The sequence below is a fragment of the Trachemys scripta genome, chromosome 5, assembly GCF_013100865.1.
Source record: "Trachemys scripta elegans isolate TJP31775 chromosome 5, CAS_Tse_1.0, whole genome shotgun sequence".
Lineage (NCBI taxonomy): Eukaryota > Metazoa > Chordata > Testudines > Emydidae > Trachemys > Trachemys scripta.
Window position 1 is genome coordinate 13141354 of NC_048302.1, and position 101219 is coordinate 13242572.

At 46.0% G+C, this 101219-nt stretch overlaps 2 protein-coding genes across 6 annotated transcripts; one reads left to right on the forward strand and one right to left on the reverse strand.

Annotated features, from left to right (window-relative positions):
* Positions 1 to 2278: 2278 nt before the first annotated feature.
* SOWAHB (sosondowah ankyrin repeat domain family member B) lies at positions 2279 to 5396 on the reverse strand. Its single transcript, XM_034772755.1, has one exon. It carries the CDS (start codon positions 5211 to 5213, stop codon positions 3216 to 3218), a length of 1998 nt encoding a protein of 665 aa, XP_034628646.1. The 5' UTR covers positions 5214 to 5396; the 3' UTR covers positions 2279 to 3215.
* A 17223-nt stretch (positions 5397 to 22619) lies between these two features.
* On the forward strand, positions 22620 to 95363 carry SEPTIN11 (septin 11). 5 transcript variants are annotated; one of them, XR_004645989.1, is made up of 11 exons: positions 22620 to 22754; positions 61200 to 61314; positions 66144 to 66339; positions 70230 to 70416; positions 72527 to 72688; positions 75823 to 75919; positions 77432 to 77600; positions 81130 to 81262; positions 83166 to 83353; positions 88863 to 88977; positions 92113 to 93768. XR_004645989.1 is itself a non-coding variant. In XM_034772752.1 (10 exons), exons 1-10 carry the CDS (start codon positions 22728 to 22730, stop codon positions 95080 to 95082), a joined length of 1284 nt encoding a protein of 427 aa, XP_034628643.1. In that variant the 5' UTR covers positions 22620 to 22727; the 3' UTR covers positions 95083 to 95363. The 5 variants fall into 5 exon arrangements, 4 of the variants coding, with proteins under 4 accessions (XP_034628643.1, XP_034628642.1, XP_034628641.1 ...); XM_034772752.1 differs by lacking the exons at positions 88863 to 88977; positions 92113 to 93768 and adding an exon at positions 95073 to 95363; XM_034772751.1 differs by lacking the exon at positions 88863 to 88977.
* Positions 95364 to 101219: the final 5856 nt, after the last annotated feature.

Sequence of the window (101219 nt, forward strand, 5' to 3'; positions counted from 1 at the left end):
GTTATTTCCTCTGGGCCGCCATAGCTCCCCTCACCCCCCGCACCTCCTCCGAGTGCATCGCATCCCCACTCCTTTGCCTACCTCCCAGTGCTTCCCACCAAACAGCTGTTTGGTGGCACTTAGGACTTTCCAGGAGGGAGGGCGGGAGCGGGGAGCCACAAGCTCAGGGCAGGAGGCGGGGCCGGGGAGGGGATTTGGGGAAGGGGTTGGGACTTTGGGGAAAAGGGTTGGAATGGGGGCAGGGCCTCATGGAAGGGGTGGAATGGGGGTGGGGCTTTTGTATCTTTGTATGAAAAGGCATCAGCGATGCAGCCCTCAGGCCAATGTACTAGTCCTTGTGTGGCCCTCGTGGTGATTTGAGTTTGAGATGCCTGGGACAGTGCATAGGTTATGGGAAACGCTTGCTTTTACTACTCGGGTGGGATTAGTGATGGTAGTAAAGTTAAGCACGTGTTTGTAGGATCAGGGTCTGTGTGATATCACCCGCTGGTAGCTGGTATTCAGCCAGGAGAGAGATCCTTGCGCTTAGGTGATGGAAGCCTGTGGGTTTGGATATTTTTTGTAAGATGAAGGACAAGGTTTCTAGCCCTTCCTCGGCAGGTGATTGCCTGCCCCACATGAGCATGGTTCACCCACCAGCATGGGCGGGGAGCACACACCTCAATATGTACAAGTGTCCTGGCAGCCTCGGAACAACTGCCTAGAAGGGTCAGGGCTTCTAGGGAGAGCCAAGCCATCGCTATGGATGGCTGACTTCACTGGCGCCCTTATCGCCCCCATGGCCCTTATCCTCTGGGCTGTAGCTCTGCCCTGCTCATCTACCCCCAACAGGGACAGCCGGGATCAAGCAGGGCCCACGGGATTGAATGCTACAGGGACCCATTCTCCAGCTGCAGGAAGTGGGAGTCACTCATAGCGTGGGGGGAAAGGGAATCAGGCCCAGGCTCAGTATTGACTGCAGGGATATTTGTCGGGGAATAAGTGGGAAAGTGATCAAGGCTGCCTTGGCCCTACTAAACCTACATGATAGAAAAATCTGCATAAATGTCTGTCTCGGTCCATAGCCCAGCTGCGGCCGTGACCCTCATGGGCTGCTATTGTGGCCTTCCACCTACAATATGGGAGTGTCATCCCTGAAGTGAGCAGGGAGGTACAGCAGCAGACTGTTAGCACACCCCATGGTGCTGAAGTCTGTAAAGAAGGTGGGTGTGGAGTGGCTTGGAATGAACCAGCTCTGGAATGAATGTCACACCCTAGCGTGTCTGCTCTTACCTCCACCCCACCCAGAGACTTCACAGACCAAAGGCCCCTGGGAACTGCAAGGTGCTCTCCACCTGCTCTTTAAGGCTTTTAAAGTGAGTTAAGGCCTTGCTTGAAATATTAAAATCCATCAAGAGCCAATGTCTAAACTTGCCCCCCACTTTAGGTTTTGTAAAATATTATTCCAAATTTAGACTCATGAAATTTCTTTTAAACTGAAGAAAAACAAAAAACAAAAACCAGCCCATGTAAACAGCAACACCCCCCCCCCCCCCCCCGCCCCAGCACCGCCTGCAACCCAAGACTTTAGAGCATTGTGCCTGTCAGAGAAAACCTAGAACAGAAATGAGCTGGTCTCTTCATTATCCACCATGAAGGAAGTGCAACTGCTAAACACGTAGCAGCCATACAGTACCACAACTAGGATTAACTTTCTTTTTTCAGGTTTAACTATGGTACTGTACATGTTTTACACACTTCCTGTCAAAAACAAAACAAAAAACCCACAACTTGTTCCATAGAATATTCAAATGGAGAATGCCTCTAGTTTTCAAAACTATCAAAAACGAGCCAGCTGCATTTAGGAATAATTGCCTGTGCCAATATGAAAGACAGGCAGGTGGCATAAATGCAACAGCACTAACAAAGCTGGCATTGGACAAGTAGCCCAGCACCCAAGGAGCAGGATTGTTGCGTGCGTGTGTGTGTTGTGTCAGGAAGATGTGAAAGCCCTCAAAGATTCCTCAGCTATGGATGAAAAGAATAAGAACATCAGACACCCTGCTCTGTTGATCAAACATTTTCTGGAAAGAAAATTAAAACACTAACTGGCAGCATGATTAATGACTAATGAATCCACATTATTCAAAAAAAAAAAAAAAAAAAAAAAAAAAAAAAAAAAAAAAAATTTATTAGAAGATCACAAAAGGAAAAGACCAGGACAACCCCATATGAGGCGATTANAAAATTAAAAAAAAAAAAAAAAAAAAAAAAAAAAAAAAAAAAAAAAAAAGCTTTATGAACCTTGTTAATTTAAAAACATTGTTTTTTAACCAGATTAGCCATATGTCTCATCTTTGTGACAGTGCCTTTTTCAGTCACTCTTTTGATCCACACTGAAACAACAAATCTTGGATTTTCATCAAAGCAGCTTTAAAGGCTGGGTCTCTAGGTGCCAGGGATTCCTCATCTCTCATTAACATTCCCAAGGAAAGTGTCTCCAGTCTCTCCTCACACACCCGTCTATAGGCAAATAATTTATCTTGGCTGGCAACTTGCCTAGTGCATATGATGTTCCAATTTAACAGCATTATCATCCCCACCCCCACCCCACCCCCTGACACGTGAATGTTTCGGTTATTGTTTGGGTGATGATCTCCCTCCACAGCAGGAAGTACCTGAAGATGAGTTTTAGCTTACTCTCTGACCTGGCCTCCAGATTGAAACCAAGAGCAAATAGGGATGAGTTAGGGTTTCTCAGATCTTTTCTTCCTGTGATCACTACTTACTCCCTTGCAGATCTTTCACCACCCCACCTTACCAGCATCTAAAGACCTGCTTCTGAGACTAACTGCCAGAACTAGGGGCCATGGTGGGGGATAGAAGGGAGGGAAGTAGTCTGAGATCTCAAGTATCTCAGTTGCAGATCGTGGCTAAGCTTCAGGGAGCGAATGCCCCCAGCTGCCTCCCAGAGTTGGCTATCTTCTATGGCAGGGAGTTGTCACAGCATTAGCTGATTGGACAGAAGGTTTCTAGATGGATTGTCTATCAAAAATAGGCCAGAAAAGGATCCAGAAGTAATTAAAGTGTAAGAGTTAGTTAACCAGAAAGTGCCCCCTCTCCTCCACCTCTAGACTGACCCTGCACTGTGCAAACAACCTGCCTAGAAGGGCTCAGTAGCATATACACAAGTCTTGTACATGTGCTCCCCACTTTGGGCTGGCCCTGCTGCCTTGTCAGTCGCTATACTCCTCCCGCTCCCTCAGGGCGGGGTACTTGGTAGCCATTTTCCATTTCATGTGCTTTGGCTTCAGGCAGGCCACAAGGGAGGTTTTCCTGCTGATGCTCCTGGCCACCTCCTGGCTCTTGGCCTTTCTGGGGGGTGAGGAGGGTCTGACTAAGGGCTGGGTAGGGAAGATTGTCTTGCCCTTGGGAGCGCCCAGCAGCTGCCACATTTCTCCAGAGGTTGAGCTGCTCAGGTATTGCCAAGGCCTCTTTCCACTGCTGTCCCGCACATTGACCTTGGAGTTCAATTCCTGGACCAGCAGCTTCATGATCCTCTGGTGTCCATGGATGGCTGCAAGGTGCAATGGGGTGTAGCCACAGCTGGATTTCACATTCACATCCAGGGGGGTGCCCGCTTTCTTGGCCCCACTGACCAAGTCCTGGAGCACTTGGTTGGCTCCATGTTTGGCGATCCAGTGGAGCGCGGTGTAGCCGGAGATAAAGTCCCTCTGCAAAGCAAGCTGGGGCTCTTCCAGGAAGAGCGCCCGGACCTGCACCCAGGAGCCAGCAGCCACCGTGACAATCCAGTTGTGTTCCCTGGGGTGTAGCGGCACGGAGGAGGGCCTGGGGTCCAGAGGGCTGTGGGGGACTGGCAGCACCTCCTCTGTGGGCACACAAGTCTGTCTTTGCTCAGAGCCCAAATACTGGAAAGTGATGGGAGTGTCCACACCTGGGGAAGCCAATATTGCCCCCTTGGCCATCTTCCTGGACCTCCGGGGGCGCCGGCTTCTCCTGCCCTGGTCCTGGTCCCTCAGCTCATCCTCGGAGGAGGACACCCTGCTGCTCCCGTAGGTGCTCTTGCTCCGGAAGGAGCGGCGGGTGCAGGGCACAGTGCCATTCACCTCCACCACCTGCCTGTTGGCTGGGCGCTGGCTGCGGAGGTAGCGGTCGCTGGGTGCCCCATTGCTGAGCTGCTGGCAGCGGGAGTCTAGCGCCCCTGGGTCCCTGGGCCCTTCGCCTGCTCCCCCGGCGGGGCTGGCACCCGTGTCCCCTGCCTCCAGCGGAGAGTCACTCCCCTCGCTGCCGGTGCCACCCCCGCCGCCCTCTTCGCTCCCGGGGCTCGCCTGCTCCACGAAGTCCTCCAGGTCCTGCAGGGCCAGCTGGCACCGGATGCTCCGGAAGATGGGCGGGGGGCATCTCCAGCCAGCCTCGGGGGTCGGCGGGGCCGGGGCAGGGCAGGTGCCGCCGGGCGAGCGAGGAGCGGAGCAGCTGTCCGGGGCCACCTGCCCCGCACCCCGGCTCCTCTCCACCCACTCCTGGGTCCGCTGCTGCTGGAGCGCGGCGGGAGCGCAGGGGCCGTGAGCCCGGGGCGCCCCGGGGAGGGCGTGCGGGGCAGCCCGGCGGAGCTCGGGGCTCTGGGCGCAGCGCTCCGGGGGGTGCCCCTGGCCGCCGCCGGCCCAAGCCGCGGCAGGAGGCGGCTCCGCTCCCTGCCTCCCTGAGTCAGCCTGGGGGAGGCCGGGAGCCCCCCGGCCAGCCGCGCCCGGGCAGGAGCGGGGATGATCCCGGGGGAGGCGGCCAGGGGGTGCCGGGCGCGGCTGCTCCTGGAGCCCGCAGCGCGCCCCGCTCCCCGGGGAGCCCGCTCCGCTCCCTGGCTGGGCGGCTGGAGGAGCCGCCTCCTGCCCTGGGGACGCACCGGCGAGGCCCTGTCCCTGGCACCGCCCGGGCCCCGGGGGCGGCTCCGCGGCAGGTGGCCCCAGCTGCTCGCCCAGCAGGTCCCGGTACCTTTTCCTCAGCACCACGTACTTGGGGCCGCCGCCCGCCTCCTGCTTCACCGTGGCCACCGAGTTCACCAGGCTCTTGAACTCCTCCCGGCGCTGCTGCACCTGCCCGGCCGGCCCGGGGTCCCGCAGGAAGCGCTTGAAGTGCCCCAGCAAGGCGGCGTTGGTCACTCGCCCCCCAGCCTGGCAGAGGAAATCCAGCAGCTCCTCCTGGCTCAGCTCCCTGGCCATGGCTCGGCCCCCGGCTCTCGGTGCGTGTCAGGGCAGCAGTGGGGGACTGTCACCTGCCCAGCGAGCATAGCATGACCCCTTGCCTGCCTGCACCCCCTCTCCTGGGCAGGTGCCGGCACAGCAGGGCGACGCTCCCCGTCTCCTTGAGACCAGTCCCTGATAAAGTTCCTCCTGGAGTCAGTTTCACCTGCTCCCTCTGCTCCGCCCACCCAGCTCCTCCCCTCTCTCAGGCATGAGCACTCCCCTGCTTTCCCGGGCTGAGTCAGGCGGGGGTCATGCCGAGTGTGTGTAGAGGCGTGAGCCCAGCAAGGGAAAGAGGCAGAGAAACTCCGCTCTCACCTGTCGGCAAGTTGTTGGTTTTATTTTCACCTTACCTACTCCCTCCCGTTTCCTTTCATCACAGCCACCTTCCTGATGTCACCGAAAGAAGGTGGGGAGAAGGTTGTGGTTGAATTGGATTGCTTTGCCTGACGTTCAGTCAAAGTGGTGTCACAAGTAAGTTTCATATGGAGGAGGAGGTGGTGGGATAATATAAATCTGGGGGAAACAAATTTTGTGAAATGTTCTCCCCCCCATTTTCTGTGGCATTTCTGCAGGTTAAAGGGTTGCTGTCAATTCCATTTTGAAATATAATCTAGTTTCTTAAGGTAGTATGGCCTGAGTTTAAAACAAAACCCCAAACCACTTATTTTTAAAAAGGTGTGTGATTTGATGTGTAAACAGAAAACAACACAGTGTAAAATTATATGAACAACATGAAATTACATTTAAAATGTGCTCTGAGGGGTTTTGTGCTCCTCTGATGAAGTTCAAAGGCCTGAATTAGAGGTTTTTAAAGTCAAATGGGCTTCAGATCAAGCACTAGCTATGCATAAGGGTTTTTTCCGTGAGAAACTGATTAAGGCCCTCAGGAAAACATTTAGGTGTAACTTTGCACAGCTGAGTAGCTCATGAGTGACCCATTTCAGAGTGGTAGCTGTGTTAGTCTCTATCAGCAAAAACAACTAGGAGTCCTTGTGGCACCTTAGAGACTAACAAATGTATTTGGGCATAAGCTTTCGTGGGCTAGAACCCACTTCATCAGATGCATGGAGTGGAAAATACAGTAGGCAGGTATAAATACACAGCACATGAAAAGATGTGAGTTGCCTTACCAAGGGGGAGGGGGGGTCAGTGCTAATGAGGCCAATTCAATTAGGGTGGATGTGGCTCATTTCCAACAGTTGACAAGAAGGTGTGAGTATCACCCGAGGGAAAATTATTTTTTGTAGTGACCCAGCCACTCCCAGTCTTTATTCAGGCCTAATTTGATGGTGTCACATTTGCAAATTAATTCCAGTTCCACACTTTCTCACTGGAGTCTGTTTTCTAATTTTTTTGTTGTTGAAGAATTGCCATTTTTAGGTCTGTTATTGAGTGTCCAGGGAGATAGAAGTGTTGTCCTACTGGTTTTTGAATGTTACAATTCTTGATGTCTGATTTGTGTCCATGGGCCACATCCAGCCTAATTGGATTGGCCTAATTAGCACCGACCCCCCCCCCCCACTTGGTAAGGTAACTCCCATCTTTTCATGTGCTGTGTATTTATACCTGCCTATGGTATTTTCCACTTCATACATCTGATGAAGTGGTTTCTAGCCCATGGAAGCTTATGTCCAAATAAATGTGTTAGTCTCTAAGGTGCTACAAGGACTCCTCATTGTTTTTTCATGAGTGACAGTTACTTGGGTGGCTAGGTATTTGCAGAATCAGGGCTGAAAACCTTGTTCCTATAATGGGCACTACTAGCATGTTTTCCCAGAACCCAGGCCGAGTCCCATGCATCCTTATTGCATCCCATTGATATCAGAGGGTGAAGTATGGGCCCATACTAGCAGACCCTGTTCCAGGATTAGAATGTAACTGATCGGCAACACAGGGAAAACAGAGCAAACTAAAATAAAGTTTAAAAACTTGAAACATCAGAGTAAAATACATTTATTTCTGTAACTATAACTGTCAGGAGTTATCTTAAGTGTTACTTATAGGTATGCAATTTTCAGACAGGAACGTGATTTGCAACTAGATGGATTTAATCTGAAAAACGTATGTGTTTGAGATGGAAGGATTGACTGAGGGGAGAACTGGATTTCTATTATCCTTGACTCCGCTCTTATATTTTAGTGCCAGATTTCATTGTAAGACACTAGGAGAGAGAGACTCTCATTCATAAGTATTTATTATTAAATTCCTTCCTATTGCGTAAGACACTAGGTATGTGAGGCACAATGTCTAATGTGTAGGATACCGGCATTCAAGAGAGTATTTCAAGGAAGGCTGACAAATATTATTATTCTGCAATTGACAGCGTATAGGCAGATTGCTGTGAGCCTCAGAAAGTTAATGGGGCCCGGCATGCACTTAGCACTTGAGTTGCATGCTATCAGTTACAAGATTGCAGCCTAGGAGTGCGGTTGGCAGGAAAGGGTTTAAAGTGAACTCCCAGTGCTGCTGGACTAGTTTGATAGAAAACCTACAAAATTCCCCTTTGACCACTACATACAACTCCAAATATGCTGAACAGCTCTGCAGACAGACTTCAGGAAAACTGAGGAACCACATACTGCTCCTCGCATACTCCAGAAGGGACTGCCTCAGACAAGAAATCATCACTTTCTCCCACACACTGGAAGAAAAAAAATCAGGAAACTTGCCTGGAAATCATACAAGAAACCCAAAACAATTAGGAAAAAAATTACTCATGACAGCCATCCAACCACTAAAACAAAAAGTGGAGCCAACTACAACTCCACAGCCCATAGAACAGCATCTCCATCAGAAAACATGGCACCAGGACTCACCACATACACACTACACAACACCCCGACGTCAGCAGTTTACCAAAACTACCCCTAAGTGATGCTGAATTATCTGTACTGTGCAAGAGACTGAATTTCTGCCCCACCACAGAACCTGATACGTACTAATATGTGGAGAACTAGAAGACTTCTTCCACTGACTCTGCCTCAAAGAATTCTTTCACAACAATGATAATACCACCCACAATTGCTACATTCCCATTGACTGTCATAAGGAAAATCATCTTCTGACTGGACATCCCACAACAGATGAAACCACACTCTTGGTCATTACACTGATTGGTTCAGAAAAAAAATTGACTGTGAAATCCTTAACAAACATCACATCCATCACAATCGCCACGGCCAAGAGGACAGCGCTACAGCCCCTGAAATTCAGCCACCAAATAGTGATCAAACCAGCAGGGGGAGACATCATAGTCCTCAGCCATGATGACTCTATTAATGAGGCCAATCAACAACTCTGACACCACCTACTATAAAGAACGCAAAGAACCCACACCACAATTTCCCCAGGAATTAAAGGATATCATCAAATCCTTCTCCAAACAGGTCCTTGAGAAACTCTACAATGTCATCTCCCATGAACCTACCCCATCTTCTACATACTTTCCAAAATATACAAACAAGGGAACCCAGGCAGACCCATCTGGCCACAGCACTCTTATTGAAAGAAGAACGGGACTCATAGAAACCATCCTCAAACCACTCACCACACAAAGGTTCAACTTCCTCCAGAAACTCTGCAACATTAACATCCTCCCTCAGAACACCATCCTTGCCACCATGTATGTCACCTCCTTATACACCAATATCCCTCACAAAGACAGCATCGCTGCTTGACTCAAATATCCATAGGATAATAGACCACTCTCAGGTATCCACCCCAAACACATCACCAAAGTCATCCATTTCATCCTCCCCCATAACAATTTTACATACAACAACGCTTTATCCAATCCATGGGAACAGACATGGTTCTAGGATGCCCCCCCCCCAATATGCCAACCTCTTCATGGGCCTTGAGAGAAGAATTTCTGGACAAATACACCACAAAACCAATTATATACCTGAGCTACCTCAAAAATATTTTCATCCTCTGGACAGACAACCTAAACTTCCTCATAAATTTCCACCACAACTTCAACAGCCATCACCCTTCCAAACGCTTTCGGGAACACTCCCACAGTAGCATCAACTTCCTCAGCACCATGATCAGCATCAACAATGGACTCACACAGACAACTACACACAAGAAACCCACGGATCACCACAGCTACCTTCACTAACCACCCCAGACACACCAAGAAATCTGTTATCTACATCCAGGCACTCCAGATACCACACAATGTGCTCCAAGGCAAAAGTCTGGGATACACACCTTAACACACTTAAAGCTGTCTTCACCAAACAAGGGCACTCCACCGGAGAAGTAGATCACATCATGGAATGGGCCACCCAAAAATCCTGAGAGAACCTGCTTCCATACAGTAATAATCTCCTCCCCACCCAGCCCGACTGCACACCTCTAGTTGTCACCTACCACCCCACACCGGAATCCATACAGGGTATCCCCAAACAATCACAACACATAGTTGATGGGGATCACATCCTGAAAGAAATCTTTATCTCAACCCCCCAATCCCCTCCAAAAAAACCCCAATCACTCCAAGCTCATTATCAGAAGCAAGCTCTCCACTGGCCAGGACATACCAACTCAAAGTAGCACCAGACCCTGCCAGAATGAAAGATGCAAAACCTGCAGACACATAGGCGCCGAGTTTCTAATCTGGCTCTGCCCAGGCCCTGCCCCCTCTCCACCACAAGACCCCACCCCCGCCCTGCTTCTTCCCACCCCAGCTTCGCCCCCGCCCCACCTCTTCCCACCCCTTCGCCAACCAGTTCCGCCCATCCCCTGAGCCCTCTGTGTCCTTGCTCCTCCCCCCAGTGCCTCCTGACACCGCGAAACAGCTGATCCGTGGTAGGCACTGGGAGGGAGGGGAGGTGCTGATCTGTGGGGCCGGCGGGCAGGAGGTGCTGGGGGAAGGGAGAGGTTCTGGTAGTGAGGCTGCCAGCCACCATTTTTTTCCTGTGGGTGCTCCAGCCCTGGAACACCCATGGAGTCGGCACCTATGTGCAGACATATCTCCATTGCAACAATAATCAACACCCCCACAGCACACCTTTCAAGATCCACAGGTGCTATACATGCCTATCATGTGGTGTACTTCAGCCAGTGCACTAAATGCCCCAATAACAACTATGGGGGTGAAACTACGCAATCCCTACACCTTCAACTGAATTCACACAGGAAAATGATGCAAGACAAAAACATCCTATCACCTGCGGGTGAACACTTTTCATGAAGCGATCACTCTATATCTGACCTCTCAGTCCTCAGCCTCAAAGGAAACCTGCACAACACCTTCGAAAGAGGAGCCTGGGAGCTTTTTTGCTGTAGGATGGCTACCTTAAAATCTGCTATTGTGTGGCCAGGAAGGTTGAAGTGTTCTCCTAATATACAAAAACCTGTAGGAGAACACTTCAACCTTTCTGGCCACACAATAGCAGATTCTAAGGTAGTCATCCTACAGCAAAAGAAACTTCAGGACCAGACTTCAAAGAGAAACTGCTGAGCTTCAGTTCATTTGCAAATTTGACACCATCAGCTCAGGATTAAACAAAGACTGTGAATGTCTAGCAAACTACAAAAGCAGTTTCTCCTCCCTTGGTCTTCACACCTCAACTGCTAGCAGAGGGCCTCACCCTCCCTGATTGAACTAACCTCGTTATCTCCAGACTGATTCTCGCCTGCATATTTATACCTGCCTCTGGAAATTTCCATTACATGAGTCTGACGAAGTGGGTATTCACCCACGAAAGCTTATGCTCCAATACATCTGTTGCTTTTCACAGATCCATTGTTATCACAGTGATATTCACAATGTGAGTTAGGGCTGTATCAGAATGTACATTTTAAGCTCCAATTTTGACATTTTCCTCCCCCAAATCCATATAAGCCATATGTCTTGTAGCTTAGTTAACCTCTAGTCTCAGACAAAATAGAAGTTGCTCATTTTAGCCCTGATCCTGCAAGCTGCCCACTTGGAGAGATCCTTTCATGTATGCGCCCATGAGCCCTATTGACTTCCATGGGGGTAGAGGGTGGGCAGGGGTCTGCAACTTGCAGGATAGGAGCCTTAGCCTATCTGTAATACAGCATAACATCCAACAGGGTGAAGAGAGAAGAAACAGAGCAATGGGACGACAAAGGTCTTTTTCTTGCTTTCAATAATATTTAAAAGCACAGAGACCGAGTCTTTCTCTGTTTGGAAAGCACTTTGAACAAAGTAGGTGATACAACCATCGATTATATTGCAGTATTTAAAAACCACCTGTTTGATAAGGTTTCCAGGAATGGGTGAGGGTGTGGGGCTTTGGAGTGGAATGAAGTTTGCTGCTGTGTTTATTGGCTGGCTGTGATGTTCCCCTGGTGTTATCTGGACTGGTGATCTGCCAGGTCACTCCAATCCCCGACTCTGTGAGCCAGCCTTCCCCTGCTCTCCTGTGAGAACTCCCACTCCTGGGCTGTTCACGCACAGCCTCTGGTATGTAAACTGCTCCTTTGATTGTGTATGAATGACACTAGCCAATATCTCCGGTCCTAGGAACAACAGCGAGGAGTCCTTGTGGCACCTTAGAGACTAACACATTTATTTGGGCATAAGCTTTCATGGGCTACAGCCACTTCATCAGATGCATGGAATGAAAAATACTGTAGCAGGGATAAATATACAGCACATGAAAAGATGGGAGTTGCCTTACCAAGTCGGGGGTCAGTGCTAACGAGGCCAATTCAATCAGGGTGAATGTGGCCCATTCCCAACAGTTGACAAGAAGGTCTGAGTAGAGTATCAACAGAGGGAAAATTACTTTTTGTAGTGACCCAGTCATTGCCAGTCTTTATTCAGGCCTAATTTGATGGTGTCCAATTTGCAAATTAATTCCAGCTCAGCAGTTTCTCATTGAAGTCTGTCTTTGAAGTTTCTTTTGTTGAAGAATGGCCACTTTTAAGTCTGTTATTGAGTGTCCAGGGAGATTGAAGTGCTCTCCTACTGGTTTTTGAATGTTACAATTCTTGATGTCTGATTTGTGTCCATTTATTCTTTTGCGTAGAGACTGTCCGGTTTGACCAATGTACATAGCAAAGGGGCATTGCTGGCACATGATGGCATTTATCACATTGGTAGATGTGCAGGTGAACAAGCCCCTGATGATGTGGCTGATGAGGTTAGGTCCTATGATAGTGTCTCTTGAATAGATATGCGGACAGAGCTGGCAACAGGGTTTGTTGCAGGGATATGTTCCTGGGTTAGTGTTTCTGTTGTGTGGTGTGTAGTTGCTGGTGAGTATTTGCTTCAGGTTGGGGGGCCCGACCAGGGGTATTCTATCTCCTACCCAAGATCCATAAACCTCTCTCCCTTTTATCATGTTCTTTCTTCCCTCTTGACTTTGCCCCCTTTTCAGGGTCAGGTGAGCATTACCTCATCGCAGTCCCACACTGACCAAGGGGGCTGACTAACTCGAGAGTCCAACAGATCCTTTGTTGCTGCCTAGGCCAGTGTTGTTTGTTCCTGTGAGTCTGGGCTGGGTTTGTCCCCTACCTGCCCTGATGAGGTGTGAACTGCCTCTCTGCGCCTGGACAGTTTTGCCTGGGCTTGTTTTAAGCCACGAGGACACATTTTCAGCCTCATAACTATATACATGAAATTACAACCTATAACATCACTATACAATGCTCAGTGCAGCATGAGCCTTCCGAAGACACCCGTCATAACAAACTTCGCATTGGATACCACACAATCATTTTATAAAGATGAACATGGGGGTGCAGGGTGTTCCCCTGAGGTACAGAGTGTCACACTGGCATCTTAATTTTTCTGTTGTGCTAGGTGCTAGGTGATATTTTGTTTGTAAATGCAATTGGTAGCGTGCCCAGAGCTTATATGTAAACATTCTTTAAACTTGTGTTAATTAATGGATAATAACACAGTAAATATTAAGTGTTTTAGAATATATAATTTAAAAGTCTCATAGAAGTTTCAAATATTATTTTTCATTGCTGACTTTTTCCCTTCATTATGCACAAAGTTAAAATATATTGCTGTTTTTCAAAAGGGAATAAAAAGAACATGGAAATATTTGCTTTCAGGGGAAAAAAACAGAGAATTATATGGCCTCTTTGCAAAGTGATAATAGGAAACAAACAGGCAAAATTTTAGGCCTACCCAGTCTTGCCAGTGCCCTAGTGAGGCATGATAACACAAGGGAGTGGGTTGCTATTGTCCATTACAAAACATACAGCATAAAAAAGGATGGATGGAATTCTTGCTTGCAAGGCTATCTGGTGTTACAGATGCAGGGACTGGTATGTATCTGGTATTATAAATGTGTTCATGGGTGGCAAGTTTTATGGGCCCAGGCACCACGGCCTGGCTCCAGCACTGTATGAAGCCGGGTCTCACCCTCAGCCCCGCCTTCCACCTCCAGGCCATTTAAAACAGCCTGCCCTACCCCCCACCCCCACGACCGGCAGTGCAGCGCAGCTGAGCGGCTTCCTGGCTACTTGCGCCATGTGGCTGCCAGCCCCACCCTGCAGCCCCTGGGCAGGGAGGGTCTGTGTCCTGCCCCACACACCCCTGCAGCCAATGGGAAGCTGCGGGGGCAGTGCCTGTGGGTAGCAGCACATGGAGACTCCTGGCCTGCCCTGCCTAGGAGCTCCAGGTAACCGCCGCATCCCCCCACCTCCTCCCAGAGCTGGCATCCCCCACCCCTTTCCCACACACCCCCCCCTGGCCTCCAAACTCCTTCCTAGAGCCTGCACCCCTCACCCCCTCCTGCACACCCATCCCCTGCCCTAGCCCGGAGCCTACACCCAGCACCCAAACTCCATCCCAGAGCCTGCACCCCCACCCTCTTCCCATACACCCTATCCTGCCCCCAAACTCCCTCCCAGAGCCTGCACTCCAGACTCCCTCCCAGAGCCCAACCTCTCACCCGTCCTGCACCCCAATCCCCTGCCCCAGCCCAGGGCCTGCACCCCAGACCTCCTCCCCCCACCCAAACTCCCTCACAGAGCCTTAGGCAGGTGGGGGGCAGAATTGGGGGGGCGGGTTCTGGGCACCACCAAAAGTTTTACAAACCTGCCACCCCTGAATGTGCTGCATTGAAACAAAAATATCAAAAACACTTAAAGTGAAATTATACTAGATACCTGCATTTATCGTGTGGCTGAAGGTCGCTGGAGCACATCTCCCAGTAAAGAATGGGGTCCTTAATCTTTATTATTATTGATATGTATTACAGTAGCATCTAGAAGCTCAGATGAGATTGGGGCCCCACTTTGCTAGGTGTTTTATTTATATATATATATATATATATATATATATGGGTCTCTGTCCCCAAAACTTTACAATCGGGGGGCTGGTCTACACTGGGGGGGAGTCGATCTAAGATACGCAACTTCAGCTACGAGATAACGTAGCTGAAGTCGACATATCTTAGATCGATTTACCTCCCGTCCTCACGGCACGGGATCGACAGCCGCAGCTCCCCCGTCGACTTCGCTTCCGCCTCTCGCCCTGGTGGAGTTCCGGAGTCGACGGGGAGCACATTCGGGGATCGAGTGTCGCGTCTAGACGAGACGCGATAAATCGATCCCCGATAGATCGATTACTACCCGCCAATCCGGCGGGTAGTGAAGACATACCCTAAGTAGACAAAGGGTGGGACGGTAACTGAAATAGGGAATTTAGACACAGGGGGATTGAGGCCCTGATCTAAGGCTCATTGAAGTCAGTAGAAAGTCATTGATTTCAGTGGGCTTTGGATCAGACCCTAGCTTATATGACCTAGATCACACAAGAAGTCCATGACAGAACCAGGAATGGAACCAAGCCTTAACCGCAAGACAGGCCTGTCATGTCTCACGTTGCGTCAGTGGCATGCTGGTATCCCATATAACTGTAGATCTTTTAGGTGTTTGGATTTATAACCACATATCCACAAACATCATGAAACATGCAGTCTTTGCAAACACCATACATATATCATGATGATGATAAATCACAATCACACACACGCAGTTTTTATTTTTGGTTGTTTTAACTATGGCTTTAGCAATTAAGGGTCAGACCCTGCAAAAATTTATCAGCATCAGACAGGCATAAGTGTTTGCAGGCCCGGGTCTCAAGGAGGTAAACTATGTACTTGTATTCATTCAGGGGACTGATTCTATACAGCACTGTATTATTGCCTAGGCCGACAAGGCCTAGGCCTAGGGCAGGAAATTTGCAGGGGCGGAAGCTCCTCTCCGCTCCCCGCCCCCTGCTCCAGCTCATCTCCACCTCCTCTGCAAGCGTGCCGCCGCATCCTGTTTCTCTCCTCTCCCAGCGCTTGCGCCGCGAAACAGCTGTTTTGCGGGGCGGGGAGGAAGGGGAATGCCGCGCGCTGGGGGAAGAGGCGGGGCTGGGGGTGGGGATTTGGGGAAGGGATCCAATAGGGGAAGGGAGGATGCGGAGTTGGGGTGGGGATTTTGGGGAGGGGGTTGGAATGGGGGTGGGGAAAAGGGCGGAGTCAGGGCGGGGGCAGGGCAGCAATTATTTCCCGGCCTAGGGGCGGCAAAATTATTAATCCGCCACTGATTCTATATCATTAGGTATCAGTTGCAGTAGTCTATCATACTGGCTGATGTAACACGTACTACACAGAAACAGTAACCATAATTGTTGCATTTGTGGAAGTATCTCTCTAAGCATAACACTGTCACTATAAAGAAGCCTGAAGTTGCTACAGTAAACGTTACAGTTCAGCAACAAATAGCAGAACTGTTCAAGAATCTGTCAGCACTTTTCATGAGGTTCTGCTGCATAGATAGCAATGTGTGATACTATCTGTCTGTACCATATATTCTTTCGTTCTTGCCCAGGGTATATATTATGCACATACATTTACATCCTACCAACATTCATCTGTATGGAGAGTATGCACTGTTACAAAGGGATTGCTCCCTGAGACTACTGTGAAAAGTTAATATTTTTATCAAAATCCATTAATTTGGATGCAACTTTTCTGCATTCCCTTGTTCACAATTCAAAACAAAAATAGCTCCAATAATCACACTCTCCCTCCTCAACCAGCTTTTCCTTCTGATGAGTCCTGCACTGAAGTCATAATCCTGTGTTTATGACATCAGTGCATTGCTGAGGAAATGACTGAGATGCAACTAATGCTGCCTAATCTCATAACTACAGGATCAAATAGGAGAGAATGATAGGTTACTAGGGTAAAAAAAATCAAAAGACCTATTTTTGATTATGAAGGCAGGGTGACAGTTTTAATAGTTATGTGTAAGCAGGATATATTTTTAAAGCCCCCCCCCCCATGCGGTAGTTCCCCTTAATAATTTCTGGCTGCATTTTCCTGCTTGATATATAGTCTATTACAGTGCTCAAACATCCTGTTCATTCTCAGCTTGGATCATTCCCAACCAGGCTTGTTCCTAGCTTAGAATTGATCAAAACCAGCAAAGAACATTGCCATCAGTAATACAGCCAAGCATAAACATGGGTAAGTGGAGTTTACCCACTTCTCATTTGGTGACTGTGGAGTTTAGTTCAGGAATTTACCCACTTCTTCTTTTTATACCAGTGCATCATTTCCCTCTCTCCTCTTACACAGATAGTCCTTGATCTTGCAAACACTTAGGCCTGTTCTTGAAGTCAATGGAACTACTCCTACAAGTAAAGAAGCTGCATAAGTGTTTTCAGGATGGAGGTCATACTCAAATTTGCATCATGAAGCCACGTATATGTATAACTTTGCACTGCTTTAGATTAAACTGGTGCAAACCCCTGCACGGACACACTTCTAATTTGGTTTCAAAGTAACTAAATTCAGGTTAGCTTAAAATGATTCACGCTGATTCAAAATAAGCCTGGTTTAAACCAAACTATGAGGGTCCCTGCGGCCTTTTGCACTGGTTTACTGAATCCGTTTAAAATCACACCCCAAGACTAACCGGGTGCAATGCTGCAGGCAGGCAAAGATAATGGCTTGTGTACAGTTATTGTCCAGCAAACCAGGTGTGAATCTACAGCTCTGTGGCTTGCCGTGCACTAAATTGCTGTGTGGACCCTGCTACAGTCCACTAAAAGGTCTGTAGTGCGCTTTGACATACTGCTGTTTGAAATGGGAGTACATGCAGCTAGTGCGCTGTAGAGTCCCACCCTAGCTTGCCATGCACTAAGGCCTGAGCTACACTAAAAAGTTAGGTTGACCCAGATATGTCACACCCCTGAGAGGTGTAGTTAAGCCAACCTAACCCCGGTGTAGACAGTGCTAGGTCAGCAGAAGAATTCTTCCATTTGACCTAGCTGCCAACTTTCGGGGAGGGGAGATTACTAACACCGATGGGAGATTCCCTCCTATCTTTGTAGGTATTGAAGTTTTACAGTAGTGACCATGCCAATGATGCATATTGAATGTAGACAAGTGGCTATGTCGCCATGTAGACAAACACTTAGTACAGTCCTGTCACCTATAATCTCTTCCTTTGTCTATTCCAAGCTAAGTGGTTTAAAGAGATACTATTGTCTGTCCTTGGCAGTTTGTAATTGTTTGCTCTCTCTCTTGTTGGTCATACCCTTCTAGATTCTTGAAGTTAATAAAGTTTAGCTCTTCACAGTTGCTGGGCAACTCTACGGCTCCAAAGGTAATTTCTGACTGTTCTGGAGAAATTTGAAAAAAGGCCCTAGTAGAGCTGGTCAAAAATGATGGAAAAAGAGACGAATCAGTATTTCAAAAATAAATTGACCTTTTTTTAAAAAAACAGCTCTAGCCCTTGACAGGTTTCTAGCCACTCCCCTTTTAATGATACAAACTCCTCCACATGTACTATACAAACAGGGCTGTCTTTAGGGACCCATATTCCTGGATTTTAAAGCACTGAGATTAAACAAATAATCTTTCAATTTATCTTAATGTATATTAATATACATAGCAAATAATATTTCAACTTATCTTAAATGTATATTTTTCTCATTCAGTTTCATCTGACAAATAGAATAGTCCCATAGTTACAATGAAACACTATTAAAGGAATAGGCCAGGGCACCCCTTATCTGCAAAATCATAGAACGAGGGAAGTTCTGTTAGAGCCGTGATCTGCTCACCCCTGTGTGCTTTAGGAGAATAACTTGCAGTTCTCTTTGCACCAATGTAATTTTAGATTTGATGAAACGAAGGTGTGAAATCTTTAAAAATGTGTCAAGTATCAGAGGGGTAGCCATGTTAGTCAGGATCTGTAAAAAGCAACAGAGTCCTGTGGCACCTTTAAGACTAACAGATGTATTGGAGCATAAGCTTTCGGGGGTGAATGCCCACTTCCTTGGATGTGGTTCCCCCTTTCCAACTGAACATCAGAGACACCATGCACTGCACTATAATAACCCAAATCACAAACGGACTCTAGAAAATCTTTTTTATTGTTGGTTTATTTATTTGTTAACACTTTCTGCACTAAACAACTGTGTCCAGGAAGTCATCTAGGTGATACTATAAGAGAGAAACCGGATTCACGGCTCTCGTAGCTGAGGAAGAAGGGGATGAGTCATCCTAGGGCTTGTCTACGTGAAGGACTTGTGCACTGGTAGCTACACTGTAGCAGCACAGTGGAAGCTCCTACTTCAGAGAGGTGTTAAAACAAGACTTCCGCTGGTGTAGCTGACCCAGGTAAGTGGCACAGAAGCAAGTCACTTTTTAGACCACAGCAACATATCTGCACTAGGGGGTTGTGCTGGTCCAGCTACATTCCCCAGTATGGGCAAGACCTGAGAATCGACATCCATTGATCTGAAACTCACAATACTTTTTCCTCTGGGAGAGCAGCAGCCTAGGTTTCAGCTTCCTCTCATGTCAGGTTCCCAGGCCCTTAAAGTGGGATGAAAATCTTTGAGGAAATAAAGCAGCCAGACCCAGATATTCCTTTAAAAACAATGAATTAATAATTATTAATTAACAAAAGGCAGACCCCCTCCCAAAATGGAGAAATGTTTTTGCAAGAACCTTGAGGCCATCATTACACATCCTGACTATAAATGGAAAATACCGTGATAAATAGCATTGTATTCACACTTCATGGGACTCTCTTAGGACTGTAATGTTGCTGCACCCCTCCAGGGAGCATCCTATCTCAGGGAGCTGCGATTCTTTCCTTGCTCCCCTCTTGGTCTAGCAGGATAGTCCAGCAGCCAACCACTGCCCTTTCCTTCCCAACGCCTGCTACTCCTGGCGCAGCTTTGCTGGCCAGAGCATTGGGGGGCAGAAAACTCTGCCCATATCCCTCCTTTCCCCATGTGCTCCAGGTGCAGAGTAAGAGAGTGTACTGTGTCAGTGTACAGAACCACTTGGACCTGAGTGACCTGTACAGGGAAAGCAAGATGTGAGCTCACGCCCCCCGCTGCCCTTGGAGCGTGCAGTCTGGGCTATTATCTAGCCTTTTGTAAGAGATTGTGTGTGCATTGCAATGTGTGGCGTGCTTCTTCTTGCACAGTAGTATGTAGATAACTTTCTGGATAAAGAGATAAAATATTCAGTTAAAGGCGTATGCATACGTACAGATATACACACACCATTGTGTTAAGCATTATGTTACCAAGACATGGTTAATCACCACCCTGACCAAGTGGCTTATTGGTCGTGCCCTTTTCCCCTATCCTTTGTTGGTGTGTGATTTTTGGCCTTGATCCTGGAAACACAAAAATGTATAACTTTATGCATTGCTGTAGTGCCATCGATTTCGGTGTGACTACTTGCATGTGTAATGGGAATGTGTTCAGGATCTGGCCCTTACACTGTAAGCTCTTTAAGGGCTCAATTTTGCAAAATGCTGCATACTTTGGTCCTGGTCCAGCAAACTTTAAGAATCTGGGTAGGACCACTGAAGTCTGGAATACTGTGTCCAGTTTTGGGCCCCACACTCCAATTTTTCCACATCCTTCTTGTAAAGAGTCCAGCGGAGGGCAACAAAAATGATTAGGGGTCTGGAGCACATGACTTATGAGGAGAGGCTGAGGGAACTGGGATTGTTTAGTCTGCAGAAGAGAAGAATGAGGGGGGATTTGATAGCAGCCTTCAACTACCTGAAGGGGGGTTCCAAAGAGGATGGAGCTCGGCTGTTCTCAGTGGTGGCAGATGACGGAACAAGGAGCAATGGTCTCAAGTTGCAGTGGGGGAGGTCCAGGTTGGATATCAGGAAAAACTATTTCACTAGGAGGGTGGTGAAGCACTGGAATGCGTTACCTAGGGAGGTGGTGGAGTCTCCTTCCTTGGAGGTTTTTAAGGCCCGGCTTGACAAAGCCCTGGCTGGGATGATTTAGCTGGGAATTGGTCCTGCTTTGAGCAGGGGGTTGGACTAGATGACCTCTTGTGGTCCCTTCCAACTCTGATATTCTATGATTCTACTGCTCATGTGCTTAAACTGGTGCTTAAGTGCTTCGCTTGATTGGGGGCAGACGGTCCAGCACTTTGTAGGAGTGAGCCTAGGGTAATGAGTTTGGAAATCTCAGGCACGAGCAACCAGCCACAAATGCAGTGTTATTATTTAGTAAGATTGTTTAAAAACAGAATAAAATCTGGATGAGGCCATCTTTACACATCATAAAGGAACAGCAACTGGCACAATTTTTCCTTGTTGTACAGGTCACCTTTGAGACTGCAAAGATGTCATTAGCTGCCATTCACAAGCAGCTCCAGCTGTGATGTGCTTTCTAATATTTTATGAAATCAGAGTCCCCCTCATTATCGAATTCCCCTGCTCTAGTGTGATCAATACCTTCTATTAAACAGCAGCAGCACCAGGATCCAGCCAGGCGCTGACGCTGACCTCACTGTGCAAAGGCTCTGCAGTGATATGTCCATCGACTTTCAAATCCTTTCCTCATCTCCACGTTTGTGATCTTAAAAAAATGAGTGAGACTGTGAATGTGAATGTCCCAGCTGAAGCAAGACAAATTTAGACTTGAAATAAGGTGTAAATTTTTAACAAGGAGGGTAATTAACCATTGGAACAATATACCCAAGGTCATGGTGGATTCTCCATCACTGACAAATTTGAAATCACGATTGGATGTTTATCTAAAAGATCTGCTCTAGGAATTATGGCGGGGCAGTTCTATGGTCTGGGTTATACAAGAGGTCAGACTAGATGATCACAATGGTCCCTGCTGGCCAGGGACTCTATGAACACTGCAAAGCCATTCACCATACAAAAGGGAGTGCCCTATTAAAGAGGATTTCTTCTCCAACTGAGAGTAATGACAGTTCTCTTTCACATCTCCACCCCTTTCCTTACGCACTTTAATTATAGGGAAACCTGTACAAGAGATTGTTCCCTATTAGGTAATAATCTGTTTTAAGAGACTGTGCCACAGTGCATCCCATGTAATGAGTGATTCTATTCCACCTGTAGGAAAGGGCCACTTCCACATAAATGTTACTTACAGCTCTTAGGGTCAGGAATGATCTGTGTTTGCGTAGCAGAGGCCTGGTCCAAGACTGGGATTCCTAGGTACTACTGCCAAATAAATAAGTGGGGTGGGACCCTTGGGTGGTGATTTAAGCTGGGATTCACTGTATTCACTATCAGAGGGGTAGCCGTGTTAGTCTGGATCTGTAAAAAGCAACAAAGAGTCCTGGGGCACCTGAGTGCCCCAGGACTCTTTGTCGCTGTATTCACTAGGATTATGAAGGATTGTTTATAAAGCACAGTATGAGTGCTGGGTCTGTTCGTACCCACAGAGAGACATGGTCCCTGCCCCAAGGATCTTACAGGGTCAATTAGTGTAGCACGGGACGAACAGGTCCCTTCCCAGGCATGGGTTTGTCTGGCCCCAGGCGGGAGGGAGGGACACAGATGCCAGGTGCAGAAGACATGACAGTCCGGTAATCCCTTCCAGGCCTGGGGAACGCTGTGTGACGGTGTGAACCAGAACCAGAGCCCGCTGCAGCCACGCATCTGCCCAAGACGGGGCTGTGCAGCCTTGCTGGGGTGTAATCCCCCCGGTCCCAGCGAGCTCTGCCAGCGGGGGTTGTGTGCAGCCATTCCCCAGGCACCAGCTCTCCAGCGTGGGGCACGGGTCGCTGTGACCCTAGTCACCAAGGCACCCCCCAGCGCTGGCAGCGGTTCCCAGGCAGCCCAGCCAGGCTCACAGCTGGGTCCCCCCTGCACGCAGGGTTCCTGCGCCTCGCTGCTGGGCCGGGCGGACTCGGCCACTTGCCGGCGCGCAGGGGAGGGCGCGTCCCGCCCCGCCACTACCCGGGGCTCGCTCTGCCCCCGGCGGGGCCGCGGGAGGGGCCCGGGGGCTGCGCCGGATCCCGGGCTCGCGGCCTGCGCGGGGAGTGGCGGGGGGAGGCTCCCCCCGGCGTGGCCAGGCCTCCCGCCCCTCCCTCGGCCCCCCTCCGCCGCGCATGGGCCCGCCCAGCCGGGTGGCCATGTTGCGGCTCCGGCGCACGGGGCGCAGAGCGCGAGCGGGACCCGCAGCAGCCGGAGCTGGAGCCGGAGCTGGAGCCGGGCGGGCAGGGGCGGCGCAGCGCGGGGATGGCCGTGGCGGTGGAGAGACCCGCGGTGAGTGCGGGGGCCGGGCGGTGGGGAGACCCGCCGGGCGGCAGCAGCTCTCCCCGGGAAGGGAACCAGGCGCCCGGCTCCGAGCAGCCGCTGCGCGCCCGTCCGCGGGAGGAGCTGCGGGGCCGGGGCGGCTGGAGCGGGGCTGGCCGGTGAAAGTTTGGGCTCGGTGGTGACCAGGTGTCCATCGGCGGGGCGTGCAGCCCTCTGCAAACCCGGGGCGCGGTCCGAATCCGGCCTGGAGCCCTCCTTGCCTGCGACTGGTCTGTGTTTGTACAGCCCCGAGCACCGCGGGGGCCTGATCTCTACCGAAGGCTCCCAGCCCTAGGAGAATATGAAGCCTAACAGGGAAATAGTTGTATAGATGATGCTTTCCCAGCCCAGGACACAGACTTAGCTCCTGCGTTGGGCTTCCAGCAGAGGCGGCGACTCCTTGACATATTTGGGGAGGTTTTCAAACATCCTCTGTCCTAGCAGCAGTGTCGGTAACTTGAGCATCGAGCGGAGACGCCTTAGTCTTCCTCCTGCTTCATACAACAGTTGGGCAAATAGTTTATTCTCTGGATAAAGCGTTTGGTGTTGTGTGACCCGAGAAAGGGGAGAGTTGTACTGGAAAACAGAGGTGTTGTGAGAGAGAAGTGTAATGAAGCTGAAATCTGGGTTAACACGGCATGAAATGCCCTCTTTGCTTCCTCCCCAGCTATTCCCTAAAGAATAAATGGTAATGGTGACTCAGTGTGGTCATTTGGCAGCTATAGCTTCTCCCAAGAAAATTTCCCACAGTCAGAAAACGTACAGCTGATGGATTTAAGTGCAACTGTAGATTGTGTCTAGGATTAATTAGGGAGGGGCAAACGCCCGGGATTTCAGATTTTCTTTTAGGGTTTTTTGTTTGTTTCGACACTTTGCTGTTGGATAATCACTGAGTTTAGATATGCATCCGAAGAAGTGGGTTGTAGCCCACGAAAGCTTATGCTCTAATAAATTTGTTAGTCTCTAAGGTGCCACAAGTACTCCTGTTCTATTTGAGGATACAGACTAACACGGCTGCTACCCTGAAACCTGAGTTTAGATACCATACATTAAAATTATTTCTTAGGACAAGTTGGTAGCTTTTGCGAGTTTTGATGTATACCCATTTGTTTTGATCTCTGGTTCCCACAAAGTTTTTCATACGTATTGGGAAGTACAAAAGCATTAGAAGTGATCTTACAAAAATGCTTTTATTATGTCTAACTCACAGAAATGTGGGAGAAATGAAATGGTGACCAGATGAATGCGCTTTCATACATTGTCAAGAGGGGGAAGGGAAAGAAACTTGATTGACTTTTTCCTGTGCTGTACCAGTAAAACAGATGTTGCACATGGAGCTGAAGATTTTAAATGTGGCTACTTTCATAATGTGAAAATGGTGTCTGTGTTCAAGATGTGACCTGGATCACACAGTTTCTGTTAGCATTTATTACTTTACTATGGATCTAACCGGATAATAAACTGTATATTCCATGCAGCGGAGTAAATGTATACGGTTCCTTAGCAGTGTTGCTGTAGAAGGGGAAGTTACACTGCTAAAGAAAACAAAACAAGAGTTGAAGTTTAATAACAGAACAACTATAATTTATACTAGCTACTGGAGCGCCAGATCTGGCTGTGAAATGCCTCTCTAAGATCCCAGTTCAGCAAGGTTTTAAGCAGGTACTTAAATTTAAGATTGTACTTCAGCACAGGCTTAAATCTCATTGAAATCAGTAAAACAACAAGGAGTCTGATGGCACCTTAAAGACTAACAGATTTATTTGGGCATAAGCTTTCGTGGGTAAAAACCTCACTTCTTGTGCATCTGAAGAAGTGAGGTTTTTACCCACAAAAGCTTATGCACAAATAAATCTGTTAGTCTTTAAGGTGCCACCAGACTCCTTGTTGTTTTTGTAGATACAGACTAACACGGCTACCCCCTGATAATTGAAATCAGTGGGACCTAAGCATGGGCCGAAGTGTGTTGCTGAGAGGGGGCTTAAGGATCAGATTCTAACAGGGCCATCTCAGTAAGTAGGCTCAGAGCTCTTCTGCATACAGACTTGCACCAGTTCAATGTAAGGTGATCTATAGAACTGATGTAGTTAAACTGATGCAAAAAGTTGTGGACCATTGGGTATGTGCAACCCCTGTTAGCTAATCCTCTCTCCCATACCTTTACACGTGTTTGGGTATTGGGTTGGTGGGAGGGAAAGCTGGAGAAATGGTTAATTGTTAACACATTATACATGAGGGGCGTGTGAAGTTCCCCTTGTTAAATGTTTGCCTTTCAAGCTCTGAATTTGGCTAATTTGTGTTTTTTGGGGGGTTTTTTAAAGGATTTTTTTGGGGGGGAAATGAAAGCTGAAGGAATGAAATTAAGAACAACTTAATCTGATTTAATGAGCCAAGATAACATTCTTGAGTCATAACATTTACGGCTGAGATGGCCCATGCAGGATGTGACCGTTGTTAATTTTAAAACATGCATAAAAAAATAACTAGAACAAAGAGTATCTAACCAACCACTCCAAAGAAACTATATTTAATTATAGTCTAGTAGGCTGGCCACAAGTTCTGAAAAGATGAAAGATTTTAAGGCCCTGATCCAGCAAACGCTAATGCAGTTTATGCACTGCAAGCAATCTCACTGCCTTCAGTGATACTAATTACAGTGTGCAAAGTTAAGCACGGGCATATGTTTTTGCAACATTAGGGTCAGAGACTCCAGTGGGACTTTGCATCTGCTTAACATTATGCATGTGCTTAAGTGTTTTCAGGATCGTGACTTAACTTTGTAGGAAGACCAATAGCTTATGTCCAAAAATGCTGTGCAGGATGAAACACTACTTGAGTGCACATTTTACACACGTGCTTTGGAAGATGATGTTATAATCGGAACCATTTTTAAAATGGTTTTATCTTTATCCTTGAAAATATATTAAATATACAGGCAAAGGGCTCCCAATCGCACCCGTCAGAGAAAAATGAGAGAAAGAACAAAAGCACGGCTAATGGAGTACTAGAATTTGTGACCTCTTTTAGGATCTTTGGGTATTTGTTGTTGTTGCTGGCAGAATGTCAGACTTCACTTAAAAACAAAAACCATTGAGCTGATCCCAGGTGTTGAGTGACCATGGCACCCACTGACATCAGTCAGAATTGTGGGTGCTCACCACCTTTGGAAAGCGAGGCCTCCCATGTGTCTTAGCGGAAGGGTGCTCATACCTGTATGGTGTCTTAGTTGTTTGGACAATTGGAAGAGTAGTTTATGGAAGGCGTTATGGAGTTGCAGATGGCTTGGACACCTGGGAGTAGGGAGATGGGTCCAGAAGCAAATGTGGTTAGCTCCCAGACCTTTGTATAGGGGCGTGTGGGGGTGTGTGTCTGAGGCCCAGAGAGAGGAAGTGCCCAACGTCACACAGCAGGTCTGGCAGAGCAGGAAATTGAACCCAGATCTGCCGAGCCCCAGGGAGTAGCACCTAACCCCTACCAGGGCTTTGGAGCTGTGCTTAGGGCTCTGCTCCAAAGCCCTGCCTAGATCAGTCTTCTCCCTGCCTGCAGTCTCCTTTTTTTAATTGTTTACATTTTTCTAATGCAGTGATTCTTTTGGGAAGTTTCTTTGCATTCTTGTGCCATTGTCCCTTCCAGGTAAATGTCTCCAGCCAAATCACAAAGCAGAGGTGTGAACTCTGCTTTCCAGTCTCCTACATTCGCCTCAAATGCCCTGTCTCCACTAGGGAAATTCATTCAAACCTTTCTCCTTGTTGCTCCCACTCTTCCAGATGGGCTCCAGTGTTAGCAATAGCAAGAACCCCGGTGTGAATAGTGTGCTCCCCCCCCACCCATTGTTGCCAATGCTATCTCAGGTTGAACTGCAGTGATGTTGGCACCCAGCAGGTCATCTTCCCTAGGGCTAGTTGCTCGGTGAAGCAACTGTGGGAAACTCTTGGAAGATGTCCCTTGCCACAGAGCAGTTGGCTTTAAAGTCTAAGGAGGACCATCGAAATGCCAACGCTCATTAAGCAGCTTCAGTCTGAGAAACAAATCTTTGCTTAGAGAGGAGGCATTTTGAAATGTCCCCTCCCCCACCCCCAGACTCTGCTTTTCTGGCTCATTGCCCGCACTGGAAGCAATCGTGAGTCTTCGTTGCTTCTTCGTCCTTGGAATCTTTTCTTCTCTAACAATTGCAGATGCAGGATGGGCACAAGGCTTTTATTTGTGTTTTTTTTTTTTTTTTTTTTTTTTTTTTAAATTAGTGGCACAAATCCTGTCGGGGGGAGGAGGTGCTGGGAAGAGATAGGCTTCCCCTTTGTTCTGACCCTCAGCAGACTTGTCTACCTTTGCAACATCCGTTGTCTTCTCTGGATGGATCTGCTCTAGATTCTGAACCAAGTTCGCCCAGTGGTTCTTCCCAGCAAGGTGCTAAAGCGATTTCAGGTCCCAGCATAGATGGGTCCCTCTCCAGGAAGTGCACAATGATGATCCAGTGAATACACCTGTGCTATTAGCATTCACCATTAATACCAATGAAGCACCCTCTTGATTGGAGGGGGGAGACACACAGCCAAGTATGCTGCAGGGAGCATTGTTCTCACAATAAATGAAGTGAGAGCAAAAAGATTCCCAGATCACTAGTTACAACAGTGTTTTATAGACTGTGCCATCACATGGCTCCCCTTAGGGGGAGGGATAGCTCAGTGGTTTGAGCATTGGCCTGCTAAACCCAGGGTTATGAGTTCAGTCCTTGAGGGGGCCACCTAGGGATCTGGGGCAAAATCAGTACTAGGTCCTGCTAGTGAAGGCAGGGGGCTGGACTCAATGACCAAGGTCCCTTCTACTTCTAGGAGATAGGATTAATTTAAATTTATTTATAATGTGCACTGAGATTTGAAACAGACAAGGGTGTGTCTTCCTCAGAGGGGAGAGCTCAATGACTCTTCAGAGCGCTCTCTTCCAAGGAGACCAGAAGATTGCTGGGACATTGGCTTCCCTCCCTGGCTTGCACCTTATTATTCCCCACGCCTGGAGGGTGAAGGCCTAGAGGCTAGTAGCAGAAACCCAAATGCTGCATAGGAAAGCATGATGTGGAGAGCGACTGCTTCCCCTGCTCTGCCATCTGCCCCAGTCATCCTATGCCCATCCTCCAGGCCCTGACCGTGTGGTTCTTGTGCAAAGGGGCTTGCTGGGCCAGAGGAGACCATGCCACTGAGATGCTATTTCTTCTCTGCTCCACTGAATGTCTGGAGGCTCTTCTAAGCCATGTTGCACTCCTCAACACACCATAGCCCAGGGCAGTGTGTGGCCCAGGGTTCTCATCATTCTAGAGCAAGTTTCACACACAGTTTGGGTTAACATCATTTGGACTCTAGGTAGACCAGGTCTGACTGACCACTGTGGTGTGCTGTTTTAAAAAAAAAAAAATATCCACAGAAAGGTGGATCAATTCCCTGCAATTTTTTTACAAGTATCACCAAGCTTTTCCTGTAAATTTTTGTCTGTGTACCCCCACAGCATCTCTTTGGTCTTCCATTGAAATTGCCTCAGCTGTCCAAAGTGAATTCTACCAACTCTTGGAACAGCAGACAAGTAGCCAAGAGACTATTATCACCATTTCACTGATAGAGAGCTGCAAGATAATGTACTGAGCTAATGGCCTAGGGCTTTCTTATCCAAAAATCTAAACACATTCTGTTTAGAAGAGAGACCTATTCTGCAAACTGTGTGTCCTAGCTCTGTTGAAGTCAATGGGACTCCGTGGGAATTAGGACTAGTGCATGTTGATCTGTTTGCAGGACTGGACCTTCTATTTTCTGCTTTCATCTCCGGTAATCACTGATAACATCATGGCAAGGGACACTCCAGGGACTTTCTCAACTGATTGCTTATTTCCTTAACTCTGTATGAGTTTTTGTACATGTGAATTCACCATCTTTCTGTTTCTGCTTCCTTGTTTTAGTTTGATTCTATTTAAAATCTATTAATGTTTTTTTTTAAAGAAACAGTCCATTTGCTTCAAAATCATAAATATTTACTTGATCAGTTCCAGCCGTGTGCCCTCCTCTACAGTTACATGCAAAGAGCTCATTTTAGAAATCTGGCTTTTTGATCAAAACATCCTCTTCTTTGGAATTGGTTATTCAAAACCGATTCCTGAACTGCAGCAAAATCCTTTTGTAAATCTGTTTGTATTTGGTCCCTTGCACTCCTGAGGAACAGTAATAGCTCTTGTATCGTAAGAATGTTCCCTTTTTTTAATTCTTCCACTGAATCCATGTATTGAATCCTGGGGGGAGTCTTCCGAAATGGTTGACCAGTTCCACTCTCTTTTTTCCCGTTAAGTGGCTGATCACTAGCTCTATTGAAGTGGATGGGAGTTTTACCGTTGAGTTCAATGAGAATAGGATCTGGCCCCAGTTACCTTTTGCAGTTGAGAAAGCGATTCAGTGTCTGGGCTGAGTATATCCAAAGCTTGACTCAAACAAGTGAACATAATTCCAGTCAAGTTTCCAAGATCTCTACCCATGGCATCATCAATTTATATTTTTAAACAGTATAAAGATGAGGCAGGGATCAGCCTGATGAAGACTGCTTTGATAATTACAAAGCAGTTTTCCATTTCTCTCTCTCTTTTCCCCCCCCCCCATGATAAATTGCAGAGCATAAGCTGCACTGGAAAGTGAACTGAAAATCTTATTAGGTTGTTAGATGGTTGTATACACTGCTTCCTCCCACAACCTAGTCTTTGCATTTCAAATCCTCTTCCTCAACTGATCTGAACACCAACCCCTTGGAATTTGAGTGTCAGTATCAGGCTGTAAGAATTACAGGTTTTTTTTGGGGGGGGGGGGCACACAGGTGAATGAAGAATACCATAGTTACAATTATGGCTTTTTTTCCAGTACAGTGTTTGGCAGGCAACGGCCTGGTTTGGCAAGTGAGAGACTTGCAACCTGGAAAGGCAGCAGCATCTGTCTATCATTGAATTGGCATCACCTTTTGGCACCTACTGTAATAACGATTACCCGAGATATTTCAGACTTGTACAGGAAACAGATTGTCACCTGGTAGCTACTGAGGTGCCATAAAACTGGAACTGTCTTTTCTTTTGTTTGTTGCTTCATATCTTTGAGAGTCTCTTGTCTTGATTTTTTTTTTAGATCAATAGTATTTGATCTATAACACACACATTTAAAAAAAAACTTTTAGTAATTTGGGTCAAGATTTTAGAAAGTGGCTAGTTTTTATTTGTTTGTCTGAGTTTTTTGGTTCCCAGGCTGAGACATATTTCAGAAAGTGCTGAGCACCCACCTTCAGAATATTGGGCCCCTGTAGGTATATGGTTGAGATACCATAATAATCCTCTAATTTGGCCAGCTGTGTAACACAGGCCATATTTCACCCAGTGACCTCTGCATCAAGCCCACTAACCTGGGGTAGAAGGGGCAGAGGGTGTGTGTGTGTGTGTGTGTGTCAGATGTGAAAAAATTATCTCTCTCTCTAATCTTAGAAAGACCTCTGATCTGATTTTAAGACGTCCAATGATGGAGACTTTACCACATCCCTTGGTGATCTGTTCCATTGGTTAATTACACATACTGTTTACAAACCAGAACACCCCTCGTCCCGCCCGCCAATACTTCTTATTTCCAGATTGAATTTTGCTGAGCTCAGCTTCCGGCCATTGGATCTCTGTGCTAGATTAGAGGCCTCTAGATCGTCTCCCTGGGCAGGTCCTTTAAGGTGTCTTAAATTCAGTACCTGAAATCACTAGTCGCTTCAAAATCCAGGCCAACAATTTCAGTTTTGAACATTTCCCTGCTTGTGTCCAAAGAAAGTAATGAAGTTACGGGCTTTGACAAATAGGGAGGGTGGGGGATAGCTTTAGCCCATGGTTTTAGTTTTTTCAAGGCATTAGATTTCAGTTTAGTACTGAAAATGTCTCTCTTTTTTTTCAGTATGTTTCCAATATACTGTAGGTAATACTGTATCTAAGAAATCCTTAATGCTTTGAATATTTAAAGGAATTTATGTCTGCCACAAAGTATCTTTTCTCCCAGAAAGAGCAAACGTAGTCTCACTCTTTCATCTGTCTCATTAATATTGAGTATGTGGCACTTTAATATGGCAGCTGAAGCAAAGCAGGAATTTCAGCAACTATCTGACAACTGTAAGCTGAGAATTAACTGGCATTCTAGTGCAATCTGCTGTGTATAAAATAATTCGCACTTCCCAGTAGCGTTTGACCTAATTTACAATTCCCCTTTTAACCTGTTTTTGGAACCCTGGAGTAGTCAGATTCAGTGTCTGCAAACTTATGGCACAATTTTCAAAGGTGCTGAGCACCCACAGATCCTGTTGAAGTCGACAAGCGTTGGGGGTGCCCAGCACTTTTGAGGGCCACCCCAGTAGGGCCTGATTCTGCTGTGTATACTCCTGTTCAAGTACTGACTCTCGCAAGGAGTCCCAAAGCAATGGTGTGAAGAGCTCCACTGGCATAAAGGGGGCATGAATCCAGCGGATCTGTATGTCTAGTATGAAGTTGGTATGGCCAACGCTGAGGATATAGTGGGGCATGGAGATTTGGCTGTTGTAGTGGCCCCTAAGGGCCACAGGCAGCAGTGCTCAGCTTACGTTTGCTGAAATGGTCCCTAGCTGGCCCAAGATAAGGGGACACAAAGGTCTCATGAAGCTCCATCTCCATCCCTCTCCCCTGAACTGTGTGCCAAGCTCAGGGACAGGGATGAGCTGGGTATTTTGATGGGTGGAGAATGTCTTGACATGGACGGGCTGAAAGAAATTAGAACTGCAGGCACACCCGCTGCCTGCATCGGGTAGAACGTGCTTTCCAGGTTCGTGAATGTCTGTCGAGTTGCTCATTTAAAAGTTTGAGATGAGCCCTAAATACACCCCCAGTTTCAAACACCCACAAGCTGTGGGCCCAGTCTCTGTAACAGGCTGGAATGAAATGGGGGGGCTGTCATGGTGTTGCTGGTGAACATGAGTAACTGCCATTGACTTTAACAAGAGTTACTCACATCCCATGGAGGGGAAACATGGATCTGGAAACGGCTTAACGTTGGGAAAGTTCAGGTGTGGGTCTGAACTTTGGCTCTGCGCCACCACTGTGACAAAGCAGTAATAAAGCCCTCCTGGTGCTTTGAATTTACAAGGAAGCTGAGCTGAAAGATGAAACCAAGCTGTTTCTCAGAGACATGCCATACCGTCCCAGACACGCACTGATTGTCATAGTGACAAGGAATGTTGGTTAAGCAGACTTCACAAATCTAGAGTTTCTCTTATTCTTGAGCTTGTCTCTCTTTCTTCCCCCTCCCCCCCGAATGAAGCAATTTATTCCTTCCTGTTTGAAGTAGGAGTAGCTAGTAATAGTACTCCGTGTTAGGTAGTACGTATTTACTCTTCCCTATGTAATGAGAGGCAGTGGGGTATAGTGGACAGTCCACTGACCTGGGATTCAGAAGGCCTCGCTTCTAGTCCCAGCTCTGCCACTGGTTTACTGGGTGACCTTGGGTGAAGTCCCATTGCTTCCTTGTGTCTTGGTTTCCCCATCTGTAAAATGGAGACAGTTGACCTCCTTTGTGAAATGCTTTGAGATCTATGGATGAAAAGTGCTATAATAAATTATTTAGAACCTGAGCCAGTTCCTGTTGAACTTCTAGTGACTTAATACTGGAATCAAACTAATAATAAACCTGCCCTGTGAAAATCCAAAGTAACTCCACTAGTGTAACTGGTGGCAGGATTTGGCCAAACATTTCAAACAAAACAGTAGGGGGTTTTCAGTTTGAGCCAGTCAAACCCAATGCAAAGTTTTATATAGTGAATGTCAAATATTTAGTACAATGGGTAGGTGCCATTTGGTATCGAACAGGGGGCCATTGCCCCCCAAAGATTTTTCCAGGCTCCCTGGGACTGGAGGCTCCGGAGTGCCGTTTTTCCATGTGGTGTGAGTTCTTTTTTTATTATTATTATTTTTATATATTTAACTCTCAAACATTTAAAAAAAATATCCTGACAAACAGATGTTTTCTTCCAATAAAATGAGCCAGAAATTTTGAAGTATAAATCCAGGGAGCCTTATATTAATTTTTATGTAATATGTTACAATAGAAACACTGGCCAGTTTTAAAGCCGTGTAAATATTTCAAGGAGTGACTCTTAGTGGTTGGTTCCTGATTGAAATACAGCATGGAAGATCCTAGCGCAGGGACGTGGGTTTCCTACCCAAACTAAACGACTGTCGCTGTTACGTGTTTCTTTCCAGTCCTCACGTGTGCTGAAATAACCTACCAGACTCTTAGTGGTCACTGTTACGTGGCTTGTAAGCTCTTTTTAGGGCAAGGACCCTCTTTTGTTCTGTGTTTTGTATAGCCCCTAGCACTATGGGGTCCTGCTCCATGCCTGGGCCTCCTACTCGCTGCAGTACTAATGGGGGTTTGAACCACACAGAGATGGGAAGATCTGGGCATCTGTCGCTACACCCTCAGGGCTGCATCGTGCTCCAAAGGGGATGGGGGAATAGCTATGGCACTGCATTGGGCAGCGGAGCGGGCTGGCCACATGGAGGGAAGCATGCTGCACCCTGGGAGAGGGTGTGTGGAGCTCACTCCATCTGCATGCCAGGCATCTCCAGCAGCACACTCTCCCTCTGAGTCATAGTGTGCCTGCCAGGCTCTGCCGAAGTGGCACCATTGAGCACTTTGATGTGATGATTATAACAAATGCCAAGCAGCTAAACTACAATAAATGATGAGTGTCATGCGTAGGGAAATGAGACTTTAGGATGTGGCTACTACAAGCTCTCCTCTTGATTTCAGTGGGACTTACCTGCATAATAAAAAGCGCGGCTGGATGTGGGGAAGGGGAGCAGAATCAGGCCCTTAATAAGGAACTTGTGTGCCCTTCTAAATGCACAATAAGTGTCCAGAGTAACTTTATACACTAGACCCAAGCAGTTATGGTCCAGTGTATAAGTAGTAAATTGCATAAATTTAAAACTATCTCCCATTACCTGCCTGTATGTAATCAATGGCTGGGGTTGCTGCCCCAATCTCATAAATGTTTGAGACCCTTTCATTACTGGGGTTTGTATAGGTGGTGTGTGTGTGTGTGTGTGTGTGTGTGTGTGTGTGTGTGGTGTTTTTTTTGTTTGTTTGTTTTTAAGAAACAAACTTCTGAAATGAGAATGAAATACTCCTCCCGCCCCCCCATTTAAAAATGGCACTTGTTTCCCATGGGAATCAACGGGACCAGTCCTACTGTAGGGAGTAGGCCTCGGAGTAGATGTTTTCAGATTGGGCTCAGAACCAGGAAACGTTACAGTCGAGGCTGGTGCTCTGAGCATGATCTAGCTGAGATGAGTCTCCACAGCTGCTAGCGAACATGGTCCCCTGTCTCGAGGGGAGAATGCCCATGCCTCTTTCCTGACTGTGGAATGCCCTCTGTGGTGGTCCATGGCACCTCCATTCCTAAGAGGACCATCTGGGACTCACCCTGCCTGTTGCCATATATGGTAACCTTTGGAGCTTTGTTCTTGGAAAGGACCACAGGAACCTACATCGACTTCCTGATGCTTAACCAGGCTCTTCGGTCAGCTGACGAAACTCAGCCAGCTGGAGAAGAATCTGCAGTTGAGTTTACTTGCCCTTGACTGCGCTAATACAGACGTCGGTACTTTATTTGCAAGTGTACCTGTTTCCAAATAGTAAGAAACATTTAACAACAGATAATTTACTTTAGTAACCTCTATATCTGTCTTTAATAAGTCAAGCCAAAGGTAAAGCTTGGGCCACACGTGGGAATAGTGCCCTAGTTATGGGGACAGAGAACTAGTAAGCCTGTGAGCATGGGATGCAGGGAGCTCATTTGTATCACCTCTACTGAGCTACTCTTCCCTCTCTGGAGCAAGTTGAACTTCCCTCTGGGTGGGTTTGTCTTCTAGGACCGGTATGGCTCATATGGCCGTGGATTTATGGTGCATCTTTATCAGGTCCTTTAATCCACACTGTTGTGAGGAGATGAAGCAAAATGGGATAGTGTCTGTCCCTACTAACTTTGTGCGTCTTGTCTTGTCTGATGTTGTCTCTGTGATGCAGACGTTTTTGTTTGATTTTTGCTAGGCCGTTACCCGCTTCACAATGATCTGCTAGTGTTGTCGATGGCCACGCTAGAAAATGAATGGCCATGACTCAAATGGGGTACCTGTTATGTTGGTTACCTACTTGAGTATCTCATTTTTACAGAATGAGGCCCAGGTTGTGCAAATGGAGTCAGCTGGGAATATCTTGACACCTCGTTGGAGTCCCACTGAAGTTCAGGGGACTCTGCCCAGGCCCAAGGGTCTGACTCTGTCTGTGTGGATGCAGTTTGTAGGACTGCGACCTGGCTTGGGCTGTCTGCGTACAGCATCTCTACTGAAACGGTGTTGTTTGAGATTACAAGCGTATCCTGGTAACTTAGGTCACATGCTGTATAGCTCACCGCATATTATACCTACATGAAGCTGTCATTGTGTAACAGTCTCTGAGATTCTCAGCTTCCCCTGCACCTAATGAGGCTGTGAAAGCCTCGTCACTGGAGGTTTAAAAGACTAGGTTAGAGAGACAAACAGCTCCTGATGCTGGTCTAGGTATACTTGGTCCTGCCTCAGCATGGGGAGATGAATTGATGTCCTCTCTAGGCCCCTTCCAGCCCTATATGTCTGTGATTCCGTGACTTTACTCCAGTGCAAAGTGGGTGTAATATGCTAGACTTGCTTTGCACAGGGGTAGGCGACTACAGACGCACAAAGAAGCAATGGAGGATCAAGTCCCCTGGTTTTTGTTGTTGTTGTTTAGCAGCAGAGCTGCCGTCTTTTCCATTTCGTCCTTTCAAAAATCTCTCCTCCTTTTACAGGATATTTCAACAAAGTGAGGAGGTTTGGCCCTTTTTTTGTCTCATAAATAAGATCATAAGATTCAAATGCTGGCATGTGTTTAGCTGAAGTATCCAGGAAGAGACTCTGAATAGCTGATCTAGACTTTTCCTTCTGCATGTTGTTGTAGCTGGAATACGTGTTTGGAAGCATCTGAAAAATAGCTTGAAAATTCTTTTTTTCTCTTGGGGATAAATCGCGAAAAATGTTGCATTAAAAATGGCTGCATTTATTTTAATGCTTCCTTACTAAGAGCAGTGGTACAGCCCGTTACCTCACAAGCAGCCTTGGCAAAGGGAGCTAATTCAGTATAGAGATTTTACTTGACTTTAATAATAATAAAAACAGATTGGGTTGGGCATTCAAAGCAGAACTTGGTGGCAAGCTCTACAGTGCAGCTGCTGGGCTGGTTGCTGGCTCTCGTGTAACCTTTCTGCAGGGCTCCGCTGATAGCTAATGGATGTTGCAGCAGACGGTGTGTGGAATAATTTATTAATTTAAAAGAATGCCCTTCTGTAGAGCATGCAGATGAGTGCTGGGGGTTCACAGATCCCAGCAAACTATTGTGTGAGCGTGGGGAGCCCTACAGGGAAACTGTTAGAGGGGAAAGATGGCAACGTCTGCAAATGTCCCACCCCTGCGCCTGGGATCTGCTCCTTTCACAGAGCAGTGAAGTGCTGTGGAAAGAATGCTCTGCAGCTTGAGGGTGGCAGTGAAAGGAGGCGTGTTCCGACCCTTGCAGCCTTTGCATGCCGTAAGATGTGGGAAGCAAAGGACTGAGGAGTTTGCAGGGAAAGGCTTCGGTCTTCCTGACCCCACGTTGTTCACTGTCAAGAAAATCACCAGCTGTGAGTGCCCCACGGGCATTGAATCCCTTCATCTCGCAACTGCTGAGGTTAGGTCAGTCGTGTTATCTGTGAAATGGGGATGAGAAGGCTGAGGGCTTGTCTACACGCCCAGAAGTACAGGTGCAAACTGAACTGATATAAGCCAGGTTTATACCACATACAAACTTGCACCTGGTCAACATCACACCATTCCTTCAACGGGTGCAGTGTTGGGTGTAGAGCAGGCCCGAAATACAGACAGGTTAAGGGCCAGATTTACAAAGGTGCTGAGGCAGCTAAAGATGCAGATAGGTGGCTAGTGGGATTTTCAGACGTGCCTAAGAAGGTCCCATTGACGTGTCCAGTGTTGTTCAGAGTAACAGAGTTAGAAATCATGTGACCATGGGAATTTTTGGTACTACTTTTATGCCCCCGTGTATGCCTCAGTTTCCCCAATATGCTGATTTGTTTCCCAGTGGGTGGAAAAGGACTGTTTGCTCTCAGGGCAGGCTAAGGAGCCATAGGTATGAATGTCCCTTAGTTATCTGAGCCGGGTGGGGCATTAAAAGGAACTGGCCAAGGCCAATCTCATATCCTCGAGGATAGTCACCAGGACATTGACACTTAGCAACCAGCGACCCAAAGGGAGATGGATTTCCCCACCGCTCAGCAGGGAAGGTGAGCAGCATCCCCCCAGCTCAAGAGAAATGGACAGGGGAGGTGCGAAGGGGGGGGCCACAAAAGAGTTGGCTGCTGGAAGGCGTCAGAGCTCTCACCCTGGATCTGATCAAGGAGGTCAGACAGAGTCCCTTGAACAGGGGGGTTCACTACAGCTTGGCTGGGCTCTGGGCTAAGTAGAAAATACTAGAGCTGTGTATTTTCTTCTCTGCTAGAGTAAGGACTTACGCTGGGTTCCAGTTGATAAATAAACCAGACTGTTTTGACGACGCTGTTTGAGTGTCACTGCAAATGTTTGGTGAAGGGCATTAATCCGAAGAGCGTCCAAGTCTCTGCCAGGCGTGTCTCTCGGTTGGACTCGCTGAGCGGCGGAGTGAAGCCAGAGTGCTGACGCCCCCGAGGTTCCGTCTAAGGAGGCAGTGATGCCACATGCTTTGCCTTGGAGGAAAAGTGAGACCCCTTGAGGGTCTGGTATACTGAAGGGGTTCCTCCTATGGACTGTAGACCAGCTGGGGGATCTGTGACATCAGGCTGGATGGACTTTATTTTTTATTTTTTTTTTAACCAAGGTGATTTAAATCCGTGATTGAAATCATGGTATAAATCACCAAGTGTGGAAACCCTTGATTTGAATAATTGAATTTAATTAACTTTTCCCTTTGTGCATCAGTTATTTTCTAAAGAAAGGTGCATTCTCATTGGTTGACATAACCATTAAAACATGTTGATTGACAGCTAAATGGAGCCTTTACACTAGAATTGGTACATCTTTTTGCTACCTGGGAGGGTGCACTATAACTATGCATTTGTTTAAGGAATTCTATAGCTTAATATTTTTCAATTCTTATTAGTTGTACAATGTTAATATGTTAGGAAATGGCGAATGATTGTTTATTTACTAGATAATTGACTTTTTGCTTATGATTTGTGTCAAACTGCATTAGGATGGTAACTGGAATTAAACACAAAACACACACACTTTATTTTTATGAAACAAAACAACCTTACATCTTTTGGAAACGTGAACTTCTCTTTTCAAAACTTGTTTCACATTCACAATGCAATGATTTATGAAACAGAGGGATAGTCAGTGAATTAAACCAGTTGTTTCACGTCAGCCTGGGAAAATTTTCAAATATACCCAAGTAAAAGTGACTGGGGCTCAAGTTTCTACTCACCTAAGTCTATTGAAAATGAGGAAGTCTCGTAAGTCACTTAGGCTGAACTATTATGGCATATTTATAAAGTTTTACCTCAAATGTTTGATGTCCTCCCCCCACCCCCAATTCTTTCTTTGCATAGTTCAGTATCCTTGAAGACAAAGTTTTTGATACTGGTTCATGGATTCAGCATATTTATTTTTTATTTAGAGCTTTGAAGAGATAATAACTTTAGGACTTATCCGAATTTAATACAAAACGTGGTTTCATTGCAAACAGGTTTGCTTTGAAAAAGAAAAACCTATTATAATAACAGCATAAAAATCTAATTCAGTTAAAATCAGATATATTTGATTCTTCCGTCCCCCCCAAAATCGTGTTTGTTTTTTATCCATCCTGCTAGAAATAGACCACAGGTCTCTAGGCTCCTGGGCTGGTGCTTTTACCCACAAAGCCATCCTTCATGTCCTCTTGCTTAGCTGCTTCAGGAGTGCCAGAGGTGGCAGCTGTCCCCACAAGACTTTCGTGTGTCATCTTCTGCTTTTTGCCAAGTGCCTTCTACATGACTGAGCTGTGTGAATAATTAATATTAGCATTACCTCGCGTGCCCAGCAGCCTTTAAGGGACTTGCTCTCATTTATTAGATGGTGCAATGTGCCCACTGACGTTGGCTACAACCACTATATAGAATAGGCCCTGCCCTGGAGCAGCGTGAGGGACAAGTTTGAAGTTGTCAGGAGAGAACAGTTCAATGGGTATTGGGGTCAAAGCAGTTTGGCTCATAGGCCAGTATGATTATTTGCTGCTACTCTTTTTGTTACAAATAGCACCGCTTTCTGTGTTTGATGGGCTAAAATACAGTACAATCCCAAAAGGTTCTTGAGCTTTGAAATACATCATGAGATTGCCAGACATATAACTCTAATCAAGTGTATTGTAAAACCAAGAGCCTTTCAAATATGCTTAAAAAGGCCACTTCTGTAACAACTGCTTGAACAAAACTGTAGTAGTAGCAAGAGGTATTGAAACAACCCAGTAACTTTTTTTTTTTTTTTTTTAAGAGAGAGGGGATGAGGGTGTGGGTGTTAAAGGAACCCACATAACTCTTAGGTTGACTTTATTCTTTAATTGCTTCAAATTGTAGATGTAGATTGTTCAGTTATTAAATACAAAGGGAGTTTGGACTTGATTCTCCCCTCCAACTTGGTAGCACTTTGTACTAATAAGATTGTACAAGTGAGAGGGGCAGTGTTTTGCACTCACTTTGCATAGTTGTTTACACCAGTGCAAGGTGCAGAGCGATGAAGAAGCAAGCCTCTTGGGTTTATGGGGTGGCAAATGGAACTAGACTTCAAACATAATTTCTTTCATAGGCACAGAAACATTAAATGTTCTATCTGAGTGGTACCAGAATAGTCTCTGCAAATTCTAAGCGACTGCAGCGTAATCCTAGCTGTTTGTCAGATCAAGTAGATGCCATGAAAGACTTTCTAAGTATAACTTGTGACACTAGTAGTACCTGATAGTCCTTTATGGAATATACAAACTCGATGAACTTAACCACCAGGGATGAGTCCCAGCTAAATGCCTCAACAGTATATCTACCATCTCACTGGAACACCTGGGTTGTATGCAGTAGTGATCTGGAGGGATATGTGGAATTGAAACATGATGGGGGCTTGAGTCTTTCTTACAGTCATGTAAATTGGGAGTAACTCCACTGAAGTCAATACTGTCTCTCTTTCCAGCCCTCTGATTATTGGTTCATCCCTTGGGAACAGCAATCTTGCTGAGCATGCGTCTCAATTCTGGAAAGCCTTGAATTTTGTGACATTTCTGTGCAAGATGTTTCCTTCCTGTTGTGTTGGTTGCAGGATGGATTAATTAAAATAATCAAGTGGAAAGCCTCCATGTACATCATCGATTTTAATCAACTTTTCCGTTTGTACGTTAGTTATTTTCTAAAGAAAGGTGCATTCTCATTGGTTGGTATAATCCTTAAAACGTGTTCATTTACAATTAAGTAGAACCTTTACATTAGCTTTGGTACATCTTTTTGCTATCTAGGCATGCACGCTATAAATATATACATTTATGTAAGCAATTATATAGCATAATATTTTGAAGTTCTTATTAATTGTACATTTTTAGTATGTTAGAAAATGGTGAATGATATATTGCTTATTCACTAGATAATTTACTTTTTGCTCATGATTTGTGTCAATTCCATCTTAATGCAGCTTTAAGTAAACACACAAAACAGCATATAAAATGTATTTTTTATCCAACAAAACAACCTTGAGTGTTTTGGATACATAAACTTCTCTTTATCAAAACATGTTTCATGTTTACAACTAAATGGTTTATTAAACAGAGGGATCAACTGTAGTCACTGAATTAGACTGATTATTTCAGGTCAGCCTGGGAAAATGTTCAAATGAGCTTAAGTGAAAGTGACTGGAGCTTAAGTTACTTAGGCTGTCCTGTTGTGCCATATTTATAAAGCTTGACCTCAAAAGTTAGATGTCTCTCCCCCCCTCCTCACCCCCCCCAATTCTTTCTTTATATAGAAAAACAGCTTTTAACTCAGTGTTGTTGTTTTTTTAATAGACACTCATGATTCAGCATATTTATTTTTTATTTAAATGTTTTAAGAGATTATAATAAATTTAGGCCTTAACATATTTTGTATTACATTTAGATTTCATTTTAAAACAGGTTTATTTTTTTTAAAGAAAAACTTCTTATAATTTAAATAACAAAATAAATTTTTCCCCCAAAATCATCCATTTTTATCCATCCTGGTTTGTGGGATATTTTTATGTTTTGGGGGCTTATTTTTTTTATTTTTTGTTTTTCTTAGGGATCATGTGCAACAGTTACTGCATATCTGAAAGAAGGATCAGCCACTTTGCAGTTGATGATGTGCTTTGGATCAAGCTCTAAACATTATTTATTAAACAATATGAATATGGTTGCATAGCGGTGTGACCACTGGTCTAATTAGCTTTTGGAATATATCCATTAATTCAGGGTTATTTATAGTGATGTTGTCAACTGGAAATCAGACTTCCCATTTGAAACTTTTTTACCTGCAATTGTTCAAATTACACTTTAGGTTACTCCAACTGAACAAAAATGGAGGAAAAAACCCTATTTATTTTTTTCTTCCCAGTTCATGTACACTACATTTGAATGCTCTCGGTGTATAGTCAGTTTCATTGTGTCTCCCACACTCTTGGTCAGTTTCCCTTGTTTGTGTGGATTATTTGCACACATTAAAAACAGAGAGAAAAATATTTAACAAAATAGGAAGATCTGGCTGTAAAACCACAAAAACTGCTTAGGGATTCCGGGAGGTATGCTTAGCATCTGAAACTATTTTTAATTTACTTGCTAAGAATTAGATTTCAAGTTGGTGTCCTATTTAAGAATGCATTTAATGTGGCTGATTCGTCTAAAGAATGCTGGCATATATTGCTGGATTTTTGTCAGCAGTTGAAGCAGAGTTCAAGAACTTGGTGAGCCTTAAGTGTTGAAAAAGGCTTTTCCTCTTTGAACCCGAAGTAACATTCTTAGAATCGTCAAAATGAATGTTACGTCCACTATCTGTAGCGATCTAGTACTGCCACCTTGCACTCTGGTCCTACAGCTCAGTTGCCCAGTGGGGCAGTCAGACATTACAGACAGAGCATTAAATGTAATTCTGTTGTTCAGAAAACCCGCAGTGCCAGATTGATTCTTGTGCAGCCCCAGCGCACGGAGGGCAGGCTGTCGCTCACCTCTTCCTGTCACTTCACTCCATCAATGTCAATGAGTCAGAGCTATAGCTGGTGTAAATCCGTGTAATTCCATTGACTTCGCTGGACCTATGGTGACCTACACCAGCAGAAGATCTGGCCCCACGGAGTTACATCAGGGTAAAACTGGTGCAAGTTTGAGCAGGATCGTGCCCGATTTCTACTAAATAAGCAAAAAAGCTCATGCTCACCGAGCCAGTGAGAGCAATGCTTCTCTTGGTTCAGCTGGTCGCTGCTCTTTGCAGATCTAGCTCTTATTATAGGGCTGTAACTGCTGCCTGAGGTGGTGTGTCCTTTTTAGCACCTTAATCGGTGATTCGACTTCCTGCTTGATAGGACTACACAAAACGTCCATATTTTTAATTCTCCCAATTATAAAATAGTAACCAGTCCCCCTCTCAGTGCTACTGACTCTGATATTCTCTGCAGATCAGAATCCTTAGCCGAGGCCATTGGGTGATAGAGAGGGAAAGTGTAGAGGGCCTTTTGGGTTAAGTCAGTATCCGCCAAACAGAGGCTACAGGAGGTGGCCCCTTGTGTGTTGCGAAACCATTTAAAAATCCTGGAACCAGATTTGCTCAGCTGGTATAAATCAGAGCTACGCCGATCTACACTAGCTGAGACTCAGCCCTGGTATTCCCAGAACTGGCTTTGTTGAGGCCGTAAATATTAAAGCTTTGCACCTTGTGTCATAAAACATTTTGGTCTTTGCACAAAGCCTTGAGCACAGAGAAATTTCAGTTTCTACTCAACCACTCCAGAGGAGAGAATTTCTCCAATAAGTGGGGCTGACTGGAACGCCTCTTCTCTGTGCTAATGTTTTGTTTTTCTGATGGGTCCTCATCCACGGGTTAGCATTTATTTCAAGGCTGACATTTGCCTTGATGATCGGCACTGGGGATTTTTACAGCACATGTAAAGTACAGACCATGGTGTAAAGTGAATAATTTTAACAGGACTTGTTTTCTCTGTGTGCAGACCAGAATATTGTTGCAAAAATAAACGCGCGTGATGTATAACCTTGATGCAGAGGATTTGGCTTGTTCCCTGGCTTTAACTAGCCCAGGAAGTGGCAGTTTCAAGACTGTCCCTGAACTTCCCTGGACTGCACACCATATTGCCGCCACTCCAAGGCACCCTGGCGAGCCTTCTGCTCTTGCTTCAGCCTGTAACAATTCACAATCTCCATTGTACTGTCCCCGTTACTCGGGAGGGGGATTTTTGGGTGGTGCGTGTGATCGCTCGTTGGCAAGGGTAGGGAGTCTGGATTGAATAAACTCTGTGCCTCTGTAAAATGGTGGTGGTGATGTGCCCTGTCTGTCGTGCCTAGATTGTACACCCTTCAGGGCAGGGACCGAGTGTCGGAGCTAAAAATATAAATGGTTGATAGTTAAATGTAGAATTGGTTAAATCCCTTTTTGCTGTTACCAAAAAAGCCCTACTTACCATGGTAAGCGAGCACTTTCCAGCTTCTAAAGATGTGCCGTTGCATGGCTTTTTTTTTTTTTTTTTTAAATGGAAATTGGTCAAAATTTTAGGCTGTCCAAACCTGTGCGTGCATAAGCTTGGAGACCACATAAGTATCCTGGGGTAAATCTGAGGATGACTTGTGGGGCCTCCATTTTGCCACTGATGATTCAGAAATCTTTAGCCTCTGGGCTGCCGGTCTGGCAGGAAGCTTGTCAAGGCCTAGCAAAAGAGATGAAGAGCAAAGAAAGGCAGAAAACTGTCAAACAGCTTCTGGCCTTAGCTGTGGCCACGACTACCGCACTAAACTAAACCTGCTCTTAGTCATGGTCGGGCCTGCATTGTGGCCAAATGGGCGTGTTGCTGCCCTGTTCGCTGCAAAATGCAGGTTCTCTGTGACCTGGCTGGGGGAGGCGTGTGTGTGTGTGGGGGGGCAACGTTTGTTGTGCAGGGTTTGGGATTTGATTTGTCTTAAATATAAATGGCCTGTGCTGTTTAAGAGCAATAATGTATTGCTGACTCACTCTATGAATGGCTTAGTAGGATTTTATAATGACCTTTCATTATCTACAACCAATAATGTGCCCCCTCAGTGCCCTCTACCCCTTCTCCGTCCTCGGTTCACCGCAGTTTATGGATGACCTGCCCCAGATCAAGCATGAGAGAAGACCCAGAGCCTGTGGCAGAAGTTTCACGCTGAGGCTGATCAGTTGCATCGTAAAGATTCTTTGGAATTTTTCTGCCCTGGCTGTGTAGGAGGCAGTGAAATGTTTCTTGGCCTCCACCATAGTATCTGCCTAGCATCACGCAGCTGATTTGTTCCAGGTGGTAGGTAGTCTGGTTAATCTAGGCTGTCTTCACTTGGTCGCTCATATGTGCTGCTCCCGTCGTGAGTTAATTTGCAGATAAAATCGATCGTAGCCAGACTTCACTGTCTGCAGCCATGGAGGTGGGTGAGCCTCTAAAGAGGAAAAACACTGGGACTTCTCTGCGTGAGTGTCAGCCAGTGTCACATCTGATAATCCTGGCTGGTCAGGGAGAATCTGTGCTCTCGATCCTCTTTATTTCCTGGTTGGGCCTGTCCAGTAGGCAGGGCATCCTCTGTGCGGGCCCTATGACTGCAATTCACTCTTTCCCCCACTAATGCACTGCTGCAGGCTGGGGACCGACTGGCTAAGCAGCAGTTCTGCAGAAAAGGACCTGGGGATTACAGTGGATGAGAAACTGCATATGAGTCAGCAGTGTGCCAAGGCCAACGGCATATTGGGCTGCATTAGTAGGAGCGTTACCAGCAGATCGAGGGAAGTGATTATTCCCCTCTATTGGGCAATAATACACCTGGAGTATTATGTCCAGTTTTGGGCCCCCCACTACAGAAAGGATGTGGACACATTGGAGAGAGTCCAGCGAGGACCATCGGAAATGATTAGGGGGCTGGGGCACATGACTTACGAGGAGAGGCTGAGAGAACTGGGGTTATTTAGTCTGCAGAAGAGAAGAGTGAGGGGGGATTTGATAGCAGCCATCAACTACCTGAAGGGGGGGCGTTCCAAAGAGGATGGAGCTCAGCTGTTCTCAATGGTGGCAGATGACAGAACAAGGAGCAATGGTCTCAAGTTGAAGTGGGGGAGGTCTAGGTTGGATATTAGGAAAAACTATGTCACTAGGAGGGTGGTGAAGCACTGGAATGGGTTACCTAGGGAGGTGTTGGAATCTCCATCCTTAGAGGTTTTTAAAGTCAGGCTTGACAAAGCCCTGGCTGAGATGATTTAGTTGGTGTTGGTCCTGCTTTGAGCAGGGGGTTGGACTAGATGACCTCCTGAGGTCTCCTCTAATTCTGATATTCTATGATTCTGTGAATGCATTGGGAATGTGTTGACCTCTTGTAGCCTATCTGTCTCAGTGGGCTTCTGGGGAAAGCTGAAGACTTTTTTTTTTTTTTTTTTTTTTTTTGAGAGAGAGAGAGAGATGTGAAGGCAATTCTGCTGATTTGTAAGATGTTCTGGTGACTGGTATGTGGTGGAGCAGGCGAGGAAGAAAGTGTACAGCTATTGTGGTTCTGCAATGATTTGTGTATTGTTTTAATTGACGTCAGGTTCACCTATAGTCCAGGACGGGTCTTCTTTTATATTGCTCAGTACAAATCCAAATAAATAAAATAGAAAGAATGGAAAGAGAAAATCTACCTGATCATGGTTATTTTAGCAACATGCTATGTAAGGACAATGCCCACAGCAACCCCGAAATGAGACTGTTTGCGGTCTCTGCATTGCCTGGTTATGAAAGTATTTATTTATTTTTACTTCCTTTGCTGTGGAGGTTTGATTATCAGTCTCATTAGAAAATGTAATAGGAATTTTAACATTTTACAGTGTCTGGTAGACTTTCCCTAGTGCCCCATTCAAAACTTGGAATATCAACATGATGAGAGCGCTGATCAAATGCTTCCTTTGCAAGTGACAAATGTGGGGAGTGCTGTGGGAACATTCCTTTTATGCAGTCTGTATCTGAAAAGAATGTTTTGTCTTCTGCTGCTGGTGAAGTCCAGAAATGTTAAATATCTGTAACAATTTTATCAGCACAGTAAAATTTGAGATGAGGAAGAATGTTATAATATGGTCTCGTGCCTCTGACTTTTTCTAAAAACACCAATGTTATGACTATGCCTCGGGCTTGTATGCCTTTCCACAGGAAGATCTCTCGTTGATGTGCAATTAACATTTTCAAATTGGCAGAAGTCATCCGTCCAATTTTAAAGGCAATCACTGAAATCATAATTAGCACGCCCACACCAAAAAATCAGCTAAGGTTGGCACCTCACTCCTACACACCATGACCTCATAACTAAAAACTTTAAAAAAAAATATTCCAAGTAAAATATAAATACACAAAAATTAGAAAATTCAAGACTGGTTCAGAATATTATATCTTGTTAAGGTAGCTTGCAACTTGAATTCTAGAAAATGAACGCTTTATGCCGAGGTAACTTGTGTCGGCAAAAGTTTGTAGTGTAGACACGCCCACAGATTTACAAGAGAGCCAGATGAGCTACAAGACTTCCTAAATCAATCTCTCTCTCTCTCTCTCTCTCTCTCTCTCTGTGGCCAGCATTTCACCCTGGTTGTGTTTCACCCATGACTGATGTATGTGGTGTTGTGGAAAGCTGGCCAAGATTCAGACACTGCTTTCAAAATATCACCGTGACTTATACACTGAAACACACAACTGTCCTATCGGGGCGAACTGCAAAATCAAAAGTTTTTGAACCAAACCAGATTTGCAGCTGTACAAACTTTCCTCTCTGGGTTAATTTCTCGTTCTGTTCTGACTCCACCTCTGGGTTTTTTGGTTTTTTCTTTTTTAGCAGAGGCTACCTCCATTTATTGGCGAGTATGTAAAATAGCCCTTTTGGGTGGGTGGCAGCCGTGTTTAGGAGGAAATGGTTCATATTTTTCTTGCCACTGCCTGGCTGGCTGAAGTCTGCTTCTCTGATTATATGGGCTGAACTACAGGAAGGGCTAGAAACTTGAATGGTGACCGAATAACTGAAAATAAATTGTTTTCCAAAGCTCCTGTGCTGAAAACTTGCTCTCCCCCGTTATGCCTCTTTCCTTCTGATTTGTTATTGAACACTAAGGGCCAGATCTTTAGCTGGTGCAAATTGGTGTAGCTGCACTGAGTCAATAGCACTGTGCTGCAGAGGATCTGGCCCTGACTGTGTATATCTTCGTAAAAAGTCTTTGAATGAATGGCCCCACAGCTTTCTTTTGTGCTTTGTGTGTGGGGGGGGGGAAGGATGGGTGTGGGACACAACCTGAGAGAAGCCGTACTTGTTTTCTCCTCTTGTGACACTTTGGAAGTCAAGGGGGAAATTTATTTTTAAAAACAAACTGTAGGCAGTTGTGGAACAAAGTAATTTAGCTTTCCCCTTCCCCCCGCCTCCCCCCAACCTGGGAAGCTTGGAATTGACTGACTTCTGGTCTGTCTCATCAACTTAATACAGCAGTTCAGAATGGCAGTGTTGCACATTATCCGCCTGACGCTACAGAGCCTGGGCCAGTGAGGGGAACAGCATCTGTTTCTCATTGGACTTTGCCTTTGGAAATTCCTCATGCTTGTTTGTCACATTACTGTCTCTTTCTCTCTCGTTCCCTTCAGTAAGTTTACAAGACTCGCCGGAATGCACATATGGTCCTTATCAATTCCCAAACTTCAGCTTTCTGCTGGTTAGCAATTTGTGACATTAGGGCTGTTAGAGGCATTAGTCACACTTACTCCAAATAGAAATCTTCGTGGTTTTTGGAAACCTAAGGAGGAAAATGCTTTTTATGTCCATTCTTGGCATAAAGGGAGATGTTACTGCTCCGAGTTTGCACTGACCTTTAAGCTCAACAATTTGCCTTGGAGATAAATGTTTGTTCCCACTTCACAGCCACTTGTGAATTGTCACATTTTGCCTACTCTTCTCCTACAGCTCATGTGAACGGTACCCTTTTCTCAGCCCCCCTCGCTCAGTTTTTACAGGATGCCACAGTAAGCTATTCCCCTCCAAGCGTCTTTAGGCGGCTGTCTGAGATAGTAGCAACATGGGCTCTATCAACTGCTGGGGTGTGTGTGTGTGTGTGTGTGTGTCACAGGATGTGGTTTGGTCCTCAGCAGCCCTGATTGGCTCAGAATTCACTCTCCCCAAATACAAATTAACAAGCCTTTTGATGCTGGGCTATTAGGGAGAGAGTTAAATGTCTCTTGGTTCTTATTTTCTTTAGGGGAGGGAGGTGGGGAGAATAATGGGCTTCAGTAGAAAGAGGCGGCGAAGAACTTGAAAATTAAAATAAAGGCCCCACCCTGCTGGGCTTTCCTATTGTGGCTGCCTTTGTACATTTTGTCTATGCGGCAACTGGCAGTAACATTTACAATTCGTATTAACTGAGGAGAGAGCCAGAATGGGAGTGTAGAGGGAAGAGCAGTCTGACACGTGTCACAGGATGAACCAAGAGGGGGGCCCTTTAGGAATAGCTACTGCAGAGATGATGGATACGGGGCCCAATTGCGCACTCCAGTAGCGGTGTCCATCTGGAATGACGCCATTGGACTGTAACTGCGAGCAGAGCATGGTGCATGGATTCTAGCCATTTGTCAGTATGCATGGGGAGAGATTTGGGGGGAGAAATTCATTATCACACTGTGCTAGCATTCAAAAGTCCGAGGTACTCCTAACTTTTAAAATCGACACGTGATTGCATTGGATATTTGTAGCCTGATTCCGAGGATGAGCTGAACCCTTGATGGGCCTGATAGATTGTTGCACTAGGGCTCATCTAAGCCAGTTCTGGCAGTGCAATGGGGCTGATCCAGCCATTGGGAAATTTTTATATGTGAAAGAAGTCCCTGACCTCTGCCCCACACACAGCCCCATTGAACTCTGGCTGTTTCTGGCTGCCTCTTTGTCCTCCTGGGACCATACATAGCTGGGCACCTGCTCGGGCAGCCCTGAAGTTGTTTTAACTTGTGCCAGAGGCCAGAAGAGGGCGGCGGAAAGGGACCTCTTTCCCTGTCTCTGGGTTCTGCACCAAGCACACTGAAGCTACACCTGGGAATTGGGCCATTTACGTTCAGGAAAATGAGACTTTTTGCTAACTAGGAAACGGTGGGGGAGACGTCTGGAGAAAAATGGCGGCACTGCAGCCCAGGGGATAGTCCGTGCATTGGGGAGGGAAAAGCAGCATTTGCTGATGGATTCTGTGGTAAAGGTAACGAAGACCAGTAACCTGGTGTCTCCAGCCAGCTCCGAAGTTACTGAGCCTTTCGGTTCTAGGAGGCAGGAGCTGTTGAATGTCTAATTGTGCTTGTAACTTGCATGAGGGAACCCTCCCATTTTGTGCCCTCCCCCCAGCTTCCATATATACTCTTAGGCGAATATCCGCTATCTTAGGCTGACCCCAGTGCAAATCTGCCGCCATATTCTCGTTGGATTATCGCTGGTATAGTCAGCATTGGACAGACCCTGAGGAAGTAAAGATTCCCTGCCCTCAGGAGTTCACAATCCAAACTAAAAGAGAATCGCGCCTTGCTAGTGTAAAAAGAGCCTCTCCACCAATCGCAAGTGGAATCTGTCCAGCTCTAACGATCACTCCCTGGTCATGTAGTTGTTGGCCTACCTGCTTGTCCAAGATCTTGCAGCCTCCAAGAGTTGTTTCTTAAAACACGTCTCTGAAACATCCCCTGTTTGTGGAATTATTCGAATAGAAACATCTCTGCAGCAGAGTTGCTTGTTTTGCCTGTTTGCAGCCTCCTGGGGCCAAAGGCAGCTCCAGTTTAAACTGATGGAACCGGGGAGCAATTCCGTCTGCAGCCGAGACCAGTTTTGATTCTCTTCGTCTCCACAGCTCTTGTTGGTCACAGTATCTAACTACATACTGTGTGTTCTCTGGTCTGGCTATCGGCCAGCTCCCTTCCTGCCTCTCTTCCACAAAATAACAAATTTTCACTGTCCAAGTGCTCCAGGATAAACAGAGGAAACAGTAACTATATTCAAGGAGAAATGTCTCTCATCCCCCGAGAGCTCAGCGGCTATGCTGAGATGGAGCCAACTCTAGCTTAATATTTTGAAATCCTCCTGTTTGGGAGTCTTAGTTCTCACTGAGATGGCTGAGACCTTTTTCCTCACGATCAGCTTAGAAAGCAGTAATGGAGCCATTCCAAGGGGAGGCTCACCCCATTGTTACATGCTTGTAGGGCAGCAGCAGCATGGGCCAACTGATGAGCACTGTCTTGGCAAAGACAGGAGATGGCTGCAGAAGTTCTAGAGCAGGGATAGGCAACCTATGGCACGGGTTCCAAAGGCGGCATGTGAGCTGATTTTCAGTGGCACTCACACTGCCCGGGTCTTGGCCACCAGTCCGGGGGGGCTCTGCATTTTAATTTAATTTTAAATGAAGCTTCTTAAACATTTTAAAAACCTTATTTACTTTACATACAACAATAGTTTAGTTCTATATTATAGACTTCTAGAAAGAGACCTTCTAAAAACGTTAATGTATGACTGGCACGCGAAACCTTAAATCAGAGTGAATAAATGAAGACTCGGCACACCACTTCTGAAAGGTTGCTGACCCCTGTTCTAGAAGGAAAAGACCTGTTTATAGTGAATCACTACGTGGGATTGTTGTAGGGCAGAGGTGCTGAAAGTCTGGCTGGTACACCTGCTTTGTATGTCTGTATGGCCCATGTGGCATATTCCCAAACTGCAGAATGTTAAGTTTTCTTTTTTTTTTTTTTTAAACGGTGTTTCTAGACCGCCTGGTTTCACAGAGAACCTTCCAAACACAAAGCAAGTGTAACCCTGCAGAGATGTCCACATGAGTCTGCAGACAGCCTGCAACAACAGCTCTTAGCAGCACAAACGTCTCAGCCTCCATTAGTCTTTGTGCGATGTTGACTCTGAATCCTTAATGAAGATGCTTTTCTTGTCATTGTTAATGAATGCATAACCGATTAGTTTTTCAGATGGCATGGGTGGATTTATGTCCAAGTTGGAGAACTGAGAGTTTCTAGAAGGAAGGAAGGAATAGTCTATTGGATGTTTTCTCCATAGTATTATGCATGGGTTCTCTTGTATGGAATACCCTCATGGTGCAAGGCTTTCAGCATCACTTAAGCCTGCATCGGGAACTAGTGGGGATCATCTATGTGTGCTATTCCAAACATGCACAGCAGCCTGGCTCACTGTCCCTGTGTTAGGGATGGTGGTGGATTCCTCCACACTCCATGTGTATAGTCCCTGAGTACTCTGGTTTTATGGAGCGGTGGATGAGAGCAGTGTTCCAGTCCTTAAAAAAAACAAAAAACGAGTGCCAGAATGTACCGTTCCAGCTTGCCAAAAAATTGCCCAAGCAGCATTCTGGAGCATTCCCACTTAATCCAAGTGCTGGGTGAGAGGTGGTGGTGGATTTCACCCTCTATATTCCTAGCCTCCATTCCTGCTGCTCTCTCCCCGAACACTTCCAGTGCACTTTCTGCCTGTGCAAGGCATGAAGAATCCATGAGGTTCCTAGTTTTGTATCCAGCATCCTAAGTCACATCAGAAAGTGGGAAATGTGCTTCCAGTCATCATGCAAAAATGTAGCCTGCTTGAAACGTTGACTCTGATAAAAGCCTAGGAATATTTTTAAAGTTACTCCTAAAATGTGTGGCCTCAAATAAACCACAAATATGAAGTGAGAGTTTAGTTATCTCAGTATTTTACATACTGGCAATTTCTCCCCCCCCCCCCCCTTGAATTTGTGGCTCATGTCTTTTTTTTTAACTCTTAAAAGGCACATGAAATCTCAGTCAAACCGATAAGTGAATGAGTCCCCCATTTAAGGCAGTTGTAAGGGGCCACACCTAAAGGAGAGCCTAATAGATTCTGCCCAGAAATGAGAGCGCGATGGGGTGGGAGGGGTTCGACTGGGTATTGTGTGTGTTGGAAGGGTGTGTGTGGGGGAGGAGAACACACACAAGACAGAGAGCCTGAAGGAGCAGCTGAAAGATGGTGGCCGACTCCGGAAGAAACCTGAGAAGAGGTTTTTGGATCGGGGTGTAGGCTGAAAAGAAGGCTTTTGGTGCTGTGAGCAAAAGAAACTGTTTCCTGCTATCTGAGTCTCTCTGCATTCAGAGACACAGGACGTTGTACATTCTCTGTAAATAAAGGGCTTAGAACAGGGTTAACTAATTCAATTATTGCCCTGTAATAGACGGGATGTCAGACTAGATGATCTAATGGTCCCTTCTGGCCTTCATCTCTATGAATCTATACATTATCCACAGGGCCTCGGATTCAGCCGCATGTTGGAGGCAGGGCTCCATTGCCTGTGGGAAGAGAACAATATACTCTGCTAAAATAAGTTTCTCCTCATTACCTTATTCAATGTAGGGATGAGAAAAAATGCCACCTTCTCAATCCTCCGGTCAGATTTCTTCCCTTTCTCCACATCCTTCTCTCCTCTCCTCCCCCCACCCCCTGCGCGAGCATGGAGAATCATACCCGCTCTAGTCAGGAAAATAAGTTTGTATTGCTTTTTATTCCTGTTAGCCCCCTAGAGCCAGCACTGCTCAGAGGGAGTGAACCAGGGCCCCTTCCTTCACTCATCTCAGCAACCAAACCGTTTTACTAAGTTCCAATGAATTACACCCATGCAAACCCATTGGCAACAACAAGCGGTCACTTGAGGGTATTGTTTGATCTGCAGAACCGATGGTATGTTTGATGCATTAGAAAAGAACCCTGGTTGAGTTTGTAGGGCTAGCAGTCAGAGAGACTCTCCTGACTTTTTACTTGTAAAATGAACATGTGAACTTGAAATTGAAAGGTTGTGACAGGAACAGAGACCATGAACATAAGAATGGCCATACTGGGTCAGACCAATGGCCCACTTAGCCCAGTATCCTGCCTTCTGACAGTGGCCAGTAGCAGATGTTTCAGAAGGAATGAACAGAATCTAATTATTTTTTCAACTCAATTATATTTTTGGTCTTCACGATGTCCACTAGTAAGGAGTTCCACATGTTGACTGTTGACTTCCTTTTGTTTTAAACCTGCTGCCTATTTATTTCATTGGGTGACCCTTGGTTCTTGTGTTATGTAAAGGGGTGAATAATACCTTTTTCTCCGCACTAGTCATGATTTCATTGACCTCTAGCATATTTACCTCTACCATTGATTCTGCAGCTCAAGCATGAATGTCTACACTGCAGTTAAACAGCTCCGCGAGCTCAAATCAGCTGTTAGGGGCCAAACATGGGTTTTTAATTGCAGTGTAGATGTGCTCTGAAAGTCCTATTACACTAAGTCAGCTGGATCACCCTGGTCCACATCCTTGTTCATTCCCTCAAAGAATTCTAATAGACTCGTAGACTTTAAGGTCAGAAGGGACCATTATGATCATCTAGTCTAACCTCCTGCACAATGTAATAGATTGGTGAGGCGTGATTTCCCTTTACAAAAGTCGTGTTGACTTTTCCCTAACGTATTGTGATCATCAGTGCATCTGATAATTCTGTTTTTTACTATAGTTTCAACCAATCTGCCTGGTACTGAAGTTATGCTTACTGGCTGTAATTGTCAGGATCGCCTCTGGAGCCTCTTTTAAAAATAGGTATTATATTAGCTACCCTCCAGTCATCTGGTACAGAGGCTGATATTACAGTTAGTTCTGCAATCTCATATTTGAGTTCCTTCAGAACTCTTGGGTGAATACCATCTGGTCCTGGTGACTTATTACTGTGAAATTTATCAATTTATTCCCAAACTTCCTCTATTGACACCTCAATCTGAGACAATTCCTCAGATTTGTCATCTAAAAATAATGGCTCAGGTGTGGGAATCCTCCTCACATCCTCTGCAGTGAAGACCGATGCAAAGAATTCTTTGTGCTTCTCTGCAATAGCCTGATCTTCTCTGAGTTCTCCTTTAGTACCTCGATCATCATCCAGTGCTGCCCCCACCCCCGATCATTTGGCAGGCTTCCTGCTTCTGATGTACTTACAAACATTAACAGCAAACATTTTTTTTCATCTTTGGCTAGTTGCCCTTCAAATTCTTTTTGACCTGCCTAATTATACTTGACTGCCAGAGTTTATGCTCCTTTCTATTGTCTTCCAATTTTTAAAGGATGCCTTTTTGCCTCTGACCACCTCTTTTGCTCTGCTGGTTAGTCATGGCAATTTTTTTCTCACTTTTTTTTACAATTTGGGCTATACATTTAATCTGAGCCTCTATTATGGTGTTTTTTAAATAGTTTCCATGCAGTCATCACTCATTGATACCCTGCAGTTCTGCCTGTCTTTCTGGCCCTGTGTGTGTAACTGGCAGCATTTCAAAGAATGCTACCATGGAGGTCCTGGACTTAGCAGCCTACATTTGGCCTCCAGGACCTCTCTCCTTCCTTGTCCTATGTCACTGTTACCTACTTGTACCACGACCACCGGCTTCTCTCCAACACTGCACATAAGTCTCAAGAGGTCCTCAACCTTTGCACCCACTAGGCAAGTCACCACGCTGTTCTCCTGGTCATCACAAACTCAACTTTTTGTTCTGTTTTTGTTTTTGGTTTAAGTGCTATATAGAATGGAGCCAGGCTTTCTGCCCTGGTTAGATGGAAGGTCTTACAGCCTCTGAAGGTTTGTGCCTCTCTGCCACACTTTGTCCTCCTTCACCCTGCCAAAAGAAACACTGAAAGTTACAGTATTGAAGCCAGGAAGATCATTGCTCATCAAAGTTTCTAGCTGTTCATCCATTGTAGCTACATCACATTCCACCTTTCCAATAATATTAAGCATTTTGAATTTTGTCTCAATATTCTGTCTCTCTCACTCTGCTCTACAGCTGTTAATGGATCAGACAAAATAATTGTAATGGCCTACAAATCGCATCATACAAATGTACACCCCATATTGGGGGGTGGGGGGAAGCTTACACAAAAACAACCCAAGATGGCGAACAACAGAATGATTAAGCAGTGACTCTGTCCCACACCTACAGGAAGGACTAGTCTAAAAATGAAAATTCCCCTTTACCTGCTCTTCAGATGTCTTGAAAAGCCTGCAACACATGAGATTTTCTAGATGTTAGAGGTGAGAACTTCAGCTTTTGTAAACTGGTGTAATTATTGAAATGAGAGGAGCTCCACTGATTTACGTCAGCTGAGGATTTGGCCTAACAGGCCTAATGATACACTCGGGGAAGGAGCCAGGTAGATGTCATTCCCTTAACCTCATGCCATAAGAATAACTTTGGCAAATGGCTGTGTATTAATAGGATCATCCCTTAATTCCAGGTTGTTATATTCCTCCGAGTCATCAGCATTAGTGATGTTAGAGGTGGTGTTTTGACTCAGGGTGGGGAAGTAATACTAGGAATGATGCTGAGCAAGGAAAAAACTGAATGTGCAGCCAGACCACCTTCAGCATCTTGCCGGGGATGGATCTGGGTGGTGCATGATTTGCAAGGAGGCCAGGTCGCTTTGGGATTTGCCGTGGCGGTGATGATGAAAGGGAAGATTTAGGCTGAAACTCAAGAAGTTTTTCCTTGTGCTGAGATCTCTAAATCACCTCATGGAAATAATGGGAAGACACATTCCTTGAGTGGCTTGGCTTGGATGAAGTATTGGTGCATATGATGTAGGGGAGAATCCTGCACCAGGAGAGAGGGGCCTTTCCATCTAGGAACAAACCCCTGCACTGCAGTGGTTCAGTGATGTCCTTTCGCCCTTTGAAAGACTCTCTTTACCTAAGAAAAAAGAATGATCCAGATTTTGATCTGAGTTGCGCCAGCATTAAACTTGACTGACTCCATGAACTTCAACAGAGAAAACCCGTGTTTACACCAGGATAACGGGGATCAGAATGCCAGGATTTCTTTTTAGTTGGAAAAAACCTATCACAGTAGGTTTCCCTCCCGAAGGCAGGAGTCTTTCCTATGTCCATTGAACAGGTTTTATGTAAGTGTACCTGAGAGCAGAATCTAGTCCACTGACTCCAATGCGACATACATCACGGCGGCTAATTACAAGATAAGTGAGGCCATCTGAGTTGGCATCTTTGTGTTTAAAATATTTGTGCTACACCCCACTGAATGGCTGAATCATCCTCCCAGTCTTATAATTATGTGCTGAAATAGTCACACTTACTGCTCCACTGCAGCAGCTTTCTTTCCAGGCTGATAAAATCTGAGGCCACAAACTATTTTGCGCTAGAGGAGTTTTTCAGCAGTTTTTGTCCACCCCACCCCCTTCTCCAGAGTGGAGGCGAGGGCCAGCGACTAAAGCACAGTTGTGTAGTTTCATGTATTCGCTCCAGTTAATGCAGCTTGGTTTGGTTTCTAAATAGCAGCAAAAGTGGGGAGGGTAATTCCAGAAGTGGTTTTTGGCCCCATGGCAGATCTCATGCTGCTGGTCTGGATCATTGTGCAGGAAGTGGCTCTTCCCTGGCCTGGCTTTAGGGTGGAGTTTTTGTCTTCACGCTGTAGTAATCCTTCCCTTCTCTGTTGATACCGGTCTGGACTAATAATCCAAAACTGCCTGCCTGTGTTCCTGGGATTCCTAAGGGTCAGTGATTGGGACTTCTGGATACTGATAAGGGGAGCTATATGCAAACACAATGGACCACCTGGGGTTCAACGTTCAGAGCCAGATTCTCAGCTGGTGTAAGTTGTTGTAGCTCCATTGTGCTGATTTACCTAGCTGAGGATCTGGCTAAAGTGCCTGAAAAAGGACCACAAAATCATTTCAAGACTCTTCCCCTCTCCATTCCACCCTCCCAAGCTCCTTCACTGGGAGCACGATCATGAATGGCATTGGTCCAGATTGTACCCTCACCTTGCTCTCTGGTCCATGCGCCTTCCCCCTTCACCTCTGTCCTGTCCCAGTTAAAGCACACAGGAACAAGCTGGCCCAATGTAGAGAGGAAAATAGATCCAGCTTCTGTGTTTAAGCTTAATGCATAGGCGTCGGCATTAGACATCGTGCCAATATGTACTCCTCCCTTTCTCTTTTCTCTGCCCCGCAAGGCTAATTGCTGTCGTCATTGGCTTTCCCCAAATACAAATGGCGGCTAATGTCTCCTAGCGCAGACCAGCCCCCTGTAGGCTTCCCGGTGCACAGCAGAATCGGTCGCGTTTCCATGCGGTGTGAGCCCGTTTGTCCGGGGGTGTTCACACTCTGTAGCACCCATGGGCCCCATTGGCATCTGGTTCTGTCTAACACACAGAAAGACAGACGTTTTTAAAGTAGGACTCCCATGCTAGCAGGGCTGGTGCAAGGAAGTTTCGTGCCCTAGGCGAACTGCCACCTTGCGCCCCCCTCCACACCCAGCTAACCCCTCCCTCCCCTGCGGCAGCTAACCCAGCCCCCCACAAGGGGAGGCCCCCCCCCGCGGCAGCTAACCCCACCTGGGGAGACCCCCCAACTCACCTCGGCTCCGTCTCCTCTGCTGAGCACACGGGTGCCGCTCTAATTCTCCTCCCCTCCCAGGCTTGCGGCGCCGATTTGGAGGAGAATTAGAGTGGGGGCTGTGTGCTCAGCGGAGGAGGCAGAATGGAGGTGATCTGGGACGGGGAGCAGTTCCCCTGTGCGCGCCCCCCCCCCCCCGTCCCGGGGGGGGCCCCCCCCCCCCCCCCCCCCCGCCTCAGCTCACCTCCACGCCATCTCCTGGCCTGAGCGGGCTTTTAGGCGCCCCCAACCACTAGGCGGCTCCTAGTTTGCCTAAATGGTTGCACCGGCCCTGCATGCTAGTGAGTAGAATTGGCTGGCACTGCGGAGAGCACCAGCAGCCAAGAGTGGCCGCTGATTGGCTTTGTCCTCTCCTTGCTGTGGCAGGGAGACGGTGGCTCTGGGTTCTTGGCCCAGCCCCGCAGTGCGACCTGAAGGTTCTAGTGTGTTCCAGGCTGGCTCCACCTTGGGCTTCCCTCGGGCTAATACGCAGCATGAGTTATGACAAATGTTTGGATGACTGTGGTGTCCAACTCTGGTGGCTTTTTTGGTAGATAATTGCCATTTCCAGCACACCCACACAATTTGCAGTAGAATAAACCAGTTGTGCAGCGTGACTCTGTTATGAGACTCTTATCTCCTGGGGCTGCTGAATAACTCATTTGCAAACAAACAGTCATTTTCCTAAAATACTCCGCTGAAAGAGCTAAGGGCCTGTTCTTGAGGAGTACTTAACACCCACCTTTCTTGTTGGGTCAGGTCTTAGCTTCCACTGCTTCATTCAATACTTAATTCAACGGACATTTTAAAAACGTCTAGCATCCACAGCATGTTATTCACCCCATTCGTCTTCAGGTAAACTCTCAGGGTCCCAGTCCCCCTCGTTTGAATTATACCTGCATAAGTATCAGCAGGAGATTCCTGTGAGCTTCAGTTAGTTGAATGTCTTAGGGATTCTTCTTTCAGGTTGGCAGTGCGCCTTGGCACCTCACGGAAGAAGGCAGGGGGTCAGCATCCAGATCTAGCACTTGAGGACACCTCCAGATCTTGGGATCTCCATGAGGCCAGGATCTCCTGTGTCCATGCCCTGACTCTGGTGTTCCCTGCTCTTTCTCTGATAGGGACATTCCTGCCAGTAGTTACCCCCGGAGTGCACCCCCTAATGGGAGATGTTCAGAGCACAGGGGTGTGGTGAGGAGAAGGCATTTAATGATTCTCTGCAGCTGAGGTACTAGCGTGAAGTGTGATTGACAGCTGCATTCTGGTATTTGAGTTGGGAGTGGGAGGGGGAAGGTGGCTTAAAGCCAGCAAACCCTTGGAAGTGTAGACGAGACCCTGGTCTCTCAGCCCCTGAGCAATAGGGCTGTTTGTTTCTGGGTGGGAAATGGGCATAGGAAAGGTCAGTGACTTGCCCCTTGTTGCACAGCAAATCACTGGCAAATGGGAGAATAGAACACAGAGCAGCAAACAAGGATGATCCCTAGGAACTAGATTAAACACCAGTTTCTCTAAGGACTGGATCCAAATCCAGTTGGAGTCCAGGGAAAGACTCCCATTGAGTTCAGAGGGCTTTGGATCAGGCCCTGGCTGTACAGGATTAGAATTCAGTTGCAATCCTAGAACACACATTGAGTAGCTCCTATGCAAATGTCTGGCTTTGGAAAACATTTAAAGGTCCAAAGTCGGGAGCACCCAACACGAGCTGCAGGGAATGACACCTTTTTCTGTCTCACGGGGTTCTGTAATCTGTTTTCAAGGCATTTGTGTCGATGTGTTTTGGCAGAAGAGCTAACTAGGGTGGCTGCTTCTTCTAGACTAAAATGTAAGTTACTGCACAGCTGTTGTGGAAAACCCTAAATATAACATTAGACTTGCTCCAACTCTTCATCCTGCCAGGTCTCTGCTGGTACAAGAAACCCCATGAAAATATCTGTTGGTGTCTTTCAGTTCAGGGTACCCGACCAAGCCAGCAGAGGCAAATGGATGGGGCGGGAACTACTGGTTAAACCTTCCCAGGTGCTTAAAGTGACCCTGAATGAAGACTTGAATAAGTCTGATTTGGGTGACTGTACTTTTCCTTCGGGGCTATGGAACATGAGATGTGCTCTGTACGGGAAATTGTGCGTCATGTGAAAAAGCCGAGGGATGACGGCCCTGCTTTCTCACCTTACGCCAATGTTGTGTGTAAACCAACCATCCAGAGAGTAACGTGCGCATCGGCCTTGTCAGAACGACATATCCGAAGCCAGCAGGGATTTAGCTGGCTTTAGTGGCATTATCTGAACAATGCGAACGATGTCCTGCTGCTGTCGTAAAACAACAGTCCGCGCTGAAGCACAAAGTGTCCCATTTCTGCAACGTTGCTGTGCAGATTAGTAGAATTCTGGGAAGTTCCTTTTTCCATGACAAATGCAACGGAATAGCCAGCTGGGTTCTCCACTTATTTAAATCAGGACTAATGACATTGAAGTCAAAATCCCAAGGGGCCAGTTCGGGGTAGCCAGACTTCAGCACGATCCAGCCACAACCCCTTCTTAGCCCAACACCCCCCCATTGAAGGGTTGCAGGGGCAGTGGTGGAGAAGCTGCCTATAGTGGTTCTGAACAAGACGGGAAATCCTCAACAGGAAAGAGGTAACCAGCTTCCATCTCCTCTGCATCACTGGAGCTGCCCAATGGTAACAAAGCAAGGCAGAGAATCTGTCTCGCCAGGTGCATTGTAATGGGGGCTCATCTGATCACAGCTAAGATTGCAGCTTGGTTGTGTGTGGTCACAACATATTTAAAAATTTTATTAAGATGTTAAAAAAAAAAAAAAAAAGTGAACAGAGTTTGAGCATAGAAGTTTCTGGTTATCAGGGAATAACGTACAGATTATCGAGGGTGCAAAGTTTTGGTTTAAGATCAGGTGGCATAAGGAATAAATAATCTGCAATATCCCCAATTGGGGGTAAAAGGTTGATGCGTCAAAGTACAGGCATATGAGGGTATGAAGTTCATAGAGTGGCTATGTTCTGGTGTGGGATATGATGATGAGGATGGATTGACCCTCATTTGGTGAGATTTAATGTTCAGGGAGTTTAGGGTTCCCGTTCAAATGATCCAACGGAGAAGGTCACTTGATCCCTTTCTCATAGTGGGAGAAAGATGTCATTCTGGCTCATGCCTCCTGGTACTGTCGGTGGCCGGTGATGTACTACTCTGAATTAAATCCTGCAGTACCTAGTTGTCTGACTGTGTATGTCACCTCCTAACTTTTTTCTCCTATGGCTACAGGAATGTTGGAAACTTGGGGCACAGGACTTCAGTTTCATCTTCTGCAATTTGCTAATGCTTGCTGATCTGCCAGTCACTGGCACAGAACTGCCTACTTGGTTTGGGGGCATTGTAGATAGCTAACCCCACAGTAGGGTTGGGTAGATCACATACAAGGAAGACATCTGAGGATTGGGAAGGAAATTGAGAATCCACTCTCTCCCTTCACTCCTGCCCTCAACCACCTTGATTAATAGGTGAGAGTGGCTGGTATTCCTATAACTTTCACCTGCGTACGTTGGTGCTCTGCATCTTGGTTTCAAATATTTCCGTTTGGGATTTTCAGAATGACGAGCTTCGAAACCTGTCCCTCTCCGGTCATGTGGGCTTTGACAGTCTTCCAGATCAGCTGGTCAACAAATCAACCTCTCAAGGGTTCTGCTTCAACATTCTTTGTGTTGGTAAGTGATGCTGCACTGCTGAGCAAATGGTTTTTCACATCAAGGCATCATGTGACAAGAAAATTATTAATTTAAACAAAGGGGGGGGGTGTCTGAGTGTGTGTGTGTGTGTGAGAGAGAGAGTAAATAAAAACAGAAAACCCTTCCATTCAGTAATGTGGATAAGACATAAACCAATAGGGTGAGCATTATAAAAGGGAACCAGGGAGGATTGATTTTAATCACTAAGTGGAAAGACTTGATTTTAATCAACCATGTGTCAAAATAGTTTTAACATCTTGGTTGTCTTCAAAATATCATCTAAAGTTGCTCAAACATTGAATGCACTTCTGTGCGCAAACAAAACACTTAGCTTGGCAGAATGTTCCATAAACTATCGATTTCCATTGCTCATGTGTTGAAGCAAAATGTTTTCTGATTAAGGACTTCAGGTTTATTTTTTTTAAAATGCTTTGACTGGGGTTTTCATGTCCTGTTTAGAATATTGTCCACAGTGCAGTTTCAGCTATCTGAATCCACATCTGGCTAGCTAGACTAGACTGCACTCGCAGCAATAGGGGTTCAGGAGCTAGACAGGAGAATGACCATGGAGAAATATGACCAGAGCAACCGACCATTGCATGAGTCCCTTAGCAGCATGAAGCTGTTTAAAATTCAGCAGGGAGCTTCCCGATTAGCAAGCACTTGGATGATCAAAATGGCATAAATTGGTTGCTTTTTTTCCTTGTGCGGTAAACATTCCTAGCCTAGCATGACTCAATTTGTCTTCATTAACGTAGCAATTTGCTCCACTTTTTTCTTTTTCAAAATGTGCCGGTCAACTTTTGTTATTCTCCAAATAGAAATTTCACACACACGTTGCTGCTATTGTCCAAAGGAAGGAGAAAAAAAATTGGCATCTCTTTGAGGGAAAGCACACAATTGGCTCCTGCATGGTGACGTAATGCTTCTAAATGTAACATGTCTTGAGCCACAGAGAACAGTATGCAATGATGGCTATGTTTGCTTTAGCAGCTCGCCATCAAACACCGCTCTAGTGATTTACAATAGAACTGTTTAATAATAGTAATTCCATGCACTGTGCATTCCTCAGGGGGACCACATTGAGCTGGTTTGTGGCTATGATATAGATACATATTCTTAAAAGCCTTATTGCTTTGAGCTTTGCAAGCTGGGATTCCAAGCTGCTCTTGGTTTGGAGGAAGTATTGCTTTCCAGACTTAACGGTTTGAGAGACTGGCAGCTAAAACCAGGCAGGAAGAGAAGCAAAAGGGAAAGCCAGATGGCTATGAGAATGACATGATTTTAAGGCTCCCTGTATATCTTGCAACTTTCCAGGATAGGACCGCCTTGAAAATCTGTAAGTCCCAGCATGTCTAGTCTCGATGGTTACTGGCCCCGTAAAATGATCATTGATCCCTCAAGCCAGGAGTGGGCTTTTGGACACGGGTCCTCGTTTAAATATTGCAAGTTTTAAGCCCGAAACCAATGTTTCATTCCCCGCCTGTATATCTTTGCAAGCACCAAGATTTACTCATATGGCCTGTGAGTCAATGCAAGAAAAGCAGGAGTTGTGGTATTGTTTCCTCATTGGAATAATAATGAATAGGTATAGAGATCTTAGGCTCCCTTGGTGGAAGGATTATGGCTAGGAGCAAATGGTTCCGCTAGAAAGCTGAGCATGCCCAAAACAGCCTTCTGAGGGCTGGAATGAAACCCAAGGTGTACAAGTCTGGGTTCAGCGGGGTGGTGTGATTCCTACCAGGAGCAGCTCTGCAAGTTGGGACCCTTCCTTAGAGTATAGCGAGGAGGCGAGGATCAGCTGCTTTGAGAGTGGGCTCTCAAGTATTAGTGTTGGGCAGGCTCCTGGAATGCGGGCTGTCCGGTGCTAGCGCTGAATGGCCAGAGACCCTGGGTATGTCTAGCCTGCAATGGCTGGGTGCGATTGCCACCGGAGCCAGCAAACCCCAAGCTATCTTTAATCTAGCTCGCTCGGCTCCCAGTGCTGTGAAGCTATGGCATGCTTCAGTGCAGGCTGTACAAACCAGTCTGGGTCACTGGGTAATTGCGCGTGGGGTTAGCCCACACTGTTGTGGCGTCACTGCTCCAGTACCCAAGCTAGCCAGATGAAATCTGGTTCAGGTATGTCGGCCGTAGCTGCAGTCACAGTCCGTGATTGTAGTCTGGACGTACCCCCTGTGACACACTTTGAGTGTCGGTTCAACACACCCTGTTCTCATGGAACCCAATCTTTCTTTCCATAGTCCATGCCAAATAGAGACCAGGATCTTCTTTTATTTAAAGGGGACACTGTATCACTGAATGTGAAAGGAGTGGACCATGACAAATAAACAGGTCCTTAACTTAAAAATAGGCTGATCATCTTTGGTTATTAAATGGAAACAGCCATCACAGACGTGTTACTCTTTGCTGCTGGTGTCTCTTACAAGGAGGTCTCACATTACCACTGTTGTTTTTGTGAAGACACCATTCCTCTGTACTGCCTTCCATCAAGGTATCTTAGTGGTGACCTGAAAACAAATTGGGCCCACACATTCCCTTTTTGCTTCTTTAATATATTAAAAATGAATGGTCTTGGTTTTAACAATTTTTCTCCCTTTCCTGCTTGTATTTTTACATTAGAAATTCAGGTCTAGTCTGCCCTGGAATGCTCTGTGATAACCAGTGCAATGATGAGGTCATAAGAGTGAAAGTTGAGCATTTGAGAGAAGAGATTGGTAGTTAGTCTTTTTTTTAAATTCCTGGTTTCCGTGGTTTGTTTTTAGTTTAGTTTTGTTAATACCTACTTACCGTTAACTTCCATGACTAACATTTTGATTAAAGGAATTCTTTAATGGAAGGGAGTGTTGATTCTTTACCAGTGCGTTAGTGCTCAGAATGAGCAGGCTTTGAAGCCCTCCAGCAAAACTAGAGAAGACCACGTTTTGCTATTCTAGTCCCCTTTAAGTTTAAAAAGCACGTAGAAAAACAGTTTCATGAACAAAAAACCTAACCTTCTTGTCCTTCTGTGAACATCAGGCTTGGAAGAATTAGATTTTGATTGGTGAAACACACACACACACACACACACACACACACACACTTTCATTGTAAGAAAAATGCTGCTTCAGAACTTGTTTGATGTAAGGTTATTTAATTTGTATATTTTGACATGCAGTGTAGGCAATTTGTGTGTTTAATGGTTGAAAAACTTTTTTTTTTTTTATCTTAACGTCTGCTGTCGTTAAATAATTGTTGTCTGCCCCCCTTCCGTAACTTTGCGGAACTGTGAAAATTAAAATAGATGAAAAATGAAAATGATGCTTAAATAAACATCTATCTTATCCATCAAAATTATAAATAAAAAAAAATTGAATTCTGCCAGGCCTAACCATAAATTATCTAAAACTGCACAAGCCCGATTTTTAATATTATAATCATTTGCTTTTTAAGTTACCTTTAAGAAATAATTTGCTTTTCTATATATCTGTATGTTGGCTTCCTCATGAAGGCCTCAATCCTGGAGTTAGATCTACATCCAGACTCTGAACCTACGCAGAGCCACATTGACTTCAAACAACATATAATTACTGATTTCCGTGGGGATCTACGTGGATGCGGGGGTTTGCCTGCTTTGATTTGATTGCCACAACAGGACTTAGACCAGCGATATACACCTCCCTCCATGGGACGCACATGTCATATAAACAGTGTGTGAGGAGTGTCTGGAGAAAGAATTAACTTCTTCATGAGTCAGTAGAGAGGATATTACATAGCCAATCAGTCTAGTGTAAAAATAATCAGCAATGGCAGAAGAAAACACAAAGGAAAAGCGTACTTAGGAATGTAGGATTTGCCATATTTACATCTTGGGTCTAACAAGTCTAATAACCCGCTTCCAGCAATGGCTGATTCCTGCTCCTTCAGCGGAAGGCGACCCTTGCTTTGCCCCACCTAGAAAACTCACCTGGTCCGTTGACCGATGCTGCACATTTCAGCATCCTACCCAGCCCACCACACTTCCAATCTCTTCTCTAAGTATACCTAGTCCAGCAGGCCTATAAAGCCTACTTCACCCTCTCCACCCCCCGAAGAGGGGTGTTAACAAAATTGTTGTCAGGAAAGTATATTAATCCTTTGCCCCTCCCAAAAATGATGAAACGTCATTGTGCTCCATGCTGTTGGCTGGTTACCTAAGTATTTGTGGTATCCCATCCTTTGTCTGTACATCGTCTATAACTGTAAACGTAACCCAGTTGTAAGTGTGAGAGTGTGTGTGTGGTGCTCCCCTCTGGGCCCAATCCATGCAGAATGGGAGTTGGTTACAGGTCTCGGCCACAGAGCCTGGCTCAAGTGGTAGAAATTCATACGTGTAGCTCTAGTCTAGAGGTACCTGGTGTCTGCCAAACTGGTGGCCATTGCATAGTGGATTGGGGCGCTGGCTTGGGCCAAGCTTCCTTTGATCAGAAGATGTAGGTATTCCAATGATGAGTGTATCTTACAGATCCTCCTCACTGCCTAATCTGCAGGGGAAATGAGTCTGTTACAACCCCAGCAAAAGCTCAAGCTGTCACAGCCCATGCTTTTAACTCTGAAAGTCCCCAGTTCAATCCCCGATGGCTGACCAAGATGGCAGCCATCTTATAAGACATCTAGGCCTGAAGAACTTATCTCGCTGTCTGAGAACCATCCGCTGTGTTTTTGGTGCTACAGAAGTAACTCTGTCTGTCCTGTGTCTGTCTGTCTCTCTCTGCTCTAAAGAGAGTTTTGGACAGAATGGTAGGGGAGCGGAGTGATCTCTAGCTCTAACACATTCTCTGTCTGCTCAGGTGAAACTGGCATTGGCAAGTCAACCTTAATGGACACTCTGTTTAACACAAAGTTTGAAAGTGACCCAGCCACCCACAATGAGCCCGGTGTGAGGTTGAAAGCAAGAAGCTATGAACTCCAGGAGAGCAACGTCCGTCTGAAGCTGACCATTGTTGACACAGTTGGATTTGGAGATCAGATTAATAAAGATGACAGGTAAGTTGCTTTTACATAAGAAGGGGGGCTCGCACTGATCCATCCTCAGGCCGGAAGGGCTCGAAGGTACTACTACAGGAATGGTATTTAGTATCCAGTGCCCTTGAGGACTGCAGCGTCAAACCTGGTGCTGTAGTTGGGTTTAGTGGCACACTGATTTAAGGAAACGGCGTAGTCCAGCAGATAGAATGCTGGACTGGGACTCAGGAGACCTGAGTTCTATTCCCTGACCTGCTGTGTGACCTTGCGTGAGTCCCTTCAGCTCTCTATGGGTATGTCTACACATCAAAGAAAAACCCGCAGCTAGCCCATCAGCCGACTCGGGCTCAGGCTGCGGGGCTGTTTAATTGCTTTGTAGACTTCCGTGCTCAGCTGGAGCCTGGGCTCTGGGAGCAATGAAACAGCCCCGTGAGCGCGAGTCGGCTGGCACAGACCAGCCCTGGGTGTCTAGTTGCTGTGTAGACACACCCTAAGCCTCTATCTCCTCCCATCCTTCATCAGTCTTGTCTGTTTAGAATGTAAGCTCTTCAGGGCGGAGACTGTATCTTCTTATGTGCATGTGTAGTGCCAAGTATAATGAAGCCCTGATTCTGATTGGAGGAGCCTCTAGTCACTGCTGTAATAGGAATAATAATGCAGAATAATAATGCACTGGATTGTGGAGATTTATTGTGCCACAAAAGTCCAGTTGCTTCTGAAAACTGTTGGTTTCACAGATGAGCGTATTAAATTGTGCAGTTTAGTGTAAATGAATTTGATCTAATTGTATATAATTTTAATTTGTATTAAATAATATTACTTAATTAGATAATGCTTTGCATGGCGAAAGCACTGTTTAGTCATCAAGTAGGGAATCCACGCCACAGCCGTGTAAAGCAGGTAGATACTATCGCTCTTTGATGGATGGGAACCTGATATGGTGAGTGAAGTGACTTGTCAAAAGGTCGTTCAAGTCAGTGACAAAGCTGGGACTAGAATTTAGGCATTCCTGGCTCGGTGTTCGTTCCTCCAGACCTCAGCAAGAGAGAACTTACCGATCACATGGTTCTTAAGGCGATGTTGGGATGTGGATGGGTTTTAGTTTGGATGCAGATTTTCCCGTTTCAGACTAGAAGTAAACGTTCTGCATGTATGTTCCAGCATACTAGGTAGACTATTGTTCAGTATTTCCAGGATGCCCAACTGCGCTGTCCGAATAGACATTCTTACACTTAAAAACACGTCTGCCTTCCCCTGGGATCTCCTAATCCCAGTCGGTATTTTAAGATTGTTGGGCTCGTCTTAATATTTCTATCCCTTGATGGAAAACTTTTCGAGATTCATGGCATTGGTTGGTTATTTTTGGTGTTGGAAAGCCATTGCCGGTTTTAAAAGCATCCCTGTTGGCTGCGATTGCACCAAAATGCTGTGTGTGTGTTGTGTACTATCCAAGCTTCCCTCCTCCTGCTCTGCAGCAGCTTTTAACTAACGCCCCGTGTGCCTTCCTGCAAAGGAGAAATGAAGAGTGAAGTGTGTGTTGACTGTAGGCAGCTCTGTGCTTTGAGCGATGCCATATGCTCTCAGGCTAGAAGGAAGGCGAATCAGAGAAGGAGCAGGTGTTCAGCATGGGAACACGGCAGCTTGTTATTGCTGGGTCACTTTGCATTGGATTCATTGAACAGACAGCAAGAGCAGGCAGTATTGTTACTGGAGTCCCTCAGACTTCACTCTCCAGAGCTCCTTTAGAGAGGCAGCCACGGTGTGACGGGCATAGGAAAGCCATTGTTCTAACTCTGCCGCAGCACAAGCCGAGACGTGTCGCCCGTGACTACAGCAACGGGGGCTACCAGATTAGGGCCTTCCGGACCATTCTGGTGACCCTTTTGTACAGCGTCTTCTCTAATTTCGGACCACGACAGGCCCCAAGCAGACAGTCACAACCAATTTTACAATACGCTATTGTCTGAGGCCTCCTTAGATCCTCAGGGGAGCAACACTCAGACAGTGTTACCCAGGGATGGAGACTGGAGGGAGGACTGGGTTCTGAGCATTCCTAGTGAGATGTTTGACAGCTGTTTTGTAGCCACGTGGTTAACAGTGCTGATCACAGTGCGCCCTGCGCAGGTGGTTGTTAGATCACCTGGGCCATATTCTGCACCAATCTCCACTCCAAGAGGTAAACCAGGGAGGAATGTGGTGTATCGCACATCCCATCATGCACTGCTGCATACAGCCTTCAAACAGCTGCCCTGCAATCTGGAGCCGGATGTGGTTCCCTGCTCTGGATTCGGATACAAGATGCATTTCTGGCTATCTGCGCAGGGAATGTTTTCAGTTCCTCTGCCTGTGACCCCTAATGGGCTCACCTTCATCCCCTCAGCTGTTATCACCATGAGGTGATATGCAGGTATGCTATGAGACCTGCAATGTCAGGAACATCTCTTGGCTTTGTGCTCCCGTCGCTTCTTGGAGTGTGTTTTCTTGGGCCAGAGACTGCAGGGAGATGAGATGGCAGGAAAGCAGCAGAATTTGAATGTAACTCCACTTAACAGAACAAACACCCACTCCTTGCATTGCTCTCTGGTCCCAAGGCAGGTTAAACAGCAGAACATTAACAAGGTACACGGGTCTGCTCCTTTTCATCTGGGCAGTGTCTTCTAAATGGCTGACTCTAATTTCAGTCTCGAAGGAGCTCTAAAATGTGACTATAAAGCAGGGATTTTGAAGCAATATTTCCTGTGAATGTAAGTGTGTTCAAATCGGGGACCTGCTAATGGGCCATAGCTTTTAAAGTCCGGGAAGGAGCCAACCAGGGAAGGGGGAGGGTGTGAAAGTAGGCGGAGCCATTATTTTTGCTGCGGTCTGGCAGATGAGGCCCAGAACTTCAGCTGATGTAAATTGGCCTCATTCTGTTGAAGTCGCTGATTTACAGCAGCTAAGGATTTACTCCACTGTGTCCAACTGACTGAGCGAGTGCACATTAGCTGCAGGAAAGATTAATTGACTCCATTTAAAGTTTTGTAACCAGCGGATAAGAATTTGGACAATTGCTCTCTCTTAGCATGCACTGTTTGGGGGAGGAGGAATCCAACGAATGCCGGCTATTCAAGGGCCTGATCCTGCAATATGCTGTGGGTTGCCAACTCTTGTCGTCTTTATTGGGAGCTAGGGGTGCTCAGAACCTCAAAGGATCAGTCCCTAACCTATCGAGTTCAGCTTTAGGTGGGTGGTGGCTAGCCCTCAGCAACAAGCGGTTTCAACAGCACTAACTACAAAGCTGGGACTAGGATACCCTTCTCTGAAAGCGCAGTCAGTTAACGAATCAGATCGCATTGCACCGTGACGGCATCTCCAGTAAAGCTGTCAACAACAAAAAACTACTATTAGCTTTGCTCTGAGATCTAAACTCCCGAGAAGCGGTTATCGCAGGTAAGTCTCTCTTCCCTCTAAAATACCAGCCTGGAGTTTGGAACAGCTGGAGTTTGGAATAGCCGGTATTTTTTTTGCATCACACGTATCTGGTCTCTCTTGATGATGCAGACAAGCAAAGGGTTTGTGCTGTCGTGTGTGTTCTTCTCTGGGGTAGATGGGTGTTGTGGCCTCAGTGATTTCAAAGCCCAGGATCTCTTCCATCCACCATAGCTGAGCTCTTGTATGCTGCGTTTTCTTGTGGTCTAAGGTAAAACGCATGGTCATTCAGAAAGGCGTGTGGGCGGGGATGGGGCTTGGCTCCAGTAGAAAATCTCGTGGTGACCATGAGGGTGGTTGACGGCAGTGTCTTAAAATGAGACTCTTTCCTCCCCCCTCCCCCAAAAAAGCAAGGAGATTTCATGTGTGTCGGCCAGTTAGACTGTAACTTACCAATAGTGAATGCCCTAATCTGAGAAGAACTGTTCCTTCCAAATTTTCAGCTATAAGCCCATAGTCGAATATATCGACACTCAGTTTGAAGCCTATCTGCAGGAGGAGCTGAAGATCAAGCGTTCCCTGTTTAATTACCATGACACAAGGATTCACGCCTGCCTATATTTCATCGCACCAACAGGACACTCGCTGAAGTCTCTAGACCTGGTCACCATGAAGAAGCTCGACAGTAAGGTACGCACTACCCATGTCATGCCCCTGTAATGCTCTCCTGCTGCCCCTTAATTTGGCGACCTTGCCAAGGATCTAACAAACTGGGTGTGGAAAATACCCATTCTCTCTAGCAGCTCTGAATGGATAAGAGTGCAGAGAAGGCTTAAAAGAGCTTGTCAGATCTCTAGACAGCAAGAGCAGGTTAGCACTAATGAATTTCTAAAGGCTCTCACCATAAAATGGTGCAAAAAAATTGGGCAAAAATCTGGGTTCTTTTTCATCCAAACTGGTCCATCATGTCCAGTTAGAATGATAACATCACCCACTTTATTCCACACCAGCCGCAAAGGAGCAGCAATCCTGAAACAGGCTGCTGCAAATGAAGGTGTAGTGTCTGCTCTCAAGGACGGCCCTCCTTTCATACTGATAGAGCCACATTTTTGGCATTTGGGGGTCAAAACTCCCCTGTGCTTTGCTGCAAATGCCCCCCTCAAAGCCAAACACTATTTGATATAGTTGATCAGCAATTCTGCACTGCAGGCTAAACAATCCTTACTGATGATGCAGCCAGTGGATCTAGCGGTGGGGGGGACGCTGATTTAGCCCACAGATGGGTAAAGAGAAGCTCATGTTCAAATGTTTCATGTTCAAGAGCATCTTTTAGATGAAAACCCAAGCCCACTTGAAAGGAAGCTGGTATTCCTAAATACTTAAGTGCCCTCTGCCCACCAGCCCTGTGACATGGTCAACTGCTTGCATTCTGGTTTGAAATTCGTGCAGGACAGTAAAGCAGGTAGCTGGAGCTCTTCATTTCATATGCGTAGAATGTTCCACGTCTGTGGAGTGACTCTGGTGCCCGAGAGCCTTGAAGAATTTGTAACAGGTTGCCTGATGATGTGGGTAAAGCTTGGAGTCTGCTTGTTCTGTAGTTGCAAGGATTTGCTGAGAATTTGCCTGTAATTGGCACTAGTCTTAACTTTTCCCTGGACAGGGATTAGTTGCTGTTACAGGGCCATCCTCAGAAAGGAATTAGTTTATGTAATTGAAGAGGATTTTAAAGCACTGTAGTTAAAATGTCTCCACATAGGTCAATATTAACGTCTTCCTTACTGTAGCAGCATTTTATATTGCCACAGGGCAGAACGACTGAAGGAAGGCTACTAATCAGCCATAGATCACACCTCGCAGTACGGTCTTTTCAGAGTTGGTTTAAAAGGCACTGTGTAGCAAGAGCTACATTAACCTATGGCTGTGGTGAGCTGGATCGGCCAGACCCTTGGGGGACTGTAAGCAAGTTACAACAGCCAGCAATCTAGACCAAGAAAGGATACACAGATGATCTTCATTTGTCACAGCAGAGTGTGGCCTGCATGAAGCCCCCTGATTCCTATCGCCCCGTGGTCCTCAGCCAATGTAAGTCAGTTTAGCTCCATCTGAGGATCTGGCTCTGTGTCCAGTTTGTCCCTGTATGTACTTGAAGCTTGCCAGATTTGGTGCCACTCCCCTAGGCAGTATATAGGGGATGCAAACTTCTTTAATGGGGGACAGGGACAAGGTTGCTCATTTCAGGCCAGTGCAATAAAGGGACAATTCATCTCTGTCCAACCCCTATACCTTGGTCATCTGATCTGAACATTTCCTTTTAACACTAGGATGTAGAGGTGCTCAAGGATCAATCTCTAGGCTGTTTTCTGAAGGTGAGCCCTAGAGTAGTTAAGTCTGCTACAGGTCTGAAGAGAATGAGTGCCTAGATGGTAATTTCCTTTGGAACTGTTTGGATAGTCTGTGTGACAACATTTTCTCTCCGCCCTATTTAAAAAATTAAACAAATGCTACAGAAGAGGAAATAAGTGTTGCCAAATTGCATTTGACTTTGAATGGAGCTCTTCTCTACACATGAAATGCAACTGGCGCAATCCTGTCTCAGCCAATGTTTCTTGCTTCACCACATCCTCAAAAATATCAAAAGAATTGGATGGACCGGCAATTCCTGTTCTAGTAGAAAGTTTGTATTGCATCACTGCTTTTATGTGCCATGTTCTTTGTCCTCTTCTGGTTGAATATATTGAGGGAGGTGTCCTTTATGAGGCCATTGGCAAAGTAAAATGCCAGCGCTCTCTTTGCCTTGCAGGTTAACATTATCCCTATAATAGCCAAAGCTGATACGATTGCAAAAAACGAGTTGCATAAATTCAAGAGTAAAATCATGAGCGAGCTGGTCAGCAATGGTGTCCAGATCTATCAGTTCCCAACAGATGAAGAGACAGTGGCTGAGATAAATGCTACAATGAGTGTAAGTATTGTGGGTTTTTTTTTTTGTTGTTTGTTGTTGTTTTTTCTGAACCCATCCATCCCCCACCCCCAGGGAGGAGGAATGCTGCATTCTTTTGCTTTTCCCATTGAAACTCAAATATGAGCCAATAAATAGCTTGATGGAAGCCCCTCTCCACTCTGGTTTGCAGGACTTAATGAAACAGGGTGGGATTGGGCACTGATATTTATTTTAAAAATCTTGAAAAAATATTTCTTCTCTGCTGATCATGTCCTTTCCCATGTGCCTTTCCCCTTACTAAATATTCATATCCCCGGGGGGCAGAGTGATGTAGTGATCAGGGGAGAGGACTTGGAGTGAGGCCTCCTATTCCCACTCGTGGCTTGTTGCTGGGTGATCCACTTCACCTTCCTTTGATTCAGTTTCTGGAGGAGGACTAGAATCAGGCAGCTGGTGCTCTGGTCCCGTGTGGAGCAGTTCTGGGTGGTGCGGTGGTTAAAGTGGTGGGGACTGCTGGCAACTGACCTGTGCTAGCACGAACTGCACCAGTGGTAGCGATAAGAGAGATTTAGGGAAATAAAGCTAGCGTAGCCAGGCCTTTACGCAAGGGTTATGCAGGGAGAGATGAAGTGCACCCTGGGAGGCTTGTTTGCAAAAGCAGAGGAGGAATCTAAGCCCTTTGCCTCTAACTGTTTTACAGTAGCACATAAAGACCCCCAGCCAAGATCAGGGCCCCATCGTGCTAGGAGCTGTACATACACGTAGTGATCTGGCTGTCCAAGGGTAGGGACGCCCAGAGCCAGGGGGTTGCATCCCTGCCTATCCTGGCTAATAGCCATGGATGGACCTATCCTCCATGAATTTATCTAGTTCTTTTTTGAACCCAGTTATTCTTTGGTGAGAGCAAAGGTTCAACACTCTGCCACTGCTCTTCCCCAGGTGAAGCCCAGGGCTGACTAGCTGCTTGGTATCCTGGAACACAGATTTTATTTGTTCTGTTTTTTGGCAATTAGAACCATTGTCTTGAGGCAATGGGCCATTTTTGCCATTCTATCAACTTAGCTCATGGTTACAACTCGGGCGGCCTAGAATCACGTTCGCTGTGCTTGGCTGAGAGTCTGTTTCTAGCCACACTTAGTGCAAGAAAACTATTTCGATTTTGTTATATTTAAAACAATATATTGAAGTTTGTTTCTTGGGAATATCTCTGGTGCCCACTGCTGTATTAACAGCGCCTCACAAACATTAAAGGGCCCTGTTGTGTCTAGCTGCCTTCCCAGAGCCACAAGGTGAGTCTGGGCAGTGCCTTAACCAGAAGGCTGTCCTTGCTGTCTGTGGTGCCAGCAGTAAACTGCAGGTTGTCCTCTGTGGCTCCGTGCCGGAGCTCTGGTCATGGAGTTGCACAGTGAAGTGACTGCTCTGCAGCTGGGAGCAAGCATCCCAGCACAGGGTAGACCGACATGCACTAGCTTTGCTGGAGCTCAGAGGCAGCACGGGCAGCGACTTGGGCTAGCTGGCCAAGTATGTATGAGCCCGCAGCCCTGGGTACGTACTCGGGTGGCTAGCCTGAGCTGCTGCCCACGCTGCTGTTGAGTTAGTGTATGTCTGTCCCTCCGTGCTGGGAGGCACTCTCGTGGCTGCAGTGTGGATGTAGCCTGAGAGTTGGGATGTTCCAGGAAAGCAGGAGTGGGTGAGCAGAGTGAAATCCAGCCCGTGTCCCTGGGGCAGCAGAACTCCAAGAGGGAAGGGGGCGCAAAATCCCAGTGGGTGCATGCCTGGCACAGTGCAGAGCCCAGCCCTGCAATCGGCCCGCATGGCAGCAAGGAAGGGAGGGGAGAGGCAGGTGCCTGGGGAGGAGAAGCACATCCTGCTTTGCACCCCTTTGGGGCTGAGCAGAAAGGCCAGTGGGAGTTTGTTTTAGCGAGGGAGCTGCAGCTGCTCCATGGCCAGGCAGGGAGAATTTCTCCTTCCATCCATCTGCCCCGTTCTTGGCTTGGCTGCCCAGGCACTGGTCTCTGGACTCGCCCCTTGGTCCATACCAGCCCTTTCAAAGGACAGGCTATGAAAATACCACCTGGCCAAGCTCTCCCGAGGCTGGCGTGCAGGCCCAGCTTCCTCTTGGCAGGGGTTTTGTGCATCTCTTCCAGCTGCCGGGACTGTCTGAAATCCCCTTTCAGGGCTTTGATCAGCTGCCTTCGTCCTGGTCTCTCTCCTCCCTTCTCCCAGAGCAGCTGGGTGGTGGGAAATGGGCGGAGCCTCGCTCCATCTCCTCTCCCTACCTTCTCCCCACTCATACTCAGGCATGATCTCTGGCTCTCTCCTTACTGGCTAGCACAACCGGCCGTAGCGGGTCCCAAGTGTGCTGCTGCTGCTGCAAATTAACACACACCTACCCCGGTAGGAAGCCAGGGACGAGTTGTGAAGAAGGCTGCCTCCAGGGAGGGTGCAGTTTACACACCACCTCTTGCTTAGGGCTGTGTCTGCAGTCACAGCCTAGCCCTTTGCCCGGAAGATCTAACCGTTACTTCTAGCTACTGCAAATGGCTGAATTAAAAGGCTTCAGCAAACATTTAATTTTTTAACTTGGCCCCTTCTTTTGAGAAGCACAGTTGTTTTTACTGTGTGGCATTTGATTTTTTTTTTTTAACATTCAAATCCGTTTCCATTTTGATTGCCTTGTGCAAAGGACACCCGTACCGGGTTTAACATTTGTATGTTTCCTCCGATAGACACACAGAGAAAAGAAAATTCATGACTCTCCTATTTGCAGGTTTTCATCTCTGTCCCATCTCAAACAATAAAGGGGTTAAATTTGTTATGAAAATGAACATGTTGGGTATTAAGCTGCAGTGAAGCGCACTGACCTTTATATTTTAAAGTCCATGTTGTAACGAAATGCAAGTGCTGTGGTTTACTAGGACTCTTTTGTGGGAGGTGGCTCATTTGCTTTAGATTTTTCCTATCTGAAGTCAGAGCATGCCTCTGATCTAGAGCCTCCATTGATCATCCAAAGACACCAGCTGGATTGCAAAGACATTTTAGTAACTTGAAATAAAAAATCACAGCTGCTATAGTAAATAGAGCTTTCTTCGAAAACACTCCCTGGCAAAGCAACACAGGAAATCTCTAATCTCTTTGTCTCTTTGCTTTTGTAGGTCCATCTTCCATTTGCTGTTGTTGGCAGCACTGAAGAAGTGAAGATTGGCAATAAGATGAGCAAGGCCAGGCAGTATCCATGGGGGGTTGTGCAGGGTATGTCCAAAGAGAAACAAAAACTCCTTGTTTTTATGCCATCCAGTTTAAAAACAAAAATTGCTGATCTGTGGAGGCTGCTTGCCAATTTCTGCCCTTGGGCAGTAAGAACTTTGCAGTGGTCAAAAAGGCCATTTAAAAAGCAAAACAAAACAGGGTTTCGTAAGCACTTCTTAAAGTTGAGTTTTGTCTCTTGGTCACTTGTGAAAAGCGTGAGCCTACAACCTGACTGATCTGGGGAAGGGCAGGTTAGACTTCAGAGATGTTAGCAAATATTTCATGTGTCACTTATTTTTCTTTTTTAAATGGTCTCTTCTTATGTTCCTGGCATTTCTGTGCCAGCAAACTAACTCTGAATAACAAGGAATGGTCAGCCGGTTGAATGGTTTGCTTTATTTTCTTTCTTTCTCTCTCGCACATGGTGGGATTTTCAAGGAATGCAGCACTTGCCTTACTCTTCTCTGATGAAAGTCAATGGGAGTTTTCTCATTGATTGAAATGGGATCGGAGTTAAGCAAATGCTGAGTGCTTGTGAAACTCTCATCCAGAAATTCTAACAAAATGCCAAAAAAGGCCAAATTCTCCCCTTGGATGTGCTGGTCCCTCTGGAAGTCATTGGAAGCCCCGCGTCTACCTGCGAATAGAACTTGTCTCTGAGGGCATGTCTACACTGCATGCTAAGCCTGGGTGTGTGGGAGTCGGGCTTGTGGAATTGGTGCCTCCACACCCACACTTGTGTCCACACTGCATTGTAAACCTGGGCTTACAACTGCTGGCCCCGGGTCCCCAGGCAGTGCTAGTGCATCCATGCTGCACTACTCAGACTGTCTGACTCTGATCTGCAGCTTGAGCTGCGTCCACATTGCAAAATGACAGGCTTGGACCCAAGTCTCAGCAGGAATTGGGCTCTGACCCACTGCCCTGGTAGGGTTCACGGACCCGGGTCCTGAGTTCTTGCTGATCCGAGGTAGACTGAATTGTGTGTGGACAGAAGGGGAGCTTGGACTCGAACCGGAGTCAGACCCCGGTGTTAGTGTGCAGTATAGACATACCCTTAATGTATGAAAAACCAGCCCAGAATGTATAGACACTGGTAAAGCGTGCGCCCTGCAGTTCACCCCCACTGCAGCTCCCCAAGTGGTAGTAATGGTGGATGGCGTGAAATGGAGGGGGCCTGGTTATTTTTACCACTGTACTGTCTAATCCTGCCAGCACGGATAGTGCTAGTGCCCTGCTCTTGGTGCGCACTCAGGCAGGGGACGTAGAGGTATCCGACTGGAAAGCAGCATGTGAGTGACCCAGCACAACAAACTGCAAGAGTGTTTGCAAAATAATTCGTCGGCTGTTAGAATATTTTCCTGCAGTATCCTCCTGTTCCTGTTGATAACACAAGCTGCTCGCCGAGCAACTTGAAACCATGAAGAAAGAGCAAAGGGGAAAATCCGCTGAATGCTGGATGTAGCTTTCTTTTTTCTTCCTCGATGACCATTTTTCTTTTCGTTTCTTTTGCAGTTGAAAATGAAAACCATTGTGACTTTGTGAAGCTGCGTGAGATGCTGATCCGGGTGAACATGGAGGACTTGAGAGAGCAGACGCACACCCGGCACTATGAATTGTACAGGCGCTGTAAGCTAGAAGAAATGGGATTCAAAGACACTGACCCTGATAGTAAACCATTCAGGTATGAAAGCATAACAAAGGCCATATTCCTTTGTGGGTGTGAGTGACAGCAGTTTTCCTTCTCTACCCTCCTACACTCGCCTTGGGGTTTTTTTTTTGTTTTCCCTCATCCAAACAGCCAAGCATGTTGCCTTTTCAGCACCCCAAGTCCTGGCTAGAGTGAGTTAAATCCAAAATTAGACTCTGATTGCATTGCCACTATTACGCCACTAAGTCAGCCTGCGCCGAAATCTGAGATGTGTGTATGCTTTGAGTCACCTCTGAGAGTGAGTAACCTATTGTGAGGGGAAGGTTTTTTAATTGTGAAGGGAAACAGTCATGTTAATCCTTGAGATTGCAAATAGATTGTCTGCCGGCACCCATCAATGCAAACAGGATTTCTCTCTGCTCCTTGGCAACACAAACCTAGGTGTGTTCCATAGCTCAAGGTAAAAGCTGCGGCCTTGTTCTCCTCTCACCAATGCTCGCATAACATCATTGATCTCCATGGCGTGGGGGAGAGGAGTCAGGCCCCCGGTCTAGAAGGTAAGGCCAGACTGACACCAGTGTTAAGCTTCAATGACTAGGCGAAGTTCCACCGGCACGAATGAGAGGGAGCCGGGCCCCTGCTCTGTAACCAGCTGAAGTGTGAAGTTTATTTGACTTCCTTTCCAGAGAGCAATGACTTAAGATGGGCTCAGCCCTTCCCTTTCAGGAATCCAAGGAATTTCCATTGCTTCCTGTGTACTTGAGGCCACTTTTGCCCAAGTTATAAGTAGAAAGGAAATGTGGAAAGTACCTAATTGTATACATCGGGTGGATGCTAGTTTAAAGTACGCCCACTCCCTTTCCTGGAGTAGTTGTATTTCCAAAATGAGGGAAAACGGTAGTGTAGGGATTGTATCCATTATTCCTCCCAAGACAAGCAAATATGCATTTCCTCGCGTCTGAGTAGTGGTCTGCAGTGGGCACGTCCACAGCACTGCCGGTTCCTCAGCTGGTTTACATTACTCCGTCAGGAGCAGTAAGCGTTCGATTCATCTTAAGCCAAGCTGGCTAGGAGACCGCAGCAAACTGTTTACGCTAAACAGGATGTTGCAGAAAGGAAGCATGTAAATGAGAGGCCAGTATCAGTGCAATTAAGCTCATTGCAGGAATGCAGGCCACTGCTTGTGTTGGCTCAAAGAGGTGCTAAAATAGGAGGAAGTGTCTGTGTTCCTTAAGAGAAGGTTTTGGTTTTGTCTTTTTGTTTGAGAAGAGGTGGTTTGTTCCTCACAAAAAACAGACAGTGTCTCTTTACTATTGTACTCCCCTTGCTGCTCGTGCATTTTCCTCCTCTTTGTGGAATCCTTTCCCTGTCGCTTGGGTTGTTAACTGACCTATCAATTTTTAAAATAAAAGCTAGAATGTTTGTTTTTAATTTGACAGTAATTTGGAGACATGTTTTCCTTCATTGGATGTAAATGTTCAGATTCTGGGAGTTTTCTCTGGAATGTAGGTTTATGCCTCTTTGTTGGCTAGCTGAAGTTACAGCGTCTCTTGAGAGCTGCGACTGGAAGAACTTGCTGAAATCCCAAATGGCCTTGCTTTTATACTCCTCCAGGCTGGAAGTGAGTTTTCCATATGTAATTTTGAATTGCTGGGCCAAATTCTCTGCTGGAATAACGGCAGAGAGGTCAGCGGTGTTGCCCCAACAAAAATTTTGGCCCAGATGAATTCTGGGCAAGTCATGGAGTTCTGCCAGCAGAGAATTTGCCCCAGACAAATTCCAAGGAAGTCAGTGGTATTACATCAACAAACAATTTAGCTTGCTGGCTTTCGTGTATTTGAAAGTTTCGCACGAAGGGTGGGATTTCCAACTGTAGTTGAGGACCTAACTTTGGTAGGCTCTTCTGCAAATCCCAGTCTAAAATAGTAAAGTAATATCAGTAAAAATGAGTAATTTTGTCTGTCGACGGAAAAAACCCTGCATGAGCTGGCCAGCCTTCCTCCTTCCACACCACCCTGCTCTTTTGTTTGTTACCAAGATGTGGGTTGCAAGGCAGGATATGGAGTGCTTTCAGTTTGGTTTTGTAAGGCTCTGCTGCTCTCTAGAATACTATATTGCAACTGCAGTTTCTAATCTTCACCCAACTGAACAGATAAAACTGAAAGCACGCACAGAGAGCAGCTCTGTTGATGAAGAAGTGTTATCCAGAGCCTATACTTGGACACTTAAAGGATTTCAATTCGAGATGGGCCACAAACAGAACCTTCTATCTAAAACTGAGTTTCAGGTAGATTCTGATTCGTTTCTCTGGATCTTTACCCTATTATTACCAGTCTGGGACTGTTTCCAGTCCAGATCCAAAAGAAGCTCATTTTTCATTTTCCCATTCTCCGATGGTGAGAATCTCACAAGAACTGAACCTGATGAGACTTCAACCATTCAAGTGCTGGGAACCCAGCCAGGTCAGCTGGCACCAGGAGACTGCTGTCTGTCTGATACTGCAGGAGAGCAGCTCCTGAGAGACCCATTCCTGCAAGGGGCTGTGGGAGCTGGGGTTGCTCAGCACTGTGTGCAGGATTAAACCCAAGATGTAGCAATCTGAAGGCTGTCTGATTGGGATTGCGCGAAGGACTAACGAAGACAATCCCGGCACGAAATGAAGAATAAAGCACCGGCCCAAAGCAGGAGCAAATGTTTCACTAACTCGGTTTTAATTTTCCTCATTGTGCCTATGCATAGAACGTAGCCTGGGTGTAAACCCAAAATCCACATCAATGGAGCTTTAGTTGGGATTGTTTGTTCTCAGGAATGCAACCTGGGGAAGAGTTGCCAGCAAACTCCAGCTATCCTTTTGACTGAGATTTTTTCAAAGCCACGAAAGTAATAAAATTAATGGGAATTTGGCTTCCAAATCCCCCGAGTGACTCTGAAAATTGCAGCTCTATGTGTAGGGGTGTGTGGGCCGATTTTATCCCCCGAGGTCTGCTGCAGCATCTCCTCACTGGGTAGTAAATCAGTGTCAAGGAACAAATGCCATTGTGTTGATGGAGGAATGAAGAATTTAAAGCTGTAAAAGATGGTGATTCAGAGGAAGAACAATAGTCCTTTACGAAACATACCAGCCCAGAATCTGTGTTCTGTTAATCCTGGATCCATGGATCCTACATAGGCTAGATGCCAGACAAACAGAAGATGAGGCAAGAAGATTGGGAGCAGAGAGAAATGTATAACTGATCAGCGGTGGAAGGCTATGATGGCAGCTGGATTGCAGTAAATGCATATGCAGTAGCTGCGTCTGAAGCTGAGTCACTCTTGCTGCCTGTTAAGTGACTTGCAGACCCTGAAAGCCTGTATCTGTGTTATAACTTCCCAAACTGGAAGTTCCTTCCAGAAAACTGGAACTGAGATCCAGACAATGGGATCAGGTCTCTTCTCTGAAATTCCATGGCAATGCTGAGTGAGGGGTGACATGCCAAGAGCCCCAAAGTCTGGGGCAAATATCTCTGGTCCATGCACTAAGTGTAATCTTGACTGTTTTTTCCCTTGTTTTTATTTGTAATAGTCTCCAGGAGACCTATGAAGCGAAGAGGAATGAATTCCTGGGTGAGCTGCAGAAGAAGGAGGAAGAAATGAGACAGATGTTCGTCATGAGAGTGAAGGAGAAAGAAGCGGAGTTGAAAGAAGCGGAGAAAGATGTGAGTGATTGCTAACCAAAAGGGTTACGCACAGGGGTTTACACTGGGAGCTTGAAAGGGACCTAAAGGGCTTAGGCATTTGGATTCCACTGAGAGGAAGGATGGCCCACTGGTTAGGCCATGTGCCTAGGTGTTAGGAGACGTGGGTTCAAGTCCCTGCTCTGCCATAGACTTCCTGTGGGACATAGGGCAAGTCAGTTAGGGCCAGATTTTTAAAGGTGTCCAGGCACCTAAATTGATTTTTCAGTGGGCGTTAGACACCTAAGCACCTGACCTAAGGTCCCCGTGCCTCAGTTCCCCTGCCCGGACAGTGAGGTTAATCGCACTTCCTGGCTTCTCAGGGTGGTTGTGAGGATACGGACATTAAAGAGGGGCTCAGATACAGGGGGGACATAAATACCGTCGGCACAGAGAACTCCCTCGGGCTTCTTTGTAAAACCCCAGCCGCCATGTGATGCTGGCTCTGCAGATGGGAGTCGTTCCTGCCCAATGAACGGGGCATACTTGCTAGGTCATACAGCTCAGTGATTCCCCTTCGCCCAAAGCACTGGGGACAGCTGCAGTCTGGGGAGCTGATGGCTTTACAGGATGGCACCCAGCGCTACAGACTCTCTGGCTTTGAAGGGGCCACGTTTCAACCATTACAGTCCTTTGAAACCTGGTGGCTGCATCGAACCTTTCAGCAGCTCAGCACTGTTCTCTGGACTCCCACCCACTGCAGGGGCGGGGTTTCTCAGAGTGCAGCCCCAAAGGGCACAGCCGAACTGTCGTTATCCAAGAAGTCCATGTGAACAGGAGCTGCTCTGTGGAGCTCTAAGGCCGAGGGCCCAATTCCCTGCTTCCTTGCACCTTGTGTTGACCCGTTGTATCTCTGCAAAGGGGGTGGAACGTGCCACCGGGTCAGAGTGGTAGCATTTTGCACCCACTGTCTACTCGCTTTGTGTGAATGTAGCTGTCTCCACATGGTGCAGGGCCGAGGAGAATCAAAACCTGTGTGTGTAAGTGCACAGATATCTATGAATGTTTTGAGAGATTCTGGGGGGGCTTTTCATCTGGTGATCATGTAGCAGTTTTGCTGGTCACCAATGTACAACAGTTTGTCACTGCACACACATGAAAACACAAATTGTATGAGTCTGTTCATTTAAAATGAACAAGACCCATCGCTGTAAGCTTCCCAGTGCCCGGAATTGGGAATGAGTTATCTAGCAGTCCCCAAAAAGCCTGAAGATATGGTGGAGGAGAAATGCTAGTTGGCTTGGGTCTTTCATGCAGTCATCTCAAATCCATGTCAGTACTTAAATGAAATAGATGTTTAAGGCAGTTCTCACACGTAGCTTTCCTGCAGCGAAAGGTGAAATCCTAACTCCTTGAAGCCCATTGGCAGAATAACTAGTATATAAGCACCCAGTAATACCTCTCCATGCTTTGCCCCTCCTTGTAGAATACCAGGAATGTTTAAAATCCCTTTAGGAAAATTTCTTTTTTAAAATCAGTAAAACTTGGTTTTGTGGTGAAGGCCCTGGAGTGGGAAGATCTGCCTCCAATTCCCAGCTCTTCCACAGCCTTCCTGTGGGACCTAGGGTAAACATTTTCAAAAGTGCCTCAATGACTTAGGCTTCTTCATGCATAAGAAATTTTGGAAATGGGATTTAGGCTCCTACGTCCCACTGACTTTCAATCTGACCCTTATTCTTTCTCTACCTCGGTTACGTAATACTTCCTTTGGCCGTCTTGTCTGCTTAGATTGGGAGCTCTTCAGGGCAGTTCTGCTTTACGTGCGTGCAGAGCCCCTAGACCAGTGGGACCCCTGTAGGAAGTGCTGTAATACATACAAATAAGAAAAAGCAATCTTCTTTTCCCCTCCCCTCCAACTCGATCATCCCCCTCCCTGTCTGGGCAGCTTCACGAAAAGTTTGACCATCTCAAGCGGACGCACCAAGAAGAGAAGAAAAAAGTGGACGACAAAAAGAAGGAGCTTGAGGAGGAGCTGAGCAACTTCCAGAAGAAGAAGGCAGCCGCTCAGCTACTACAGTCACAGGCTCAACAGGCTGGTTCCCAACAAACCAAGAAAGACAAGGACAAGAAAAAGTAAGGGGCTGTCGCACTACAACCTTGTGGCCTTATTCCAGTGTGTGGGGTTTTTTTTTCTGTTGCGTGTCTGTATTTGCTTTTTCCCATCATCAGACTGGAAACTGGGCTTTTTACCAGACTGATCAAATAAAATATGATCTCCCAGGGGCGGGCTGGGGAGATGATTTTAAGGTTTCATTAAAAGGGTACCGTAAAGTTTAATTGATCCCTCTGCCTGGTTTGAGAGAGCAGTCAGAAAGTGGAGGTCTAATCTGTGATTTCTCAAGCATCTTCGGAACCAACTTTGGGACACTAAGGTCACAGACTTACTCTCCTGAACCCATTAAGAGCGTCTCTACTTGTACTTCCTTCCCCCATTTATACTTTAAATATAGTTCCTGATTCTAAATACTTTAGGGTTGCGGTTATAGCTATAAACGCCTTTAAAACCAAAAGCTTAACAGCCATGTCATTTTGACATGGAACATCCTAGTGCCAAAAAGTGAATACTTGGGTTTTTGTTTGTTTTTTTTAAACTATGGTACCTATAATTACAGGTTAATTTAATTCATGTAGTATCAATTCAACATAATAAGATAGCACAACTGATACATCTAGCAAAAGATAAATGGCATTGCATTTTATACTATTATGTATTTACACTCGTGAGGCAATTCTACTCTCAAATACTTACGGGGCTTCCGAATGGCAGAATGTATCCAAGGGCAGAATTTGTCCCTTTATTGGCTTTGTTCCATACACTGCTTTAAAACCCCCAAAACTGTCTCGGGATTGGAGACTTACAATGAAACCAAACAAGTTTGACAGAGCTGAAGTACAAAAAGAATGGATTGTCTGTATAGCAGAACAGGACAATCTATTCTAAAAGGCCAGTCTTAGGTAAGAAGTACCAATCTCAGATAGGGTAGGGTTCCTCTTTGATTCCTTCCCAGGTTGCCTGAGATAAAAGCACACATTTATTTTACTGAAATCACATACCCTATAGAGAGAATGATACTGTAGAATCTCACTGAGTAACACACTTTTTAATCCACACAAAACATTGTTGTCTCCAGACCTCAGCAAATGTTTAATAGCCAATGCTCCTGCAAGGTCTTGCATTATACATAGGGCATTTCCTGGTATTCTATGAAATACGGTCATAAATAATTAACACTAAGCTGTCGTTGACAAAAGAACAATGGTTGAAGTGCAATTAATGATGTGGCATTTTTTGCTTTTGATTTGGTCACCTAAGGCTTGTCTGCAAGTGGAGTTATTCAGGAATGACTGGTGTGCTTTAAATTCCCAGCCTATCTTAATCTGAATTGACTCTCAAGTGTGGGGAAGACCTTACTTGCGAATTGACTAACTTCAACTATTCATAAGAGGACTAGTGAGCTTCTACTTTATTTTGTGTACACTAGTGTATTTTTCTACAATGGGCAGTGGCACCGTGCTCTCATCCTTGTACCAGTAGAAGCCGGAGTGTGTGTGTCTCTCGTTTCTGCTGCTGGATCAGTGCTCTGAAAATCACGCCCAGCAAAGAGATTTAAAACAATGACGGGCCAGTTCCTCACTTGATGTAAATCCATGTAGCTCCTAGGGAGCCATGCTGGCTTACTCTAGCTGAGAATCTGGGTCTGAAAGCTTACGCAAAGACCAGCATAGAGAAAATACAGCGTTTTCATGTGTACTGGAAACTCATGTAATTAAATAATCCAAAAAGCAGATCAGTACAGAACTAATAATATCTGGCAGCAACCTTCCTAGGATGCTGAGATTTCTCCCTTGTGCGTTCTCTGTAAATAGGATAGACTGGAACAAGGGTCCTGCCTGGCATGGCTGTTCCCACATTGTGTTCCCCTAGTATTATGGCCTTTTTCTAAGTAACTTGGAACTTTTGATGACCTTTTCCTACTCAGAAATCTTTTCAATGGCGCTGCTAATTTAATATTTATATAAAATCTGCAATAGATTTCTTCATCTCTTCTGTATCAGACTGAAGCTATATGCAGTGGGGTTTGGTTTTGTAACTTTCAATAGTAGATGTTAGCTACTAGTTGTTCCTGTGAATTCTTCTGGCACCTGCATGAGATTGGTGTATTATATACGTCCTGTTTCTAGCTGCCATTACAAATCACATGGTTTCTATTCTGCCATAGAAATCCAGTCATGAGGAACATGCACTTTGCTTTGTAAATATGTTTTAAAATAGTCTCGCCTCTCAGTATCATTCCACACCAGCTGTTGGGAGTTGCTCAAATTGTTTTGTAATGTTCAAATTGCTAACAGAAGCTGGAAAGGAAAATGCGGATGCATCTGCATTGTAGCATATCTTGGTTCCTAAAACCTTTAAATTTCCTCTTGCACTCTAATGAAATGCTACAGTTTTAATAGGTAAGGGTTTTTCTTTTTCTTTTTGAACTGCGGTGGCATGACTGTGATGTTTTATACAATTACAGTGGAAATCAGGCTAATCCCTGAAATGCTCTCAGCTGGATTTCCCTTGTAGCCTCCCCAGAATGCAATTTATTGGACTGCTTCTTTTTAAAGGCAGGATTACACCTCTGTAACTTGGACCACTGAAACCGTATCAAAATTCTGCACAAGCCAGAATGATGAAACAGGGCCAAATTCTCTCCTCACCTAACTCCATTGGAGAGAATTTGGTCCCATCCTATGAGAATAAACAGCTGTCCTTATTACTTCCTTTTTACTGTGTTTTTCTGATGGATTCCTGAGTGAAATGAGATCTACAATTCACACACATTTTTCTAACATTTTTTGTTGATAGCCCTGATTGAGGAAAGAATTTTGAGTGGGGGCAGCACTTAAGCATGGGCATAAGTCCCCGGGAGTTAAAGGTATATCATTATTAACTTTTGCATTACCACAGCACCTAGGGGCCCTATTTGTAGACCAGGCCCCAGTGTGCTAGGCGCTGTACAACCATATGCTTAAGCGCTTGCCTAAATCCTATCCTGATCCCATAATCTTAGCTGTGGCCTTGGCATTTCTTCATACCTACATGTTCCAGTGGCAGTTGCTGGCAACGAGTGTGGTCATGGCACAACCAGAGTAGGTCCTTTTTTAATAAGATCAGTGAAATGTTTCTCGGCTCTTGCCTGTTCCATTGAATAGGTCGTCAGCTGCGTACTTAGATGTGTGCGTTGTTTTACTTGCAATTTCTCAGACAAGCACAGGAGTTGGAACTCTTTTTTTTTGTTTGGCTGCTTTAAGGTAAAGTCACTTTGTAAAACAGTACAAGAAACTTCGCTTCCAACTTCCTTTTAATGAAAGGAATTTTCAAACCGATGCAAATATACTAGGCCGTATTCGGTCCTGGTAGAAGTCCTTAAACTACCCCATGCAGGGTGTTCAGTTGGGGCCTGGGACAACCCCCATTGAAGAGAGACTCCAACTGATTTCAGTGGGATCCGGATCAAACCGGTAGGCTACGTTCTCAAAAGTTATGAGTGACCTTAAAGTGCGCAACTTGAGACGCCTTAAAGGGGCCTAGTTTTCAGAAAATGTTAAACATCCGCTCTCTGAAAATCAGAATCCCTTTTAAGGTGTCCTAGGGCTGGTCTACACTGGGGGTTGATGTAAGATACGCAACTTCCGCTATGGGAATAGCGTAGCTGAAGTCGACATATCTTATTTTGACTTACCTCAGGTCCTCATAGCGCGGGATCGAAGGCCGCGGCTTCCCCGTCGACTCCGCTACCACCACTCGCCCTGGTGGAGTTCCAGAGTCGATGGGAGCACGTTCGGGGATCGATTACCACCTGCCAATTCGGCGGGTACTCTGGACGTACCCTTAGGTTGGGCATGCAAAATCACTAGGCACTTCTGAAAATATTGGCCTAAGTCACTATCAAACAGTAACCTAGTTTGGACTAACTACGTGGTTTGTTTTTCTCCACTCAGTTTTTCTTTGCTTTTGCTTGTCATATAGAATAGAATTGACTCCAATTTTAAAATTGGTTTCACTCCTTTTTAATTTCATTTTGCATGGGCGTCCACCGAAGCAGAATGCTGGTGTCAGCTCTCCCATCTTTCTTTTATTTTTCTTTCTTTCTTTTGGGTTTCTATTATTTCTAATGTTTTTTGTTTTTGTTTTTTTTAACTTGCAGTGCAAGCTTCACATAAAGCCTGGCAAGCCAAGGATGTTCCTGCATTCACCTGCTTTTGCAGTAACGCGTCTCTGCCATCTGTTTGGGTTTTGTTTTTGTTTTAAACACCAATAACTATTAACTCATTTCATAATGGAGGGGGTGGGAGAAAGGGGGGTGACGCAGTGAGCATCTGGAAATTGAAGGGCGGGGGGTGTTTTTGTTTGAAAAGTTGATGCCATTTCTCTCTGGTAAGAACAGCCACAATAGATCAGACCGGCCACTTGGCTTTTGAATTGAGAGCAAGACTTGTGTGTCATTGGCTTGATCCAAAGCCACTTAAAGACATTGGAAGGGTTTTGCTGCTGTTACTCGTTTGCACACACTGCTCTCAACAGGCCACACTGTGTAAGTCCCCTTACTCGCACTGAATAGCACAAGTACTCCCATGGAAATCTGAAGTGAGTTACTAGTCAGTGTGAATAAGATCAGTGCAAACTTAGCCAGAGTCTCCCCAGTGTATTGCTAAACCCAGAAGTCCACTTAAATGAGTGTTTCTTTGATAGCTGACTTTGTAAGACTATAGAAATCCCATTGTTAGGTTTTTGTGTGTGTAGGTAACAAAAGAGCAACTGACCTTGCATGCTTATTCTTGCATGAGTTTTTTACCTTCTGGATAATGACTTTTGGCCTGGCTTTGTGTTATTCATCTAACAGGTTAAATATTTTTGCAATAACTCTTCTCTATTAAGTGCTGTGGCTAACCACTAAAAGCTGTGCAGTGTGCATCAAAAGGAGCTGCAAATTCCCAAGACAGGAGGTTTCCCCCCTCTATTGCTTTGAAATCAAGAGTCCTGCATCAAAAATTAACATGGTGACCGAAACCCATCCCAAAACTTGAATACACTTTCCACAGATTGCCTGAGTAAAAGAGTCATCCAGCATACGCATAAGTACAAGTGTAACTTTACTCATGCAATATAGTTCAGTTGACTTTAGTAGAAGTCCTTATGGGAGTAAATGTTTTCACATGCTTATGTGGTTGCAGGATCAGTCTTGGAACATAGTGTCTTCTGTTGGTAAGTGCCAGTGAACCATTAAAGGAGTTAATTAAAACTCCATTAACTTCAGTTACTCTGGGCTCCTAAAGTGGAGAATATGGATGTTCACTCTCTTTACCGGGCTAAGATGTAGCTTATCTTGCTTCACAAAGGCATAATAAAGGTAACATCAATGCACTGATCAGCTTTGCACAGCCGGCTAAGGCTTGGGATGCAAACAATAATTTGCATTAAAAAACGGTGACTGAACATCTAGCATAAGCCAGGTCTTTTTTTTAGGGCGTACTTGGTGTGAAAATTGACCTAACTGTTTAATTTGTATTTTCTATGCCATTCCTTTTCGGACAGAGTGTTTTCCTTTCTGATACATTCCAAGAAGTGGCGACCCATGTTTACCCTCTGACTTCTGGATTTCTTTCTCTACTGCTGATGTTCTGCCAGCTTTCCCTCTGCTCCTAGCTAGGTAGTCTCCTGTTTGTTTCTTTAAAGCACTCTTGAAATTAACCCTCTTCACTTGATCCCACACATTCCAACTTTGCTTGTTTCTACCCAAACACAGGGGTCATGTAACTACATTCACAAAGGCAGGTTTGTGGGGGATTGTTTTGTTCTCTTCTCCCTCCCCGTCCGCGTAAACATGGCTCTTAGGGGAGGGGAAAGGATGGCTGGACAAACTGCATACATTTAAGCAGAGGAAAAGCAGGGAAGAAACTATTTTGAAATTCAAGCTAAGTTGTCATGTGAACATCACAATCATTGGAAGGACCGACAGTTGCAGTAGCCAGGTTAAATAGCCGTAAAAATCCGAGATCCTTGCAGTTTTGCTTCAGCTTACCCTTACAAACTCACTTGTTATTGAACACCTGAAACCAGTTTCCTAACCATGGGCTGCATTTGATCATGCAATATGCTCAAGTTTGAAGCTTGTGTAGCGTGCTTCCATCAGCTGTGTCTGTGTGTGTGTCCTATTTTTAATTAACACGGGGGGGTTGGAGGGGGGTTGTGCCAAGTAAGAGAACTTAATTTTAACATTACTTTCTCCTGCTCAGTTTAAAAACCCTTTCAAGGGAAGCTTGGCAGAGAAAATTAGTTGAGACTAGGTGTTTTTATTTTGGACACAAAGCTGTTGCCAGTGTATTAAATGCTGGGGGGAGGGATTGGTTTGTTTCCCTTTTTAGCAAAGAACCATCGTTTTGGAGAAGCCGGGAATAAAATTTAAACTTACAATTTTTTTTTTCCCCCCAATGGTGCACTAACTAACTTTTAAGAATCCCTGGGCCATGTTTAGCTTGTTACTGCTGCACTTCTCTCCTTTCTGTATCTATGCCTTTTTTCACAGTAGTCCCTGGCTCTGCACGGAATAAGTGATCCCCTCAAATCTAGTTGGATGTGCTTTCTTTCACCTTTGCATGTAAGTACAGCAGTAAGCGACCTCTCTGCCCACTTTGGAAATGAATGAAAGTTGACTTTTCTATAAGTGGCAATGCTGAGGGTTCTTTAAAAACTTTTATTAAACAATAACCATCTTCAGCTGGGGTTTCCAAAGGGAGTTAGACACCAGCTCCTATTGGCTATTAGGGACCCCAACTCATTTGAAAATTCCAGCTTAAGGTAGCATTAGCTTTTTCATGACAGCTACGTAACCCTAACTCTTGCTTGTGAGGATCTGCAAAGGGTAGGATGTTTAAACAACAACGACTAGTCACTGATAATGCTGCATTTCCCGGAGGTGCCGGGATGTCCCTTTTTAGGATGTTCTAAATGAGCAGGAACAAACAATGGAGAGTGCAGATCTGCGCATTAAAGCACTCCCTGGATGTGGAATAAAACCCATAGGCAAAGTCTGAATGACACACTGGCCACCCGGGGACGACTGATAATTGTTCCAAAATGCACTGCTGTGAGTATTGGGGGTTGACTTTCTAAAGCACAGATTAGGCACCTTATTTCTACTGACTTGACATCTCCTTGGTTATAAAGGGGTCATTGTTCAAGAGTGCTCAATATTGGCCTCACTGCTCCTCTCTAAATCCATGGGGAAACTCCCCTTGAAGGTTTGAGGAGCAGAGTGAGACCAACACTGAGGGCTCTGGAAACATCCCACTCTGTGTATAATATTTTATATAAGAATGAGGTAAATAGTGTGTGCTTTCTTACCCTGGGCCTTGTGACTGTGGTTATCCTCAGTGGTAACTATGCTACCTGAGTACTTCCAATAATCCATGTCATCTTTCAGTATAGAGTGACATGTCATTTTTGTGGCTGATGGGAAAGGGGGAATTACAAGGTATTTCACTCAGTGGCAGCTCCAGGCTGGAATCTGAAACCGCTAGTAAAAACTGGCCATGGTTCTGATCTGCAGAATGCATCCTCTCAGCTGCCAAACCAGACTCTGTGTTCCTAGCTACGGGCTACTGGGAGTTTTCTTAAATACAAGATCACTTACCCTTTTGCTGCCTTGTATATGTTACCTGCTTATAACCCTGTCAAGAAGACTTTTGTATTTGTATCTTAAAAAAAAACCACAAAACCCTTATTTAACACAATCAAGGGTTTGTTTTTTTAAGTAGTTCTCGTTCTACTTTTAAACTGTTGTGATGAAAAACAGCAATGTCTTGTGTGTGTTATCAGATCTGTCCATTTGAATCATGTTGTGATTTACCATTCTCAAGCTGTTAGAAACACCTTATTCCTGTCACATCCTTTCTCAAAGGAGCCCAACTGCATTTACAATGTAGATCATCTAGGAGGCCCTAAGGGCCAGCGTGTGACAGCATGGGATTATACAAATATGAAGGGTGTTTTTTTTTTTTTTAAACTAACTGAAAATAAAGCTGTGAACAGCAGTAGGGATATTTTGTGTACTTATTTTTAAATATACGCTGATGGTCTTTAAACTAGAGGTGTAGAACATTATTACCTTGCTCTTTGAAAATAACCCATGTTTTTGTCCAAATGACTGTATACCTCCAGCCAGTGTTAATGCAGAAGTATATATGTATGACTCTTAGATGTCTTATTGATGTCAAAATATTTCATTTCTTAAGTTCAAAATGAATCATAGCCTTCCGCCACAGTTCAGTTCCTTTTTTTTGTATGTGCTCTGGGGTGCACATGTGAATCGTGCCAATACACAAAGTGGGAAAGGGGAAATATATTTTTACCCAAACACTCTAGTTTTTGTATGGCCTTTGTAACTTTCTTTTGTTGTGGTTGCTGGCTGTTGGGTGAAAAAAGGAAGTGAATGTATGTGTGAACGCCAAGGGTGACGTTTTCATGCTTGCTGGATGTTGAGGCAGACGTTTCTTGTTCTTGATTGATTGCTTCCGGGATGTGCCAAGGTGGGTCACAGTGGCAGCATTCATTTTACCTCATTCCTTGCTCCTCTTCCCTCGTTCACTAAACAGTGGCTTGATGGGCCCAGACCCTTGTACTGCTTCTGCTACATTAAAACCTTCACATATGCGCATGCGCACACACACACCCTCTCACACTCTTTCTTTCTCTCCTTCACAGCTTGCTTCCTTTAAAATGTTTCATTTTCTTTTTTCCTTTCATTTGGATTCTGAACCTTTTCTTTTTCTTCTCTTTTCTGTAGCTTCTTCTTTATGTAACGGTCACCTTGCCAAGCCCCCACTCCCTTTCTCCTACTGGGCACTAGAAGAGCCAGCGGGAAATGTACGCACCCCGTTGGGAGAAGTTACTTCATTCTTCTGTCAGCTCTGCCTTGCTCTTTAAAGCATGGGTCAGGGAAGTACGTAGCTGTAAGGGTCTGTTTGCTCCCCGGGGCTGACCGTATGTCAACTCCAGGATTTTCATTACCACCGAGAGAGAGAATAAGTGGACTAGAGAACTTGGATGCTATCACAGATGTGACATTGGGAACTTTTTTCTTTTGCCATCACCTGCACACGGCTGTCAATTAAATAAGAAGCTTATTGACCACGGACAGAATGAGTGTCCAATAATAAGCAACAATTGCTGAGTAGTAGACTTAAGCTAGCAGCAACTCTAACCCTCTCTGACAAACCACCTGTTCTGCCTACTCTGAAAGCCGTGCGGTCATGAGGTGTGTGCTCCTGTAGATTTTAAACCACTTATTAAAAACAGTTCCTTGGACAGGGATCACTATTTTTAAGTATTAAGTGGCATGAGCAGAGAGAGCTGCTATTTGATACTGTCATGGTGATGGAATTTGTTCAGTTGTTTTCAGCTGATCTTCTGCCTCTTCATGTGCAAAATGGGATCTTTTCCTATGAAGTCCACCCACACAGCTCGCTGTCTGAGGAGAAGACTATTTTTAACTATGTGAAGCCCATCCAGTAATTTTTACATGCTTGATGTAGTCTTGCTATGGGACATGTGTATAACTTTCACTTGTTTACTTCAGAAGCAGATTCAACAGTGAAGAGCTTGAAAAGTGCCAAAAACTTGCTAAAAACAAAGTAAGCTTGTAACGTAGTTTACACAGGCCAGTCAAGTGCCCTCTAGTGTCAGTGGGCTCTGTTCATTATGATCATTTTAGGTGTATTGTGGGGGAGTTTTTCTAATCACTTGCTGCCCAGCAGTGGCTGTTCATGGCTCCTGACCACAACTCATTTCAGTGTGGAGTGACAAAGGGAATGCAGAGTATTTTATGTTGCCTCCTTTCTTGTTTACAGAATAAAAGGCACCATCATTCCCAAACTTCCTTATGTGCTTTTTCAGAAGCCCAGGGGTGGTGGTGGTTTTTTTGCACTCCTGCTGCTGGGGAAAGGGCTGGGCTTGGAGTGACAAAATAACCATTGCTTCAATCTGATTAAGTGGATTTGTGCTTCGACAGCAAGAAAATATTTAGATCAGCCTTACTAAATTATGTTTACTATTTCTGGTATTAAATTTAGTTGGCTGAACTGTCCTCTCCTCCTGGAGGAGGAGGAGAAGAATTTTGCAATAGGCAAAGATGGGGAGAAAACTTGAGTATGGCGTTAAGGCCCTGTACCTAGAACACACTCACTCAGAAGAATCCACCTTCAGAAAATGTTTGAAATGTATTAAGTTTAGGACACCAGGCCTCAAGGAGGGAAGTGTTTAAACACAGGGTTAGTGCATTGCTGGATTAAGGCCTGACTCCACTCTTTGACTTCTTCCACAGATTGTTACCACTTTAGTAAAATGTGACCTTTACTGATTAATATACCTATCTCATAGAACTGGAAGGGACCTCAAAAGGTCATTAAGTCCAGCCCCCTGCCTTCACTAGCAGGACCAGTTTTGCCCCAGATCCCTTAGTGGGCCCCTCAAGGATTGAACTCACAACCCTGGGTTTAGCAGGCCAATGCTCAAACTACTGTGCTATTCCCCCCCCCCCCAAAAAGTAGTTTTTAACCCCAGATGGGACTTGAACCCACAATCTGACTTAGAAAGTCATTGCCTTATCCATTAGCAGAGTTGAACCCCATCTTCTAGCACTGCTTGATGAGGCCGTGATGTTACCATGGTAGAAGGATACTGGTTTGATCTATATGCAGCATAGGACGTGGGGCTCTCATAGTACTGCTACTGAAAGCCCATGCCACAACTTGCATTCATTTCAATGGGAACAGGACCACGGCCTATGTGACTTTAGTAGAAACAGCTGAGCCCAGGTGAAAGTCACCCCTTAGACATTACTTAACTCCCTCTGAAGCCTTCATTTGACAATAAGCTATATGCATGTGCTTTAATGTTTTCAAAAGCACTGAAATCCTTGCAGCATCAAGGCCCGGGTGAAACAGGTGCAGATCCATGGGATGTTGTCTCACCCAAGGAATTTATAATGGCCATGCCTTCCAGACAAGTTCAGTTCTATTTACTTCGCCCCCTGCTCACGTGCTTGTGCCTCACTCCTTTTCTCCTTCATTCACTGCTGCATGCTCTGAGTCCCTACAATAGTCTAATCCGTTTTGAGTATTTTTAAAATAAAAAGGTAATGGGGCCCTGTTCTGGGACCAGGAATCCCAAGCATTGCTACAACACAACCACTGCCGAGAGAACTTAAACACCGGGAAACCAGTCTTACCCCATCATCTAACACTGGGTGCTGGAGTCTCTGCTCTTGGTGGTTTTATAAGCAGTGTAACGACACTTGAGTCACAGCAAGAGGAAGGGAGAGGCAAGTCAGGCTCTCCTGGGTTAACTGCAGTGGTCTGCTATCCTACAACCAGTCAGCACTGCAGGTGCTCCGCACCTCTGGGAAAATCAGGCCCCTTACAATGGATTTAAACATCTAACTTTAAAAGCCCCCAAGGGTGGGGCTTGTACCCATTACAGATAGCCTCAGACTGCCCATGCTATGCTTGTACAGATTACACTTCCATACATCTCGCTTCCCCTTTGGTTTGCGTAGGTCACACAGCCTGTACAGGGTTAGGAATAGGAGCTGCTCACCTGTTCTCTTCCAGAGTAACCCCCATCTCGTGCTCTGCTGTACTGGAGTCCCTAGGCTTGATAAGCTCAGCAGCCAAAAACCCTAAGGCAAGAAGAAGTGGCAAGATGATTAATTTGTTGTCCATTAATTATTAATCATGTTAATTACAGTCATGCCTAAGGACCAACCAAGAATGGGGCCCACATGGGGCTAGGTGCTGAACACTCATGGCATGACAGGTCAATGTCGTAACAGGAGCTGGACATGGGAACATGGTGAACAGTGCAACAGGCTGCCGTGAGGTTGACACTCCATTCAGTGACTGGCTTGGCAAGGCTGGAGCTCTACGTAATGTGCAGGTTCCTCTAGGCATTTGTATCAGTGTCCATAAGGCTCTTCCTCCTGTGTATGATTCATAATAAAAATGTGGTTGTCGGGTCTTGTGTGGTCTTTTAAATGCTCCATTTTTCCATGCAGAGTGGTGAAGTGCGGCCAGGCCACCGCCCAGAACGTAAACGATGAAGTTGGGCCTCACACATTAGCAGCACCTGCTTCCAGTGGGCTGCCCTGGCTTTAGCAGGTCACAGGCCTGCAAGGGCTTCATTGCTCATGTGCTGTGGGGATGGAGCTGGAGGAAGACTGGACCAAAAAGCGATGCACCGGTGCCCGTTAGAAGAGAAGAATTATTACTTTTTTGGAGCTGCTGCTGCACATTAGTAGAAGCAGATGGTACCGAGACATGTGGCACGGTCCCTCTGCTGGACACGTGCCTGTCGGCGTGACACACATGAGCTTGGATTTGGCCATCTTCTACGGCATAAAAATGTACTTTTCAGCCGCACTAAGGGTTCAGTCAAAAGACCCTTCAGCCCAATGTAAAGACTCCTATTGACTGCAGTAGATTTTGAGTCAGGCCACAGATGAGAAAGAAAATAAACTTACACACACACACAAATTGCCACAGGAAAAGCGAGTTGGGCTTGTGCCCACCCAGTGTGGTTCAGAGCGGACATGCCTGTCTGCTGGAGGAAGTAGATGGTGAATCATTCACTAAGCAACCATGCCCATAACACAATTTGATTGACATCATTGTGTGTGATATCACCACACCCCTGCACTGAGAGAGATGATAAACTTCATGAAAGGAGAGGGAATTGGGTTTTTAAATGAGGAATTTATACTGTTAACACAATAAATAAAAAGCAAGTATCCAAGTAGGGAAAAGCTAATTTCTCTAGAGACCTTGAAGAAGTGGAAAAGGACTAGAGTATAATTGCTTTCCCCTTACATCCATTTCCGCTGCTGCCTGTACAAGACTAAGAACCTGGGGCATGCTGAGAGATGTGGGGGAAGGGCTGGTTTCGTCGCTCGAGGTGGATATGTGCAGAGGGAAATTGGGAAACATCTGAAGGGAATTATTTAAAATATTAGGATTCAGAACACCTAAAGGCAGAGCCTGCTTTATGGACACAGCCCACCCCTGCCATTTACTCATGGGGTTGTCTACATCAGCACAAAGTGGGTGCAGATCAAAAGGGAAAGAGTGCAGGGCACCAGTGAATCTGGGCCTGAATTCGCCACACTCAACTGTAGCCCCGGTCAGTCCCCTAGCAAGACAGCTCCTTGGTGCGAGAGCAGCTGTCCTTTTCATTCTGAGACAGCTCCCCCGCACCTTTGCAGCCTGAAGCATTTGGCTTTGTAAACTAGCAGGGCTGTCATATAATTATGGTTAAAGTGGCACCACACTATTTTCCCCTCCGGCTAACAAGCATTCACGCCAAGTCAAAATCTGCGGCTTTTATGCCCTAAAATAATTCAAAACAGAGTGTAACAGCCACTTCAGCCACAGGAGGGAGGCAGAGGCTGCAAAAGACACCTTATGTGACTCTCAGCTAATTGTGCGCTCTGAGCCGTTATTCTAGGGCAGTGGTTCCCAAACTTTAACCACCTGCGAACCCCTTGCGCTAAAACCTCAAGTCTCACGAACCCCCTCCTAAAAATGAATAGTTCCAGGCGTTTTCTCCCTTACCTCAGCATGAATGATAAAAGCCGTGATCTTGGAAATATAAAATTTGTTTTTATGACAGGCTTATTACACTATTACTATTTATCATTACAGTATTTTTATTACATTATGAAAACGGCAACGCTTTTGATTAAGCCTGTTATAAGACAAGGCACCAGTAGAAAAAAGGGGTGTGGGGGTAAAGCCCCCACACACCCCAGGGCCTGGGGGGGCACTGCTGGAAAAGTGGGCCCCCCCAAAAAAAGGAACCCGCGGGGGGGGGGTGCCAACTCTGGAGTGGCACCTGATCCTCGTCCCCCCACCTCCCCCGTACTGGTGCCTCTCGCTCCTAAGGAGTATCAGATGTGAAACAGCAGGAAGGTATTTAAGAAGCCAACTCAGAGTTCCTCCTACACAAGCATTCAAGTCTTGAGCAGTCCAGGCAAACGACGCACGTTACAACAAAGCTTAAACTTGTTCTTCATAATTTAAAAACACTAGCAGCCTATTTAATTTTAAAAACAGCAAAAACTATCCACCTTCCTTTCCATTGCTTATAAGGAGTCTTGAAGTTTAAATCTCCTGATAGATCTGCTTAGCTCTTGGAAATCCAAGGGCTCCGGGCTGCTGGCCCCATGCTGCCCGGGGTCCCTGTGGACAGCTCTGTCCGCCATTAGGGAATTCTGCCCCCGTCCCGAGAACCCGCTGTAACATTTCGTGAACCCCCGTTTGGGAACCACTGTTCTAAGGTCGGGATGTGGAACAGGACAATCGACGGTGTGACTGCAGCGCAGGTAGACCTGCCCAGGCTGACTGACTGAGCCAGTGCCGCTAGCCCTAAAGAGGCAGTGGTGTAGGCTGTACAAGTGTGCCCAGACCCTGGGACTTTAGCCCACACCTCCGCATCGTCGCTAATATTCTTAGCATGCTAGCTAGAGTAACGCTCCCGTGGGCACGACTACCCGAGCTACAATCATGCCGACTGCCCTGTAAACATACCCGCAGTTCTGCACACCATGCAGCTGGCCAGTTCTGGGGGGAGAAGAGAAAAACGGGACATTTCATCGGAGGAAGCATTGCAGGATCCGGCTCAACGCTGGGAGCTTGTTTAGCAATGGTGTGAGAGTGATGTTAATACGCTGATGCTCAGAGAGGCTGAGCAGCTGGGTGAGAGCCCCTGCTCTTCCAGGCTTCCTATCACATCACCATGATAATGGAGCCAGAGAGCACAGAGTAGGGGACGGGGTAGTCAAGGCCGTGGGCAGCACACATCAGCCTCGCTGCACCCAATGGGAACAGCAGAAGGGAGTGAATAGCACTTTGGGGCTGGATTAGCTTTACTGTGGCGTCTCTGCACTGGGGAACTGGCAGGGCAGGGGCCACAGGGGCATCCCGGGCCGTGCAGCTCACTACAGCCACGTTGGCAGGGAGCTGGGGGCAAAGCTGTGGAGGACTCTGAGCAGACAGAGGCACTGGGCCTCCATGGAGCTGGCCCAGACCCTGATCCCGGCAGCGTTCGTGGGCCAAAGTCCTGAGAGCAGGGGAACCTCCTGGAGTTTCCTGGCCCCTATGCCAGTAGGCCCAATAGGGGTACAGTCCAACCCTATGAAACACTGACAGCTTGTCCTGATAATCCCGTTCTCAGCCAGAAGAGCAGAGGCAACACTTCAGCAGGTGCAAGGCCTGGTGAAGTCAGTGGGGTTTATTTAAGCATGTGCTTCCAGGCTTTTCGAACGAGCACGTCTCCTTGCCAATCATTGGGCTTTGTACTCCTAAGTCACTTAGGTGCTTCTCAAACGTCACAGCCCAGCTGCTTCACGGATTCAGGGCCATTAAACTCTTGAGTGAAAGAACAGGGATGTGAGCTCCGCCCAAGAAAGCAAGGCAGTTGAATTCAGGAGTTAATATCGAACACAGCTCTGTGCACAGATACCGGAGGCTCACTAGCTCTGCACTTCCCTGCTGGTGAGTGACACGAACGTAGGTCTTGTCAGAATATGCCATTCAGACTAGCTGGGCCAGAACTGCCCTGCCCAATAGGCACAGAACTGGTTTCCACATGCAAACCAGAGAACTCTACTACTGCGCTGCTAACCACTAACTTTAATTCTGCCGTCCCCACAGTGAAAATTAACTTTCTGGCTTGAAAGTTTCTGGCTTATTTTTACATAGTGAAAACACTGTTCTCTGTCACCCAAGAGCAGAAACGCCTGAGGCAACATGCTTTTGTAAGGAAAAAACATCAGTGGCTCTTTTACTTAAATAATCAACATCTGTAGAATTCTTAAGTATTTTGGGCATTGCCAATTTCTCCAATGTGGGCATATGGCCCATAGCCTCATCCCTGGACTGAGGGGGATTTTCATACAGATTTGATAAAACAATGCGTGTAAGTGATTAAATATACAATTTCAACACACGCTTCACCTGCCACCCCCTCCAACAAAATTATACAATCCTGAAAAATAGTGCCGTGAAGGACACAGCCCTAGGGAGATAGCCACAGTGATAGATGCTTTTCCAGTCTGGGCTGGGATTTGCGAAGATGTTTAGGAGAATTAGGTGCCCAATTCCCAGTGATGTCCCTAACTCCCTTAGGTTCCTCCAACAGTCCCAGCCATTGTAGCCTAAAGTTTGGCTGCTCAGCGAGGCACCCGTTTTGCAGAAAGTGCTGAGTGCCCCCAGTTCCCAATGGTCTCTAGCTGAAGCTTCTGGGTGCTCTGAACCTTTGAAAATCAGGCCACTAAGTAGCTTCAATAAAATTTAGCTCATTGATAGCGTTTTTCATCAGTAGATCTTAAAGCACTTAAAAGGAGGTCAATACCATCAGCCCTATTTTACATATGGGGAAACTGAGGCACCGCGCGAGGCAGTGACTTGCTTAGGGTCACCCAGCAGGCTAGTGGCAGAGCTGGGAACCGAACCCATCTCTTCCGAGGTTTTTAAGCCCCCATATTTGAAAATCTTGGCCAGAAAAGGTGCGGACTGAAAAAGCCTGAATTGTATTGTTACAGAACGACTGAAAGATTCATCCGAATTCAAATAAAGCATTGCTTATTCCCAGTATTCTAACACACACGGATGAGCCAGTGTGTAAGAGCTGGGCGCAGAGGGACTGGGAGAGGCTCAAAAGGGCTGAGTATATGACTATCTACATACAGTGACATGTACAGGACAGATGCTGCATACCCCCCAGCACCAGTATAAAGAGCAGCGTAGACGGTGAGGCATTGCTTAGGTAAGTAAAGACACACCAGAACCATGGCTCTCAAGCAAGGCCTGCCACATCTACACTGCAATTTTTACTTTTCTTTTAGTTTACTTTTACTTTGCTTTTCACTGTGGCGCGGAGTGACACGCACCCTACATGGTGCCGCCAATGTAGACAAATATGCATTCTCCCTCCCTGCTCTGCGCAGGGCCTGGCGCCCTCCCAGGGGCATTCTCTCACCACTCTGCTTCTTTAGCTTGTCAATTTGGTTTCTGGACCCCACATCGCCTTTTCCGGGTTGTTGGGCATTTGTCAAGCTTCCGGCAGCATCAAGAAACAGCAACACGTGTTTTTCGGCCCCTTCATGTCCTCCATCTGTAAAACATTTCCCCAAGGCTCCATCCACAAATCAGTACGAGGTCACGGGAAGAGAACAAGGTGGCTAAGAAATCGAGAGAAGCCAATCGATAGGATGTCCAAAGGCCCCATCCCAAAGGCTGTATTGACAGAGATGCTGATACGGAATCTGCTCCTACTCAGCCTCGCATTTAAGGGACAATGCACGGCACAGCGAGAGCACGGCGTGTTTCTCTCTAGCAACTTCCTTTGGAAGCCTCAACAAGATGCTTTTGGTGGTTCTCAAGACAATTACATCCACCTATGTAAGGACTTATCCACACTGGCCAACTTTGGGAACTCACCCACAGCTGCAGCTCCACCAATGGGAGCATTCCTCTCGACTGGCCACCGGCATTCTTACCTCTGTCCCAGCGAGGCCTGCTCAGAGAGGGTATGTGTCCAGAAGGAGGGCATTAGTTCCAAGCAACTGAGAAGTCTAGGAGAGCAGTGATGGACTAAAGACCTTGAGATGTGGCCCAAGAGTAGGTTATTAGAAACCTCATTTTCAATAGACAGGAGGAAGAGGAATCCAGATTGGAGCTGGTACAGAGAAACTTGAGTCAATAGCCGTAAACAGCTTATTCAGTGAGTTTGGAGGGGAAGAGAAGAGGGAAGATGGGGTTGGGAGAGATATATGTTTAATAATGGAATAGACAGGATTGCACTTGTATTTGGAGAGAAAGGAACCAGAAGGTGGGAGGG

Excerpts from the sequence above, each read along its gene's own strand:
- SOWAHB (XM_034772755.1), bottom strand. The coding sequence starts at position 5,213 with ATGGCCAGGGAGCTGAGCCAGGAGGAGCTGCTGGATTTCCTCTGCCAG.
- SEPTIN11 (XM_034772749.1), top strand. The coding sequence starts at position 22,728 with ATGGCCGTGGCGGTGGAGAGACCCGCG. Across the intron at positions 22,755-61,199 it reads TGGCGGTGGAGAGACCCGCG|AATGACGAGCTTCGAAACCT; the intron begins GTGAGTGCGGGG and ends TGGGATTTTCAG. Across the intron at positions 70,417-72,526 it reads TGAAGAAGCTCGACAGTAAG|GTTAACATTATCCCTATAAT; the intron begins GTACGCACTACC and ends TTTGCCTTGCAG.